The sequence below is a fragment of the Oncorhynchus mykiss genome, chromosome 2 (assembly GCF_057628025.1).
Source record: "Oncorhynchus mykiss isolate SJ-2025 chromosome 2, ASM5762802v1, whole genome shotgun sequence".
Classification (NCBI taxonomy): Eukaryota; Metazoa; Chordata; class Actinopteri; order Salmoniformes; family Salmonidae; genus Oncorhynchus; species Oncorhynchus mykiss.
Window position 1 is genome coordinate 72068768 of NC_143023.1, and position 144179 is coordinate 72212946.

General features: G+C 41.6%; 1 protein-coding gene and 1 long non-coding RNA gene across 5 annotated transcripts; one reads left to right on the forward strand and one right to left on the reverse strand.

Annotated features, from left to right (window-relative positions):
* Positions 1-996: 996 nt before the first annotated feature.
* LOC110495618 (solute carrier organic anion transporter family member 3A1) lies at positions 997-70739 on the reverse strand. Of its 4 annotated transcripts, none has more exons than XM_021570960.3 (10): positions 70017-70739; positions 61791-62250; positions 15828-15926; positions 15225-15512; positions 7932-8096; positions 7561-7759; positions 4262-4397; positions 3356-3528; positions 3150-3214; positions 997-2939 (listed from the first exon to the last, which is right to left on the reverse strand). In XM_021570960.3, exons 1-10 carry the CDS (start codon positions 70158-70160, stop codon positions 2569-2571), a joined length of 2100 nt encoding a protein of 699 aa, XP_021426635.1. In that variant the 5' UTR covers positions 70161-70739; the 3' UTR covers positions 997-2568. The 4 variants fall into 4 exon arrangements, with proteins under 4 accessions (XP_021426635.1, XP_021426628.1, XP_090062751.1 ...); XM_021570953.3 differs by having other exon boundaries at positions 4229-4397; positions 70017-70716; XM_090206625.1 differs by lacking the exon at positions 61791-62250 and having other exon boundaries at positions 4229-4397; positions 70017-70689.
* A 20434-nt stretch (positions 70740-91173) lies between these two features.
* Positions 91174-93302, forward strand: LOC149985222 (uncharacterized). The gene is made up of 2 exons (XR_016488168.1): positions 91174-92986; positions 93110-93302. It is a non-coding gene; the product is annotated as an uncharacterized LOC149985222 (long non-coding RNA).
* The last annotated feature ends 50877 nt before the right edge of the window (positions 93303-144179 follow it).

Below are 144179 nucleotides of genomic sequence, written 5' to 3' on the forward strand. Positions count from 1 at the left end.
AATTATTGGGGAAAACATCTGAATTGGACTGCCTCTACCAAGCAGACCAGATAAATGTACTGCACGGTTGTCCATTCACATTTTCAAAAGACACTCAGCAACTACAAAGCACCAACATATGCCCTGGGAAAGCTATTTTAAACACTAAAACATTTAGGGTAATAATGGTGCTGTTGAGCATTATGAATCAGTGTGTCTATACGATGAGCTCTTTCACAGCCTCTGGATAAATCAGCACAGGTAGCTAATAGTGATATCAAATTCTGACCTAAACCGATATCAAGTATTGCTCAATAATTTTCGGACCTGGACATCAGTACACGTATAGAGGACTGATTGAGTGCTTTAGACACATCAAATACAGGTAACGTATTTACCTGCCTACACGTACATTTCTTATGTCAGTACATCACTGGGGCCAAGCTTCCTGCCACCTAGGATCTCTATACCAGGCAGTGTCAGAGGAAGGCCTTAAAAATTGTCAAAGACTCCAGCCACCTTAGTTATAGACGGTTCTCCCTACTACCACACAGCAAGCGGTACTGGAGCGCCAAGTCTAGGTCCAAGAGGCTTCTAAACAGCTTCTACCTCCAAGCCATAAGACTCCTGAACACCTAATCAAATGGCTACCCAGACTATTTGCATTGCCCCCCCCCCCCCCCCTCTTTTATACCACTGCTACTCTCTGTTGTTATCATCTATGCACAGTCACTTTAATAACTCTACCTACATGTACATATTACCTCAACTAACCGGTGCCCCCATACATTAACTCTGTTCCCGTACCCCCACATGTATATAGTCTCGCTATTGTTATTTTACTGCTACTCTTAATTACTTGTTACTTTTATTTCTTATTCTTATCCATATTTTTTTAAACTGCATTGTTGGTTAGGGGCTCACTGTTGTTTCACTGTTGTAGTCGGCGCATGTGACTATTAACATTTGATTTGATATTTTCCCTGTAAAGAAATAAAGTGAAAATGACACCATGTCTGGATTATTATCTGAAAAATAATTTTATTTCCAGAGTAAAATAAATTATATCCTGCCATACAAAAAAGTGTAAGAAAAGGGACAATGCTAAAAGTTTTGCTGTAGAGAAACTGTAAAAGAAGTTAGGTGTGCCATCAGGCCTTGAGGGTCTTCAAAAAATGATGTCAAGGGATAACAAAATAAGAATGCCTATTACCTTGTAGGATTATCAGCCATTGCATATAAATTACTCCCAGTACCTTTTGTGTGAATTCACATGCAGATTCTGCATGCTCTGAAGTAACAAGCAGTTCTGCTCTGCCCTACGCAAAGCACTGGTGTAGTTGGCTTTGAACTTTGTTTCTTATTCCTCTCTTGTTATGACATTGGCTCCCATTTTGTGTGATGCATATCACAACTAAACCTTTTTTTTATAATTAAATGTCAAATTCCTATATTATCATCTCAGTTTAGTTAATTCTAATACAACATTCTGAACCTCACATTTACAGTACAAATATATAAACTTGAATCTTCATTGTTTAGCTTGAAGAGATGTCATAATAACACACACAGAAAGACTTGTTGATTTTCCATTCTTTGCTTTTCTACTATGGTGCAAAAGCCCCCCTCAAAACATAAATAATACTTCTTATCTGGATAATCCCTCATATTAAGACATATTAGGGTTAAATAAACTAAGCAAATAAAACATGTAAATAGAAAGGCAAAGAAACTTTTACAACATTCAGAAAGGACTGTGCAAAAAGACAGATTTATCTCTTTCACAATGATAGAAATGTATATGAATAATATAACATTTGAACCCATAGAAAGACAAACTCAATTCTATGTTTATAGTCAGAAACAGTGTCTGTGTTCCAGTAAGAGTACTGTTTTTGTACAGTGTATGCTGACATTAACACCATTTCAGCTACTACCACTGAACTTCATTCTGACACTGAATGCATACAGTAACGTTAGAACATTGTCCTATATAAGCGCTCTACTTTCTCCACTATATAGTACATGAGAAAGCTCTCTGTTTGTTTCATCAAAATAAAACGTATATTATGCAACACATAATGACACAACATCTCTTTATTTATATATTCTTGGCAACGTGGAGAAACGTCCTATCATTTATACTTATGTCTTGGTTCCATGGTGGAAGGGAACGAAATGTAACCCATAGTGAAACTGACCAAACAGGTCCCGTCATTTTCAGTGACTGGATCCATGTTATACTTGGGCGAGTAGAAGTATGGCGCCTATAACAGTAGCATAATATTGACCATCTAATCACCTAGGAGCAGGACAGAGCCAGACAGTAGTTGTCTTCTACTAACAATCACAACAGAGTTCACTGGTACTGGACTATACCCTTGCTGATAACACCTCTACAAACAAAATGGCCTCTATCAAAGGTTACCAAGGAGAAGAGAGCAGCAACAGTCTTCCAGGGCCCGTATAGGACTTCAGATAGAAAACATTCTAATGTTGAATAAAAAAAAAATACAAAGGAGGATGATCGTCATTTATGAACTTATTTAATAATGAATGTAGCAGATAGTCCTTTGGATGGTTCAGAAACTATAAAACCGACTCCATGTTTTCGCACAACTCATGGTCCTCTAGGTTGTATATAAACGTTGTCTTGTTTGGGATCTGACTCCCATCCTTCATGTTGTCCATTGTGAGACTGGAGGGGAACAGTTCGGTTGGTGTCGTATAGCCCTCATGATTTTTTATGTATTTCTTATAGTTCTTGCGTAAACAGTACCAGGTGGTGGTGTACAGAATGAAGGCGGTGACCTTAAGACCGATGGCCAGGCTCACGTACAGATGTCTGTAGGCGATATTGTCGTACAGCAGGCAGGCTCCCTTATCCCCACACTCTGTACTCCAGAAAAGGCAAGTTGAGTCAATCCCAGCACCAAAGATCAGAGGAGGGGGGATGAATCCTACAAAACAGGTGAGGAGAGGATTACATCAGCAGCACAAGCTTTTCATCTCTACAAGTGAAGAAATCAATACTTTAGCCTTAACATTACACCAGTACTGGTCGACAAACTGTAGCATCTGAAACCCCAGTATGTTTGATTTATAAACAAAGTAATGTAACAGTGCAGCCTGACTAGTTCAGATGTAAGTGTAACAGTACTATAACTTACCAAGTAGTCGCAGCAAGAGAAACAAAACTCCAAGAGCATATGATTTCAGCTCAGGGCTCACAGTCCTAGGAAGAGAAGGAGAAGCAGTATTTGTTACACACAGGAAAGAGAAAGATGTCTGAGTAAAGTACACCCTCTCTACATTTTGACTGGGTTCTACTGGCCATGTTATGGCATGGTGTTAAGGTGAATTCCAGTGGTGTTACCTGATGAGGATGATGACGGAGGGTGTCTGAGCCATGGAGCCGATCATACAGCAGGCACAGATGACACAGAGGAAGGTGAGGAAGGCCTCCTGGCAGCCTGGACTGGGACACTTCCCTGGGACAGCTGTGGCCATTTCACTGTCACTGGATATACATGTACACCCTGTCAAATTCTGAAGACAAGAGAATAGGTATATCTGCATTAGTATTACTTTATGTGACAACAAGCCAGATGAACACAGATACAACACGGCATTCTCACATCTCTTCCATCTCTCTATATGTAGGTTGTTGGGGAAATGTAAAATGGCGAATGGTGGTGACTCTGTTTGTGCAGTGATAATAACAATCCAGAGATTTCATATGTAGAAAGGTCACTGCTCTAACTACACACAGTAACACAGAGAAAATACCTATGATTCATAAAAGTGAGAGGAGTGTGATAAAGAACATTCATCCACAGCCTGCTTCGGTTCACAGCATGGGGCGAAGCATCTAAATACAGATTAAGTTGTAACGATGAAGACCATCTAGTTGTAGGATCTCTAGACGCAACATTGCCATTGAAAAGCTAAGGATTTGTCACAGTTTGATGTGCATGAAGGCCATGATGGAAGTCACTTTGGTTTAATTAAGGGTAACATAACATCAGGGCATCTGTATGGTACATGGGAGCATTGGAGACAACATACTCTACTGGTCCACAGTTGCTCATAAGACAGAACATTGTGTTCATTCCCAGGGATTCTATTTCTAGGATGGCTGCTCTGTTCTTTAATGATCTAGCATTTGGGCTGTGGTGAATGCCTCCATCTATCACAGGACATAATGGGAAGCAGAGAGGTGAGGGTGGAAGGCTTCCAGGGTAATGACCTGAGCCAGAGGGGGGTAGATGCCTGTGCTCACTGTTGTAGTGCAGCCTGCAAAGCAGGAGGACAGGTAGGTGACTCCGTTGGAGCCGCACACCGGGCTGACTGAGGAGGTGTAGCAGTTACAGTTACTCATGCAGGGGACCTCTGGTTTCTCGCCCACCTGCAGTGTCCTGGAGAGAGATGGAGAGAAAGAAAGAGAGAGGAAGCGAGAGAGATACAAACAGCTGTTCAGACTATACTGTGCACATATAGGAATGTTACTATGTCCCTAAATAAACAAGTTAAACAGTGCAAAGCACATTTCCAGTTGGTGAGTGTAGGGTAAGTTGAGCAAAATGGGACGTTGAGCCATCCCTGTTTCTAGGAAATCATAGACAAATGAATCATTTGACCAAATATTTAGAAAGGGGTCATAATTTCATGGAGTTTGTGAAGGAAGAAACTACAAGGAAAAATTGGTAAGCAAGTTAAGTCCAAAAAACAGATTTTCACAAAGTCAAATAATTTTTTTGTGTTAGATTGTTCTATAAATCAGTTGGGGTCTCTATAAGCTTCAATATGAGGTCCTAAACCTAGCATGAAAGTGCATCCTTGTAGCTGTGTTGTCTAATATAGTCTAAATGTTTGCCTTTGGGTAAATTGAGCCAAAGGCCATGAGCTAAGTTGAGCCAATGGTTGAGCAGTTGGCAAGTTGAGCAAATTGAAGTGTCCCAGGCGTAATGCAAGGCATTATGAAATGAGTTGCAAAATGAATAGGAAATATAGTCAAGACGTTGACAAGGTTATAAATAATGATTTTTAATTGAAGTAATAATTGTGTCCTTCAAACTTTGCTTTCATCAAAGAATCCTCCATTTGCAGCAATTACAGCCTTGCAGACCTTTGGCATTCTAGTTGTCAATTTGTTGAGGTAATCTGAAGAGATTTCACCCCATGCTTCCTGAAGCACCTCCCACAAGTTGGATTGGCTTGATGGGCACTTCTTACGTACCATATGGTCTAGCTGCTCCCACAGCATCTCAATAGGGTTGAGATCCGGTGACTGTGCTGGCCACTCCATTATAGACTGAATACCAGCTGACTGCTTCATCCCTAAATAGTTCTTGCATAGTTTGGAGCTGTGCTTTGGGTCATTGTCCTGTTGCAAGAGGAAATTGGCTCCAATTAAGCGCCGTCCACAGTGTATGGCATGGCGTTGCAAAATGGAGTGATAGCCTTCCTTCTTCAAGTCCCCTTTTACCCTGTACAAATCTTCCACTTTACCACCACCAAAGCACCCCCAGACCATCACATAGCGCCTAGACTTGGCGCTCCGGACCCGCTTGCCATGCGGTAGCAGAGAGAACAGTCTATGACTGGGGTGGCTGGAGTCTTTGACAATTTTTCAGTCCTCCTTTTCCTGTAGTCAACAATCATCTCCTTTGTCTTGATTACGTTGAGGGATAGGTTGCTATTCTGGCACCACTAGGCCAGGTTTCTGACTTCCTCTCTATATTCTGTCTCATCGTTGTCAGTGATCAGGCCTACCACTGTTGTGTCATCTGCAAACTTAATGATGCTGTTGGAGTCGTGTCTGGCCATGCAGACGTGGGTGAATAGGGAGTACAGAAGGGGACTGAGCATGCACCCCTAAGGGGCTCCAGTGTTGAGGATCAGCGTGGCAGATGTGTTGTTTCCTACCCCTACCACCAGTGGGGGCCCGTCAGGAAATCCAGGATCCAGTTGCAGAGGGAGGTGTTTAGTACCAGGGTCCTTAGCTTAGTGATGAGCTTTGAGGGCACTATGGTGTTGAACGCTGAGCTGTAGTCAATGAACAGCATTCTCACGTAGGTGTTCCTTTTGTCCAGGTAGGAAAGGGCAGTGTGGAGTGCAATAGAGATTGCATCATCTGTTGATCTGTTTGAGCGGGAATACAAATTGAAGTGGGTCTAGGGTTTCTGGGATAATGGTGTTAAAGTGAGCCATGACCAGCCTTTCAAAGCACTTTATGGTTACCAATGTGAGTGCTACCAGTCTGTAGTCATTTAGGCAGGTTGCCTTAGTGTTCTTGGACACAGGGACTATGGTGGTCTGCTTGAAACATGTTGGCATTACAGACTCAATCAGGGACATGTTGAAAATGTCAGTGAAGACACGTCCTGGTAATATGTCTGGCCCTGCGGCCTTGTGAATGTTGGCCTGGTTAAAGGTCTTACTCACATCGGCTGCAGAGAGAGTGATCACACAGTCGTCCGGAACAGCTGATGCTCTCATGCATGTTTCAGTGTTGCTTGCCTCGAAGCGAGTATAGACGTAGTTTAGCTCGTCTGGTAGGCTCATGTCTCTGGGCAGCTCTCGGCTGTGCTTCCCTTTGTAGTCAGTAATTGTTTGCAGGCCCTGCCACATCCGACGAGCGTCGGAGCCAGTGTAGTACGATTCAATCTTAGTCCTGTATTGGCACTTGCCTGTTTGATGGTTCGTCTGAGGTCGTAGCGGGATTTCTTATAAGCGTCTGGGTTAGAGTCCCGCTCCTTGAAAGTGGCAGCTCTAGCCTTTAGCTCAGTGTGGATGTTGCCTGTAATCCATGGTTTCTGGTTGGGTTATGTACGTACAGTCACTGTGGGGACAATGTCATCGATGCACTTATTGATGAAGCCAATGACTGATGTGGTGTACTCCTCAATGCCATCGGAGGAATCCCGGAACATATTCCAGTCTGTGCAAGCAAAACAGTCCTGTTGTTTAGCATCTGCGTCATCTGACCACTTCTTTATTGACTGAGTCACTGGTGCTACCTGCTTTAGTTTATGCCTGTAAGCAGGAATCAGGAGGATGGAATTATGGTCAGATGAGGGGGCGAGTGTTGCTGATAATGGGCCTCTGTACACCTATGTAGATATTCCATTTAAAAAAATCTGTCGTTTCAATAGTCATTTACAACATTAACAATGTCTACACTGTATTTATGATCAATTTGATGTTATTTTAAAATGGACAAAACATTTGCTTATCTTTCAAAAACAAGAACATTTCTAAGTGACCACAAACTTTTGAACGGTAGTGTTTGTAGATATCTTTGTTAGAAAGAATACTATATTTTCCTTGACAGAATAATGCTGAATAGTTCAACTTACCCCACATTCCCCTACAAGCTATTATCCTATAATTGTTATTTAAAAAATACAAATATAAAAATAAAAAATGGGTGGAAACAGATTTAGTAAAACGTATATTCTGACAAATGTTTCCGTAGTCAGAGTGTGGCTTTGTTCCCACTTTCATCAACCACCCTGCCCCCAACAGGAGCACTGCTATTACATATGCTAAACCAGTGTATGTACAGGCTGTTCTTACTCGTTGCCATAGGGGATGGTCACCCCAGCGACAGGTCCTGTGTCACAACCAAGGAAGAGGAAGGAGACGTAGCAGGCGGTGGAGATCAGGTTGACCAGCATGGCCATGCGAATGGCCCCCAGGGCTGAGAGGTTCAGCTTCTTGACCAGAAGCCCCCCCAGGAATATGCCCAGACAAGCACAGGGGATGGCCGTCATACCTGGAGAGTTAATACCACCAGGTTAAGCTAATCTCCTTCTCATATACTGCACTGATGCTTCTCATTGTACTGCTCTCTGTCTACTGTGTGGCACCAGGGGGTCTGGGGCTGTATGTATGTGTGTGTATGTGAGAGAGAATGTGTGTGTGTCGTGCATGTGCATGCCACTCACCTAGTAGTTGATTGGCTGAAGAGGTTGTGAGGTTAAACTGCTGCTCCAGGTACTTCCCCAGGAAGGCAGCGAAGCCAGCCACTACACCAATCTCCATACAGGCAGCCAGCGTGATGCAGGTATACACTGGGTTGGACAGGAGGTGCTTGGTCACTTTAGGGATCACTGAAAAGAGAATATCCTTAATATCAAAGCATCACATGGACACAGACATCTCTCTCTCGCTATAAATAAAAAATCTGCCAGTTACACTAAACTGGTGAAAGGTTCATAGAAAAATCTGAAAACATTTTGTAATTTGTATGTGGAATTTATTTTATTCTTTCCTCATAACTAGTAAAAAGCTACATAATTTCAGTAGAAGCAGAGGATTTAAGTCCCTTGCTTTCTTTTCTCATAACAGACAACATACAGTGCCTTGCGAAAGTATTCGGCCCCCTTGAACTTTGCAACCTTTTGCCACATTTCAGGCTTCAAATATAAAGATATAAAACTGTATTTTTTTGTGAAGAATCAACAACAAGTGGGACACAATCATGAAGTGGAACAACATTTATTGGATATTTCAAACTTTTTTAACAAATCAAAAACTGAAAAATTGGACGTGCAAAATTATTCAGCCCCCTTAAGTTAATACTTTGTAGCGCCACCTTTTGCTGCGATTACAGCTGTAAGTCGCTTGGGGTATGTCTCTATCAGTTTTGCACATCGAGAGACTGACATTTTTTCCCATTCCTCCTTGCAAAACAGCTCGAGCTCAGTGAGGTTTGATGGAGAGCATTTGTGAACAGCAGTTTTCAGTTCTTTCCACAGATTCTCGATTGGATTCAGGTCTGGACTTTGACTTGGCCATTCTAACACCTGGATATGTTTATTTTTGAACCATTCCATTGTAGATTTTGCTTTATGTTTTGGATCATTGTCTTGTTGGAAGACAAATCTCCGTCCCAGTCTCAGGTCTTTTGCAGACTGCATCAGGTTTTCTTCCAGAATGGTCCTGTATTTGGCTCCATCCATCTTCCCATCAATTTTAACCATCTTCCCTGTCCCTGCTGAAGAAAAGCAGGCCCAAACCATGATGCTGCCACCACCATGTTTGACAGTGGGGATGGTGTGTTCAGCTGTGTTGCTTTTACGCCAAACATAACGTTTTGCATTGTTGCCAAAAAGTTCAATTTTGGTTTCATCTGACCAGAGCACCTTCTTCCACATGTTTGGTGTGTCTCCCAGGTGGCTTGTGGCAAACTTTAAACAACACTTTTTATGGATATCTTTAAGAAATGGCTTTCTTGCCACTCTTCCATAAAGGCCAGATTTGTGCAATATACGACTGATTGTTGTCCTATGGACAGAGTCTCCCACCTCAGCTGTAGATCTCTGCAGTTCATTCAGAGTGATCATGGGCCTCTTGGCTGCATCTCTGATCAGTCTTCTCCTTGTATGAGCTGAAAGTTTAGAGGGACGGCCAGGTCTTGGTAGATTTGCAGTGGTCTGATACTCCTTCCATTTCAATATTATCACTTGCACAGTGCTCCTTGGGATGTTTAAAGCTTGGGAAATCTTTTTGTATCCAAATCCGGCTTTAAACTTCTTCACAACAGTATCTCGGACCTGCCTGGTGTGTTCCTTGTTCTTCATGATGCTCTCTGCGCTTTTAACGGACCTCTGAGACTATCACAGTGCAGGTGCATTTATACGGAGACTTGATTACACACAGGTGGATTGTATTTATCATCATTAGTCATTTAGGTCAACATTGGATCATTCAGAGATCCTCACTGAACTTCTGGAGAGAATTTGCTGCATTGAAAGTAAAGGGGCTGAATAATTTTGCACGCCCAATTTTTCAGTTTTTGAATTGTTAAAAAAGTTTGAAATATCCAATAAATGTCGTTCCATTTCATGATTGTGTCCCACTTGTTGTTGATTCTTCACAAAAAATACAGTTTTATATCTTTCTGTTTGAAGCCTGAAATGTGGCAAAAGGTCGCAAAGTTCAAGGGGGCCGAATACTTTCGCAAGGCACTGTATATCGTACACTACCCCCAGATTACTTATCAGACTCAACAGTCCAGACTTTACAAAACAGAATCTGGAACTGTGTTTTTCAAATCGCAGTTTTGAGAAAGAACATTTTCATGAAATAAAATAATCCTACAGCAATGGGAAATGTGAATTATTATGTGGATAATAATGTATTTAAAAAAGTTGCGAGGGTAGATACATTTTTCGTTAGGGCAAATCAAGTCTGACATTTTTAAGTGGAAATTACTAACCTTAGAAGCCTTTAAAAATCTTGAATATACTACAAGTTTGCATTTCCTGAGGTGCAGGAAAATTCTCAGCAAAAAAAGTGATCAAATTAAGATTCTACATTTGCCCCTACAGTTGAAGTCGGAAGTTTACATACACCTTAGACAAATACGGCACAATCTCCGTGGCGGAGATCTTTGTGGGCTATACTTGGCCTTGTCTCAGGATGGTAAGTTGGTGGTTGAAGATATCCCTCTAGTGGTGTGGGGGCTGTGCTTTGGCAAAGTGGGTGGGGTTATGTCCTGCCTGTTTGGCCCTGTCCGGAGGTATCGTCGGACGGGGCCACAGTGTCTCCCGACCCCTCCTGTCTCAGCCTCCAGTATTTATGCTGCAGTAGTTTATGTGTCGGGGGGCTAGGGTCAGTCTGTTATATCTGGAGTATTTATCCTGTCTCATCTGGTGTCCTGTGCAAATTTAAGTATGCTCTCTCTAATTCTCTCTTTCTCTCTCTCTCTTTCGGAGGACCTGCACCCTAGGACCATGCCTCAGGACTACCTGACCTGATGACTCCTTGCTGTCCCCAGTCCACCTGGCCGTGCTGCTGCTCCAGTTTCAACTGTTCTGCCTGCGGTTATGGAACCCTGACCTGTTCACCGGATGTGCTAGCTTGTCCCAGACCTGCTGTTTTCAACTCTCTAGAGACAGCAGGAGTCTAGAGATACTAGAGTCTAGAGATACTAGATACTCTGAATGATCGGCTATGAAAAGCCAACTGACATTTACTCCTGAGGTGCTGACCTGTTGCACCCTCGACAACCACTGTGATTATTATTATTTGACCCTGCTGGTCATCTATGAACATTTGAACATCGTGGCCATGTTCTTTTATAATCTCCACCCGGCACAGCCAGAAGAGGACTGGCCACCCCTCACAGCCTGGTTCCTCTCTATGTTTCTTCTTAGGTCCTGGCCTTTCTAGGGAGTTTTTCCTAGACACTGTGCTTTTACACCTGCATTGTTTGGGGTTTTAGGCTGACAGTGAATTATAAGTGAAATAATCTGTCTGTAAACAATTGTTGGAAAAATTACTTGTGTCTAGGCTGGGTTTCTGTACAGCACTTTGTGACATCAGCTGATGTAAGAAGGGCTTTATAAATACATTTGATTTGAAATACATTTCAACGCAGTTTTTCAACTTAGTGTATGTAAACTTCTGACCCACTGGAATTGTGATACAGTGAATTATAAGTGAAATAATCTGTCTGTAAATAATTGTTGGAAAAATGACTTGTGTCATGCACAAAGTAGATGTCCTAACCGACTTGCCAAAACTATAGTTTGTTAATTAACAAGAAATTTGTGGAGTGGTTGAAAAATGAGCTTTAATGACTCCAACCAAAGTGTATGTAAACTTCCGACTTCAACTGTACCTACCTCAATTACCTCATAGCCCTACAAATCAACTTGGTACTGGTAACCAGTGTATATGGACAAGTTGTCCTTACTTATTGTGTATTTTTTCAAACATTTTCTCTCTGCATTGTTGGGAAGGGTCCGTAAGTAAGCATGTCACTGAATTAACAAATATATACAGTGCCTTGCGAAAGTATTCGGCCCCCTTGAACTTTGCGACCTTTTGCCACATTTCAGGCTTCAAACATAAAGATATAAAACTGTATATTTTTTTGAAGAATCAACAACAAGTGGGACACAATCATGAAGTGGAACGACATTTATTGGATATTTCAACCTTTTTAAACAAATCAAAAACTGAAAAATTGGGCGTGCAAAATTATTCAGCCCCCTTAAGTTAATACTTTGTAGCGCCACCTTTTGCTGCGATTACAGCTGTAAGTCGCTTGGGGTATGTCTCTATCAGTTTTTTGCACATCGAGAGACTGACATTTTTTCCCATTCCTCCTTGCAAAACAGCTCGAGCTCAGTGAGGTTGGATGGAGAGCATTTGTGAACAGCAGTTTTCAGTTCTTTCCACAGATTCTCGATTGGATTCAGGTCTGGACTTTGACTTGGCCATTCTAACAACTGGATATGTTTATTTTTGAACCATTCCATTGTAGATTTTGCTTTATGTTTTGGATCATTGTCTTGTTGGAAGACAAATCTCCGTCCCAGTCTCAGGTCTTTTGCAGACTCCATCAGGTTTTCTTCCAGAATGGTCCTGTATTTGGCTCCATCCATCTTCCCATCAATTTTAACCATCTTCCCTGTCCCTGCTGAAGAAAAGCTGGCCCAAACCATGATGCTGCCACCACCATGTTTGACAGTGGGGATGGTGGTTCAGGGTGATGAGCTGTGTTGCTTTTACGCCAAACATAACGTTTTGCATTGTTGCCAAAAAGTTCAATTTTGGTTTCATCTGACCAGAGCACCTTCTTCCACATGTTTGGTGTGTCTCCCAGGTGGCTTGTGGCAAACTTTAAACAACACTTTTTATGGATATCTTTAAGAAATGGCTTTCTTCTTGCCACTCTTCCATAAAGGCCAGATTTGTGCAATATATGACTGATTGTTGTCCTATGGACAGAGTCTCCCACCTCAGCTGTAGATCTCTGCAGTTCATCCAGCGTGATCATGGGCCTCTTGGCTGCGTCTCTGATCAGTCTTCTCCTTGTATGAGCTGAAAGTTTAGAGGGACGGCCAGGTCTTGGTAGATTTGCAGTGGTCTGATACTCCTTCCATTTCAATATTATCGCTTGCACAGTGCTCCTTGGGATGTTTAAAGCTTGGGAAATCTTTTTGTATCCAAATCCGGCTTTAAACTTCTTCACAACAGTATCTCGGACGTGCCTGGTGTGTTCCTTGTTCTTCATGATGCTCTCTGCGCTTTTAACGGACCTCTGAGACTATCACAGTGCAGGTGCATTTATACGGAGACTTGATTACACACAGGTGGATTGTATTTATCATCATTAGTCATTTAGGTCAACATTGGATCATTCAGAGATCCTCACTGAACTTCTGGAGAGAGTTTGCTGCACTGAAAGTAAAGGGGCTGAATAATTTTGCACGCCCAATTTTTCAGTTTTTGATTTGTTAAAAAAGTTTGAAATATCCAATAAATGTCGTTCCACTTCATGATTGTGTCCCACTTGTTGTTGATTCTTTACAAAAAAATACAGTTTTATATCTTTATGTTTGAAGCCTGAAATGTGGCAAAAGGTCGCAAAGTTCAAGGGGGCCAAATACTTTCGCAAGGCACTGTATATATTAGGATGAGCAATGTCGGAATGGCATTGACTAAAATACAGTAAAATACAGCATATACATATGAAATTAGTAAAGCAGTATGTAAACATTATTAAAGTGACCAGTGATTCCATTTCTATGTACATAGGGCAGCAGCCTCTAAGGTGCAGTGTTGAGTAACCGGATGGTAGCTGGCTAGTGATGTCTATTTAACAGTCTGACAGCCTTGAGATAGAAGCTGTTTTTCAGTCTCTCAGTCCCAGCTTTGGTGCACCTGCACTGACCTCACCTTCTGGACGATAGCGGGGTGAACAGGCCGTGGCTCGGGTGGATGATGTCCTTGATGATATTTTTGGCCTTCCTGTGACATTGGGTGCTGTAAGTGTCCTGGAACGCAGGCAGAATGCTCCCGGTGATGCGTTGGGCATACCGCACCACCCTCTGGAGAGCCCTGCGGTTGCGGGCGGTGCAGTTGCCATATCAGGTGGTGATACAGCCTGACAGGATGCTTTCAATTGTGCATCTGTAAAAGTTTGTGAGGGTCTTAGGGGCCAAGCCAAATTTCTTCAGCCTGCTGAGGTTGAAGAGGCGCTGTTGTGCCTTCTTCACCACACTGTCTGTGTGGGTGGACCATTTAAAATTGTCAGTGATGTGTACTCCAAGGAACTTGAAGCTTTTCACCTTCTCCACTGTGGTCCCGTTGATGTGGTTAGAGGCGTGCTCCCTCTGCAGTTTCCTGAAGTCTACGATCAGCTCCTTCATTTTGCTGACGTTGAGGGAGAGGTTATTTTCCTTGCACCACTCCGCTAGGGCCCTCACCTCCAGGTGGAGGTGATATGATCCTTAACTAGCCTCTTAAAGCATTTCATGATGACAGAAGTTAGTGCTACGGGGAAATACTAATTTAGTTTAGTCACCTTTGCTTTCTTTGGTACAGAAACAATGGTGGACGTCTTGAAGCAAGTGGGGACAGCAGACTGGAATAAGAGAGATTGAATATGTACGAAAACACTCCAGCCAGCTGGTCTGCGGAAGCTCTGAGGAGGAGTTTAGGGATGATGTCGGGGCCGCAGACTTGCGAGGGTTAACATGCTTAAATGTCTAACTCACGTCGGCCACAGAGCGCTAGAGCCCACAGTCCTTGAATGCTGCCATCTATCCACTGTTTCTGGTTTGGGTAGGTTTTTAATAGTCACAGAGGGAACAATGTCCCCATACACTTCCTGATGAACTCAGTCACTGTGTCCGTGTATACGTCAGTGTTATTCTCAGAGGATACCCGGAACATATCCCAGTCCGCATGATCAAAACAATCTTGAAGAATGGATTCCGATTGGTCAGACCAACGTTGAATAGACCTTAGCATGGGTACTTCCTGTTTGAGTTTCTGCCTATAGGAAGGGACGAGTAGGATGGAGTCGTGATCTGATTTGCCGAAGGGAGTGTGGGGGCGGGCCTTGTAGCCATCCCGGAAGGGGGAGTCACAATGGTCGAGTTTTTGATGCGCGAGTACTTCAGACAATGTGTTGATAGAACTTCAGTAACATTTTCCTCAAATTTGCTTTGTTAAAATCCTCAGAAACAATAAATGCGGCCTCAGGATATGTTGTTTCCAGTTTGTTCCTTGAGGATCGTCATAGTATCGGCTTGAGGGGGAATATACTCTTGGGAGGTAATACGGTCAGCATTTGATTGTGAGGTACTCTAACAAATCCTGGTGGGATACAGATGGAGAACAAGTGCTGTGCTACACTATATACAATACATAACAAGTGTTAATTTAACAGAACAAATACTAAATGCAATATAAATGGACAGAAAAAAAAAACTCACCCCTGAGCTGCTGAAAGCAGGTGGGGCCGTTGACAGGCTCATGGTTATTGTGTACGACCCCGTTGCTTGACTTGGGCATCTCATTATAGTCCAGGGGCAGAGAGGTAGAGGGGAGCATGGCCTGTTCACTTTCCCCTCCACCGTCCCTGTCCTTCTCTCGGTCTGACAGGGTTTGGGGGAAGCCAAACATGAAGAGGGATGAGAAAAAGAGCAAGGCACCACACAGGAGGAAGCCTCCCCACCAGGCTCCGATCCACCGAGGGTCATCAGAAGTGATGTCCAGTTTACCTGTGCAGACAAACACTTATCAGACTAAATATTGAGAGGAAAATATTTGCCTCTTGACTTATATTCAACTACTGAGGAATTCCAATGTTAGATTCTAGAGGGAGATTCTAGTGTTAATTTAACAATTAGATTATAGGCTCATAATTCAATCATAATTATATAATGTTAATAAACCAAATTAACATTATTTTGGCTTACCTTGAATAACAAAGTACTTAGCTCTAATTATGTGTTGCTAGGTTAATGGACTTCTTAATTGCTTTTCCATAGAACAGTGTTGGGAGTGATGTGAGGTTGTATTTCCCAGTAACTCACTGGTGTCGATGAAGAGGAAGTCCACATAGAACTTGGTGCAGAGAGACCCCAGGAGGAAACCACAGGCAGGCCCAAACACCAAAGTAGAGAAGACGATCCCTGGAATGACATGGAGACAAATAGAGAGATAAGGCTTTATAGTAGTACAGTAGACAACATGTTAACTATCTCATGGATGAAATGTAACAATTCTAAACTCAACCACAAGGTGGTGAACCATGTTCACTAATCCATGGCTTTTTCCAGAGGGCAGTATGGGGCAAGCTTGATAATGCAGAGGGCCGTAATCAAGGGACTATTTCATTGTAAGGACAAATGTTGTATTTAAGCATGCTATGTAAATAATTACGCCAAAAAAAATGAGCCAGAGTCAAGGAAACTGTATTGAACTGCACTTAAACATGTGTATCACCTCTGATCCCAACCAGACAGATTTGGACAATCATCAACCCACTGATGCCATACAATAATGAGAGAAATTATACTTGCTCTACATACTGTGCATATCGAAAAGAAAAAAAAACTTTATATAAAAGAGACCTACTATAAAACAGTCAAAATCTACAAACTTCCCAGCTCTAATAGTGTGACCAGCTGAAGCAGGACTGTGGGACCACACATCCTCATTAAAGTGTTATCTGTCACAGGGTGGATGAGAGCCTGGCACACGGAGTCAGACAGACAGAGGTGGACAAAGAGCCAGCGCTTATGAAGACCTGGGAGGCTTTATTTGGTCACCTAATCTCCTTTTATCTTTCGACACATTGTCTCATTTAATGTAAACTGATTGATTGAAAGTGGAAACAAAACATCACATTTGAATGTGTTAGTGAGACAGGCATTGGATATTATGGATAACGTGGGTTAAAGCAGTAAGCAGCTCCTGGACCAACTGACACTCCCCAGAGCCTCTAGCTGAAGCTCAGGCCAGTTAGGTCTTGTGCTGTGGAGGCTCAGAGCCCATGGCCATGCTATTACTGAAATAAAATGACACTTAGCGTAACACTGAGCTTTGGCAGGTGCTGTTTGAAACGCCTGATGGGCAGACAGACATTGGGAGGGGGTTCGACAGGCAGCACTTCACCCAACACCCAATGGACTTCACCCAAGTCCATTCACAGCCAAAAAAACACAGATACTGTAAATGTCAGTCTCTCTTTTTCATCAGGCCTGCACAAGATAAAGTATGTTTGCCGAGTGTTTCCCTTTTCCCACTAGTGCATGGTAGTCAGATTATGCATTATGGGTGCATTATGGGTTTAAACCCTAAAATAGTCATGTTTTAATCCAGCAATGAGTTTACTGGAATTTCACTTTACTTTAAAATGTGCAAACAAAGGACAAACAAAATGATTACGAAACAGTGCTATTTCGGTTGAATCTATTCAGTTGTGCAACTGACTAGGTATCCCACTTCCCTTTCTAGAAAGTGCAGAGAACACTTAAGCAGAGGTGTGATATTACGCCCTAGCTGGTTGACTAATTGTGATGATTTAGAGATACACAAAAGCAGTAGCATTCCTTGCTATCCCAGCTCCCTTTGTAGTTGTGCTCCATTAAAGCGAGGGGCGGAGAGAGGAAGGGAAGGGAGCAGGAGCACGACTGAGTGGAGCACCCGCCTGACATTTGCCGTGCTGGCTCCGGGTCAGACCTAGCACCGATGGGAACCCAGCTCCAGTCAGCATGACAGATGTTATGCATACACCTTGAGCAGCCAATTAATGAGCATGTATGGAAAATATGAGTCAGTTTCACCATTCACTAAATTACACTGACTTAGATCAAAGCTGTATATACTAGGGATGTACCGACATGTCATTTTTGGCCGATACTGATATCCAATATTTTCCTTGCCAAAAAGAAAACGACACCGATAACCGATTTTTAACATTTTAGCAGCGTTTTAAGCATTCGAGTACAGTTAAATAGTTGAAACACACACACACACACACACATATTTCTTTCACTTACTTGCCGTGCTGTTTCGTTGTTCATTTATTCAGTCTCACCAGGATTTCATCGTACATGTCAAGCAGTGAAGTTTCAGCTCTGTCTGTCTGTGGCCTCTCTTCCTCAGTGTGCACTGTCACTGTGTCCGTTTCCATCTTGTCCAGCCATGTCTGTAACATTTCACATAAACCCTGTTTCTTGTCTGCATTGAAGTAGCGGTCCTTGTACCTAGCATTGAGCATGGTGTCGACAAAGTAGAGGTTCAGAGAGAATGCCATTGAATCCCTTGTTCACAGCCTCTAGTAGAGTTTTCCACGTTAACCCGATGGTCTGTGTTGGCATTTTTGTTGAGCAGGCGTTTCAATGCCATGACAGGGTATCACGTCTGCTGCAGACACAGTTGAACTTATTTCTCGAGTCAATTGTTCGAATGGAGCCAGGAGTGTTCATGTTTCCCAAGTTTCAAACATGTTCTCAAATGCCATTGAAATGTCAGCAGCGGCATGAGAACCAGCACATTCTTGAGCATACAATACGGCTTTCCTCAGTAGGACATCCTCGTGGACCCACTGTGCTGTCAGAATCATAATGCTCATGGGGCTGACATCGCTGGTCCAAATATCAGTCGTGAAGCTAATAGCAGTGACGCCCATATCAAGTAGTTCATGGATGCTGTGTAACTCCGGTAGGGCAGCATGAAAAATAGCGGAAGTCTTTACCGGTGCTCGACCAGTCGGCAAAAGCCAACATCATCCACGACAGAGAACGGTTGATTGTCAAGGGCAATGAATCCCATTATCTTGGCATTCGTCTTTGAGTTGTCTCGCTGAAATGTTCTTACTCTTTCAAATGACTGCTCTACTTGTTGACTGCTCAATCCACACAGCAGACATTGTGAGCTAGGTTAGGAATGTGTTGCATGTGTAGCTCTATATTTTTCGTCCTTAAGTCATCTATCTACGTTATATAGGTCTGATTTGACATCGGTTTTGCACATCAGCATTAAACGAGACATCGGGCCAATGACGATGTTGACATTTTTAGCTAATATCGGCCGATTCCAATATGCTTACCGATATATCGTGCATCCCTAGTATATACATGTACATCACTGTGAATACTGACAATGAGACCCTGCTTCCTGAACATACCACCATACCACTTAAACCTAAGTAGGAATTAAAATGCACATTCAAACACATCAGTTTTAGTGGTTTTTGTAATCCATAGGTTATATGTTTCACATTACTGGCTTGTAAGGTTTTTCTCTCAGTAAATGACTATGTTTCTCCTAGGCAAGGCACAGCAATAAAGTACTGCACATTGTTCCTGTCATAACACAGGACAAATCAGGTCACTTTGTCTGGATAAAGAGAGGGAAGTCTGGAGTGTTTGCTTTAGGGTTGTCAAGCTGGGAACAAAACATATTGCTTCTTCCTGAGACCTAGGAAAAACCCTGGTTGTCTGGGAGGTTGGCAGTAAGGCCAACATTGCCTGTTGGTTGAAGGCAAATAGAGACACAGCTACAGTGAGCTCCAAAAGTATTGGGACTGACAGATTTTTTGTTGTTTTGGCTCTGTACTCCAGCACTTTGAATTAGGAATTATATAATGAATTTGGGGTTAAAGTGCAGACTGTCAGCTTTAATTTGAGGGTATTTATCTATATCGGGTAAACGGTTTAGAAATTACAGCACGTATAGACGATTTCAACGTGCCCGGAAAATGGTAATATCGGTCCCATGACTTTAATAGGATTTGTGCCACAAAACGTTAGCATGTGGAAACAGTGCCAGGGAAACTAAACCAAAGCATGGATTGTCGTCATAGTCCATAGACTGCTTACAGGGTAAGGAAACCAATATGGCATTTTGTCATTTGGGTGAACTATCCCTTTAAATAATAACGAGTTACTTTTGCAATATAATTTCCCTTTTTCTTTGTTGGAACAAATTAAAACCACTCCCCCTATCCTACATTCGCCATGGTTCGCGCTCTTCCTGCATCTGCATGAATGTTGCAGCATGTAGCTGGCATGGCAGCTGGTAGCTAGATAGCTAGCAAGATGGCAGAAACAATAGCCTTTATCGTGGAAGTATTCACATTATTTTAAATTGGTAGAAGAAAAGGACAGATGTTACCCCTCAAATCTTGACTGATGCTACTTGCAGGATTCACACGCAAACACAGGATCATCGGGTTCAGGCGATTGACCCATTTATTGTCTGTTAATAAAGCAAACAGCGTAGCTAGGTGATCAAATTAGGCTCAGTTGATAAGAAATTACATTTCTCCAGCTCTGTCTTCACAATAAAAGGAAAGGGCACTACAATTACACAATGTGATCGTATAGTTTTACATAGAATCTCTCTGGCCAGTTCGTATGTGTGTAAAACAGTAGCCTCTTGTCCTTGTATTTGAGCTCTCCCTTTACTGCCAAGATGGTTTTATATTATTGATTTTAAGTATTGTAAAGGGGATATGGCGTCTGTCGTTATTACTTGAGCTGGTATAGCCCAGAGTTATAGATTAGGCTTTTGACAGTAGGATATGCAAGCCATTCAAAGATAGTCAATTGGGCATAAGAATGAATGACCAACACGTGCAAGGCCTCTTCAGAGGGTTTTCTGTTTTTGGTAACGCAAAAGTAATGTAACTAGTTACTTTCCATAGTAAGTAACGGTGTAACATAACAAGTTACTTTTATTGCAAGTAACATTGTAACACAACAAGTTACTTTTAAAAGTACCGTTCCCAACACTGCTCTAGGATCAATCACTTTGTCTGTAGTCTTGAACCAGACTCCAGTAGTCTATTTCTCCAACCAGCTGTAACAACAATTGTTGATCTCTGACTGTGATTGAATAGCCTACAAGTCAATTCCAGTGAAACAATAACTTATGCACCGAATGATCACTCTTAGCCATGGTGTCCTACAGTAAGTCATTCCTGACAGACAAATAAAATACTACATGGAACAAAACTATTCCCAAAATAGTACATAGAGTTGTAAAAATGTAATAAAAGCAGGAGAGCGAAAGCAAAGGGAGCAGATTATGCCAATAAAGTTGTCATGCATGCTGACAGCGTTGTCAGGAGAAACTCCAGCACAGTTTCCATCTTGTGTATACACTAAATGGCCTGTTGTGCATCAAATTAGTGCTGTGCAGTCACTGTTTCAAGCTTTTCCTTAGAAACAGAGTGTTGTTTCCAAATAGCAACAACGCCACCATTGTTCTCACCACAGGAAACATCAAAGAAGAAAAACTCAGTTAGTGATATCACCTTTCAGAGGCTTGCCGTTTAAGCCGTCAGCATGCTTCAGTGCCGAACGAGTGAGCTCGCATACTCCCTTAAAAGCAGCAATAGTACTGTTTGTCCATTTTTAGACACCGTAGCCAGTATATGCTTCCTCAAAATAGTCAGAATTAATTTAAGATAACGCCAGAAATCTGTCATTCATTTTGACGTTTTTGCCGAAGAGATCTTAGTCGCGCAATTTTACATGTAAGATGTGCAGTATTTTTCAATGAAAACGAGTCATCTCTCCTTGAATGACAACAAAGAATTTATTGAAGAATCGCTACAGTTGACCAATGACCAGCAAAGGGGTATAGACTTGGACTCCGAACCTCGGATTGCCTTCAGAAACAATGCTGTGTTCCCGAACACCCGAAAAAAACCATCACCGAAGTTCAAAACAAACAAAAACGTCACAGAATGACATCATAATATATGCACAAACTCTATCAAACTGTTTTGGCTGGGAAGCATGCTGACACCTTTAAAGTAAGTCCATAATCACTCACTTACAGGCTCAAAGTTTAAATCAAACTCTCTGTTTTCAGAAACACTAACTCCTTGGTAATCACACTCAACTATCCTACATCTGTTGCACAAGACATGTCATAAACCTAATATATTTCAACATTCAACCTTTTTCAAGGACCATGCCTTCTGTGCATCTGATAGTGAGAAAATGAGAGGCATATGATAAAAAAAAAAAAAGTATTTTATTTTTCACCCCAATTGGTAGTTTTGTCTCATTGCTGCAACTCCCGTACTGGCTCGGGAGAGGCGAAGGTCAAGAGCCATGCGTCCTCCGAAACACAACCCAACAAAGCCGCACTGCTTCTTGACACAATGCCCATCCAACCCAGAAGCCAACCGCACCAATGTGTCGGAGGAAACACCGTACACCTGGCGACTGTGTCAGCATGCACTGTGCAACAGGAGTCGCTAGTGAGCGATGAGACAAGGATATACCTGCTGGCCAAACCCTCCCTAACGCAGATGATGCTGGGCCAATTGTGCGCCGTCCCATGGGCCTCCCGGTCGCGGCCAGCTGCGACAGAGCCGAGACTTGAACCCTGAATCTCTAGTGGCACAGCTAGCACTGCGATGCAGTGCCTTAGACCACCGCGCCACTCGGGAGGCCTGGGGGGCGTATGATTTTGCTGTCATCCTGCAGGTTTAAGCGTTTCAGATGAGAAAAATAATACTGAGACTTAACATTCCATGGCAGTGAACGCAAGACCTTCTTAGTGATATGAACCTGGGACAGAAGCTACCCAGCCCTGCCTGAGTCACAACAAACTGCAGGACTTCTACAGTGCTTCTAGCCATTCCCCCCTCCTTTTGTCTTATCTAGAAGACATGAAATGGCCGGCAAAATGGTCTAAGATATTTTTTAGAGCTGTCAAAAGAAAAGCTCACTCTAAGGACAAGCAAGAACACCCAGTGTTTCTCTCTCCAGGCAGGCAGGTGCACCACATGAGCCTACCCCTCCCCTACTGAGGACAAACAGGCAGCCCCCACCTACTTCCCTCTCTCTCTCTCATCCTCATCTCAGGACAGTAGGTACAAAAGCAAGTGATCATCTCCCCAGTTCCTGACATCAAGCGGATAGGCCTCCTTTCACCTTTTCCATTTCGCTCTCTCTCCCTCCCTCTCTTCCTCTCACACTTTTCTGAGGAGCTCAGGTTCAACTCTGGGATAATGAATGTGGTGTGGCCGTATGTGAGAGGTGATTGTGCATGGTTCATTTATGAGATTTCCCTCTAGGCCACCACTGACAGGCTTGGTTGCATGTTGCATGGCCTCTGGTTATTTCTCTTGTGGGTGAACCAGTTCAAATGTTTTCAAACCTCAAGTCTTTAACCTCATGTCTCAAGTCTGAGCATTGCTAGATGACAGTGATGGGAAGCATTTTACTCTGCATGGGGAGGTTACAGTACAAGCAAATGAGAATGAAAATAAGACATGCCTTAAACAAAAAATGACTTTCATTCATTTCAAGTTCTATGAAAACAGTTAAGACAAAACTGCTATATTATACTATGCAAGAGAAATAATGGACATTTTCATTTAATTAAATAAATCCTCATCTTAATTAAGGCCATAACCTGAGTCAAATGGTCTTGTTGGTAATCGTCCAAAATATTTCCCTTAATTGCCTCTGAAATCCCATTTTCTTCCAACAGTCCTGTTATAGAACAAGTACAAAACAAACTAATTTGTTCCTGTTGTACTTTGCTCGAGCATTTAAGTATCCCGTGAATTATACTCTCTGTAGAGCATGTCAGACTTAATTCAATAAAACCGCTGGGCTCTAGTCTTTCTGTCTTCCACTAATTTGCTTAGAGAGCAACAGAACCAGGCTGCACTTCCTGCTGTCTATAAATCACATCCTTTAGTGATATTAATTAACCCAGTGGTCCATACCACTGACTGACAGCACAGACTTTTTTGGGAAAATGAAAATGTTAGTCTCTATGCTCTATGTTGTAATAAATGCTGCATCCAAGAACATAAAACAGGGGAAGGTTTGCATATCCTAAGATAATATGTAGTACTGGATACTTCCAACAAACACAGATTCAGAAGTTCTAGATATCTGCTGAGGAGGGCTTTTCTTCCAGAGACGTAGGTTTAATAGAGATGCAATAGAAGTGGCAATGTCATGACTAACATTGTAACCCTGATCTAAAGGTAGGAGGGGCCTTTTCCTCCACTAATGTGTGTATTGAGTCAAGCAAAGTTGTATTTTACAGGCACCTCCAGTTTATACAGCTCCCTCTAATGGACCTTCCTAACACAATACAGACATTAAACCAGAATGCAGGCCATAAAAGACAGTCACCAGCCCTGCACGGTTCCTGGCAGCATCACTCCAGAGCCTAATGAAACCGCTTGAGAAAATGGTTTCAAAGCTATTCAACTCATCAAACACATAAGCCAACATACAAGCACTTCATATCACAGGTGTAATGCTGCACTGTACAGTATGTACCCAATAGCATGTTCTGTACACGGGACAGTATGCACACTATGCTAGTGGCATATGCAATGAAACACAAAGTGACACAGAGTTATGTAACCATCCAAAATATACTAACCATGTACAGTGGGGCAAAAAAGTATTTAGTCAGCCACCAATTGTGCAAGTTCTCCCACTTAAAAAGATGAGAGGCCTGTAATTTTCATCATAGGTACACTTCAACTATGACAGACAAAATGAGAAAAAAAATCCTGAAAATCACATTGTAGGATTTTTAATGAATTTATATGCAAATTATGGTGGAAAATAAGTATTTGGTCACCTACAAACAAGCAAGATTTCTGGCTCTCACAGACCTGTAAGAGGCTCCTCTGTCCTCCACTCGTTACCTGTATTAATGGCACCTGTTTGAACTTGTTATCAGTATAAAAGACACCTGTCCACAACCTCAAACAGTCACACTACAAACCACTATGGCCAAGAATGACTTTTTTTTCTCATTTTGTCTGTCATAGTTGAAGTGTACCTATGATGAAAATTACAGGTCTCTCTCATCTTTTTAAGTGGGAGAACTTGCACAATTGGTGGCTGACTAAATACTTTTTTGCCCCACTGTATATTCTAAACAAAGACTATTGATCATTACAAGTTGCAGGAAAAGACAAGGAAGTGTGAACACAATAATGGCTGCTGAACATCATAGCCTGTATGCCTTAACCCTTAGTTCATTTAAAATAAAACAATTTTAGGGGTGGATCAGCTTAATATTGCAGAAAGAATATTGGTTCTATCAATGTAATTGTCTGCATCATTTCCAATCCTGCATATATTTTTTGGGTAAATATATATATCCATATACAAATGCATACATATACACATATATACATACACATACCTATATAGGCATACATACTTTTTTAAAGAATATACCTTTATTATTGTCCCCCGCAAACCCTACCACCGATCCCGCAATTGGAGTAAACTAATAAAACACTTTGGCTTTTACCTTCAGTTTATACATCTTATACACATTTTACAGACACAGTCTACTTTACAAGAGTTACATTTTGTTTGTTTTTAGTCCTTCCTGTATTTCTGATGTCCTTCCAGTTTGATTTCTATTTGTAACTGTGCTATTTCACCAAATTCCTGAACCTATATACATTTTACAGACCCCGTATGTTTTACATTGGTTATCTTGTTATTAGTCCCACCCTTGATTGATTGACTATGGCTTTTCAAATCACCCAGTATTGCTACAGTGGGGCAAAAAAGTATTTAGTCAGCCACCAATTGTGCATGTTCTCCCACTTAAAAAGATGAGAGGCCTGTAATTTTCATCATAGGTACACGTCAACTATGACAGACAAAATGAGAAAAAAAGTCCTTCTTGGCCATAGTGAAGTTTGTAGTGTGACTGTTTGAGGTTGTGGACAGGTGAGAGAAGAAAATCCAGAAAATCACATTGTAGGATTTTTTATGAATTTATTTGCAAATTATGGTGGAAAATAAGTATTTGGTCACCTACAAACAAGCAAGATTTCTGGCTCTCACAGACCTGTAATTTCTTCTTTAAGAGGCTCATCTGTCCTCCACTCGTTACCTGTATTAATGGCACTTGTTATCAGTATAAAAGACACCTGTCCACAACCTCAAACAGTCACACTCCAAACTCCACTATGGCCAAGATCAAAGAGCTGTCAAAGGACACCAGAAACAAAATTGTAGACCTGCACCAGGCTGGGAATACTGAATCTGCAATAGGTTAGCAGCTTGGTTTGAAGAAATCAACTATGGGAGCAATTATTACTTATTTTCCACCATAATTTGCAAATAAATTCATTAAAAATCCTACAATGTGATTTTCTGGATTTTTTATCTATGATGAAAATTACAGGCCTCTCTCATCTTTTTAAGTGGGAGAACTTGCACAATTGGTGGCTGACTAAATACTTTTTTTGCCCCACTGTATCTGCAGCGTTAGTTCTAGGCTAATGTTGCAATTCTTCAGCCATTCCTGGACCTGTGACCAAAAACGAGCTACATATGGACAATACCAAAATAAATGATCTAATGATCTGCCTCCTGACAGCAGAATCTGCAGAGCTGGGAAGATTGTATCCCCCATATATATATAACATTCTATTGGTTGCAAGAATTTTGTATAGTAATTTAAATTGAAGAATTCAAAGTTTTGCATCCGGCATTGTTTTGCGTATCAATTCATAAACCATGTGCCATGGAATGAGTACATCGAAAATCTCTTCCCAACTATTTTGCAATTTAAATGGAACAGCTGTCTGTTTTTTGGTCCTTAAATGAAATTGGTATGTTTTTATTTATCACACTTTTCTTTAACCATTTATGTTCTTTAATACAGGGCCGACATACAAGTTCCTTACTTTTTCCCCCTTCTACTTGCCTCTTCCATTTTTGTGGTAATGCTGCAATTAATTGGTTGTAATTTTGTGTAGAGCAGACATTTCCATATGTCTGTGTTAGCTGCATGTGTGACATAACTCCACCAGTCCTATTTATGACATCATTCACAAAAATTATACCTTTTTTAAAATTTAATTTCTTCGAAAAATTCAGTTTATCAATTAGAATACTTGAATTTACCACAATATTTGTTGTATTATTTGTTCTGTCTTTTCAGGTGGATTAAACTGAAATTGCAACCAACTTTCTACGGCTTGTTTAAAAAATAAAGATATTTTGGAGATGATTTCCTTTTCAAACAATCGAAAGTGGGTCATTTTCAGTTCATTTTCTTGCTTTTCTCTCTGCGCAGAGTGAATCTTTGTTCCCCTCCATTAATCCTGCTCAAGTTTACTAAGCATCTAGGAGAGTAATCCTCCAGAGCCCAGTGAGAGTATAAGGACACAGTGCAACGTGGGAGGCCAAACAACTGCCTGCCCACCCCAGGCCACTTTCATAGAGGGCCGGATTGAGAGGCAGAGACAGAGATCATCCTTAAACTAGTGCCAACTGCCAGGGTTTCAGAGTCTCAGACCTTTTTGGGTTACGCTACACACTGACTGGGTGTCACAAAAAACAACAACACAATGTACAGGACAGGAAGGGTAGGAGGACATTCATACAACTGCAGGTCTGGACACAAAACAAACGTTAGTTTACTGTAACATTGTTTGTGTTAGGCTTTGGCAGTATACAGTATATACCATATACGCAGTATATGGAAATAACCACAATATGTTTTTTCAATACTGTTAAAACCATAAAACATTTTTCTTTGAAGTTTTTCAAAACATTTTAATATTTGTAGGTATTTTTTAAGTAAATATCTGCAGTCAATTTGTGCAATACGTTAAGAGATAAAGCAGATCACATTCTTCATTTCACCTGTCAAATTATGTTACACTCTGAAGCTTACCATAGTTCCCCAGAACAGTTGAGCCAGTCACATGTTTGTTTGTAAATAGCACAATGAGAGAAAGCAGGAGCAGGTGAGTCCGGCTGTGCATTGCAGGGGTTTTATATTAAAAGTCAACTCTGTTTTCTTCACTCATTAGAGTGTTCAGGGTTTCACAGAATAAACATTAGTGGAACACAATCGGCTGAAAATAGCTTCATTTTCATCAGATGACAACAGAAGTGACACTATTTGGCTGGCAGCCAAACAAGAAAGAGCTTACAATGAAAAAGCAAGGTATTTTTTCCAAAAACGATGCGTAGCCATCATATTTCTAATGTGTATCATAGAAAGAATGTAGCCAGCTACATTTCCTGATGTTTTGTTTAAAGTTAATCTTGCATTTTACTGGCGAAAAGTAATCTGGCTACAACTAGAAAAGTACCAGAGAAAATTAGCTACACATCAGTCAGAGCGCTGTCTTGTGATAGAATGCCCGTTTGTGAATTCTCATCTGAGAAGGGAATTGCAACTGAAGCACAAAATTTGTCTGATACCGAGCAGTAATTACAATAAGAAGCTTTTTTACAAAACACAGCAAGATATTTCTTATGCATATTATAATTTTGTCGTATGTACAAAAAAAATCAGAATTCTGTGTTATCGCGACCCTGAAGTTTAACGTGCTAGTTATATAAGTGGCTGAATTAATAAGGTGACGGGGCATCATATTGTGTTAGCTTTCTGCCGTGTTTGAGAAGTCAATGCCATTTGGATAAGTTATTTGTACAGCTGTCAATATCTTGATTTCCTTTAGTTTTTTCTCCTCTCCGTTCTCAGCTGGTCTTCTCCTCGCCCCTCTTCTCCGATCAGAGCATGAAGGCCCATTGCCCTAGTGTCTCCGGACTCCATTCAAACACCATGTACACATGCTGCTCCAGAGCCAGTACAGTTCTTCCTTCAGACAAGCACGCATCAAAACTTTTTTTTAATTCACAATATCTCTCGTTCACATTCGCTTGTAAATGTCCAAACTCACCAAAAATGACATTTGGTAGGTCCCACCCATATATGTATTATTTTATGAGCTGGATTGCCTGTTTTTGTAATTTGTTTATTTTATTTTGCACTTGTTAGCATTTAGCTAACAGCCTCAAATAGATATTCGCTATTACCTGTGCTAACTCTGTTAGCATTCTGGTAATAGACGCCTAATGGATTTTCTTGCGTTGTTATGGCGCCCCCTTGTGTACTAAGCCAGTAATACCGTATATTCCGGGATGATAGAAGGACGGTATGACAATATGAAAATCTAGATACAGCCCAACCATAGTTTGCATCAGTAATATCACTTTCTATTGACCTTCAGATAAAACCATGTGTGATAAGTACAGTGGACCACTGCTGCCTGGAGTGATTAAAGACCAAGACCTTGGGTAGGAACCTGCTGAGACTGGGCCGTGTGCACACTGGTACAAAACAAACATCAGATAGCCTAAAGAGAATTTAAACACTAAATAAGTTGATAAAGTTGAAGTCGGAAGTTTACATACACCTTAGCCAAATACATTTACACTCAGTGTTTTCACATTTCCTGACATTTAATCCTAGTAAAAATGTCCCTGTCTTAGGTCAGTTAGGATCACCACTTCATTTTAAGAATGGGAAATGTCCGAATAATAGTAGAGATTTATTTCAGCTTTTATTTCTTTCATCACATTCCCAGTGGGTCAGAAGTTTACATACACTCAATTTGTATTTGGTAGCATTGCCTTTAAATTGTTTAACTTGGAGCAAACATTTCGGGTAGCCTTCCACAAGCTTCCCACAATAAGTTGGGTGATCTTTGGCCCATTCCTCCTGACAGAGCTGGTGTAACTGAGTCAGGTTTGTAGGCCTCCTTGCTTGCAAACACTTTTTCAGTTCTGCCCACAATTCTCTATAGGATTGAGGTCAGGGCTTTGTGATGGCTACTCCAATACCTTGACTTTGTTGTCCTTAAGCCATTTTGCCACAACTTTGGAAGTATGCTTGCGGTCATTGTCCATTTGGAAGACCCATTTGATACCAAGCTTTAACTTCCTGACTGATGTCTTGAGATGTTGCTTCAATATATCCACATCATTTTCCTACCTCATGATGCCATGTATTTTGTGAAGTGCACTAGTCCCTCTTGCATCAAAGCACCCCCTCAACATGATGCTACCACCCCCGTGCTTCACGGTTTGGGTGGTGTTCTTCAGCTTACAAGCGTCCCCCTTTTTCCTCCAAACATAACGATGGTCATTATGGCCAAACAGTTCTATTTTTGTTTTATCAGACCAGAGGACATTTCTCCAAAAAGTACGATCTTTGTCCCCATGTGCTGTTGCAAACCGTAGTCTGGCTTTTTTTATAGCAGTTTTGGAGCAGTGGCTTCTTCCTTGCTGAGAGGCTTTCAGGTTATGTCGATATAGGACTCGTTTTACTGTGGATATAGATACTGTTTTACCTGTTTCCTTCAGCATCTTCACAAGGTCATTTGCTGTTGTCCTGGGATTGATTTGCACTTTTCGCACCAAAGTACGTTCATCTCTAGCAGACAGAACGCGTTTCCTTCCTGAGCGGTATGACGGTTGCGTAGTCCCATGGTGTTTATACTTGCGTAGTATTGTTTGTATAGATGAACATGGTAACTTCAGGCATTTGCAAATTGCTCCCAAGGATGAACCAGACTTGTAGAGGTCTACAAATATTTTTATGAGGTCTTGGCTGATTTCTTTTGATTTACCAATGATGTCAAGCAATGAGGCACTGAGTTTGAAGGTAGGCCTTCAAACTCAGTGGGGGAAAGGGGAAATACATCAACAGGTACACGTCCAATTGGCTCAAATTATGTCAATTAGCCTATCAGAAGCTTCCAAAGCCATGACATAATTTTCTGGAATTTTCCAAGCTGTTTAAGGCACAGTCAACTTAGTGTATGTAAACTTCTGACCCAATGGAATTGTGATACAGTGAATTATAAGTGAAATAATCTGTCTGTAAACAATTGTTGGAAAAATTACTTGTGTCATGCACAAAATAGATATCCTAACCGACTTGCCAAAACTATAGTTTGTTAACAAGACAGTTGTGGAGTGGTTTAAAAACTAGTTTTAATGACTCCAACCTAAGTGTATGTAAACTTCCGACTTCAACTGTATATACAGAACAGTGAAATAAACGAGACGACGTGGAGGAGTTGGACTATAAATCTAGAAAATGTTCAAACAATATCCTGTCTTTACACTATATCAACCCTGGCCAAAATACCCTCCCTCCTTCCTTTCCTCCTTCCTTCCAGTAAACTACACAGACGATAGGGTCTGCCCGTAAAAAGGCTTTGACAAGTCTTTCTTCTAGGGAGAAGCACTACATGGAAAGAAGGCGTTGGGTCGTCAGACTCAGCACGGGCCGTTCTCTGTGTGCCCAGCAGAACAAACTGACAGGGAATAACATTCACACTGAAAGTCTATGAAATGGATTGGACAGTTCTGTGATAACCCTACGGAAGGGTCAGCAACTTATTAACGCTGAGCAACGTGAGGCGACAAAGCGCAATATCTTCGAGACATGTCACATATAGTCTACACAATGTGCTCCCTGGTCTCGCCCAACAAGTTTCCTCTTCGCTCTCTCTCCACTGAGCTCAATGTGCTCTGAAATAGCATCTTATTGTTCTGTCAAGGCAACTTTTGAAGTGTAGTTTAGGATGGGGGGAAATGTAACTGAATACATTACGAGTGTTAACTTTTCTGACCAGGAAGGCGAAGCAATGAGGAAATGGGCGGTCGGCCAAACTTCTCTATTCAACTACTGCTAAAGTTACAGTATCTCTCCAACAATGCCTTACCTATGAAGTCATCTGTTGTCAAGCAAAACATCTCCACCAAGGTTATTCACATTCTGACAAGGGGAAAGAGATATTGAATTATAGTACCTAAAAAGCAAACTATGACTCCTACCTTGAGTCAGAACGCTGTCTAGTGATAGAATGCCCTTCCGTGAATTCTCATCTGAGTGAAGTGAACTGAAGCACAAAATTAGCCTGATGCTGATCAGAAATTACAATAAGAAGCATTTTACATCTGTGTTTACAAAATGCTGCAAGATATTTTTATGCGTTTTATATATTTTTTCCTGTGTGAAATAACACTGAATAACTTTAACTAGCAAGTTAAAGTTATGGGTTGCGTTATTCCCCCCTTATCTCCGAGCAGGCAGGCCGTTGCCCTAGCAACTTCAGACTCCACACAGACACAGCGTGTGTACACATCCTTCTCCAGAGTGAGTACTGTTTTTCCTTTAGACAAGCATGGGTCAAAACTTTGTTCATTTGCACAATGTCTCTCATTCACATTGTAAATGTCCAAACTCACCAAAAATGACATTCGGTAGCTCCTACCTCTATATGAATTTCTTTACGAGCTGGATTGCCTGTGTTTGCATTAAGTTTATTTTCGTTTGAGCTTGTTAGCATTTAGAAAACAGCCCCCATGAAAATTCACTATTAATTGTGCTAATTCTGTTAGCATTCCGGGATGATAGAAGGAAGGTATGATGACATAAAACCTGGATACCGCCCAATCATAGTTTGCATCAGTAAAATCACTTTCTATTGACCTTCAAATAAAGCCATGTGTGTTAAGTAGACCAAAATACCCTTCCTGCCTCCAGTAAACTGCACAGCCTGTCCCTTTCCTCATTGTTATTTGGATAATTGTCCTCAAACTCTCCATTTCTACCTGGCATTTGCTATGTCCTGCTGCAAAAATACAGAGCAACACTGCAGTGCAATAACTTTGCAACATCTTAGGTATAGTCTATTGCCAAGAACGATAATAACCAAGAACGCTAGTAACCTAAATGTTTTGGTAAACTTTACTTCCTTCGAACTTGGACCATTAAAGAGATGGGGTGTTTTTACAGTTGCTTGAGTCTGTTCCATTTACTGGGGATTAGGTAAGCATCAGGCCAACTGAAACATGGGTTTGTTTTCAGAGCACACCCCCTAATACTAGGAGATGCAAATCACACTGACTTTGATTTATTGTCAGAAGGAGTGCATATAACAGTGGTCACCAACTCCCGATCGACTGGTCGATCTTCAAGGCATTCCTAGTCGATCACCAAACATTTCTGTAAAAAACCCAATGAAACAGCCTTGTGTCCTTATTTTTTTTATTTGTTTTGTGCTGTTGGCAGTAGGTGCATTTGATTCAGCAGCCCTAGCACCGGGAATGTAGTGTTCCCATTTTGAACCTTTTCATGTGTCTGAGGATAGACCTCCGCCTACCCAGAGAGCAAATCAAGTGCACCTCAAGGCCTACCCTTGACCAATCAGACAGCTCAGATCACAGAGTCTGCACAGTTTCCTCGAGCCATAGACCGTAACAAGAAGCCTTGAGCGCACAACAAAGTTGATACTGTGAGGTTTAAAAACATTTAAAATCATGACTAGAGAGAGACTTAACAAATACAGCAAAGCTCTGCTGTTTTTACGAGTAAGTTCATGTTTAAGTTGCTATTCAGCACTATTAACACATTGTTCAACACTTTTATAAGCCATAAAATCCACTACAACCAGCACTGCTGCTGCAATGAATGAGTTTGGCAAAGTGTTTCAATAAGCTTGCGTTGTTATTATTACCGGCTTGTCTCTTTTTTATATCAAGTTAAAAAAAGGATTATGATAAACACTCAGTAATTACAGTATCAGGCTGTATCAAAGCAAACGTTGAGTCTAATTTTCTACGTAAGATTCCCATATATTTCAATTTTATAAATAGGTTAAAAGGGAATAGTAGAAATATGTTAAAAATATCAGAGGAAAATAAATCTTAGCGTTTATAACAATTCACCCAGAAACCCTTTAACCCTAATCCAGAATTCCTTAGAGAGCAACTTTCACTTCTGACCCTGCATTAATACCGTTTGGGCATTTCCTCCACACTTCCTCTCTGAGTTGACTTCCTTGACCTTGAACACATAAGGCATCAAAAAGTCCAAACATCTCTGCATCAGCTTCACATTTCATCATTTACAAGCTGTTGCTCACACCCTGGTTTTATTAGAAGAAGGATTTCTATCTTAAATGGTCTTAGCAGCTCCACATTCAATCCTTTCTGAGTTAGTTATTCATTAATAAGAAGGAGGAAGGCGGCGTGATGCCTTAACCTCTGGTGTTAAATGGTAACCCCTAGAATCGTGTGATAATATCCATATTGGTTAAGACTTCAAAAAATAAAAAAGATGACTACATTTGTGCACTTAAGTCAAGCTCTAATGTAACATTTTGAAAGGAAACATAATGTATGTTAACCTGAACTACACTAGTCTACACACTGAGGGAGCAGGCTCACATGGGGAAAAATCTGATCCTATTTGAACCTTTTACTGAGTCTGATTTAAACCTTTTACTGAGTCTGATACGAGGTTCAAGCTCAATCAACTCCATTTGCGCGTGCAGTGGAAAAATAAGAATGTGAACTATGATGAAAATGTGTCTGAGACTTGCCGGCGCCAGGGCCTATTGTGATGATTCAATCCCAATTTATGACATTGTCCGGATGGCTGGCCATATGTTTGCTATCACAGGAGTCAAACACACCTTATCCGTGGCTTTCTCCGTAGCGGGACGCTCCCATGGAACATGTAAATAATGTTACTGTGTGAATAAAACTGACATGTTTGGATTGTTTCAAGAGTTCATACAGAGCTGAACATTTTGATATGTTGTATTGTACTGTATGTGTTATGGATTTCTGACACAGAGGTGCGCTCCTATCATTTAGATTGAGTTGTGATGATTCAATTCGAAAGTGCGTGTGATGTTTGTTTTATTGTTTTGGGCCAAGCAAGTTGATGGTAATTAAAAGATGGGAGTTATTGAGATCGAGTTCCGCCGTAGTTAGGATAAAAAGTGTTGAGTTGTTTCATTCAGGCAGTCATTGTAAAACAATCTATAGTGTGTTTTTATACTTTAGACTTAGATATTTTGTATATTTTGACATTGAAGAGTTCTGGTACGTACTATTTGATAAGTGTATTCTTATTGTATAACTGTAATAAATCTGATTACTTTAAAATTGATATGTACGGTTGTTCTCATATTTCTTTGAATTAGTCTTTGATCTAATGGTCTATGAGTAAATGTTATTACACTACACATCGTGCATCTCTGGGCTAAGGTTAACTCAATCAATTAATGCTTGGACATGATTGCAAGGTATTAGCTCTTTGTCTCTTAGACACTTAATAATTGCATAACGGAGAACCTAGACAAGTGTCACTTATAGTCCTCCGAGTGGGGACGATAAGACTTGCTATCTTACTATCCATCGGATATGTTTAAAGGCCTATAGCAATATTTACATGATAATGGAGTCAGATTGAATATTATATTATGGTCATATTCCTCCTGCACTCATTTATTTATTTTATAAATGTATTTTTGTTTAGTCATTTCCCCCCCCCTTTTTTCTCCCCAATTTCGGGATTACGATCTTGTCTCATCGCTGCAACTCCCCAACGGGCTCGGGAGAGGCGAAGGTTGAGTCATGCATCCTCCGAAACCATGACCAGCAAAGCTGCGCTTCTTAACACCCGCTCGCTTAACCCGGAAACCAGCTGCACCAATGTGTCGGAGGAAACACCATTCAACTGACGACCGCCACAAGGAGTCGCTAGAGCGCGATGAGCCAAGTAAAGCCCCCCCCCCCCCGGACAAACCCTCCCCTAACCCAGAAGATGCCTGGCCAATTGTGCGCCACTCCATGGGACTCATGGTCAGACCCTAGGCTGTAGTGACGCTGCAACACTGCAATGCAGTGCCTTAGACCGCTGGGCCGCCTCCTGCACTAATTTCTGTCATCCTCAGTCAGTGTCAATTGTAAATAATCTACACACATTCACGTGCACCTCCCCCATATGCATAGCCACTTCGACCAAGCCAGCAAGGCTACAGGCTCCAGAGCGAAGTGCTATCTGAACATGCACCACAATATGTTTGGAGTTTGAGCAATTTCATACATAGAATGGAGAGGTGTGCCTAATTGTATTTGTGTTTGCTTGTGTCCGATTTCGAGGCTTGACACATAAAACAAATGAAATTCCTCCCAAATGAAATGTTCAACTGTAATTGAGATTTATATCTTGTTGATTTGAATGTATTATTTTAATGTTTAACATCAATTGCATTATTGAAGTCATGAGTGTGTCCAGAAGTTGATGTTTTTTTTTATCCCCTCGCCACTCTATGAAAGTCGTCAGCAACACATGACAATAGAGGGCCATCCGTACAAGTTGGAAGGGGTGAGGGGCTAGTTTGGGATTCACCATGAGACTGTGCTGCCCCTAGTGAGGGAATTCAGCAGCAACACTGTTTGATAGACAATGATTTCTGATTGGGCTCTCTCTCTCTGTCTGCTACAGTTTTGGGAAGTCTCATGGATATATTGTGAGATTCCCTGTTACTCATTAGCCATGCAAGGTCCACCCAAAGAATAGTTATTCTAATTATAACAGGAACAGAGATCCTCATCTCATGCCCTGCTCAAGGACATGGCACTTAAGAGTAGCCACGCTATCTCGCACAGTAACTTAAATGGCTTTCTGTAACCTACTTGACAATTGTACACAAACAACCAACCTGTCCAAGAACAGACTGAGAAAGAGTCATTGAGTAGTTTGGAAAAAAGCAAAACAGTGAATTTAGCTGTATTATGTAAACAGAGACAGCACAAACCAAGCAAACAAGACAAATAACGGACAAACTCAGAGTAAACTTAGGTGAGGTCTATTTTCATCGAGTACACCGTGTAAGAGAGGATTAGGGGATCTGCATCCTGCCCACCAGCCACAACTACCAGCATTATCCAGCCTGGACTATAAAGCCTTCAGAGCATGGTGTATCACAATGTCAACATGTTCTTCTGCAGGCATATTCGCTTCAAACAGAGACAAACACAGGTACATAACTGTACATCTTACTGATGTGTCCGGATATGCCTCCAGACACATACAGTGCATTTGGAAAGTATTGACTTTTTCTCAATTCTTCTTACATTACAGCCTTATTCCAAAATTGATGAAATTGTTTTTCCCCCTCATCAATCTACACACAATACCCCATATAAACAAAGACTTTTTGCAAATGTGAAGAAAAAAAAAATGAAATATACCATATACAGAAGTATTCAGATCTTTTACTCAGTGCTTTGTTGAAGCACCTTTGGCAGAAATTACAGCCTTGAGTCTTCTTGGGTATGACGCTACAAGCTTGGCACAGCTGTATTTGGGGAGATTCTCCCATTCTTTCAAGCTCTGTCAGGTTGGATGGGGCGCGTCGCTGAACAGCTATTTTCAGTTGTCTCCAGAGACATTAGATCTGGTTCAAGTCTGGGCTCTGGCTGGGCCACTCAAGGACATTCAGAGACTAGTCCCAAAACCACTGCTGCGTTGTGTCATGGGGACTGATAATGTCATTGCCGACGCACTCGCTCGTGCGCCCTGTTCCTGAATGTCCACGTGACTGACCACTGTTTATTGTTGTGTTTGGTATTGTCCTGTTCTATCGCTCCAGTCGGTTCCCTTCTGGTCTTGTTTTCTTCTTTCCTCTTAAAGGTTGCTTCCTGTGCGCAAAAGTTGCTGAGGTCTGGGGAGGACAAGGTTGGCTGGGGCAAGTGGAAGTGTGAACCCGTAACCCCTCATGTATTTAAAAGGCATGGATGGAACAATGCAGTCTGGGTTCTCTATTAGGATCCAGGGCAGTATTTTGTTATGTGTGACTGGTATGGTATTCAGGGGTCCTTGTTAGCTGTGTGCTTAGGGTCGTTGTCCTGTTGGAAGGTGAACCTTCGCCCCAGTCTGTGGTCCTGAGCACTCTGGAGCAGTTTTTCTTCAAGGATCTCTCTGTACTTTGCTCCGGACATCTTTCCCTCGATCCTGAATAGTCTAACAGTCCCTGCCAGTGAAAAACATCCCCACAGCATGATGCTGCCATCACCATGCTTCACCGTAGGGATGGTGCCAGGTTTCCTCAAAACGTGACGCTAGGCATTCAGGCCAGAAGTGTTCAATCTTGGTTTCTTCAGACAAGAGAATCTTGTTTCTCATGGTCTGAGAGTCCTTTAGGTGCCTTTTGGAAAACTCCAAGTGGGCTGTCATATGCCTTTTACTGAGGAGTGGCTTCCGTCAACTCTCCATAAAGGCCTGATTGGTGGAGTGCTGCAGAGATGGTTGTCTTTCTGAAAGGTACTCCCATCTCCACAGAGGAACTCTGGAGCTCTGTCAGAGTGACCATCAGGTTCTTGTTCACCTCCCTGACCAAGGCCCTTTTCCCCCGATTGCTAAGTTTGGCCAGACGGCCAGCTCTAGGAAGAGTCTCGGTGGTTCCAAACTTCTTCCATTTTAGAATGATGGAGGCCTCTGAACTGTCCACTGTGGAACCTTATATAGTCATTTGTGTGCCTTTCCAAATCATGTCCTACCAATTGAATGTACCAAAGGTGAACTCCAATCAAGTTGTAGAAACCTCTCAAGGATGACAATGGAAACAGGATGCATCTGCGCTCACTCGTGACACTAATTTAAAAAAAATACAAAACTGAAATACCATATTTAGAGTAAAATCACTCCAAACTGCAGTAGGATGAAAACAGCAGTTTATCAAATGGGACACATGAATCTGTTGGAACTCTGGGATGTTATCATGACAATAAATACTCTTTGGATCGATAAAATGACTCTGTCTCCTGAATTCTTTCACAATATGAGTCCATTGCATTAAGATCTATGATATTAATGTACTTTGTGTGAGGCTCCCTTTAAAGGAGAATAATAAGTATACAGGCCAGAAGGATTATGTAGCACTTCTTAGAAACGGAAGACGGAAAACAGGGTAAGAGAATGTAAGCAAAGGTAAACACTGTCAGTTTGAATTTACAGTTGGATTCCGTTGCACAGTGAGTAGCAGGCACCTATTGTCTATATCAAGTCTTTGCTATGATTAGAATTCACCTTAGGGTTAACATTTTAAACGATGACTATCATTAACACTTAACAATCTTAACTACAGGGATCTTTGTTCCAGTTTGGGAGAAGGCAGAGCTTGACACCAGCAACACAGCCCTGTATAACCAGAGGCCATTTAAGGACAATAGCTTGCAGTCCTAACCCTCCCCTCCCACTTCACTGATGAAACCCAGCTAAGAAATTGGTACCCAGAATGTTTCTGTTTGGTTAGAGATAACCTTCTGTGAGACGCTGTCTTATCATCCATACACCCGGCTGAGGAACGGGAGGGATGCTCCAGTCACACTGGCTGTGGAGATAAAAATGAGTCACTGAAGTGTCATCCTGTGTGTTAATCCCTAAACACTGACCTGTATGACAGCTCACTAAATGTCAGGTGCATAACAGCAGAGCACTGTCTTTTCTTGTGTTTATCTAGTCTACTGCCTGCACTTTAGAGGAGTTATTTCAAACAACACAGATTACCTTATCGATTGGAGTTAAGTGCATCTTTGTAATGTCGTCATCTGGGAGAGTATACATGTATACTAAACCACATACTGTAGTTCCTAAAATGGTATTTAGAAAATGAGTCATACATTCATGTCATCGTTCATGTTTTTAGTGTTAATGAAATATGTGTTTGTCTATGTGTGCGTGCATACTGTATGTGTGTGTGTGTTTTTGTTTTGTTCGTCTGCGTACGTACGTGTGAAGAGGTCTATCTTTTTCCACTGCTAAACGCCGTAAGTCAACAGCATTAGTCTACCTGATCCTGACATGTTGTCGGATAATCTGTGGGTCTTAACCTTGTGTCACCACACACCATTCCAGGTAAGAGAGAGTCCTCATTAGCCTGAATACCTACATTAGGGAGATAAATTAGGAATCTGTGAGTGTTTGATGGAACTGACACTAGTGCAGTACTCAGTGCTATGGGACAGCCTCTTCATTGTAGGCTACATATCCACTTACTGCCACACAGTATTCTTGATCACAAGGAACTGGAGTACATTTTCTTTAAAACCTGATATTAAGTAACCTTAATGATGGATTCCTCAATGTGAATTTGACCTGATTGGCATTCATCCCTTTAAATCCGAGAGTGGGTGAAGCAGTGGACTGCATTCAGCTTGTCACATTTATTCATTAGTCGTCATTGTGCTTGAGAGCCAACATGGCCAGGGAAGGTCCCTGCTGAAAAATTAAAAGAGAGATATGTCTACAGTCTGTGATTTGCAATTATTTCAATAATGCTACGTTACAGCCCTTTCATAATGGTAATGATAGCCAGGTCAGGGAGGGAGGGAGAGCAGAAGAAACAGAGCAAGAAAGAGAGCGAGAATGAGAGAGAGGGAAGGGCACAGTCTAACAGCCATAGCAACCCTGTATTGTAGGGTTTAACACCGGTAACCAGTATCCATGGACTGTCCCGGGACCACTTTTCACATTTCTCAAAAGAAATTATGACAAGATCTGGAAAATTACTACATATTCTCCCAATGTAGCACTAACGCAATTCCACAAAATACACAACATGAGCAGCAGCAGATTGGCATAATTTTTATGGCACATTATCCAAACAGGCTGTCGCATGGAAACCTTTAGCCTAGCATATTTACTTCACACAAAGTCACCATATATTCAAAGGTTCTTCCTTTTAAAATTTTGAGTTTATGCTTATATCGTTTGTGGTAGATGGTGGCAGATTGTGGTAAATTGCGTCATTCTGTCATTGCACCACACTATCACAAAGGGGAGTTAGAATGCTGATCTATCGGTAGTTTAAACTGTGGCACAAATTTATTAGCATTTCGTAAATTAAATGGAGGTGTGAATGTTTCAGTCCGAGAGTCTCTCTTGATTGACACTGCCGGAATGCACACGAGACTCGAATGCAGTTTAGAGTTCTCATCAGAACCCAAGCCCGAGCCCTGGTCCAACGTCACAGAAATTAAATGAGCTCGAACCCGAAAAAATGCCAGATTTCTAGAAAACAGTAGGCTATATTGATTTATACGGGTGTTGAGAACAACACGGAGGAGGCGGGCGGCACCGGAGTGAGGAGATGAGGAAGCAGCCATTGGGCCTAGAAAAAGCGCAGAGAGAGAAAAACACCTTAGTCATGATCAACTGAATTATGAAAATATTGGAATAAAGTAGGCTAATGCAATTGAAGGCATTTATCAAGCTTGAACTGAAACTCCCCAAATCATATCCAACCGTTATACTAATTTAAAGCAATAGTCGTGTGTGGTCACCTAGATTATCATTTCAGCACCGTTTTGATTGGGACAGCGCCATCGCGCTGCTTTGATACAGGTTTGGGGAACTCGTCTCGATAAATCAATCAATGTCAATTTTTGTTTTCACTGAATCTCCGTTTCGATATTTGGTAACAATTAGGCTGGGGAAATGTTAGCTAAATTGAGGTGAGTGCTAGTTTGCTCATATATTAGCTGATCAGAACATTTTCCTAGCATGTTTTACAAGTCTGCTTGCTCTTCACTCGTGTAGTAACCTGTCCTACTCCAGACCAACAGACAGTAACTTGTCCGATAATCAATCAATCTGATTTAGTTTCACTGAACTTCTGTCTCTATATTTGGTTAGTTGATCTCTGGCTGGACAAGTGGAAGTGGCTAATTTATTTGTTTACTCATCTATCCCTGATCAGAAACATTTAGCATGCAATAATGTAGCCTAAATCAAGTGCATTATGTATCTACTGACTCATGTAGTAGCCTTATATAGCCTTGTATAAAGCCTAGACTATTGTATGTAGTTCTGTCTTTGAGCTCTTCTTGTCTATTGATGTTCTGTATTATGTCATACTGTATTATGTTTCATGTTTTGTGTGGACCACAGGAAGAGTAGCTGCTGCTATTGCAACAGCTAATGGGGATCCTAATAAAATACCAAAATACCAAATACTATCATCTCAATCCCACTGAAACCCAAAATCGCATGAAAACTCCTAACTTTATTCTGTAATCCATAAACTGCATTATCAAAGCACGTCTCGCCTATGCATGTCAAAATAGCACTATAACATTTCCCCTGCTTTTCTGCACTGTATCGTACTGCTGCGGTAGAGAATGTGTGATCAACAAATGGTATGAGATTAGATATACAGTGGGGAGAACAAGTATTTGATACACTGCCAATTTTGCAGGTTTTCCTACTTACAAAGCATGTAGAGGTCTGTCATTTTTATCATAGGTACACTCCAACTGTGAGAGACGGAATCTAAAACAAATATCCAGAAACTCACATTGTATGATTTTTAAGTAATTAATTTGCATATTTATTGCATGACATAAGTATTTGATACATCAGAAAAGCAGAACTTAATATTTGGTACAGAAACCGTTGTTTGCAATTACAGAGATCATACGCTTCCTGTAGTTCTTGACCAGGTTTGCACACACTGCAGCAGGGATTTTGGCCCACTCCTCCATACAGACCTTCTCCAGATCCTTCAGGTTTCGGGGCTGTCACTGGGCAATACGGACTTTCAGCTCCCTCCAAATATTTTCTATTGGGTTCAGGTCTGGAGACTGGCTAGGCCACTCCAGGGCCTTGAGATGCTTCTTACGGAGCCACTCCTTAGTTGCCCTGGCTGTGTGTTTTGGGTCATTGTCATGCTGGAAAACCCAGCCACGACCCATCTTCAATGCTCTTACTGAGGGAAGGAGGTTGTTGGCCAAGATCTCGCGATACATGGCCCCATCCATCCTTCCCTCAATACGGTGCAGTCGTCTTGTCCCCTTTGCAGAAAAGCATCCCCAAAGAATGATGTTTCCACCTCCATGCTTCACGGTTGAGATGGTGTTCTTGGGGTTGTACTCATCCTTCTTCTTCCTCCAAACACGGCGAGTGGAGTTTAGACCAAAAAGCTATATTTTTGTCTCATCAGACCACATGACCTTCTCCCATTCCTCCTCTGGATCATCCAGATGGTCATTGGCAAACTTCAGACGGGCCTGGACAGGCGCTGGCTTGAGCTTGTTTGTTTTACTTGTTCTTTCCACTGTATATTTTTTCAACAGAGTTGGTCCCCGTTACGATACCTTGATATTTAATCTATTTCCTCTCTTTATCATGAGCTGATCTGCTATCTGTATTATCATGAACTCGATTTTGCCAAACAGGAGATATTCTGTCACTTGCTTGAGGTTATCTACAGTGGTTCCTCCTTTAGAAGTTGCAGCGTACTGCGGCGCAGCTTGCATGTTGCCGCAGAATTCTATGACACATTATTTAAGTATGAACCACTGGTACCATTAATGCCAGTTAGTGCTAGTTTAACCACCAGTGGGCATCTTTAAGAAGCACTTGATAGCCTTCAATAATGACTGTACTAGAGAATGCAGGCACGCGGGAGACCAGCGTTCAATTCCCCGACAGGGAGGAAGGAGTAGGAAGTCCTTGTAAATAAGAATTGGTTCTTAACGGAATCCATATGTGTTATTTCATAGTTGTGATGTCTTCACTATTATTCTACAATGTAGAAAATAGTAAAAATAAAGAAAATCATCATTTTCCCACCTTCTGTTGTGGGATCTTGTCTTTGTTTGTTGCATGGGTTGCACTCCTAAGCTTTTCGTTCATTTTACTAAAGAAAATGTACGCCTACCACGCTGCACCTTGGTCTTCATTTAACGACGGACGTTACAGCTTCTAACTTCAATATTCTCTTTAAAAAATTAGACTGATACCACTTTTAACAGCACATTACTCAACACTAGTGAGAAACATGTTGCCTACGGTAGACCTACAGTATATCGAAAAACATGACATGACTCTCCGCCAATAATTACATATAGAGGATTGGAGGATTTATGAACGGCCTGTTTAGCAATTCACAACAATGTCATTGGCGATCAGGGTTACTCTATCATTACTAAATATTAGTTTCACCTCTTGTGAAATCTTTACACAGCGACGCAGCCAAGCCGGCAATGTGGCGCAGCGACAATCTTATTTTAGGAGAACCCTGGCATAGTGACCATATATTGGTTTAAAATGCTTAAAATTTGATTTTTGCGGTATTTCTCAGGACTCTCGGGATAAATAGGAATTATTCCCGGTATTGAAACCTGGTAGATTTTTGGGAAAATACTCCTCCCTACTGTGTTGGGCCTTGTTGCAGTTTGTATGATCAGTTTGTAATGCTGCCTTAGATGTTTTCCTGAGGGCTGAGGGTGACACACACAGTGCCCATTGTGCTTATGGGTGGTGGCAGGGTGGAGGCAGGCAGAACAAAAATCAGGGATCTATGGGAGGCTAAGACAAGTTGCAGCTCCCTGACCTCTTCTAATGGAGTTCCCCCAGCTGCCCCATAAAAGGAGAGTTGGAGCCAGAGCAGGGTAAAGGGATCAGCGACTGCCTGTAGCTGGTAACAGCTCCGTCAGCAGGTGGCTTTGCCCAATTACCAGGCTAGAGACGCCAACAGCAAGGCTCCTCATTCCTCAACAAGGGAAATATAATGAAGCTGCTTGGACAAAAGCATATCTGCCACAAATAAGTCTTAATTGTTCTGAATCCTGAGGAAGTGGGTAAATTGATGTGGTTTGCCAAATGTGAAGCTTGTTCAATGGAGAGGGAGAGGTTGGCAGTGATCTATAATGTGGAGAGGGTTTGATTTGGAAGTGAAATATGGAAGTGATATCATAATGTGGTGAGGCAAGGCCAGAATATTTTACCATGAGGCGTTATTGAATGAAAAATAGAAAGACCTACAGCTCATCAGGTTTTGTATCAGGTAATCTTTTTTCTTAGAGACATAGTGATTAAAAATAGTGTGTTTCTCAATATGCTAACAATCGTGCTCCACACTCTCATGCTCCAAATTCGTTCCCCGAGGACATTCTCTTGAGTATGTTCTTGTGAGGACGAGTATGGAGAATGCATAAACATTTACATTTGAGAAGCACTGCGCCCTCCCATGCTACTACATTACCTCTGACCAATACAGACGAAACAAGATAACTACACCGAACAAAGAAATAAACGCAACATGTAAAATGTTGGTTCCATGTTTCATGAGCTGAAATAAAAGATCCCAGAAATGTTCCATATGCACAAAAAGCATATTTCTCTGAAATGTTTTGCACAAATTAGTTTACATCCCTGTTAGTGAGCATTTCACCTGGCAGGTGTGGTATATCAAGAAGCTGATAAAAACAGCATGATCATTACACAGATGCACCTTGTGCTGGGTACAATAAAAGGCCACTCTAAAATGTACAGACAACACAATGCCACAGATGTCTCAAGTTTTGAGGGAGCGTGCATTTGGCATGATGACTGCAGGAATGTCCAATAGAGTTGTTTCCAGAAAATTGCATGTTCATTTCATTTCTAAGCCACCTCCAACATAATTTTAGATAATTTGGCAGTACATCCAACTGACGTCAGAACTGCAGACCGACCACGTGTAACCATGCCATCCAGGACCTCCAGTACCAGATTGTTTACCTGCGGGATCATCTGCGACCAGCCACCCAGACAGCTGATTAAACTGTGGGTTTGCACACCCAAAGAATTTCTGCACAAACTGTCAGAAATAGTCTCAGGGAAGCTCATCTGCGTGCTCGTCGTCCTCACCAGGGTCTTGACCTGACTACAGTTTAGCGTCGTAAGCGGCTTCAGTGGGCAAATGCTCACGTTCGATGGCCACCGGCATGCTGGGGAAGTGTGCTCTTCACAGATGAATCCCGGTTTCAACTGCACCGGGCTGATGACAGAGCGTGTATGGCGTCATGTGGGCGAGCGGTTTGCTGATGTCAATGTCGGGAACAGAGTGGCCCATGGTGGTGGTGGGGTTATGGTATGGTAAGGAATAAGCTACAGACAATGAACACAATTGCATTTTATCGATGGCAATTTGAATGCACAGAGATACCGTGATGAGATCCTGAGTCCGCCATCACCTCATGTTTTAGCATGATAATGCACGGCCCCATGTCGCAAGGATCTGTAGACAATTCCTGGAAGCTGAAAATGCCTCAGTTCTTCCATGGCTTGCATACTCACCAGACATGTCACCCATTGTGGATTTTGGGCTGCTTTGGATCGACATGTACGACAGCGTTTTCCAGTTACTAACAATATCCAGCAACTTCACACAGCCATTCAAGAGGAGTGGGACAACATTCCACAGGTCGCAATCAACAGCCTGATCAACTTTATGATTAGACGATGTGTCACGCATTCATGTGTCGCGCATGAGACAAATGGTGGTCACACCAAATACTGTCACGACTTCCACCGAAGGTGGCTCCTCTCCCTGTGCAGGCGACGCTCAGTGGTCATCGTCACCGGTCTACTAGCTGCCACCGATCCTTTTTTCTTTTCTGTTGGTTTTGTCTTGATTGTTTTCACCTGTTGCTTATTTTGGTTCGTCAATAGTCTATTTAAATGTCTAGAGCCAGCCTGCTTTTGTGCGGGCTTATCCTTACTGTCTGTGGTGAAGTTGCTTTTCGCCTGCGTATTTTGTTGTATGTTCTTTTCATGGGTTTTGGAGACATACTTGATTTATGGTCTGATTGTTGGCTAGACCAAGCTCAATAAATGCATTAAATTGGAAGTATTGCTCTCTGCGCCTGACTCTACACCCACCACTCCTAGGAATCTGTGACAGAAGCCCGCACCAGAACATGGAGTCAGCAGGAGCAGCTGATATTGTGATCCATTCACCTACTTTTTTTTAAGGTGTCTGTGACCAAGAGATGAGATGCATATCTGTATTTCCAGTCATGTGAAATCCATAGAATAGGGCCAAATGAATTCATTTCAATTGACTGATTTCCTTATATGAACTGTAACTCAGTAAAATCTTTTAAATTGTTGCATGTTGAATTTATATTTTTGGTCAATGTACATAATGCAAACATAAGCTTGTAACTTCCTAATTATCAACTAGCTAGCCAGCTAGTTTTAAATGTAAAAAAATACCTATAAGAATGTTGTTATGAAAGGTGGCCAACGTTAGCTACAAATTATTTGTGCGTAGATAGCTAACAACCAATTCTTTGTCAGTTAGCCTGCGATCACAGCAAACTACAGTGGATATTTTAGGTAGGAAAACATGCCAAAGTTAACACAGGGTGTATTCATTAACGTTTCAAGATAAAATATTGACAACATATGAGACGTGAATGTTTTCAATACATTTTGTGGTTGTGTCATATCATGTCAACAATCCTGAGAATTTATTGTTAAAGCTTGCATCGATCCATGTTTCAAAATATGTACAAACGGTGTATTCACCCGAGAAGTGCCCTTCGTGCTCCGTTTCGTATTCTGTGATTTGGACTCATACACCGACCATTGCGTGCTTCAATTTGCGTGCTCAGAGCACAGTAGTCTGCATATTGAGAAACACAAATAGTAAACTCCTGTGAACTCATTGAAAACCTAGAGAATACAGGATGCCAGTGAGAGGGACCTCCTGACCCTGGCTATTTAATAAAGGTTGATTCAATCTACATCTGATTGTTTGTAATAATCACTTCTTACGCTATTGATCCAAGTCCATTTAATTAGGCAATGTTATCCTGCGCTCCACGTCAGCATTGATACAGGGATAAAGTGCTGAACATGCTACTGGGTAATCCTAGGAGCCCTCAGAGCCACTACTTATAGACCACTCAATCAGTGATGCTGGGGATTTGTGCTAATGCCAGGAGAGGAGAGTGAATCTGCACATTTTGAGCACTAAGCACAAGGTCAACCTAACCTCAGAAAATGAACAGCTATGGTGCATCCAGAAATAGAGTGGATCTTGCGTTCTACTAAAGAGGAAGGGCCAGTTCCTGGGCCTTTATTTGTGAACACTTCTCTATGTCATTGTGTTGTCATTGGAGGCTCGCCTCTCAGATCAGCCTGAGCCTTCTGACAGCTGCCTCCTTCCCAGCAGGCATAGGGCCAGACCTGACGGCCGTGTCAGGGGAAAGGCTGAGCATCTCAATCTAATAGTCAAAACCAGCTAGACAAACAGGCATTTCTGTGGCAATGGCTTGCTGATGTTGTTGTGTTTATGATCTGCCTCCGCCCCCTCTTATTCCCTTGTCCCTCCCCTCCCCTGACCGGAAAAAAAATCCCCTTTTTAATCAGCGTCGACAAGGTCTGACCCAGATTGCCTTGAGAAGGTTGCACGATGACGGGTGTACTGAGGCCACAGTGATTGGAGATAGAGAGGGAGATGAGGAGGTTATGATGACCACCCTCTGCCTAGTCCAACACACATCCACTCTACCTTCCCTAAGCATTCAGACAAACAGATAGCCCAGGCTATACAGTAGCAGGGTTCAGATTGGTACAGGAGGTGCCGGGCCGGGCCGGAGAGGGGTGGGGTAATTTGGGAGGGGCAGTGTCTCTGGGTGGGCAGTGGACCAGGCCACTGGCCCTACTCTCCGGTGCTGCAGATGGTGGTCTGTACTGTACGGTGAGTGATATGTTGAGAGGCAGGCCACGGGCGGCAGGCAGCACACTGCTCTGGTGTTACCATGTTAAGGCCTCCCTCTGGGGCTTTGGGCCACGTTTGTTATCCAACACTGACCCACTTCATCCAGAGGTCTGACATATTTTGAGGCTTCCAAACTCAACCTTCACTTCCCTCTCTGGTGAGCCCAGCTGGAAGGAGCAGATGCACAATGCTCATCTGGCTAGCCTAGCGCCCATGAGCCACACTGCAGCTTCTAGGCTGGGTAATGTGCTCAACATTCTTAGAGGTCCACACTCTCCAAAACAGAGCTAAACCAAGGCACATGGACTGCAGCATGACTGGTCCAGCTCTGCCCTCTGCTCTGATGAAACTACCCTGCCAAAGCACACACATGGGTCAGTGCTCATGGCTGCAGAGACCCTGTTAACACCAGTGCAGCAACATTCTCTAGTCAGTTAACTGTAACACTTCCTGGTTGACTAGACTCCAACGCAAATGATAGGAGCATTAGCAAGAACTACGAGGGAGATGACAGTATCTGGCACATAGACAACTCTTTAGAGCATCATTCTCAGGACTGATAAAGGACATGCTCCGCTTTTAGATACATCGCCACAAACATTGGCGATAAAGGTGCTGTATTATATTGGCATCAATAAAGATACTGTAAAATACTTGAATAAAGAAACCATATAGCTCTTATCCTTATCCACAGAGCACTGAGACATCACTGTTTGGGTGACAAGTTTATGCCCTCATTTGTCATTTATTCATGGCCACTCAGAAAGTATAGCCTCACACAATGTGGTGTCATATCGGGGTCAACATGCTCAAACAGCACACAAAGGAATTTAGTGACACCATATGATGTTTAACTAAGAGCAGCCAAACCAGACACATAACAACAGAGTTGTGCCATGGACAGCAGTAATGACTGGCTGGTATAACCATAATGTTGGACAACTGAAGGATAACATGAGGAATGCCCAAATGGAAGTTGCTACAAACTACATTAGCCTGTTCCTGCTTCACTGATATAGAGTACCGAAGATGACTCACTAGCACTGCAAGGCATTTGTTTTGCTACATCAGGAGACAGCATTGATAAATGCTATCATTAAGTTTAAATAACGACAGGAAATTATAATGGAGTTATCCGCCCACTATAATTTTATTACGACTCTTAATAATGGCTATCACTTATCAATCAGTGTGGTACAGGTTGCCATTTACCAGACGTCATGCTCTTTTGGGTACAAGGTCTCCCGCATCTAATTGCATTTAACACATTATGTGATTTCTTTCCATGATTAGATTTTCCAATGCATATGTAGCTGTATTTCACTGCACTATCCAGACATGCTAGCTTGTTGTTGAGCAGTTAGATCCAATTGACACGGCTCAGTAAGGCCACTGTACTCTGACAAATGGTGTATAGCTACTATAGCGGTGCCTCTGAAGCATCCAGGGAGTTACGCTGCCAAGCAAGTGATACCAGGCCCACTGTCAGGCAAGTGGAGGGGCAGGTCAACACAACACAATGATGAAGAGAACTTCTCTGCTGCCTTAATGAATCCATGTTGTTTATGGTGTTGCTAGGGCACACTCAGCTTGGAGTTTATCACAGAGATGGAAAAACCCATTTAGAATCTAATCCTTCAAGATGACATTACAGTGCTGAGTTTAAGTAGCTTATAAACACACCTTGCTGAAGACACTGTTTGGAGTCAGAACATTTTTGCAGAATGTTGATTGGTCTCTCGAAGGATATATGTCACTGCAACAACTACAGAAGACTCCTTACAGAACCAAAGCTGAAGTGTCCATCCTGCCCTGCCTTTCTAAAGTCTTCGAAAGCCAAGTGAACAAACAGATCACCGACCATTTCGAATCCCACCGTACCTTCTCCGCTATGCAATCAAGTTTCCGAGCTGGTCACGGGTGCACCTCAGACATGCTCAAGATCCTAAACGATATCATAACCGCCATCGATAAAAGACAGTACTGTGCAGCCGTCTTCATCGACCTGGCTTTCGACTCAGTCAATCTCCGGATTCTTATTGGCAGACTCAATAGCCTTGGTTTCTCTAATGACTGCCTCGCCGGGTTCACTAACTACTTTAAAGATAGAGTTCAGTGTGTCATGTCGGAGGGCCTGTTGTCTGGACCTCTGACAGTCTCTATGGAGGTGCCACAGGGTTAAATTCTCGGGCCAACTCTTTTCTCTGTAAATATCAATGATGTCGCTCTTGCTGCGGGTGATTCTTTGATCCACCTCTACTCAGACGACACCATCCTGTATACCTGTGCACATCTGGCCCTTCTTTGGACACTTTGTTAACAAACCTCCAAACGAGCTTCAACGCCATACAACACTCTTTCCGTGGCCTCCAACTGCTCTTAAATGCTAGTAAAACGAAATGCATGCTCTTCAACCGATCGCTGCCCGCACCCACCTGCATTACTATTCTGGATGGTTCTGACTTAGAATATGTGGACAACTATAAATACCTAGGTGTCTGGCTAGACTGTAAACTCTCCTTCCAGACTCACATTAAGCAGCTCTAATCCAAAGTTAAAACTAGAATCGGCTTCCTATTTCGCAAAACAAAGCCTCCTTCACTCATGCTGCCAAACATACCCTCGAAAAACTGACTATCCTACCAACGATCCTACTAATCTAAATTGTAATTACTTTGACGCTATTTGCCTATTTATTGCCTTACCTCCTTACTTCATTTGCACACACTGTATACAGATTTTTCTATTGTGTTACTGACTGTACATTTGTTTATCCCACAACTACATGTTGTTTTTGTCGTACTGCTTTGCTTTATCTTGGCCAGGTCGCAGTTGTAAATGAGAACTTGTTCTCAACTGACCTACCTGGTTAAATAAAGGTGAAATAAATATAATAAAAAAACAGAGCTAATGTAGGTTGATGTATGGTAAAATGTGGTTGATGTTGATATTGTAAATACGGTACTATACTATGTAGATAAATTACCATATAAAAGTGAAATTATCTTGTGAAGTGACTTGATATCTCAGGAGAGTATATGTTTACTTTTTAAATAAGAAAATAGTGATGCACCGATATTACATTTTTGTCCGATACTGATATCCGATATATTCTTTGCCAAAACACCCCGATACGATAACCGATATTTACAATTTTAGCGGCCTTTTAAGCATTCTAGTACAGTTAAATTGTTAACACACAAACATGGACGCAGCGGTCTAAGGCACTGCATCTCAGTGCAAGAGGTGTCACTACAGTCCCTGGTTCGAATTCAGGCTGTATCACATCAGGCTGTGATTGGGAGTCCCATAGGGCTGTGCACAATTGGCCCAGTGTTGTCCAGGTTTGGCTGGGGTAGGCTGTCATTGTAAATAAGAATTTGTTCTTAACTGACTTGCCTAGTTAAATAAAGGTTACACACACACACACACACACACACACACACACACTGACGAAAAAGTTATTTTGTTGGTATTTACGTATGTCCCCATTACCAGTAAATCATAATCAAAATCTATTTCTTTAACTTAATTGCTGTGCTGTTTCATTGTTCATTTGTTCAGTCGTTTCATTCTCAACCAGGATTTCTATAGAACACCGTTTGGGTCTTGGCATGTTAAAAAAGATACACGTCAAATAACACTTTTGACGTGTCAAATAAACTTGTTGACCAATCAGGACCTGAATATGATTGCACGTCACATAATAATGTAACGCGTTCATTAATTCTGTACGTATTTATTACACATTGATTACACTATCACTTGTATTTCATATGTCACAACGATTCATCGATACTTATGCTATGATGCTGGTAAAATTGTCTCGCGCACCTACAGTGCTGGTCATAAAAAAAGCTAGTTAGCTCATGGATGCCAACAATGTTCTTCCCAAAAAACATAGCAAAACGACATAATATTTCAGTAGCTATAGTTATCTAGCTGACTATATAGCTAGGTGTCATCATCTAAAATAACCCTAATTTATAAGTCAGTTCTTATTTGATTAATTGGGTGGCAGGTAGCCAAGTGGTTAGAGTGTTTGACTTCTAACTGAAAGGTTGCAAGATCAAATCCCCAAGCTGGCAAGGTAAAAATCTGTTAACCCACTGTTCCTAGGCCATCATTGAAAATAATAATTTGTTCTTAACTGACTTGCCTAGTTGAACAAATGTCGAATTAAAAAATGTATGGTGGTTGGACCCATCTATTTGAAGCTAGCCACAATAAGGATTATCAACAATAGTGGACTTGGCGGTTAGCCTTCAAAATAAAAGATTGTCATTGACAGTGATGCAAATGCATACAAATAGTATAATTATGACATATTTTAATAGATCATGCTAAACGAGGTTGGAATGATATATAAAATCAACAAAAGACAAGCATTTGTTACTTTAACAACAATCTGTTGAAATCACACTGGATGTATTATACTTTACAAAAGAATTAGGGCATACTTATTTCACTGTATGGATTGTGGATCAATGACATGGGGTATCAGTCTACACAGAGAACATTAGCATCGTAGCTCTTATTGCGGGACACTGAAACAACTGTGAATTGAGCAACATTTATTGTCAACCTATGTGTATTGAACACTATTCCAGAGGAAAAACAATACTGTGCGGATGTTTTAGAGTCTGATAACTCTGAGGAGGACGTTGGGAAAAAATATCTTGGGTATTGAGTAGACTGTTACCCCATTTCATTGATCCCCAATCCTTAGGTAAAACTGTACAATGCGATATGAATGTCAATACACACAATAGGCTGACTGGGGAGGTGATTTCACACAGTCACGCGATAAGAGCTACAGCGCTAATATTTGCGTAAACTCTTCACAGTTGTGTTCTGTGGGTGTCACCAAGTAGACTAATACCTCATTTCATTGCTTCACATTCCAACCTTGTTTAACATCATCTAGTCTAAATACGGCATGATTCCACCAATTGTAATCTTCTGCATCACTTTCAAATAGGTACTTTTATTTTGAAGGCAAACCACAAATTCCACTATTGTCTCTAATCCTTATTGTGGCTAGCTTCATAACACATAACCCGCTCAAGTCGAGCCACACTAGCCAGATGAAGCTAGCTGGCTGCTTATAACGTTAGCTTTGGGCAACAGCTAGCTATTTATTTTCATGAACTGAAGTTCAATTTCAATAGGCGAACAACAACTGGCTACCTAGCTAATACTTACTAATACTTACTCACAATGACTCCTAAATCATTGCTAAGAATAGTGAAAATGACTGCAGTTTCTACTGGTCATTGTTTTCAGGCTGGTTGTATTGGTGCTAGCTAGGTACCAAGCTAAAGTGAACTAGCTACCCCAGAATTTGCAGTTGAACAAATAATGCTTTATTACCAATGCGGTATTGTAAACACATCTTCGTGGCCAGTGTTTGCTTGTTTGCAGACTTTTTTGTACAGCTGTGACACTGCTACTGATAGTAGTGGTGGCGCTTGGTTTGCACGTACAAATTCAGATCACACAACATTCTGTAATAGAAAAGTGTTATTTGACGTGTCAAATTAAAAGCTTATTTAATGCGTCAAATAGTGTTATTTGACGTATCTTTTTTGACACGCAAATATCCAAATGGCATTCCATAGTATGTTGTGAAGCTAATAGCAGTGACGCTATTACTAAGGAACTCCGGTAGGGAATAATAGCGCGCTTGGTAACGTTAGTGTGTACCGGTGCTCGACCAGTCGCGAAAGCCAACATTACCGACGACAGAGAACGGTTGATTGTCAAGGGCAATAAATTCCATTATCTTGGTGTTAATGGATTTCGTCTTTGAGTTGTCTCGCTGAAATGTACTCTTTCAAATGACTGCTCGACTTGAATGTTCGATCCACACAGCAGACATTGTGGGCTAGGTTAGGAATGCTATGTTGCAGGTGTAGCGCCAAATGTTACGTAGCGTCATTACGTCACGTTATATAGGTATGCACTTCAGCTTTGACATCGTTTTTTCACATCGGCGTTAAACTAGACATTGGGTTGATAAAAATGTTGGCATTTTTAGCTAATATCGGCCGAATACGATATTGTGCATGTTAAATAAAACAAAAACCTCTCTTGTCTTCATAATGATTATCATAAGCATGTTCTTTTTTCTCTTTGGGCATGTCTTGAAGTGACTTATCCCAGGACTTTTTGAAGTAAAGGTCTTGAGTTTTAGTTTAAGAAACTGTAATGTAAGGGGCTACTGTGGGAGTGTCTGCCAGTAAGCAAAGGCAAATTGCTTTAGGCTGCAAAACTGTTCAGGTAAGAATCGCATATTTGTGCCTTTCCAAAGGAGTGGGCACTTGTCTTGTCTCTGGCCATAATAAAAAAAGAAGGACCTTTGTGTGTTCCCCCTCAGTAGCTAGTCTGTCATATATAGTTTGGATTGACTTTATGACAGATCCCAGGGTCTGTGTGTGTGTGTGTGTGTGTGTGTGTGTGTGTGTGTGTGTGTGTGTGTGTGTGTGTGTGTGTGTGTGTGTGTGTGTGTGTGTGTGTGTGTGTGTGTGTGTGTGTGTGTGTGTGTGTGTGTGTGTGTGTGTGCGCACGCAACCTGTGCCTGCACAGCTTTGTGTTGGCCAGGGAGAGACTGGAGTACTTTATACGCTGGAACATACAGAGCATTCTTCCCTTCTCCTGCTCCGCTCTGCTGGGACCTCAGACTGTTGCCGTCGGTACATGAAGCCTCAAAGTTTAACACCAGAGTGCTGATAAATGGAATTGCATTTCAAAAGGCCACATCTCTGATAGACGCTTCTGTTCAAATCTTTTTTCACTCTTCCTATCTTTATCAATGACAATGCAGGAAGCACTCATTTAAAATTGAAAAGATCTAGGCCTGATCATTCTATTATGGCCTCTCCCCACATCTAGGAAAACATTTCTGAAACCTGTGAAGTTAATATGACATTAAATTAGCTGATGCAGAGCAGTACTAACAATTTTCAAATCATCAAACAATGATCTGTTACAGACCCCAGATCCTAGAAATACAGCCTTTTACACTGGTGGCAAAAAGATCATAACCACTTAATACATTGACACTGAATAAACAAATGTGATCATTTCAGTCTGCAGATAGGTCCTCTCATGTTACAGGAGACTACCCAGGCTTGAAAAAGCCTTAAAAGCAGTGAGAGTTGGATGGGTAGGGTTAAGGCCTAATGGTTTTTGGAAGGAGCATTATTGCTGAACAACTGTATATGTATGTGCTGTATGGTTTTGCAACCTCAGGCCCTGTGGGAAGAGCCATAATTCAAACTATATGGTGAAAGAGCAGTGGGAATGGAGGGAGATCGTGTTGACTAACTCTAATCATATTTGCTCCCTTCGGCCCAATTGAGTGCCTACGTCTAGACATGGAAAACAAGATAATCTCGTAAAACACAGTGTTTATCCGCAGCACCACTTTTAACATCAAGTCGTGATGGAAGCAATTTCACCCCTACCTAGACTAATCCTTAGTATTGCATTTGAGGAAAATAGTACAATGTTCAGCGCTCAACATGATTGAATCCACAAGTTCAACAGTGACAGATCCCAAAACTGAAAGTAAAACCAACTGGATCAGCAGTGGTCAGACTCTAAAGCAGGCCTACTTCTCCTGAAAAGTCAGGCAGTTTGAGAACACTCTGTAAGTGCTGCTATATAAAAAAAATGGCAACATCGTTTCAATCCGTTTTATCTGCCGATTAGTACTATAAGTCCTGCCTGGCAGGGAGAGACAGCCCCAGTCCTTCTGCCCAGGCCAGCCCTGTCTCCGAGTCAGTAGGAGCTGTTTTTCACATGTGGTATGCATGTGCAGTCAGGCTGCTCAGACGCACCTCAGGGCTAGCTGGTTGGCATTCCTGCCTCACTCTGTAATTATGGCTTCACTCCTACAGACCACTGCTCTCTCTGCTCCTCTCTTCTCCACAGCCCACTCTCACATTTTCACAGGTCTTCCACTGATGTCATACTGCCATTACCTGAACAGTTTATACCACTGGCTAATTAAAATAATATGCTATGCATGAGGCTATAGGCGGCATCTGCCATCATCTTCAACAACAAAAGCTTGTGATGATGGTCATTTAGAAATGAACATATCACAGCAGAACATAAAACTGAGCAAAGACTTCTACCAACGGTGTGATAGTAGTAGTATATTAGTCTAATCACCACAGTCTCACCTCACACCCTGGGTCTCACTGCATTACACAATGAGCTGCAGATGAATATTCATGCCTCCTGACACATTGATGTACAGTATGAACCTGGTTGTGTCAGAGTGAGAACACAGAGATACATTTCACAAGCAGTGTTCAAATAGCCCATACGTCTTCATCACCCATCACAAGGATCATATTGTATACTGTAGTTCTGCTCTCTATTTCTGCAGGAGTCCCATTGTCACTCATTGCTCTCTGACTGCCTATAGGCCAACTACCACTTCTTCCTCCTCTGTCAACCACTTATGCCTTTTAAATGCACCGCACTGGTCCATCCATTTTATGGACAGTATGTGAGGCTGTTATTTCAGGTTATCCTTACAGCAGTAATGCATAGTAGTGAAATACAAAGAGTCAAATCTCCCATAGCGAGCATGTAGTGGAATTATTCAGGCCGGGCAGACGAAAAACAGACAGACCCCTTACGGCAGGGTAGCATAGTGGTTAGAGCGTTGGACTAGTAACCGCAAGGTTGGAAGTTCTGAGCTGAGCTGACAAATATGTCGTTCTGCCCCTGAACAGGCAGTTAACCCACTGTTCCTAGGCTGTCATTGAAAATAAGAATTTGTTCTAACTGACTTGCCTAGTTAAATAAAGGTTAAAACAATTTTTACGGAAAAACCACATGAATTTCACATGAAGTGTTCCAAAAACACTTTTGTACATGATTTCATGTGAAATTTCATGTGAAATCATGTGATTTCTCTGTAAGGGACAGACTGACGGCAGACTAGGAAGCTAAAGGGCAATCACTATGCTGACAGTGTCTGTTTTAGTCATTAAACATACAGAATCAATTAGGCTACCATAACACCAGCTACTAACCTTCATATCATGGGCCTTTGGGACGTATTAACTCATATAAAACAACATATTCAACCTCCCCAGGCATGGATGTACAGTATGTTGGGGTGATTTTTTTTAGTAATGTATCTATGGTTGTGTTTGGCCTGCATTGATCAAAAATAATATATTTCTGTATGTGAAAATATAGAAGCATCTATTTCAGCTTTTTGAGACTGGTTACTACCAGGCAGTGGAAGTCAATACTGTCATGCTGAATCAGGACTGTCTTGCAAAAGTGTTAGAAAAATATTTTCTAGAGGAAAAATATTGCAAAACACAACTTAAGTACAACTTTATCTGATTACTGTCACAATGTGTACACCCCCTGCATATTATGTTTCATGAATAATCATACAACACATTCATAGCCACGGGAGGATGTTGGAGGGGTGCAGCAAATTGTTTTTTTGGGGAGGGCTATATATGCCCGCGGTACAGACAGCTATATCAGGCCGCTAATACAGGAATAGTAAAGGCTCAGTGCACTTATTTTGTGGAAAAAAATGTTTCTCTCAAATATACATAAATATTCAGATTTTTCATGGGGGTGCTACAGCAAATCAATCTTACAGAGATTCAGACAATCTCCTCCATTCATGCTGTTACCAGCACATGACATGCCAGCAGAATGGGGATTAGGATGATCAGCTGAGCACATGCTCCCAACTCAATGCCACATTGTTCTCTGATTCTCACCGCTTGTTTTCCTCCAACTCTCCTTGCAGCTTATGAGGAGAACCGCACCAAATCTCCCTCTATGCCTGCCAAACTTTAATCAGTCCACTTCCTACTGTACAGTGCTAACAAGGCACTGCAGTTGTGCATTACGTCAAAGCTGTTCTGTGCTTGTTTGCTTCTGTCGCTTCTAAACAAAGCAGAGCACATTGTGAAAAATAGCTAGGACGAAGAATGAAAGTTGGGGAGGTACAATTGAAGTCTGAAGTTTACATACACTTAGGTTGGAGTCATTAAAACTCGTTTTTAAACCACTCCACAAATGTCTTGTTAACAAACTATAGTTTTGGCAAGTAGGTTAGGACATCTACTTAGTGCATGACACAAGTAATTTTTCCAACAATTGTTTACAGACAGATTATTTCACTTATAATTCACTGTATCACAATTCCAGTGGGTCAGAAGTTTACATACACTAAATTGACTGTGCATTTAAACAGCTTGGACAATTCCAGAAAATGATGGCTTTAAAAGCTTCTGATAGGCTAATTGACATCATTTGAGTCAATTGGAGGTGTACCTGTGGATGTATTTCAAGGCCTACCTTCAAACTCAGTGCCTCTTTGCTTGACATCATGGGAAAATCTAAAGAAATCAGCCAAGACCTCAGAAAAATAATTTTAAACTTGATTAAAAAGTCTGGTTCATGCTTGGGAGCAATTTCCAAACGCCTGAAGGTACCATGTTCACCTGTACAAACAATAGTACGCAAGAATAAACACCATGGGACCACACAACCGTCATACCGCTCAGGAAGGAGACGCATTCTGTCTCCTAGAGATGAATGTACTTTGGTGCGAAAAGTGCAAATCAATCCCAGAACAACATCAAAGGACCTTGTGAAGATGCTGGAGGAAACAAGTACAAAAGTATCTATATCCACAGTAAAACGAGTCCTATATCGACATAACCTGAAAGGCCACTCAGCAAGGAAGAAGCCACTGCTCCAAAACAGCCATAAAAAAAGCCAGACTACGGTTTGCAACTGCACATGGGCACAAAGATCGTACTTTTTGGAGAAAAGAACACCATCCCAACCGTGAAGCACATGGGTGGCAGCATCATGTGGGGGTGCTTTGATGCAGGCAGGACAGGTGCACTTCACAAAATAGATTGCATCATGAGAAGGAAAATTATGTGGATATAGTGAAGCAACATCTCAAGGTGTATGTAAACTTCCGACTTCAACTGTATATGCTGTTGGCCTGAGATCATACAAGACACTGAAGGCCTTTGGTTTGAGTTTGACCGACACATCAGTGTTACACTAACAAATGTCTTCCATATTACTAATGTTGTAAATATATCAGGAAGGACCTTGTCTCCCAATCAGCCATTATCACATTCTGTGGTGCTGCTTAGATATCAAACAAGGCCATGCATGTAGCAGCTGATTCATCAAGCCACGTCTCCTCTATCCCATCGAAGGCTAATGTGCATCCATGGACACCACGTTACGGCCAGCCTTTATCAAACTAGGAAACCTGGCTGCTTTAATCGGGATTTGTGGCTTTATCTACCAATATAACAATGTTCTCTCTCTCATTATCAGCAAAAAATAAAGAAGAAAGAGCACATGTTGCACGGAAATGTCCAATTATCCCTCAACGAAATCTCTTTGTAACCTTGACAACTCTAGGTCTTTAAAGCGAGTTGCAATCATAGACATGATTTTTGCTTCATCTCGACTTGTGAGATGACTGTGAATTATCTCTACAGGTGGTCTTCCTCTGGCAGTAGATTTTAACCAGCAGCCAGCATCTAGCCTAAAGGCTGTGATGTCATGTAACATGCCCTGTGTACGCCCTTCAGTTAATCAGAATAAATATTTAACAAAGTTATGGCGTGTAAACACAGCAACACAGTCATGACAAGGGCACGACAACGCCTCTTCCAACTTGTAAAGATTTTACATGGGCCCTCAGATCCTCAAAAAGTTCTACAGCTGCACTATCAAGAGCATTTTGACCTGCTGCATCACCGCTTGGTATGGCAACTACTCGGCATCTGACCATAAGAGTCTACAGCGGGTAGTGCGCACGTCCCAGTACATCACTGGGGCAAAGTTTCCTGCCATCCAGGACCACTATACCAGGCGGTGTCAGAAGAAGGCCCTACAGATTGTCAAAGACTCCAGCCACCCACGTCATAGACTGTTTTCTCTGCTATCGCACAGCAAGCGGTACCGGAGCTTAAAGTCTGGGACTAAAAGGCTTCTGAACATCTTCTACCTCCAAGCCATAAGACTGACAGTTAACCCCCTTTTTTTGCACTGACTCTACCCACACACACACTCACACATACTACACTGACACTCCAACACACACATACACACTACATATGCTCACACACACACAAACACACACACACACACACACACACACACACACACACACACACTACATATGCTCACACACACAAAACACACACACACACATGCATATTGACGCCATACACATACACTCACAGATAGACACACTTTTAAACGCTGCTGCTACTCTGTTCATTATCTATCCTGATTGCCAAGTCACTTTTACACCTACCTACATGTACATAATACCTCAATTACCTCAACTACCTAATACCCCTTCACATTGACTCGGTACCGGTAAACCTTGTATATAGCCTCATTATTGTTTTTTTATTGTGTTACATGTTCCTTTTTTGTTGTATTTTAATTTTTTTACTATTTAAGTCTGCAATAATGGAAAAGGGCTCGTAAGTAAGCATTTCACAGTAAATTCCACACCTGTTGTATCCGATGCATATGACAAATACAATATTGATTTGATTTAATTGTGGTTATACAAGGGGGGCTCATGACACACATATACTGAATGCTCAATGTGCAAGGCAGAACAACATTAGGGTGTTGTCAATACAATGGCCTTTACAATCAGCAGAGCAAATACGTCAGAGCCACACAACCCTTAATTTTGAGAAGTTTACTGGGATGACTGACCACAGCATATCTTACCAAACATCAGTGAAATATATTCAAAGATGCAGTAAGGCACTGCAAAGAGACAGTACCCTCAGGGTACATTCGCAAACAATCATCTGCTATTTAAGGTTAGCTCAGAAAGTGCTTTGAATACACTGTTAAACCTTGAAACGCTAAGTCAGCAGTTGGTCAAATACCTGTGTGAGAGCGCAAGCCAGCTGAGTGGAGACATTTTGTACTTTATGCTCCTGTTTCATCCCAGGCATCTGCACTTGACTGTGACTCCAGCACAAAGGTAATGGAGATAATAAACAGATCTGCTCACCTGGCAGTCACATGGGCCAGATTGTGCTTGGGGACAAAAGAAAGACTGAGCACAACACAGAGAATACATTCATGCTGTATTGACTCAAAGGCAGGGCTGTGTACACACTGCACCTTCCGGCAGTGAACAGAAGACAAACACAACCACTGTTTGTCCTCCCACCATACAGATGGGACAATTTGGGTAGTCTTATGAACCCATTGGCACTGGAACAAATATATTGTGAAATGCTAGTGTGATAACAATCTCCTTCTCTTAAATATTATTTTAATATAAAATAGCTATATGGCATTTGGCAGACACTTCTATCCAAAGAAACTTACAGTTATGGAATCAAACACACTATCTTGGCGTTGCAAGAGCCATGCTCTACCAGCTGAGCTACAGAGGAGCACACTCAAATACCGAAAGAAAATAGAATATATTGCAGTGAAATGTCCAATTATCCCTCAAAGATGTCTCTGTCACCTTGACAAAGATCTCATTGTGTCATTGTGATCCTCCATTTCTATTTAACTGTAAGGTTAAACTGTAAGGTTAAACTGTAAAGTTAAATAGAAATGGAGGCTCACAATGATACAATGAGATTCTTCCCTCCTGGACCTTTATTAAACCTCTTATGGTCCACCTTTTCTGTTTTATTTCCTCATTAAAATGACATGTGTGAAGTGGTCTCAGTGTGTAGTAAATCTGGTTTATAGTGTATTAACATATCCTGTAGTGTAGCAACGTATTCCCATAGTGTATTAATGCATCTAACTAACTTACCTATATACAGAGAGGAGTCTTTCCTCTTCACATGGTCATCTATGTAGGACACACCCAGGGGCTGAACTGGGGTGGCTCCAATCCCCAGCAGCATCTGGGCCCCAATCAGCAGCAGGTACATCATGTTGGTGTTTGCCTTGTTGGAACACAACTCCTCTATATATTGCCCACCATTCCTGGTACTGTTGGCGCACCCATTCCTGCCCACCTCAGTCCTCCAAGTCTGCCCTGGCTTATGCTCGTATTGTTTGGTTAGAAACTCTGGCAGTGCTGACAGAAGAGCTCCTAGCGCCATGACGATACCCCCACAGCCAATCAACCTTGGCCGGTTTGCTTTGGCCCCGAAGTAGCTGACGAATAGGATAAGAGCTAGATTGCCAATCTCAAAGCTGCTGGCGATCACACCCACATCGGCACTTTGGAGGTTGAATCGTCGCTCCAGGGTGGTCAGGACACTCACCTGAGAAAGCAACAGCAGAGGAAATATGTTGCTCATAAACGGCAATCATAACTAACTTCCCATAACTGATTAACTTCGTAAAAGACAGGGTATCATCATTACGATGCTAAAATATTACCAGGCTTAAAGCCTAATTGTTTTCTCACTCACTGAGAAGTATGTAATTGAGAGGAAAATGGGGGAAAACACCTAGCTTACAAATAGCAATTAAATAAATACGGCATGGATCATGGTTATTGTTTTACCACAAGAATCACTTGCAACATTTGATGCAGTTCAATGAATATCCTTTGGTATACTGAATCACATCTCAGATGTCAAGTAACCAAGACTGTAGGCCTAAACATTGAGAAAAAATGATTTGTCCGAAAATTAAGGTTATTTAAGTGACATATCATTTTGGTTATTACAGAACAAACAACTATATACAGTGGGGCAAAAAAGTATTTAGTCAGCCACCAATTGTGCAAGTTCTCCCACTTAAAAAGATGAGAGAGGCCTGTAATTTTCATCATAGGTACACTTCAACTATGACAGACAAAATGAGAAAAAAATCCAGAAAATCACATTGTAGGATTTTTAATGAATTTATTTGCTAATTATGGTGGAAAATAAGTATTTGGTCAATAACAAAAGTTTATCTCAATACTTTGTTATATACCCTTTGTTGGCAATGACAGAGGTCAAATGTTTTCTGTAAGTCTTCACAAGGTTTTCACATACTGTTGCTGGTATTTTGGCCCATTCCTCCATGCAGATCACCTCTAGAGTAGTGATGTTTTGGGGCTGTTGCTGGGCAACACGGACTTTCAACTCCCTCCAAAGATTTTCTATGGGGTTGAGATCTGGAGACTGGCTAGGCCACTCCAGGACCTTGAAATGCTTCTTACGAAGCCACTCCTTCGTTGCCCGGGCGGTGTGTTTGGGATCATTGTCATGCTGAAAGACCCAGCCACGTTTCATCTTCAATGCCCTTGCTGATGGAAGGAGGTTGTCACTCAAAATCTCACGATACATGGCCCCATTAATTCTTTCCTTTACACGGATCAGTCGTCCTGGTCCCTTTGCAGAAAAACAGCCCCAAAGCATGATGTTCCCACCCCCATGCTTCACAGTAGGTATGGTGTTCTTTGGATGCAACTCAGCATTCTTTGTCCTCCAAACACGACGAGTTGAGTTTTTACCAAAAAGTTCTATTTTGGTTTCATCTGACCATATGACATTCTCCCAATCTTCTTCTGGATCATCCAAATGCTCTCTAGCAAACTTCAGACGGGCCTGGACATGTACTGGCTTAAGCAGGGGGACACGTCTGGCACTGCAGGATTTGAGTCCCTGGCGGCGCAGTGTGTTACTGATGGTAGGCTTTGTTACTTTGGTCCCAGCTCTCTGCAGGTCATTCACTAGTGGTTCTGGGATTTTTGCTCACCGTTCTTGTGTTCATTTTCACCCCATGGGGTGAGATCTTGCGTGGAGCCCCAGATCGAGGGAGATTATCAGTGGTCTTGTATGTCTTCCATTTCCTAATAAATACTCCCACAGTTGATTTCTTCAAACCAAGCTGCTTACCTATTGCAGATTCAGTCTTCCCAGCCTGGTGCAGGTCTACAATTTTGTTTCTGGTGTCCTTTGACAGCTCTTTGGTCTTGGCCATAGTGGAGTTTGGAGTGTGACTGTTTGAGGTTGTGGACAGGTGTCTTTTATACTGATAACAAGTTCAAACAGGTGCCATTAATAGAGGTAACGAGTGGAGGACAGAGGAGCCTCTTAAAGAAGAAGTTACAGGTCTGTGAGAGCCAGAAATCTTGCTTGTTTGTAGGTGACCAAATACTTATTTTCCACCATAATTTGCAAATAAATTCATAAAAAATCCTACAATGTGATTTTCTGGATTTTTTTTCTTCTAATTTTGTCTGTCATAGTTGACGTGTACCTATGATGAATATTACAGGCCTCTCTCATCTTTCTAAGTGGGAGAACTTGCACAATTGGTGGCTGACTAAATACTTTTTTTGCCCCACTGTATAAGACAAATGACATGTTTCTATAGTAAACATCTCTGAAAGATGTGATTTTCCCAAATGAAATACAAAATAATCACATAAAACTCTAGATATTGGAATTATAAGGATTAACATGCCAAGGGGTTCCCAAACTTCAGGTACCTGTACATGCAAATGAGAAAAAATGTGATATTGTTTGCACGGTGGAATTTTGAATTAAGTTGCATGCAAGACGGTTTAGAGAAATATGACATGGCTATGAAAATACCATGTTATTGAGGTTGTGCCCTTTTAAATAATCCCTTTCCTTTGGATATACTGACTCACATTGAGACCTCTTTCAGATGTTTCTCATTGTGCTCTGAGTAAAATCCTCTCTCTGCCAAGATGGAGCCCTGTTTTTGATTAGCTGGGCACTGCATCACTTACTCGCATGGCTTTATGGAAAGTGCATCCTCCCCAAACGCTCTCTCTCTCTCTCCCTCTCTCTCTCTCTCTGAGTTAATGGTGCAGCATTTAACGCAAGTAAAAGATAAGAGCATAACACTGTCTCTAGATGGAAGTGTTGTTTTACCTCTGCCATTGTTGGTAAAATACATGGAAGTCAGACATCATGGAATGCATTTCAGTTCATCAGATAGGATCCTAACTAAGTATAACGATCCTAACTACATATAATGATTACATTGATCTCAATTTAATTTAAATTTTTTCATGTGATATGTACCCCATCACAGACTTACCAAACCCCATTTGTAACTGCTATGAAGGCAAGTTTTTGTAAGACACTGATTTGATCAGTGAACACATCTTGAATGTTAAAGACCAACTTCACAGAGGCTCAGGAGGACTATATATAGTTTGATAGCAATGACCTTGGTAAATCTGGCCAGTCTTCTGTTTTTGGTACACCGGTTGCCTCCTAGATGGTGATACGGAACACCCACAACTAATAGGGAAGAAAGATTCTTAAAGAACATAAGACCAACCACCCACACCTTTTTATCAACACTGTACAGGCTACAATGATGCAAAGGAACACCAAGGCCAGACTGAAACAGAAATGCATGGAATACACACAAACGCTCTACCATAAAGAATTTGGAAAATTACCCAAAAGCTCTGTTTCCATTGGCCATTTGAAGTCAACCTGGGTTGGGCTGGCCTTTGTGGGCAATCTCAAATTGGGTTTCCACTACCTCCAGAAATTAAAAATGTTGTCATGTTGCTAGGTAGCCGTGACTGTGCAGATGTTGAAGAATTTCTATTCACCCTCACCATGCTGTAACTAACATTACCCCATACTCCAGCCACTGCCAGCCAGACTCAGAGCCATGTAGTTAGCAAAAATGTTTAGCTTGCTATGGCATTGGGCTTTAGCTAGCTAGCTAACCAAGCAAACCAGATGACAGATTTGATATGATGTAGCTAGCTAGCTAGCTTTCACGACCTGGCCAATTAAAATTCCTACTAGCTAATGTTAGCTAGCTAGCTAGCTTTTTCAACTCTGATTTGCTAGCTAACGTTAGGTAACTAGCATTCGAGGGCTGACTGTTCTCATAAAAGTTTATTGTGCAGTACAAAAATGAATGAAGGAGCCAGCTATAGTGGTAATTTGTGCCTGTATGACTCAGTACTGCTTGTCCATGTGCTAGGTAACAGCAACAAGCCCAGACGAGCTAGCTAAAGGTGGTGTCAGCATCCAGCTGTGATCAGCTGGTGGTTTCATAGTAACGGCGTCACCAACCTGAAATCTAATCGAGCTGGCATTAGTTGTGAAAATGGTCTGCGATGGTCCCAGTTTCCCCTGAATGGGCTCTAATTTGAGAATTAGAGTGCTAGTGGAAATGGGGCTTTGCTCTGCAGGAAGTACAATAGGCTGCCCCTTCTCAAAGGAGTGGATCCTCAGATGTATCAAATTAAATTGGTGAGTATTGTCTAGAGAGTTCATAAAAAAAATATGTGGGTTTGCAATGTCTGGGAACCAACTGCTGAGCCATATCCCACCTGTCATATTTTCACAACGATTATCAAACTATTTTCGGATGTTTCCCAAAATGTCCTTGAAAGGGCATGGTCCTCTTCCATTCCCACAGTGATGTCCAACAGGCTAACATGCTAAATTAAGCTCCTCTTAGGAGCCGTGGGGACAGGAAAATAACAGCTAACTTAGAGAAGGATGCCATTGCCAGTAGGAAAAATGGTCTTCTCTCTGTGACTTTACAGAGTGATTACTTTAAATGGCAGGTGTAACTGAGAAACAACTATACTAATTCAATTACCTACACTTTGATTAAATTTGAACACAACCACAGGTTGGGCTTCTGAGTGGTGCAGCAGTCTAAGGCTTTGCATCTTAGCGCTAGAGGCGTCACTACAGACCCTAGTTCAATACCAGGCTGTATCACAACTGGCTGTAATTGGGAGTCCCATTGGGTGGCGCACAATTGGCCCAGCATCGTCCAAGTTAGGGTTTGGCCGGGGTAAGCCGTCATTGTAAATACGAATTTGTTCTTAACTGACTCGCCTAGTTAAATAAATATATATATATTTTTTTAAGTGTTATAAATCAATGTAGTGATGTCAGTCATCCTATGTACAAGGCCTATCAGCAGACACCAGCACAGACTCCCGAACCTCCACTTCACCACCACACCACAGCAGAGGAATGGCAGCCAGGCCAAGCAGACCATATCATGTCATCTCTTGCCCAGACTAGACTCGGGCACCAGTGGGCCTGACAGCAGTGAGTTTAGAAGAGCACCCGTCCCCCAAATTCCATGTGTTGTATATGCACTGCCATCAAAGCATTTTACTAAAATATACTGCATTTCTAGACTCAATAATTGAAAAAATATATTTATAGTTAGGTCTATGTTATCTAAAAAGACTGTATACATTGCAGACAGATGAGTAACTCTAGCTACAGAAATCTAGTTAAGATACACCTGGAATCTTGAACTCAAAAGTAAACACAGTTAGTCAGGAAGGTTTGTTGCATTTATTGCAGCATGGTTACAATGCAAACTTGTCTGGCTGTGTTTTCATGGACAATGTGACCATTTAGCCTCAACATTACCTCACCTGTCCAGAATGAGAGGATCCAAGCCCCACACCCTTTTTTAACAAGCGGATGAGGCTTGTGTAAGCACAGTTTATGACATAACTACAGCCCTTTGCTAAATAAAACTGTTGAAGTGCGTCTCAGGTTCCTATGCTGTCTAGACGCCCTTTCAAAAGGGCAATTCAGTGTCTGCCAGAAGCCTTTACAGAACCCTGTCTAATTCCAAAATATTAGGTTTTGGCAAGTTGCAAGATTGGAGAGGGCGAGGTAGTAACACCAAACTTTAACTATAGCTTAACCTGAACTCATTAAAGTCTCAAACTTAGTGTAGAATTAATATAATCAACTACTAATGTTGGGTTTGAAAATCGAATATATGCAGGGGAAATTATAAAGTACATAGACAGTTCAGCCTGTTTTGCAATGCGTAGATGGAGCACGTATCAGCAAACAAATTCACCACTGTCAGTCATCACCACAACATTCAACATGGGCTGAAACCACAGAGTTCTGTTGAATTTCAGAGAACTAAAAACTTAAGGTAGGTTTACACACTATTTCCAGATCATTCTCAAAATGAAACTAGGGAAGCTGAGAGTCAACCACAACCCCATAGTGTTGAGAGTGATTGTCTATGAAGGTATGTGCACAGACTGTTTACCCAGAGACTATGTTGCCTGGGAAAAAGTCAATTGTAAGCTGCTAATGTAGAGCAAGAGTATAGGCCATGACCCATGACTTCCAGGCTGGCTCCCTGGCTACCAGCACACACTTTAAGTTGCTTCACCCTATCATGTATACAACAATAGCTCTGACACAGGAGGACCTCAAATAAAGTCATGACAGTGTCATCAGCTTGTCCCTGTAGCTGGTGCCTGGTTTCCAGCCCATGCAAATGGAGCAGGTGCCATGTGAAAGAGACTACCTGTGCTGACAGCGATAGAGCATGGCTGAAGGCCTGTTATGCCCTTCCCTCTCAGATCCATAATTTGCTAATCTTTACTCACCAGTATAAAGTGTACCCACCCGTATTAGTTAAATGTGGTTTAACCTTCTTTAGAATAACCTCCTGGAAAGTGTAGTTGAAAATATTTACATAGTCAGTGAGACAGGGCTTTAAATGGTAGTTATACTATAGGTGTAAACATTCGAGCTAAGCTAAGCTATAAGTGCCTATGCATAAAAGCCATCAGAGTCCCCTGCAGCCACTGCTGCAGATGAGACATCTTCCTGTTTCAACTACATTCAATTCAATGAGACATAACTAGACCAATTATCACACAGAGGAATTCTGATAGACCCATTCCTTCCACTGTGACCGGCGAGTCTGTACATAGCAGAGAGACACATCACAGAAAAATGTGTGCAATGTTCCATCCAAGTCAGAGAGAAAAGGTTGGAGACTACTGGTTGTAGGCCCAATTTGATGATAATGTTACTTGGTTCACAAGCAAGTAGTGTTAGAAAGTTAGTCCATCTAAATTGATTTTTTTTAACCATGTTATAACAACATGTTATAAAAATAGAATAAAATAGATTGAAAAAACGAAGTACCAAGTACTTTGGAAAACATTCCTCTCAATAATTTGGGGTCATTAAACTTCATATCAAAGGCAGGAAGTGGTGAATTCTTGTTAATTGTACATTTGACTCAACAATCCAAGTCCACTCCTTACAGGGGAAATTCTGACTGGATACCAACATGCCTCATCCACATAGGCTACACTGTTCCCATGGTCAGGAGGAGGCTTTTGGTTCAGTGGCACAGAATAGATAACACGTTCCACTCCAAATAAGGTCAAAGCATTTCAGTTTACATCTTTGATTTCCCTGGGAAGTGGCACTAGCCCACCATACCACTTTGTGACTTAAAATGCCCTACTATAAACATCACCAAAACATCAACTGAATTTGAGAAGGGAGTATAGAAAATATTTCTGTGAGGAGGACCTATTAGGACTAAAACGATTTAAACGGTTCAAAAGAGTAGGCCTATAGCATATCAGAAGCATCAGGTGTGAACTTGAGATAAAATAGTTGAATAGGCTTGTCTGCTCTTCTTAAACAAGATAGTATTGCTTTCAAGCCTGGCACTCTGATAATACAGGTAGGGGCCTATAATTTCACTTATCCAGCTACACCAATATATTGTGTTATTGCAGCATATTACATGTATATTACAGCTATATGGCCTATTTGCCGCATAAACTAACAAATCACCTGTAAATGGTTGTCCTCTACGGAATCAGTGTTATTTTGGGTACTTGGATTATTTAGGTGCGGCATTAGGAGAACAAACCATCATTAACAGGTTTGTTTTGACAGAGGGAAAATAGGCTATGTTAGCTGTGGACATATGGACAAGGTTAAACTCCTCAACCAGACGAAAATTTGTTTCGAATTGAATATTGAGTCCACATGTGGGCTAGCCTGGCATGGGCACTGGCTACTGCGTATTTAAAACACCGGTGTATGTCAAGCCTGCTTTAAACCGGGTAAAATGTAACTCATTATGTCATAGCTGTTGCCCGTTTCATGACAGATAGTCTACTTTGCTTACATGCTCAGTACTGGCGCGGAGTTATAGCTAAGATAAAATGGCCCAAAGTATTAGAATTCATATGAAACCTGAGTCTGGACAGATGTTCTCATGAGAGACATCACATACGCAATGACACCGCTCAAACTGTTTCACTCACCAGGTAGGCTCCAACAGTGCCCTGTGCCAACATCAGGGCACATTCCGATATCAAAAATATCTTGATGTTTGAGAAGCATGATGACTTTTTACGGGTACCCTCTCCAGTGCTCCTGTCCGAGCCCCTCTGTTTTTTCACCTGCATCCTTTGGAGCTGCTACTTTGTATTACAGCGAGAAAATAAATCCAGAGGGTAACCGGACCCTGTGTAGGCTACATTCAGCACGTGTCTGACGCACGGTCTCTGTCTATTTTCTCGTTCAACCTATGCTTTACATCTGACTAACTATTACAGTAAATATAAAGCCAGACTCCAAAGGGCTGCCCCTCCGCAAGCTCTAAACATTGCCACTTCGTCGAATAAGACACATGAACTCCACGACGATTTTCTCATATGCATACGAGAATGAGAGACGCCAGGTTCTCTCTCAAATAGCATTTTTTTTCAGAATCTTGACGTTCGTTCCCGAATGTTAAGCATAACAATGCGTAGATTCTAAAAACAATCGATAAGAATCTTGCCACGCAGTCGCTGCTCCACCTTTACTTGGCATGGCCTTTGGTCATGTAGCCCGTTATACAGTATTTAAGCAATGCACTCACTCCCTCCACCACAACTTGTGTAGCCTATGTTCCGACTCTGCGCCTCATCCAACCACTGACAGCCCTACAGTGGCACTGTGTAGCATGCACCAAATTCTGGGTTGCAACATGGTCTCAGAGCATTTAGTATTATTCCGTATGTAAATCCGAGATACTTTGGTTAGTATTCTATGTTACGTGTCGTATGGTACGTATTAATTTGTGGATGTCCATCACTCATTTTTTATGATATGTTACGAATTACAATTCGTATTAAGTTATGTTACGAATTGAAAAACGTATGATATATTACGAATTCTGGCTAAATGGCTAACGTTAGCTAGATCGCTAACATTAGCTAGGGTTACATTTAGGAGTTAGGTTAAAGGGTTAAGGTTAGGGCTAAGGGAAGTGTTAGCTAAAAGGGTAGTTATGGTAAGGCAAGGGTTAGCTAAAAGGGTTAGGGGAAGGGTTAGCTAACATACTAAGTAGTTGCAAAGTAGCTAAAACAAGTAGTAAGTTGTTGAAAAGTTGCTAAAATGCTAAAGTTGTCCTTGATGAGATTCAAACTCACAACCTTTGGGTTGTTAGACGTTTGCATTATATGCCTACACACCCGCCCTGACCAACCACCCTTTTTTAATTTTGCCTTAAGTAACCACCTGTCTTATCTAACCATACCAGACATAACATATCATACTAAATGGAGTGGCTCGGATTTACTTACAAACTCGGTCTCTCTTTTACTGTCTCTCAATTTCAATTTAAGGGGCTTTATTGGTGTGGGAGGCATATGTTTACATTGCCAAAGCAAGTGAAATAGATAATAACCAAAAGTGAAATAAGCAATAAAAAATTAACAGTAACAATCACACTCACAAAAGTTCCAAAATAAAAAATACATTTCAAATGTCATATTATGTCTTTATGCAGTGTTGTAATGATGTAGAAATAGTTCAAGTACAGAAGCTAAAATAAAAAAAAAAAGGTTATGTATATATGTTTTTAATTTAACTAGGCAAGTCAGTAAAGAACACATTCTTATTTACAATGACAGCATAGGAACAGTGGTTTAACTGTCTTGTTCAGGGGTGGAATGACAGATTTTTTTTTTCTCTCTCTCTCTCTCTCTCTCTCTCTCTCTCTCCCTCTCTCTCTCTCTCTTTCTCTCCCTCTCTCTCTCTCTCTCTCTCTCTCTCTCTCTCTCTCTCTCTCTCTCTCTCTCTCTCTCTCTCTCTCTCTCTGACCGGTGGAAATCTGTCCTTTGCTCTGATGAGTCCAAATTTGAGATTTTTTTGCTCCAAACACCATGTCTTTGTGAGACGCAGAGTAGGTGAACGGAGGATCTCCGCATGTGTGGTTCCCACCGTGAAGCATGGAGGAGGGGGTGGTAACACTTTGCTGGTAACACTGTCTGTCATTTATTTAGAATTCAAGGCACATTTAACCAGCATCTCCAATTGAGATGGTTTGGGATGAGTTGGACCGCAGAGTGAAGGAAAAGCAGCCAACAAGTGCTCAGCATGTGTGGGAACTCCTTCAAGACTATTGGAAAAGCAAATCTCGGACCAAAAGGCTCCTTAACAGCTTCTACCCCCAAGCCATAAGACTGCTGAACTACTAAACTAATCAAATGGCCACCCATACTATTTAAATGGCCACCCATACTTTGTTTTTTAACTGCTTTCACTCGCTGTTTATTATCTATGCGTAGTCACTTTACAAATTACCTTGACTAACCTGTGCCCTCGCACATTGACTCTGTACCGGTACCCACTGTATATTGCGTCGTTATTGTTATGTAAATGTATTGTGTACCTTTTTGATTGATTCAATTTTTTTACTTGATTTTATTTAGTAAATATTTTATTAACTCTTTCTTGAACTGCATTGTTTGTTTTAAGGGCTTGTAAGTAAGCATTTCACAGTAAGGTTGTATTCAGCGCATGTGACAAATAACATTTCATTTAATTTAATTTGATTCCCAACAATACATGGCGTAACTGCTGGCTTTTTATGGGTAAAAAAGACCAGGCTTATCTGACACTCTGACACTTATCTGACACTAACTTATGTGTTATACCCAAGCCCCCAAGCAGTGGGCATCTCTTTGTCAACCAGGGAGCCATAAAACTCATATTTCACATGGAGAAAGACAGGTAATAGTCTTCAAAGGAAGAATACATACCAGATCACTGTTGGTGGTTCTATAAACCTACTGTATGTTAAGGCGATATAAATACTTGTCTATAACACACTACATCTGGTCTATAACACATTACATAGATTCCAATATGGTGTAGCAGTCGGACGTTTGTTTGTCTTGTCTCATCTGTTTGTCCCGTCCCATGTATATATCTTTTTCTTCGTACATATTTTGTATATTTTTTTAATATATTTTTTTTATCTCAATTTCCATCCACGGACTGAACATACTCTCCTGCAACCCGCCTCACCCAATGTGGTACGGACCTGCTATAATTTACACTTTAGAACCAGAACCCCCATCAGCAGCTATCCAGCTAACTAGCTACTAGCTAGTAGTCAGTTAGCCACTGCTAGCGGTTAACTGTTAACTTGGACATCAGCCAGCCTCAGCCTGGTCAATTCCTGCCAGTCTGCACAACGTGATATCAACCCAGAGCATATCGGACAGCTTTTTCTCTACCACATCTCCGGATTCTTACCGCAAGCTCTGAACCTTTACACTGGATCGTCGCAGCTAGCTAGCTGCTATCCAAGTGGCTACTCCTGGCTAACGTCTCTGTGCTAAAGCAAGAGATCCATCAGCCAATTCTTGGGCGACAATACCTATTTTGCCAATTGGCTGGACCCTTTCACTGCCTACACGGAGCCCCACCGATCCATCACGACTGGTCTGCCGACGTAACCGCCTGAAGAGTTTTCAACAGGCTCTTCCATTGCGACGTCCCCCAAAGGCCCATCTGCTGGCCTGCTAGCCCCGGCCCACTAGATGTCTGAATTGTCGTGTCTCCAGCTCACCTAGCTACTCACTGGACCCGATGATCACTCGGCTACACATGCCTCTCCCTAGCGTCAATATGCCTTGTCTATTGCTGTTTTGGTTAGTGATTATTGACTTATTTTACTGTCGAGCATCCAGCCCTGCTCAATAAGCCTTAGCTAGCCTTTTTGTTCCATCCCCCACACATGTGATGACCTCACTTGGTTTAAAAATGGTGCCTCTAGAGACACAACCTCTCTCATCGTCACTCAATGCCTAGGTTAACCTCCACTGTATTCACATCCTACCATACCCTTGTCTGTACATTATGCATTGAATATATTCTTTCTCGTTCAGAAATCTGCTCCATTTACTCTCTGTTCTGAATGCACTAGACAACCAGTTCTTATAGGCTTTGGCCATACTCTTATCCTACTCCTACTAGGTTCCTCTTGTGATGTAGAGGTTAACCCAGGTCCTGCAGCCCCTAGCTCCAATCCCATTCTCCAGGCACTCTCATTTGTTGACTTCTGTAACCGTAAAAGCCTTGGTTTCATGCATGTTAAACATAAGCTATCTGAGCAGCTAGACAGGATAACATTAGAAGCCTCCTCCCTAAGTTTGTTGTATTCACTGCTTTAGCACACTCCGCCAAACCGGATATCCTAGCCGTGTCTGAATCCTGGCTTAGGAAGGCCACCAGAAATCCTGAAATTTCCATCCCTAACTATAACATTTTCCGACAAGATAGAACTGCCAAATGGGGCAGAGTTGCAATCTACTGCAGAGATAGCCTGCAGAGTTCTGTCATACTAACCAGGTTTGTGCCCCAAAAAATCCACCTTTCCAGAGACAAGTCTCTCACCGTTGCCGCTTGTTATAGACCACCTTCAGCCCCCAGCTGTGCCCTGGACACCATATGTGAATTGATTGTACCCCATCTATCTTCAGAGTTCGTATTGTTAGCTGACCTAAACTGGGATATGCTTGACACCATCCTACAATCTAAGCTAGATGCCCTCAATCTCACACAAATTATCAATGAACCTACCAGGTACAACCCTAAATCTGTAACCATGGGCACCATCTTAGATATCATCCTGATCAACTTGCCCTCTAAATACACCTCTGCTGTCTTCAACCAGGATCTCAGCAATCATTGCCTGCGTGCGTAATGGGTCCGCGGTCAAACGACCACCCCTCATCACTGTCAAACGCTCCCCAAATCACTTCAGTGAGCAGGCCTTTCTAATCGACCTGGCTCAGGTATCCTGGAAGGCTATTGACCTCATCCCGTCAGTAAAGGATGCCTGGTTGCGCTTTAAAAGTGCTTTCCTAACCATCTTAAATAAGCATGCCCATTCAAAAAATGTAGAACTAAGAACAGATATAGCCCTTGGTTCACCCCAGACTTGACTGCCCTTGACCAACACAAAAACATCCTGTGGCGTTCTGCGTTAGCATCGAATAGCCCCGCGGTATGCAACTTTTCAGGGAAGTCAGGAACCAATATACTCAGTCTGTTAGGAAAGCTAAGGCTAGCTTTTTCAAACAGAAATTTGCATCCTGTAGCACAAATTCCCAAAAGTTTTGGGACACTGTAAAGTCCGTGGAGAATAAGAGCACCTCCTCCCAGCTGCCCACTGCACTGAGGATAGGAAACATTGTCACCACCGATAAATCTCCAATAATCGATACGTTTTTCTATGGCTGGCCATGCTTTCCACCTGGCTACCCCTACCCAGGCCAACATCTCAGCACCCCCTGCAGCAACTTTCCCAAGCCCCCCCCCCCCCCCCCCCGCTTCTCCTTCACCCAAATCCAGACAGCTGGTGATCTGAAAGTGCTGCAAAATCAGGATCCCTACAAATCAGCTGGGCTAGACAATCTGGACCCTCCCTATTACTAGCCTATTCAACCTCTATTTCGTATTGTCTGAGATCCCCAAAGATTGGAAAACTGCCGTGGTTATCCCCCTCTTCAAAGGGGGAGACACTCTAGACCCAAACTGTTATAGACCTATATCCATCCTGCCCTGCCTTTCTAATATCTTCAAAAGCCAAGTTAACAAACAGATCACGACCATTTCGAATCCCACCGTACCTTCTCCACTATGCAATCTGGTTTCCGAGCTGGTCATGGGTGCACCTCAGCCACGCTCAACGTCCTAAACAATATCATAACCGCCATCGATAAAAGACAGTACGGTGCAGTCGTATTCATCGACCTGGCCAAGGCTTTGACTCTGTCAATCACCGCATTCTTTTAGGCAGACTCAATAGCCTTGACTTCTTAAATTACTGCCTTGCCTGGTTCACTGTGATAAAGTTCAGTGTGTTAAATCGGAGGGCCTGTTGTACGGACCTCTGGCAGTCTCTATGGGTGGTGCCACAGGGTTCAATTCTCGGGCCGACTATTTTCTCTGTATATCTCAATGATGTCGCTCTTACTGCTGGTGATTCTCTGATCCACCTCTACGCCGACTACACCATTCTGTATACATCTGGCCCTTCTTTGGACACTGTGCTAACAAACCTCCAAATGAGCTTCAATGTCATACAACACTCCTTCTGAGGCCTCCAACTGCTTTTAAATGCAAGTAAAACTAAGTGCATGCTCTTCAACCGATTGCTGCCCGCACCCTGCCGCCCGACTAGCATCACTATTCTGGACGGTAGGTGTCTGGTTTGACTGTATCTCCAATCCAAAATTAAATCTAGAATCGGCTTTATATTTCACAAAACAAAGCCTCCTTCACTCATGCTGCCAAACATACCCTCGTAAAACTGACTATCCTACCGATCCTTGACTTCGGCGATGTCCTTTACAAAATAGCCTCCAACACTTCTCAGCAAACTGGATGTAGTCTATCACAGTGCCATCCGTTTTGTCACCAATGCCCCCTGTAATACCCACCACTGCAACCTGTATGCTCTCGTTGGTTGGTCCTCGCTACATATTCGTCGCCAAACACACTGGCTCCAGGTCATCTATAAGTCTATGCTAGGTAAAGACTCACCTTATCTCAGCTCACTGGACATCATAGCAACACCCACCCGTAGCACGCACTCCAGCAGGTATATTTCACTGGTCACCCCCAAAGCCAACACTTCCTTTTGCCGCCTTTCCTTCCAGTTCTCTGCTGCCAATGACTGGAACGAATTGCAAAAATCACTGAAGCTGGAGTCTTATATCTCCCTCTCTAACTTTTAGCATCAGCTGTCAGAGCAGCTTACAGATCACTGTACCTGTACACAGCCAATCTGTAAATTGCACTCCCAACTACCTCATCCCCATATTGTTACTTATCCTCTTGCTCTTTTTCACCCTAGTATCTCTACTTGCACATCATCATCTGCACATCTATCACTCCAGTGTTAATGCTAAATTGTAATTATTTCACATCCATGGCATATTTATTGCCTTACCTCCCTACTCTTCTACATTTGCACATACTGTACATAGATGTTTCTATTGTGTTATTGACTGTACGTTTGTTTATGTGTAGCTCTGTGTTGTTGTTTTTGTCACACTGCTTTGCTTTGTCTTGGCCAGGTAAATGAGAACTTGGTCTCAACTGGCCTACCTGGTTAAATAAAGGTGAAATGATAAATAAATAAATAAACATCAAAATTGTTATGAAACCTGCACATTGTGCATAATAAACATTTTATACACACATTGTAAGAGATAGTTGTCTTAACATCCTAAAAGTCACGTCCTGAAAAGCAGGGCCTTCAACAGGGGCATGTGAAGTAGAAAGATGCTGGTTATTATTTTGCAACAGTATACATTTTTATCTGTATACAGTTCGTTCAGCAATATGTTGAAGCAAATGTTCATTTCAGACACCCAGACCAATGCTGTAATTTAAAACACATGGAAGTCCTCCTTCCCTGCACTCTTTTCCTGCATGATTAACAACATCACTGAGGTAGATAGATGAAGGTAATGTGTTTCTGCCAGCGATTAATAATTGCCTGCACTCCGGAAGATCACATTCTGTTGGGTGTCCATTAATTCAAATTAGGTTATGGTGTACAGCAGTGATTTCCTACATGTTTTGGTTACTGTACCACCAACCAATGTTCCCTCTCAACTGCAAACGCAGCAGCCCCGAAATACAGTGTCAGCCCACGGAGAGAAACATGAGACTGAACGTCACTCAACTTTCTAGAGTTTTCCCTGTTAATTAACACTATCAATGTTTCCCTTTACTGTGGCAATTGGGATCGAATCAACTGAATATTTGCCACTTTCAATAAAACAAAATGAACTACAGTATGCAAGACTTAGTATGCGACACTATCTCTGCAAGATATTTTGTTGTAGGCAAAACGCATCAGAGTAGTACGCACAATGCCGTTGGGATACCATAATATAAAATTAAAAATGTAATGTTCAAATAAAAAAAAATATATATATACAGTGCCTTGCGAAAGTATTCGGCCCCCTTGAACTTTGCGACCTTTTGCCACATTTCAGGCTTCAAACATAAAGATATAAAACTGTATTTTTTTGTGAAGAATCAACAACAAGTGGGACACAATCATGAAGTGGAACGACAACTTTTTTAACAAATCAAAAACTGAAAAATTGGGCGTGCAAAATTATTCAGCCCCCTTAAGTTAATACTTTGTAGCGCCACCTTTTGCTGCGATTACAGCTGTAAGTCGCTTGGGGTATGTCTCTATCAGTTTTGCACATCGAGAGACTGAAACTTTTTCCCATTCCTCCTTGCAAAACAGCTCGAGCTCAGTGAGGTTGGATGGAGAGCATTTGTGAACAGCAGTTTTCAGTTCTTTCCACAGATTCTCGATTGGATTCAGGTCTGGACTTTGACTTGGCCATTCTAACACCTGGATATGTTTATTTTTGAACCATTCCATTGTAGATTTTGCTTTATGTTTTGGATCATTGTCTTGTTGGAAGACAAATCTCCGTCCCAGTCTCAGGTCTTTTGCAGACTCCATCAGGTTTTCTTCCAGAATGGTCCTGTATTTGGCTCCATCCATCTTCCCATCAATTTTAACCATCTTCCCTGTCCCTGCTGAAGAAAAGCAGGCCCAAACCATGATGCTGCCACCACCATGTTTGACAGTGGGGATGGTGTGTTCAGGGTGATGAGCTGTGTTGCTTTTACGCCAAACATAACGTTTTGCATTGTTGCCAAAAAGTTCAATTTTGGTTTCATCTGACCAGAGCACCTTCTTCCACATGTTTGGTGTGTCTCCCAGGTGGCTTGTGGCAAATTTTAAACAACACTTTTTATGGATATCTTTAAGAAATGGCTTTCTTCTTGCCACTCTTCCATAAAGGCCAGATTTGTGCAATATACGACTGATTGTTGTCCTATGGACAGAGTCTCCCACCTCAGCTGTAGATCTCTGCAGTTCATCCAGAGTGATCATGGGCCTCTTGGCTGCATCTCTGATCAGTCTTCTCCTTGTATGAGCTGAAAGTTTAGAGGGACGGCCAGGTCTTGGTAGATTTGCAGTGGTCTGATACTCCTTCCATTTCAATATTATCGCTTGCACAGTGCTCATTGGGATGTTTAAAGCTTGGGAAATCTTTTTGTATCCAAATCCGGCTTTAAACTTCTTCACAACAGTATCTCGGACCTGCCTGGTGTGTTCCTTGTTCTTCATGATGCTCTCTGCGCTTTTAACGGACCTCTGAGACTATCACAGTGCAGGTGCATTTATACGGAGACTTGATTACACACAGGTGGATTGTATTTATCATCATTAGTCATTTAGGTCAACATTGGATAATTCAGAGATCCTCACTGAACTTCTGGAGAGAGTTTGCTGCACTGAAAGTAAAGGGGCTGAATAATTTTGCACGCCCAATTTTTCAGTTTTTGATTTGTTAAAAAAGTTTGAAATATCCAATAAATGTCGTTCCACTTCATGATTGTGTCCCACTTGTTGTTGATTCTTCACAAAAATACAGTTTTATATCTTTATGTTTGAAGCCTGAAATGTGGCAAAAGGTCGCAAAGTTCAAGGGGGCCGAATACTTTCGCAAGGCACTGTATATATATATATATATATATATATATATATATATTTTTTATACTTCACATTTTCAAACAGTACATTTCTATTTTCCAAAGGGGCTATGCATTTGGGTGAGTTTTTTCTCTTGCCTGAGTAGCCTTGTTTCACTGCCAAAAATAAAATTAAACCATCTAGTGTTCAGAGAAATAACAACACAATGTCAAATACAGGTAGCCTAGTCAAATAATTAACATCCAATCATATTAACTGTTACTGTCTCGCGAGAAACCTTCACTCTTGCGCAGACATTTAGAAACGAAACATGACAATTCGGAAAAAAATTGAGCAAAAATAAAGACGACTTTTGAGTAGTAAGACATGTATAAAAGCAACAGATACCATTAATAAGAAGGGGCTAGAAGCATCTTATGGTGAGCTACTGAGTGGTGGAGATCTTTGTGGGCTATACTCGGCCTTGTCTCAGGATGGTAAGTTGGTGGTTGAAGATATCCCTCTAGTGGTGTGGGGGCTGTGCTTTGGCAAGGTGGGGTTATATCCTGCCTGTTTGGCCCTGTCCAGGGGTATTGTTGGATGGGGCCACAGTGTCTCCCGACCCCTCCTGTCTCAGCCTCCAGTATTTATGCTGCAGTAGTTTATGTGTCGGGGGGCTAGGGTCAGTCTGTTATATCTGGAGTATTTCTCCTGTCTTATCTGGTGTCCTGTGTAAATTTAAGTATGCTCTCTCTAATTCTCTTTCACTCTTTCTTTCTTTCTCTCTCTCGGAGGACCTGAGCCCTAGGACCATGCCTCAGGACTACCTGGCATGATGACTCCTTGCTGTCCCCAGTCCACCTGGCCGTGCTGCTGCTCCAGTTTCATCTGTTCTGCCTGCGGTTTTGGAACCCTGACCTGTTCACCGGACGTGCTACCTGTCCCAGACCTGCTGTTTTCAACTCCCTACAGACAGCAGGAGCGGTAGAGATACACTCAATGATCAGCTATGAAAAGTCAAATGACATTTATTCCCGAGGTGCTGACCTGTTGCACAACTACTGTGATTATTATTATTTGACCATGCTGGTCATTTATGAACATTTTTTATTTATTTTTTATTTCACCTTGTCACATTTGTTGTATGAAGGAGACCAAGGCGCAGCGTGGTATGTGTACATTCCCTTTCTTAAAAGAATGAACACCGAACAAACTAACAAAATAACAAATGTAAGGTGAAGCTATACAATATAGTGCTGATAGGCAACTACACATAGACAAGATCCCACACCAGAAAGTGGGAAAAAGGCCTGCTTAAATATGATCCTCAATCAGAGACAACGATAAACAGCTGTCTCTGATTGGGAACCATATCAGGCCAACATAGACATACAAAACCCCTTGATATACAAAAACCCTAGACATACAAAAAACCTTAGACATACAAAAACTTAGGAGCCACCCTAGTCACACCCTGATCTAACCAAAATATATAGAATACAGAGATACTGTATCTAAGGTCAGGGTGTGACACACCTTTATTTAACCAGGTAAGCTAGTTGAGAACAAGTTCTCATTTACAACTGCGACCTGGCCAAGATAAAGCAAAGCAGTGCGACAGAAACAACAGCAGAGTTATATGGAATAAACAAGCGTGCAGTCAATAACACAATAAAAAAAAGAAACTCTATATACAGTGTATGCAAATGGCATGAGGAGGTACGGCAATAAATAGGCCATAGTAGTAAAGTTGATGAGCAGATTATAAGGAGCAGATGATGGTGTGTAAGTAGTGATATTGGTGTGCAAAAGAGCAGAAAAGTAAATAAAAACAATATGGGGATGAGGGTAAGTAGATTGGGTGGTCTATTTACAGATGGACTATGTACAGCTGCAGTGATAGGTTAGCTGCTCAGATAGCTGATGTTTAACCTGTCTGGGACCGCTAGCGGAACCCCTCGCAAACAGCCAATGAAATTGCAGGGCGCCAAATACAAATCAACAGAAATCTCATAAATCAAATTTCTCAAACATGCAAGTATTTTACACCATTTTAAAGATACAATTCTCTTCAATCCAGCCACAGTGTCTGATTTAAAAAATGCTTTACAGCGAAAGCTCCACAAACAATGATGTTAGGTCACCACCAAGCCACAGAAAAACCCAGCCATTTTTCCAGCAAAAGAGAGGAGTCACAAAATGCACAAATAGAGATAAAAATGAATCACTAACCTTTGATGATCTCCATCAGATGACACTCATAGGACTTCATGTTACACAATACATGTATGTTTTGTTCGATAAAGTTCATATTTATATCAAAAAATTTAATTTTACATTGGCGCGTTCACTAGTTCTAAAACATGCGGTGATTGTGCAGAGAGCCACATGAATTCACAGAAATACTCATTATAAATGTTGATGAAAATTCAAGTGTTATGCATGGAACTTTAGATACACTTCTCCTTAATGCAACCGCTGTGTCAGATTTTTAAAAAACTTTATTGATAGAGCATAATCTGAGTACTGCGCTCAGAACCCAAACCAGCCAAACGAAATGTCCGCCATGTTGCGCAGTCAACATTAGTCAAAAATAGCATTATAAATATTCACTTACCTTTGATGATCTTCATCAGAATGCACTCCCAGGAATCACAGTTCCACAATAAATGTTTGTTTTGTTCGATAATGTCCATCATTTATGTCAAAATATCTTCTTTTGTTAGGGCGTTTGGTAAACAAATCCAAAAGCGCGTTCAGGTCCAGTCGGACGAAAAGTTCATGTTATATTACAGGTCGAAGAAGCTTGTCAAACTAAGTATAGAATCAATCTTTAGGATTTTATCATAAATGTTCAATAATGTACCAACCGGAGAATTCCAATGTCTGTAGAAAAGCAATGGAACGAGAGCTACCTCTCATGTGAAATGCGCATGGCTGAGAACGAGGCTGCTGCCAGACCCTTTAGTCAAACAGCTCTCATCTGGCCCCCCTTCACTATAGAAGCCTGAACCAACGTTCTAAAGACGGTTGACACCTAGTGGAAGCCTTAGGAAGTGCAAAATAACCCATATCCCACTATTCGATAGGGGCTGAGTTCAAAAACTACAAACTTCAGAATTTTCACTTCCTGTTTGATTTTTTTCTCAGGTTTTTGCCTGCCATATGAGTTCTGTTATACTCACAGACATCATTCAAACAGTTTTAGAAACTTCAGAGTGTTGTCTATCCAATACTAACAATAATATGCATATAGTAGCATCCGGGACTGAGTAGGAGGCAGTTTACTCTGGGCATGCTATTCATCCAAAAGTGAAAATGCTGCCCACTATCCCAAAGAAGTTAAGAGTAGTTGGAGGCCATGGAAGGAGTGTTGTATGGCATTGAAACTTGTTTGGAGGTTAGTTAACACAGTGTCCAAAGAAGGGCCAGATGTATACAGAATGGTGTCGTCTGCGTAGAGGTAGATCAGGGTATCACCCACAGCAAGAGAGACATCTTTGATATATACAGAGAAAAGAGTTGACCCGAGAATTGAACCCTGTGGTACCCCCATAGAGACTGCCAGAGACCCGGACAACAGGCTCTCCGATTTGACACACTGAACTCTATCTGCGAAGTAGTTGATGAACCAGGCGAGGCAGTCATTTGAGAAACCAAGACTATTGAGTCTGCCAATAAGAATACGTTGATTGACAGAGACAAAAGCCTTGGCCAGATCGAATGAGATGGCTGCACAGTAGTCTTTTATCGATTGCGGTTATGATATCGTTTAGTACCTTGAGCGTGGCTGAGGTGCACCCGTGACTAGCTCAGAAACCGGATTGCACAGCGGAGAAGGTATAGTGGGATTCTAAATGGCCAGTGATCTGTTTATTAACTTGGCTTTCAAAGACTTTAGAAAGGCAGGGCAGGATGGATATAGGTCTGTAACAGTTTGGGTCTAGAGTGTCACCCCCTTTGAAAGGGGGAATACCGCGGCAGCTTTCCAATCTTCATGGATCTCGGACGAAATGAAATTAGAGGTTGAACAGACTGGTAATAGGGGTTGCAACAATGGAGAAGGATAATTTTAGAAAGAGATGGTCCAGATTGTCTAGCCCAGCTGATTAGAACATCTTGGCCATGTTCTGTTATAATCTCCACCCGGCACAGCCAGAAGAGGACTGGCCACCACTCATAGCCTGGTTCCTCGCTATGTTTCTTCCTACGTTTTGGACTTTCTAGGGAGTTTTTCCTAGCCACGTGCTTCTACACCTGCATTGCTTGCTGTTTGGGGTTTCATGCTGGGTTTCTGTACAGCACTTTGATATATCAGCTGATGTAAGAAGGGCTATATGAATACATTTGATTTGATTTGACAGGCAAGCCCCATACTATTGTAGAGGACTTAATTCTTCCTGTTGCGCGGATATGGCTGGGACAATGCTGGGGGAAAAGGACAAAAAAACAATACAAACAATGCCTTCATCAAACAACACTGTTTCATGATGCATCAGTGACATGGCAGGAGATGTTTTGCAACAATTACTGCTTCACATACAAGCCAGTGAATTATATGCGTTATAGCTGGATGAGTCAGCAGACGTGGTGGGCCTGGCTCAGCTCCCGGTATATGTCTGTTACGTTTATGGGGGGTCAATTAAGGAAGACATCCTCTTCTGCAAGCCACTGGAAACCAGGACAACATGAGAGGATATTTTTAAAGTACTGGACAACTTTGTGACATCAAATGGACTTTGGTAGTCAAGATGTGTTGGTATCTGTACTGATGGCGCAAAAGCAATGACAGGGAGACATAGTGAAGTGGTAACGTGTGTGCAAGCAGTTGCTCCCGACGTCACTTGGGGACACTGCAGCATCCACCAAGAGGCTCTTGCTGCCAAGGGAATGCCTGACAGCTTGAAAGACGTTTTGGACATTACAGTGAAAATGGTTAACTTTGTTAAAGCAAGGCCCCTGAACTCTTGAGTATTTTCTGCATTATGCAATGATATGGGCAACAACCATGTAACGCTTTTGCAACATACAGAAGTGCGCTGGTTATCAAGAGGCAAAGTATTGACACATTTTTTTTTAATTGAGAGACGAGCTCAAAGTTTCCTTTACTGACCCTAATTTTCACTTGTCTGACCGCTTGCATGATGATGAGTTTCTCACACGACTGGCCTATCTGGGTGATGTTTTTTCTCGCCTGAATGATCTGAATTAGGATTACAGGGACTCTCCGCAACTATATTCAATGTGCGGGACAAAATTTAGGTTATGATTAAGAAGTTGGAGCTCTTTTCTGTCTGCATTAACAAGGACAACACACAGGTCTTTCCATCATTGTAAAAAAAATTGTGCGCAAATGAAGTCAAGCTTACGGACAATGTCAAATGTTATATACCGAAGCACCGAAGCACCCAGTGAGCTGGGTGCGCAATTACGCAGGTACTTTCCCGAAACTGTCACGCCCTGGCCTTAGTTATCTTTGTTTTCTTTATTATTTTGGTTAGGCCAGGGTGTGATATGGGTGATTCATGTGTTTTACTTGTCTAGGGGTTTTTGTAGATTAATGGGGTTGTGTTCAGTTTAGTTGTCTAGGTAAGTCTATGGTTGCCTAGATTGGTTCTCAATCAGAGGCAGGTGTTTATTGTTGTCTCTGATTGGGAACCATATTTAGGCAGCCGTATTCTTTGGGTATTTTGTGGGTGATTGTTTCCTGTCTTTGTGTTTTATGCACCAGTTAAGACTGTTACGGTTTTCACGTTTATTGTTTTGTAGTTTATTCATGTTTGAGTTTTCTTATAAAGAACCATGAACTATAACCACGCTGCGTTTTGGTCCGCCTCTCCTTCCCAGAAACGGACGACACAAACAACTGGATTTGTTATCCCTTTCATGCCCTGCGTCTAGTCCACTTACCGATATCTGAATAAAAAAAATTGAAAAATCTGAACGAGAGCCTCATCGAAATTGCAACAAGCGGTTCTGTGAAAATTGAATTTAATCACAAGCCACTGCCAGATTTCTGGATAGGGCTGTGCTCACAGTTTCTTGCCTTGGCAAATCGCGCTGTTAAGACACTGATGACCTATGCAACCACGTACCTATGTGAGAGTGGTTTCTCGGCCCTCACTAGCATGAAAACTAAATACAGGCACAGACTGTGTGTGTAAAATTATTTAAGACTGAGACTCTCTCCAATACAACCCAACATTGCAGAGTTATGTGCAGCCTTTCAAGCATACCCTTCTCATTAACCTTTGGTGAGGTATTTCCAATTTTTGATGAACAAATAAGGTTTTATATGTAAGATGGCTAAATAAAGAGGAAAATGATTGATTATTATTATATTATTATTTGTGCCCTGGTCCTATAAGAGCTCTTTGTCACTTCCCATGAGCCTGGTTGTGACAAAAACTCTTATGTACTTATGTTTAATAAATGTATCGTATATTGTGTGTGTGGCAGGCTTATAATGATGACAAAAACAACATTTGAGAGTACGCTGACCCTGGTGCTAGAGGGGGTACGCAGCTGGAGGTTGAATGTTTGAAGGGGTACGGGACTATAAAAAGTTTGGGAGCCACTGGTTTACAGCATGAGCGGTCGTGAGTAGGTTAACTTCTTTTGAGGTCAAAGTGAGAGCTGCATGTAGCCACTTGTGCACTTTAAAAAAAAAATATCCTTTGCTTATTAGTGAGTTATTAGCCCAGTTATAGATTGTTTGTAGTCCGCAATAGGGGAGTGATTGTTCCTACAAGAGCCCTAAATGTGTACATTTCTAGACATCTTTGAAAAGATAGTCAGATGAAGAGCTTTTGTTGTGTTAAAGGGGCAGTGTTATATTTTGAGACAAGCTTGAATAAGCTAAGTAGTCAATAGGCAGAGGGTAGCATAGTTTGTCTGATTCTTTGTAATAATGGCATGGGAATAATAATGCATTTTGCATCAAACAACACAACATTTTCAGTCACCTCCTTGTCTGAAGGACAAGTGGATAAACAGGTTCATGTCAAGCCCTGCATCTTTTTTCAAAAGTCTCATGGAATGTAGGCCTAGATTGAACACATATTAAATCATAAAACAGCTATTTCCATCTTATAATGTTATGGGATGCATTTTCTCCATTGTTTTTGATGGTAGGCCACTCTGATAGGCCTACATTATGATCAAATAGCCACAGTAGCCTACTTGGATACTTTTACAACTGTAACTTAAAGTGGGTACAGCCTCAGTGTTCCCAGTAAACGCGCGCTGGAAGATGCACCGAATTTGCACAATGTTCAAGTTTGTGCTCAGCAGGCATTTTCTCAGTGCCGAAAAAAAATAGATGGAACATTGCCACCAACTTAATTTTTGTCTGCCCAGAGTACCCCTGAAATATCCCCTCTTGTGCATTTTACCAGTAAACCTATGGTCTCTTGAGTATTCTCAAGTACCTGCTGTGGGTAGGCCAAGTACCCCAAGGTGTCCTAGTACCCCTGGTTGGGAACCACTGGTGTAGGGGGTGCAGAGAGAGATGTGAACTCAGCCAAGGCTATTATAATTTCAACCAAAACACAAGTGAAGGATTTACCCTCTCTATTCAAAATTTACATGAATTCTGCTCAAATATTGGCAATTACTTGTGTGTTTTAATCACTTACTCTGGGCAAATGTTTACAACAAGTGGGCCATCCATCAACATTTGAACTATTCTTGAACTATTCTTCCATCAACAGAAGAACTATTCAGAATACCCCTAGAGGAATGTGTCTACCTGATTCAGGGAGTACAGTGAAAAGTTGGGAGTTGGGGACCATTTGTTGTGTTAAATACAGTCCGTGAACAAATTTTAAATGTATAAATGGACGGTTAAGATTACGGAATGCCAAGGTCATATTTTTTTATAATCTGTTCCAGTTAAAGTGTTGTTCAGATTCAATTAGATCTGTGGACCAAACTTTTTTAATGGCTTTCTCAGAAGATGAGCATTCCAAAAGTTGATTACATATTATAGAGATCGGTCCTTTCGGAAGCCCAGATAATTTATTTATAAATCCCATAATTGGATGGTTCGGTAGTTGGGTTTCTCAAGAGATACATAGGCCAGCATAGCTGACCTAAGTTGTAAATATTGAGAAACGGATTTGCCTGGTAAAGTGTATGTCTTTGAAATCTTGGAATGGGTATCGATTCCAAATTTGGACCATTGGGAGATGCAAAAAGCTGCCCTCCAGATCGCAAGGTGTTGTTGGGAAATATTGGAGTATGAGCGTGCCATTCTGATTCCCTGTTACATTGTTTTTCAATTTTGCACAAAATAAAAATTATGTGAGCAATAATAGGACCAAAGTGTAGTTTACATTGTTTAAGGGATATATCAGTGAAGACCAACTCTTCCAGGGCAATAGGAGACACCACATTCCTCTCTATACTCATTAAGGGGGTGGAAGAATCATGTTGAAACCAATTCAGGTTGGGACGAAATGCTAGTGCCTGGAAATACAATTAAACATTTGGTACGGATAGTCCTACATCTTTCCCGATTTGCAAATTTGTTTATTTTATACGGGCACGATTACCTTTCCATATCCATTTAGAAAACGCACTATGGACTTTATCCCAATAGCCAGAAGGGGGAGACAACCGAAGCAATGAACAACAGAAATTAAGTTGTGGAATATATTCATTTTGACAATAGATATTCTGCCGGTTAAAGCTACTGGGATATTAGTCCATCTACTGAGGTCAAATTGAATTGATTTTAGAATCCTGTTGATTGATTGTAATCTAGATAAAACTTCCTGGTTTTATCTTTGGAAGTAAATATATCTATTCCCAGATATTTAATGGGAAAGGATTGGGATTCCATAAGTAGAGATGGAGTCCTCTATCGGGGTCTTGAGAGACAGTAGGACAGATTTGGTTAGATTTATTTTATAACTTGATGGAGCTGAATTTGTCTATGATCTTCAAAGCTTTTGGGAGGGATTGAGATACGTTGTCTAGATAAAGTAAGATATAATCGACATGTAATGAATGATAATACGTGATCCGTAGAATTGAGAGATATTGGTGTAATTTCTTTCAATTGTCAAATTGCCTGGGCCAGGGTGCCACATAGAAAATAAAAATAGGGGAGGTGAGATGGGATCACCAGCAAGCCAGCTTCCTCATTTGAGAGAAGAGGACTTGTTATATAGTTTAAAAAGGACTTGTCTGGCTTAGTGTGGATTTACAATCAGAGGTGTACAGTTCTTTATATAAACAGGATAATCTTTAGTTGATTCATTTAGGTTCTGATAGTAACTCACCTAATGCAGATTCAGAAGTTGCAATAACTGATCATAACTGCAAAGCTTGTTAGCCAGTAGACAGACGACTGGGTAAATTACAATGGAATTAATGCTTGAGTCTAACTCAATGGATGGCAAATTCTGCTCCTTGTGTTATCAATAGATTTAGTTCTGTCTGGACTTCCAAGAGTTTTCACTATCTGGTCTGAAAAAAGTGTTGGTTGAGAATGCTTTAACATCGTTAACAACTTTTCTACTTCTGATACCTTCTTTAATTGTGATTTATTCAGCCCAGATGCAAATGCAGTTGCATTGTTTTTAATAAAACCTTTAATGGCGTCCCATAAAATCTGAGGATCATCTACTGAATTCTTGTTAATCATTATAAATGAATTAAATTCAGTTTCAAAATGTTCACAGAAAGTAGGATTTTGTAGTAAGGAAATATTAAACTGCCATCATGTAGCTCTTTTAGGAGATTCTGGCGTTTGTATCTGGCAGTAATAAGTATAATAATCAGATAGAAATTCGAAATATGAGCCTATTTCTTGATTAAAGAAAATAGAGCAGTAGATAATAGTATGAGAATGTTTTGTGCCTGTTTGAATAAAAAGTGTTCTCTTCAAATAAAAAGCAATTCAAATCAAATGTTTTGCTATCAATGAGGTTGTAATCAGATAGTATACTGTATGTTGGAGAATCTTGGTTGCCTGTGGATTGTAGTTGGTCTTATTAGATGTCCAGAATGGCATTCATGTCTGTCCTAATAACCAGTTGAAATTCAGTTCATTCTAACAATATTCTGTTCAGAGAATCAAAAAACCCAAGATCATATGAATTTGGAGCATACACATTAACAAAGGACATTTTCTTTCCAATATGGATACATTTAAGGAAAGTGATTCTACCTTCTTGGTCTTCACCTTTACCAAGGATGGTGATTTTGAGTTTCTTATGTATCATTATGATTACCACTTTAGTTTGTTTGGGGCTGATGAAAAAGCAGCCAGTTGATACAAATTGCCCTTTTGGAGCAGGTGTGTTTCTTGGAGCATTGCTATATCAACATGGTTTCTTGCTACAATATCAAGACAGCTGGAACACTTGATAGGGATATTAAGGGCTTTCAAATTCCCTGAGAGAATAGCTAGTGTTGCCATTGCTTTTCTAAAATGTAATTGTTATCTAGTGTTGATAAGCCTGTAGATGTAAAATAAAAAGCAGAACCCACTGGGAAACCTACCCGCTCCCCATCCAGATGTCCCTGTCTATAAATCCTTCCTCCTTCCCTTTCCTTGTTCCTTGTACCCACAGATGAGGGGTATCCTCGTCATTGTCTTATGCTGGGTGCAGCATTAAAGAAATTGGCTAGGCTGCATGATTGTGCATGGGTAGTATACCTGAATAATGAGCCAGTCATGGGGTTTCAAGTGTTTGCTTGTCCCCTTGTGTGTTGGATTTGATGTTCTTCTCGAAGAAGTGTTGAGCTTCCTTGGCAGTGGAAAACGGGTGTGTTGTGTCCTGGAAGGTCAAGATGAGTTGGGCTGGGTGAATGAAGCCGTATCTAAGGTTTAGCTTGTGTAGCTAGGAACTCACCTGGTTGTACGTCTCCCTCTGTTTTAACAGAACCAACATTCTTAAACACATTTGTTATAAACTTGTGCAGAGTTGTGTGGCAGCATTATCAATAATAAAAACAATTATTATGTGAATGACATCACTGCTCATTTGTTATGGCTATGGCTGTGTCGAAATTGTGTCCCATGGGCTCTGTATTTCAGTTGGAAATTGAATAGGGAGAGAGCCCTGAAAATGAATTTTACTTTAATATACTCCAAAGTTTTTCCCCCATCATTCTTTATATCATAAATATTGGCTTCATAATACATATATAATTGTTGATTTCGTCACATACTTTCTTAATTTGCAGTAAGTCAGCCAGTCAGATGTGCAGCCAGACTTATTAGACACTACCCCATCTCTTTCAACCATACAGTTTTTAAATTCCTCATCAATCCGATGAGTATTAACAGTTCTAACAGTCAGTTTATTAACAGGTGCATGTTTATCAATAATTGGAAGAAGTGCGGCGAGCATGGGATTGGTCAGGCCCCGTGCTATGGAGTGATGCACACTGTGTCTCGGCCGAGCATTCATAGGCCGGTGTGCTCGGTGCCAGTGTCCCGCATTGGTGGAAGCTGGCATCCAGCCAGAACGGGTGGGGCCAGCTTCGCACTTGAGACTGCCAGTGCGCATCCATGGCCCAGTTTATCTGGTGCCTCGGCCGGAAGAGGCCTCCTGGATGTCTCCCCAGCCTGGTGAGTCCTGTGCCTGCTCCCAGATCCAGGTCTCCTGTGTGTCTCCCCAGCCTGGTGAGTCCTGTACCTGCCACCTGTCCGGAGCTGCCAGAGTCTCCCTTCTGTCCGGAGCTGCCAGAGTCTCCCTCCTGTCCGGAGCTGCCAGAGTCTCCCTCCTGTCCGGAGCTGCCAGAGTCTCTCTTCTGTCCGGAGCTGCCAGAGTCTCTCTCCTGTCCGGAGCTGCCAGTCTCCCGCCTGTCTGGAGCTGCCAGAGTCTCCCTCCTGTCCGGAGCTGCCAGAGTCTCCCTCCTGTCCGGAGCTGCCAGTGTCTCCCTCCTGTCCGGAGCTGCCAGAGTCTCCCTCCTGTCCGGAGCTGCCAGAGTCTCCCTCCTGTCCGGAGCTGCCAGAGTCTCCCTCCTGTCCGGAGCTGCCAGAGTCTCTCTCCTGTTCGGAGCTGCCAGAGTCTCCCGCCTGTCCGGAGCTGCCAGAGTCTCCCGCCTGTCCGGAGCTGCCAGAGTCTCCCGCCTGTCCGGAGCTGCCAGAGTCTCCCGCTGTCCGGGGCCCGCCGCTACTGTCACGCCTTGGCCATAGAGAGGCTTTTATTCTCTATTTTGGTCATCCGAGAGAGAGAAAGAAAGAAAGAAAGAGAGAAGTAGAGAGAGCATACTTAAATTCACACAGGACACCGGATAAGACAGGATAAGTACTCCAGATATAACAGACTGATCCTAGCCCCCCGACACAAACTTCTGCAGCATAAATACTGGAAGCTGAGACAGGAGGGGTCAGAAGACACTGTGGCCCCATCTGATGATACCCCCGGACAGGGCCAAACAGGCAGGATATAACCCCACCCACTTTGCCAAAACACAGCCCCCACACCACTAGAGGGATATCTTCAACCACCAACTTACCATCCTGAGACAAGGCCGAGTATAGCCCACAAAGATCTCCGCCACGGCACAACCCAAGGGGGGGCGCCAAACCCAGACAGGAAGATCACGTTAGTGACTCAACCCACTCAAGTGATGCACCCCTCCCAGCTTAATACAAAGCCTCTCCCTAATGTGTAACGTGATATATCTAATATCATAGAGAGGAAGAGTTGCATAGCTAGCGTTGCAACTGACAATAATGTTTGATAGGATGTAACATTAGCCAGCTTGCTAAAGAATATTGTTTCAACTTGAAATTGGCTAGCTAAGAAGATCCTTGCTAGCTAACGTTTGCTGGCTAGCCAATTCATTTCAACTCGGACAAAGATATTGATAACATTATCCAGATTTGCAAGTTAGGTAGCTAGCTACTTTTATAAAAACATTAATGTTGTTTGGGTTAGCATTTGCTCTCGATATCTCAGGCCCTGGGGGCATTCTGCCTCTGCTGTATTGGAACTGAGAGTCATGATCAAGGGCTAGGTTAGAACTAGCTAGCTATCATTCACCGGTTTTGTCTGCTACTACTGTTTAAACAACATGACTGTTCTTATAAAAGTCTATTGTGTATTTTATAGGGCAAAAACAAATGCAGGCCGTTACTTTTCTAGCCTGAGTACCAGTCTATTTAACTTACATGCTACAAATATGTGTCAGCAAGCATTCAGAAACATAATGTTACACATCTGGTTGCAATGCCATCAGCATTACTGGCCTGAATCTATTCTGTACCTACACAGTCACTCTATTAGTACAACTACTTCCAATCTAGAAAAAAGTTATTTTTCTCGCTGTTTTTCTCACGATTATATTTTATTATATTCCCAGGCTACTTAGAAAACCTAGTGGATTTGTTGTTCAACAGTGTCGTGGGAACACCCCTACCAGAAGGCTGAGGCAATACATGGCCAGGCACCAGTCCCACTTCAGGTTGGTCACATTTGATCTGGTCATAGGTGAAAATACTATCACTTGTCTGTCCTGGAATTCACCTAACAACCATTGATAATGTATCAGTGTTGTGTGTATCAACTCTACCTTGTTTTTCTATAGATGGGGAACAGAAGAGATGGTTTGTCATGGAGCCCTCTGACTAAAAGACAGGTTGATACGGATGTCATAACTGGATTAGTCTGTTATATCTGGAGTACTTATCCTGTCTTATCCGGTGTCCTGTGTGAATTTAAGTATGCTCTCTCTACTTCACTCCCGGCATTAAAATGATAAAAGACACATCTATTACTTACATTGTCTTTTGTTATTATTGAATTGAATGGTTGCTGTGTATTCTTGAAATGTGTATTCTTCAAACATGTCACTGTCCCATATGGGACACCATACGAAGGGATGAAGACTAACATGTACCATCATACAAAATGCAGATAGGTACAGTATCTGTCTCGGCTGTGAATGATAACAAAATATGAAAGACAAGTGTAATATAAAGCACACTGTTAATCTACTCTACAGCTGGCCATGTTTGTACAATGTCCACATGTAGCCTAAACCTGCAGGGATATTAGTTCAGCCGGGTAAGATCTAACAGCGGACATAAGGAGAGAGGAGATGAGACAAAACTAGCCAGTTATATGTATAATATTGTGTTGACAGCTGAGCTGACTGAAGACCTGGCATTCAACCCGCAGTTGTTGTTATCGTTTCCACGGTAACATGTCTTTACATGATGTGATAAAACGTAAAATTGCAAGCTACTTTCATGGCAAGGTGTTGTAAAACAAGTGTTTCATGAAACAGACACGGGTACTTCTTGCTATCTTGGCATAACTGTGATTTGACAGAGAAACATCAGCTAGATAGATAGGCTGGCCAGCTATAGCCAACCCCAAGAAATGCTAGCTAGCTGCTGTCAGGTTGGCTAAACAAATTGAATTAAATTGGATTTGTCACATGCATTGTAAGCAACAGGTGTAGACTAACAGTGAAATGCTTACTTACCCAACAATGCGGAGATAAAAGAGAAATAAAAGAAAAATAGTAACACAAGGAATAAATACACAATGAGTAACGATAACTTGGCTATATACACAGGGTACCAGTACTGAGTCGATGTGCAGGTTTTACGAGGTAATTGAAGAAGATATGTACATATAGGTAGGACAACAGGATAGATAATAAACAGTAGAAGCTGTTCAGGGCCCAGTTGGTTCCAGACTTGTCATGCGGTAGCAGACAGAACAGTCTATAACTTCGGTAGCTGTAATCTTTGACAATTTGTAGGGCTTTCCTTTGACACCGCCTGGTATAGAGTTCCTGGATGTCAGAGAGCTCAGCCCCAGTGATGTACTGGGCTGTAGGCATTACCCTCTGTAGCACCCAGTGGTAGGTTGCCAAGAAGTTGCCATTGCAAGCGGTGATGCAGCCAGTCAAGATGCTCTCAGTGGTGCAGATGTAAAACTTTTTGAGGATCTGAATGCCCATGCCAAATCTTTTCCGCCTCCTGATGGGGAAGAGGTGTTGTCGTGCCTTCTTCACAACTGTGTTGGTGTGTGTGGACCCTGATAATTACTTAGTGATGTGGACACCGAGGAACTTGAAGCTCTCGACTCCCTCCACTACAGCCATGTTGATATGAATGGGGGAGTGTCCAGCACTCCATTTCCTGTAGTCCATGATCATATCCTTTGTCTCCATTGTCTCTTTTGTCTCATTTGACCTCCTCCCTATAGACTGTCTCATCGTCGTCGGTGATCAAACCAAGCACCGTCGTGTCATCAGCAAATTTAAGGATGGTGTTGGAGTCGTGCACGGCCACACAGTCGTGCGTGAACAGGAAGTACAGGAGGAGACTAAGCACACACCCTGAGGGGCCCATGTGTTGAGGGTCAGTGTGACGAATGTGTTGTTGTTTACACTCTCCCCCTAGGGGCGGCCTATCAGGAAGTCCAGGATCCAATTGCAGAGGGAGGTGTTCAGTCCCAGGGTCCTGATCTCAGTGATGACCTTGGAGGACACTATGGTGTTGAGCGCTGAGCTTTAGGTAATGAACAGCATTCTCAGCTAGGTGTTCCTCTTGTCCAGGTGGGAGAGGTCAATTTGGAGTGCAATAGAATTCCATCATCTGTGGATCTGTTGGAGCGGTATGCGAATTGGAGTGGGTCCAGGGTGTCTGGTATGATGGTGGTGATGTGAGCCATGACCAGCCTTTCAAAGCATTTCATGGCTACAGATGTGAGTGCTACGGTGCGATAGTCATTTAGACAGGAGAACTTGGTATTCTTCGACACAGGGACTATGGTGGTCTGCCTGAAACATGTAGGTATTACAAACTGGGTCAGGGAGAGGTTGAACATTTCAATGAAGACACTTGCCAGCTTGTCAGCGCATGCTCTTAGTGTGCATCCTGGTAATCGTCTAGCCCTCGGCCTTGTGAATGTTAACCTATTTAAAGGTCTTACTCACATCGGCTACGGAGAACGAGATCACACGGTCGTCAGTAACAGATGGGGCCTTCATGCATGGTTCAGTGTTGCTTGCCTCAAAGCAAGCATAGAAGGTATTTAGCTCGTCTGGTAGGCTCACTTCACCGGGCAGCTTGTGGCTAGGTTTCCCTTTGTAATCCTTGATAGTTTGCAAGCCCTGCCACATCTGATGAGTGTCAGAGCTGACGTAGTAGGATTTGATCTTAGTCTTGTATTGATTTTTTCTGTTTGATGGCTTGTCAAGTGTCCCGCTCCTTGAAAGAGGCAGCTCCTGCATTTGGCTAAGGGCGGATGTTGCCTGTAATCCATGGCCTCTGGTTGGGATATGTACGTATGGTCACTGTGGGGACGTTGTTGTCAATGCATTTATTAAGGAAGCCGGTGACTGATGTAGTAAACTCTTCAATGTTATCGGATGAATCCCGAAACATATTCCAGTCTGTGGTAGCAAAAAAGTCTGCTTCATCGTACCACTTCCATGTTGAGCGTGTCACTTGTACTTCCTGTTTGAGTTTTTGCTTGTAAGCAGGAATCAGGAAGATAAAGTTGTGATCAGATTTGCCAAGTAGAGGGTGAGGGAGAGCTTTGTATGTGTTTCTGTTTGTGAAGTAAAGGTGATCTAGAGTTTTTTTGTTTTTTTGAATTGGGCAATATGTTCAACTGGCCTCAAAGCTGCAGACCATGTCTAACCACACCAGCTCAGGACCTCCAAATCCGTCTTCTTCACCTGTGGGATTGTCTGAGACAAGCCACCCGGAGAGCTGATGAAACTTTGGGTTTGCACAACCAAAGAATCTCTGCACAAACTGTCAGAAACCGTCTCAGGGAAGAGCATCTGCATGCTCATCATCCTCACCAGGGTCTTGACCTGATTGCAGTTCAGTGTTGTAACTGACTTCAGTAGGCAAATGCTCACCTTTGATGGCCCCTGGCATGCTGGAGAAGTGTGCTCTTCACGGATGAATCCCAGTTTCGACTCTACCACACAGATGGCAGACAGCGTGTATGGCATCGTGTGGGCGAGCGGCTTGCTGATATCAACGTTGCCAACAGAGTGGCCCATAGTGGATGTGGGGTTATGGTATGGGCAGGCATAAGCTACGGACAGCAAACACAATTGCATTTTATCGATGGCAATTTGAATGCACAGAGATTCCATGACGAGATCCTGAGGCCCATTGTCGTTCCATTCATCCTCCACCATCACCTCAAGTTTCAGTATGATAATGCATGGACCCCTGTCACAAGGATCTGTACACAATTCCTGGAAGCTGAAAATGTCCCAGCCTCCATATGCACTAGATATGTCACCATTGAGTATGTTTGGGATGCTCTGGATCGACATGTACGGCAGCGTTTTCCAGTTCCCGCCAATATCCAGCAACTTCAGCCATTGAATCAACAGCCTGATAAACTTTATGCTTAGGAGATGTGTCGTGTTGTATGAGGAAAATGATAGTCACAGCAGTTACTGACTGGTTTTCTGATCCACTCACCTACTGTTTTAAAGGTATCTGTGACCAACAGATGCATATCTGTACTCCCAGTCATTTTAAATCCATAGATTAGGGCCTAATGAATTCATTTCTATTGACTGATTGCCTTAAATGAACTGTAACTCAGTAAAATATTTGAAATTTTGCGTTTATATTTCTGTTCAGTATAGTATGGTCTGCAGCTAATCATGAGGCATTTTACCTCAGATGTGAAAAACCTTGAGACTTCCTTAACATTAGAGATCGTGCACCAGCTGTTGTAAACACAGGCCCACACACCTCCTCCTTAACCTTACTCGAAGCTGCCGTTCAGTCTTGATGGATAGAAAACCAGTTAGATGTATTTTATCCATGTCCTTGTTCAGCCACGACTCATAGGATATTACCGTTCTTCGGGTCCCGTTGCTAGGATAGTCTCGAATGATTTCTCTAGTGATTGTTCATTCACCAATAGAACGGAAGGTAGAGGCGGTTTATTTACTTGCCAACGTAGTCTCATCAGGGAGCCCACTCGTTCGCCTCTCTTGCCCTGTCTCTTCCTCTTTCAAGTCCTGTGGATTAGGGCCTGGTCTGGAATGAGCAGTATATCCACAGCTGCTGACTCATTGAAGTAGAAATCTTCATCCAAATCACGGTTAGTGATCACTCTTCTGATGTCCAGAAGCTGTTTTTGGTCATACAAGTAGAAAATTGTAGCGGAAATGTAAAAATAAAAATGTACAAAAAAAGTGAAATTATTTTTTGCAGAATTGGTCAAGAGCCTGTAAGACAGCAGCTATCCACTGCAGCGCCATCTTCCCATTCCCAAACACAAGGTCAGTGCAGGCTTTAGCCTACACATCAGACTGAATTAGCAGATCATCTTGAGATGGCGAGTTTGCCAGGAAGGGAGAAGTCCTCAATTTCAACATTTCTCTCCATAGCAAATCTAGCTTAGGTTACCTTACTGTCACTAAGTTACTCACTACTGCCCTTGTTTGTTTAATGTGATTGAATGGCAAATACACACAAAAGAAACATCCACATTAAAACACACCCCAAAGACAACTCTCGTTTGGGCTTCAGTAATGGCCACTGCATTTCTTAATGAGCACCGGAAGAAACACATGCGGAATAGGAGTGCGCAGTTCACATTTAACATCATAAAAACCAATGCTATGTCTTTTTGATGGCAGTTTGTGTAAATATTGAAATGGACATTTTTTTGCCTACACCTGGGGGGTAAGGTTTATGGCAGTTATAAATACCTCTTTCCCCCTTTTTCCTCTCTCTACCCTACTGATGTTACATTTGCAAAACCCTTGGTTAACATAGAGATTCTGGGAACATCAGAAGGTGGGGGGAAATGAACTCTATTCTGGTAATCCGACCAATTGAACATATGCGGTGGTACATAATGAATATGATGTCAGTTCGGTTGTCATCTGAGACATTCTCATCAATGATAAGATGACATCAACTCTACAGTGGAACGTCTACACATCAGAGTTATCGGATTCACATGGAATTGTTGTTCAATTTAAATGTTTGAATATGAAATTATTTGTGATGGGATGAAATGTGAATTTAGCTTCTAAAATATGAGATTTGGGTTTTCATAAGATAGGGCTCTGCTCAATCAGTGGCCCGCCCCTGTGAAGGGACATAGGCTATAAAACGTTTCAAACACGCCCTCATCTCCCTTCCTATATAAGCCCTTGACGACAATGTAAGCTCCTGTTCCGAGGACGTGAGGACAGTGGTCCTATATCAGAATGGTTCAGATAATAACTACAGAATGAAGCCAACATCAGCGTGAGCTTTGGTTGCGAATGGTATGAACTTTGAACTCTTATTCACTACAGAAGTGATACCTCCTAGCCGTTGAGTTAGTAACAGCCGCTGCAAACGAGGGTTAGGAAGGAACAGACAGAGTATTCCGTCTACCACACAATGACGTTACTACAACGTGTTCAATTTACCAGCAGATACATTCTTCAAGGGACAAAAGACTCGGTTGGGCAACACGGCCTTCCATCTACCACCAACCTACCGAAGCGCAGCTCAGAGTAAATATTTATTGCATTTTCCTTTTCCAAATGGGCGGTAATTTAGAATGCATAAGATACTGTATTTACGATGGCACAGCTTCGGCCTTTGTTCCACAGTCTTCCCGCTCCTTCACTCAAACCCAGCCCCTTTTCTTTTGTGTAACAAGCTGTCATATCTGTTCCGCCCACTAGGGACGTTTTCCTTTATGACGTAATTTGTAATCAAGTTATGATTTAAAAATGTGTATGTGTAAATCTGTGTGATTAGTTAAGTATTTAGTAAATAAATTATTAAACCCAATTTTGTATTGCTGATTCAAATTGTTAGCCAGGGTTCGTGTACATAACCAAGAATTTACAACTTTCAGATGAGACTGAATTAAGATGACGATTAATATTGACTGCTATTGATTACTAGGTCTTTACTAGGTTTATTCGGAAGATAACAGCTCTATAAATATTGTTTCGTGGTGCCCGACTCTAGTTAATCGGGTAATATTAATTACGGAGAAATGATTTTATAGAATTGCATGTCATATCACTTAATCCGGCATGGCCAAAGACACGACATAATGATAGAAGTTAATGCATCTGCAAAACACACTTCTGCTTCTCAAGGGGTGTCTTATTGACACACCATCCTAGGGACTGTAAAAGTAGCGCCAAGAAAAGCATTCACTGCTCATGGCTTCAGCTGTTGTGGTCTATGTGCACGCTTAAACCACGGCCATACCTGTAGGATGAGGCATAACATTTCCTTAGACTATTTATCAAATCAACATTACACAGGCAGGTACATTTTAATTCATAATTCATATTCAATTGCACAATATGAACTATAGATAAAGTCAGGATTGAGAGGCTATGAGATGTACTGTAACAGTCACTAATCTATATTTCTGAGAGAATTCAATCTGGGGTCTAGCCTATTCATGCATGAATACTGTATCTTAGTATATCGCGTTAGAATGTTCACACTTCTGTGTAGGAATGGAAAGGTCAGAGTAAAGAGGAGACGTCCTCAAAATAACCTCAGCAAACTTTTGAAGATGCGCCATATGACACATGCATTTTTTATGTGAGTTGGAAGAGGATGTGACAAAGATTTTGTCAAAGCGATGACAGAAAGCTTTCAGTGCCTGGGGTACAAGTAATCCTATCATGTCCTCACACATCCTGGCTTTTACCTTCTATTTCCAATGGAGATGGTGTGTCATACACAACAATGGAGCTACTCACATACAGTATCATTATTCTTGACTGACATGACTCATGATGTACACTGAGTATAACAAACATTAGGACACCTTCCTAATATTGAGTCACCCCCCCTTAAGAATCCTTCTTTAACCTACCGCCCCCCATTCATCTACACTGATTGAAGTAGATTTAACAAGTGACATCAATAGGGGATCATTGCCTTCACCTGGATTCACCTGGTCAGTCTATGTCATGGAAAAATCAGGGGTTCTGAATATTTTGTATACTCATTGTATAGACATTCATATTCATAGTGCTCTCATCTAGTAATATCACCTAGAATCTATTGGCATTATTTATTTGATTGTCATTCGCATTCACAGAGTAAGATAATAAAGTGTAAAGTTTCTGGAAATATGCATAACACTTTCAATGAAGCAGTGTCCACAAGAGAAGCCTAAAGTCCCGACATACTATGCCACTGCCCATTCCCTCCTAGAGCTGTCTCCATGGCAACTGCTGTGGCATTAGAGCAAGCTGAAGATTTTCGGGTGGATACTGGGATCCTGTGACAGATGAGATGAGGATTTTGGAGCATTCACTTGGTTGTTAAATATCTCAGAGGCAAAAATCCATACAGAACAGAATATAGCTTGTAAATTACAGCTTGTACTATAAAATTCCCCTAATTGACCATCCGGGCTTAATGCTGCAAAAGATAGACGCAAATTACTGTAAATCAAATTTATTTATAAAGACATTCTTACATCAGCTGATATCTCAAAATTCTGTACAGACACCCAGCGTAAAACCCCAAACTGCAAGCAATGCAGGTGTAGAAGCACAGTGGCTAAGAAAAACTCCCTAGAAAGGCCAAAACCTAGCAAGAAACCTAGAGAGGAACCAGGCTATGAGGGGTGGCCAGTCCTTTTCTGGCTGTGCCGGGTAGAGATTAAAACAGAACATGGCCAAGATGTTCAAATGTTCATTGATGACCAGCAGGGTCAAATAATAATAATCGCAGTGGTTGTCGAGGGTGCAACAGGTCAGCACTTCAGGAGTAAATGTCAGTTGGCTTTCATAGCCGATCATTAAGAGTAACTCTACCGCTCCTGCTGTCTCCAGAGAGTTGAAAACAGCAGGTTGGGGACAGCTAGCACGTCCAGTGAACAGGTCAGGGTTCTATAGCCGCAGGCAGAACAGTTGAAACTGGAGCAGCAGCACGGCCAGATGGACTGGGGAATGCAAGGAGTCATCAGGTCAGGTAGTCCTGAGGCATGGTCCTAGGGCTCAGGTACTCCGAGAGAGAGAAAGAAAGAAAGAGAGAAAGAAGGAGAGAGAATTAGCGAGAGCATACTTAAATTCACAAAGGACACCGGATAAGACAGGAGAAATACATATAATATATATAACAGACTGACCCTAGCCCCCTGACACATAAACTACTGCATCATAAATACTGGAGGCTGAGACAGGAGGGGTCGGGAGACACTGTGGCCCCATCCGACGATACCCCCGGACAGGGCCAAACAGGCAGGATATAACCCCACCCACTTTGCCAAAGCACAGCCCCCACACCACTAGAGGGATACCTTCAACCACCAACTTACCATCCTGAGACAAGGCCGAGTATAGTCCACAAAGATCTCCGCCACGGCACAACCCAAGGGGGGGCACCAACCCAGACAGGAAGATCACGTCAGTGACTCAACCCACTCAAGTGACGCTCTCCTCCTAGGGACGGCATGGAAGAGCACCAGTAAGCCAGTGACTGAGCCCCTGTAATAGGGTTAGAGGCAGAGAATCCCAGTGGAGAGAGGGGAACCAGCCAGGCAGAGAGAGCAAGGGCGGTCCGTTGCTCCAGTGCCTTTCCGTTCACCTTCACACTCCTGGGCCAGACTACACTCAATCATAGGACCTACTGAAGAGACGAGTCTTCAATAAAGACTTAAAGGTTGAGACCGAGTCTTCGTCTCTCACATGGGTAGGAAGACCATTCCATAAAAATGTAGCTCTATAGGAGAAAGACCCGCCTCCAGCTGTTTGCTTAGAAATTCTAGGGACAGTTAGCGGGCCTGCGTCTTGTGACCGTAGCGTACGTGTAGGTATGTACGGCAGGACCAAATCGGAAAGATAGGTAGGAGCAAGCCCATGTAATGCTTTGTCGGTTGGCAGTAAAACCTTGAAATCAGCCCTTGCATTAACAGGAAGCCAGTGTAGGGAGGCTAGCACTGGAGTAATATGATCAAATTTAGAGGTTCTAGTCAAGATTCTAGCAGCCGTGTTTAGCACTAACTGAAGTTTATTTAGTGCTTTATCTGGGTAGCCGGAAAGTAGAGCATTGCAGTAGTCTAACCTAGAAGTGACAAAAGCATGGATTAATCTTTCTGCATAATTTTTGGACAGAAAGTTTATGATTTTTGCAATGTTACATAGATGGAAAAATCAAAGATCAGAGAACAGGGTCCAGAGTAACGCAGAGGTCCTTCACAGTTTTATTTGAGACGACTGTACAACCATCTAGATTAATTGTCAGATTCAACAGAAGATCTCTTTGTTTCTTGAGACCTAGAACAAGCATCTCTGTTTTGAGTTTAAAAGTAGAACATTTGCAGCCATCTATTTCCTTATGTCTGAAACACAGGCTTCCAGGGAGGGCAATTTTTGGGCTTCACCATGTTTCATTGAAATGTACAGCTGTGTGTCATCCGCAAAGCAGTGAAAGTTAACATTATTTTTCCGAATGACATCACCAAGAGGTAAAATATATAGTGAAAACAAGTGGTCCTAAAACGGAACCTTGAGGAACACTGAAATTTACCGTTGATTTGTCTGAGGACAAACCATCCACAGAGACAAACTGATATCTTTCCGACAGTTAAGATCTAAACCATGCCAGAACTTGTCCGTGTAGACCAATTTGGGATTCCAATCTCTCCAAAAGAATGTGGTGATCGATGGTATCAAAAGCAGCACTAAGGTCTAGGAGCACGAGAACAGATGCAGAGCCACGGTCTGACGCCATTAAAAGGTCATTTATCACCTTCACAAGTGCAGTGTCAGTGCTATGATGGGGTCTAAAACCAGACTGTAGTGTTTCGTATACATTGTTTGTTTTCAGGAAGGCAGTGAGTTGCAGCGCAACAGCTTTTTCAAACATTTTTGGAAAGGGAGATTCGATATAGGCTGATAGTTTTTTATATTTTCTGGGTCAAAGTTTGGCTTTTTTAGAGAGGCTTTATTACTGCCACTTGCACATACTGTACATTTCAAATATTGTAGTTGACAGAATAGGAGTGGTCATACAACAAGAGTATCAAAATATTTCCATGGAATGTTAATGCTGAATTTCACAACACTGTCAAAATAAATTATACTTGATCAAACCGCTGAACTAAGTTGAACCAAAAAACAGATACTGGTATGCCTTTCTCTCCTCTATTTCCGCCATGACGTTGGCAGTAAAGGTCTCAATAGGTTTGCCATGTGCATGCCGCCATGTTTTTGTTTATGTGTGTTTCCTGGTTCCCATGGTGGCAGAGGAGGCAAACACAGGGCTGACAGCTGAGTAGAGAGGTATAAGGAGGGAAGAGGAGCGGTTGACTGCTCTGTCCCACAAGGCTCTTTAGGAGAAGACATCTCACAACCTCTCAGCCTCTCCTGGGTTCAACAACCTGTAGTGCCTTGAACCATGCAGGACCTAAGCCACTGTGGATTCTCTATGTGCAAATGGTTCCTGGGCTCTTTCCATCAGGGTTCATGGTCTGACAGCTGAAACTGTTCAAACACATACTATACAGCCAAGAAGGCAAGCAGTCACTCATATCTTGTGTGTTCATACCTTAGAATTGGGAGGGTCAGTAAAGTTCCATTTACCTCAGTGTGAAAGTGAAAAAATAATCACACCCTGCTATTATTTGACATGTCATAAAACAGGAAGTGTAGTGTTATGACTACGTACACTGATAAACCTATACAAAAGTAACTTTTTCTTTATTTTTCTCAAATGAGAAACTTCAAGGTCTAGACCCTACTATACATCTGGATTAGCCATCAGAGAGTCAACAGAAATCACTAATGACTCACATGCTGCACAATTCAGACATGTGGATCTACTGTGACGTTATACTAATGTGTTCCATGGAGCACCAACACAATGATATTATGATGCTATTACCAGCTATAATGGGTGGGTCTAATCCTGAAAGCTGATTGGTTAAAACCGCATTCCAGCCGGTGTCTATTCCACAAATTACCCCAGGCTAAATCTATGAGGTTAAAATGCCTATTTACTCTGTTCCATCTGACTGCGCAGTCTCATCAGCCCAGCCACTCAATTTATGAACTTCTCCACTATAAAAAGCATCTTGACATTATATCACATTTCTTATAGACTAACATTCAGTTTTCAACAGAGATTTGTATAAACCTTTGTCTTTCACTCCAACATATGCAACATTGTTTCAATATTAAAATTCGTTCTCCAACTGTCCCATAGCAATGAATGTGTCAGGAGTCGGGACGAGACAGGCAGGCAGCGTTTCTCAGCCAGTCGAAAACATGAATCAGCTGGCATAATTTTTATGGATATATACAAAGAAATGTCAATTGAAAAAAGGTCAAACAAAACCAAGTGCAGCTAGTTTGCAATCTTTTCAGCTTCAGTTTGAAGTGATTGTGTTACCCGTGTTGTTGGCTGGCTTTTCTGGAAAAAAAATTATATGCCAGGTGTAATCGCACCTCACTAGCTCATTGTTGTATGAATTTGGATGTATCCAAATAAATGCCACTAGAAAACAGCTTAATAAACAAATGCATATGAAGCTACTGTTGTTTTTCTGGCTGCGCTGTTTGATGTGACTGTAAGTTAGCCGTAGTTGGCTAGCTAGCAAGCAAGGGATAAGAACGTTGCCAACCAGTATGGCAATGGAACATTTAGAACGAATGACTGCATTGCGTCAATTGATACAGAACAAAAAGACTGAACGACTGGGAAGTGTCTCTGGCAACCGAACCGATAGAATGAACGACCATCCGGCTTGGATAGCAACCCTAAATTTGTGTCGGGATTATATTTTATGGAAGGATGAAATAGTATGATTCAATTCATCAAAATAACTTTAATGAAAATATTTAAATCATTATTTAAATATGTTGGTAACCTGTTGTATAAAAGTGATAATGCCCTCGAAGCTGGTGTTTAGCGGATATATTGGCACGGTTACTGGAGTTCTGAGGAGCAATTGCTAAACTAGTGGCCTTGGATTGCAGTTCACAAACAAAGATCACTGTGTGTGGTGTACAGTGTGCACGCCCTTTGGCACAGCACTCATGAGAGTGAGAAAGAGGGTGACGACAGGTCAGGCTTGTAATCTAACGTCCAGGCAGGCAATGTGTTACACAGACAATAATATCAGATTCATAGTACAATGTGCTGTTCTGCCTTCATACCCAAGAGTTCAGCTTCATTCTTTCTGAAATCAGATTTCTACTATGGCACATAAATACTGCATGATTATAACAGTCAAATAGTATTTGCAGCTACTTTAAAATGTAGTTCAGGATTCTTGCGCCATAGCAGAACTCTATGATTTGTGTTAGGATTTTCTCAAGGAGGCCCTTTATCTATTTCTCCAGAGTCAGATGAACTCCTGGATACCATTTTTATGTATCATTGCCAAAATTCTGAACTATCCCTTTAAAAATGTCAGGAGGCTCTTTTTGCTCAGTGATTGTGGCCGGTCTAAAAATAGTGTAACAGTGTCTGTTCTATGTTCAAACCATCACACGCTTTGCTGTCTATTTTTACACTGGTATCAATATAAGGGGCAGCATGTGGTTTTCAACTGTTATCATTTGCACTGCTAAGAGTGTTACACACATTGCACATATGAACTAGCAATAGAGCCCCACAGTGGAGGTGTCATAATACCCATAAAACCTAGTAGGGAATTTTACCCATTGGGGATTTTAGAAACAAAGTGTTATGTATGTATGCATATTATTTTACTGCTCTCGGGATGTAATTTACAATTTACATGCGGCAATTTATTGTGTATTGATCTTTACCTTATTTTTTCCTTATTTTAATATTATTATTTATTTTTTACTCTTTATGTGATGCGCAATGCAGAGAGCACCGGAATAAGAATTATAATTTAATATCCATTGTGAAGTATTGTAATGTTTGTTTATGTGTCAATTAACCCCAATTGGCGATTTGACACAAAAATAACATTTCATTCATTCATTCACTTAAAATAAGGGCTGTGTTTCCTGTAGGCTTACCCTGGCGTGACGTTTTGATAGCCATGTAAACTTTTATCAACATATTCGGCTCGTCTCTGGTTTGAAAATGCTAATTGGCATCAAAATGAACATCATGAAAGACTACAAATCCGTGCAAGCCACTGCACGTCAAATCTAGTTGGAACCTTTGCTAACAGGTACATTTAAATACATTTAGCCAATTTGTTCATTACTACATTTGGCTAACAGTAGATAGTTAATCCATATATTCTAACCTTTGTCTCGATTCGTCAGTCTCGTCCAGATAATCATGGCATTTGTAGTTCTTTATGATATCCACATTAGCAGAAAATAAGCATTTGAATAGTTGGGGGTAAATACAGGCAAATATATTGATAAAAGTCACCTTGCCCGAGAGAGATTTACCTGGTTATCAAAACGTCACACCAGGGTAAGCCTGCGCGAAACACAGCCCTTATTGGAAGTGTTTCTAAAATCCTCTATGGGAAAAATGAATGGTGGAAAAACAATTGGAACCATTTCTTTGTTTGACTGCTAGGTTTTATGGGCATTATCACTCATACTGTGGTACTCTATATGGTCATTCAGTGCTTATTTCCAGATGCAGGTCAGCTCCAAAGAGATTTGTCAGTCTGCTGTTTACTCATCCCAGCTCACAGTGCTCTGGCTGGGCTACTGAACCCTGACCGAGCCCTCTGATGTCAGGCTTGTCCTTCTGTAATGTAGATGCTCTACAGATGGTCACACTATCAAGAAATTATCTGTTGATAAGTATCTGCTTGATAAGGTTAGGGTTAGGTTTAGAATAAGGGTTGGCATAAGGGTTAAATTGGCATCTGGTCTCCAGTGCGTCTCCTCGGGCCGGGGTACATTGCACCAGCCTTACGCATGGTGTCCCCGGTTCTCCAGCACAGCCCAGTGCGGGCAATTCCACCTCACCACACTGGCCTGGCATCGGGGAGCATTCAACCAGGTAAGGTGCTAGAGACCTCCTGTGCCCCTTCACGGTCCGGTCTATCCGGTGCCACCTCCACGCACCCGGCTGTCTCTCCGTCTCCTCCCTACAGGTGCTCCCGCCTGTCCAGCGCTGCCAGAGCCTTCCTCCTGCCCAGCGCTGCCAGAGTCTCCCGTCTGTCCTGAGCGCCAGAGTCTCCCGTCTGTCCTGAGCTGCCAGAGTCTCCCGTCTGTCCTGAGCTGCCAGAGCCTCCCGTCTGTCCTGAGCTGCCAGAGCCGCCCGCCAGTCCTGAGCTGCCAGAGCCGCCCGCCAGTCCTGAGCTGTCGTCTTTGTTTTAGTATGGTCAGGGCGTGAGTTGGGGTGGGCAGTCTGTTTGTTTTTCTATGTTGGTTTTTGAGTTTGGCCTGGTATGGTTCTCAATCAGAGGCAGGTGTCATTAGTTGTCTCAGAATCATACTTAGGTAGCCTTTTTCCACCTGGGTTTCGTAGGTGTTTGTTTCCAGTCTTTGTGTGTTTGCACCAGACAGAACTGTTTCGGTTGTTTCTTTGTTGTTTTGTTATTCAATGTTCAGTTTTGATTATTATTAAAAATCATGAGCACTTACCACGTTGTGCCTTGGTCCTCACCTTCTTCCACCGACGACAGCCGTTACAATTACGTTACTGTTTTGGACAGGTAACTTGTAACTGTAACTGATTACATTTAGAAAGTAACATACCCAACCCAGACCTTTATTTACCTGAGGAAACAATATTTTATTTTTATTTTATTTATTTATTTATTTAACCTCTTGAAGCTAGGGGGCACTATTTTTATGTTTGGAAAAATAATGTTCCCAAAGTAAATGGCCTATTTCTCAGGACCAGATACTAGAATATGCATACAATTGACAGATTAGGATAGAAAACACTCTAAAGTTTCCAAAACTGTCAAAATATTGTCTGTGAGTATAACAGAACTGATATTGCAGGCGAAACCCTGAGAAAAATCAAACCAGGAAGTGGCCTCTATTTTGAAAACTCCATGTTCCATAGCCTCCCATTGCTCCATTTAAAGGGATATCTACCAGATTCCTTTTCCTATCGCTTCCTCAAGGTGTCAACAGTTTTCAGACATAGTTTCAGGCTTTTATTTTGAAGAATGAGCGTGAACGACCACATTGTGTAAGTGGATAGGTGGGGGTTCTCAGAGTGAATTGTGCGCAAAAGAGAAAGGCGGCCATTGTTACTACCGGTCCAAGTGAAAAGCCAACTGTCCCGGTTGATATATTATTGAATAGATATTTGAAAAACACCCTGAGGATTGATTATAAAAAACGTCTGACATGTTTCTGTGGACATTATAGATATAATTTGGAATTTTTGTCTGCGTTGTCGTGACCGCTCTTTACGGTGGATTCCTGGGCATAACGCAACAAACTAGCGGAGGTATTTGGATATAAAAAATATCTTTATGGAACAAAAGGAACATTTGTTGTCTAACTGGGAGTCTCATGAGTGAAAACATCCAAAGATCATCAAAGGTAAACGATTAATTTGATTGCTTTTCTGATTTTCGTGACCAAGTTACCTGATGCTGAGTGTACTTATTGTTTTGTCGAGCGATCAATAATCTTACACAAACGCTTGTATTGCTTTCGCTGTAAAGCATCATTTCAAAATCTGAGACGACAGGTGGATTAACAAAAGGCTAAACTGTGTTTTGCAATATTGCACTTGTGATTTCATGAATATGAATATTTTCTAGTAATATTATTTGACTGTGGCGCTATGCTATTCAGCGTTGCTGATGACAATTATCCCGGATCCGGTATGGGTGGTAACCTTTATTTAACTAGGAAAGTCAGTTAAGAACAAATTCTTATTTACAATGAAGGCCTACACCGGCCAAACCCGGACGACGCTAGGCCAATTGTTCGCTGCCTTACGGAACTCCCAATCACGGCCGGTTGTGATACAGCCTGGATTTAAATTAGGGTGTTAGTAGTGACGCCTCCAGCACTGAGATGCAGTGTCTTAGACCGCTGTGCCACCTGGGAGCGACGGACAGCTTTGGAAGTCCCTATATGTAATCTCTGTCTGTCACATATAGTATATGGACTTTGGTTGTAGATCTGTCATGTATTACTGTCACCAATATTAATTATACAGACAACTCAGGTTGATGGTAAAACAAAGACTGATGCGTGCACAATGGCCCTCAAGGCTCTCTTACCATGACTGTTCCACTTGATGCAAGTGGCAATACATGCATATTACTGGACTGAAGTCAAAACTGCAGTTGCATTTCTTATAACATTTTAAAGCAATTAATTAGAAACAAACGTGTGTTATTTACCATTTAATTACAAGAAAAGGTAAGTGTTCCTTGGAAAAAAAAACATGCTTTGTGACTTAAATACCAGGGATCATCTCTTTTGAAGTGCTGTAATTGCTGCAGAATTAAATGAGTAAACAATGTCCCAATCAACGATATTGTTCTATGCTTTTGTGTACATTTCCAGATTAAATGGCTGCAGTAGTGAGACATCAGAATGGTGTAGCAGAGCTCTGTACATAAAAAATACTAGGTGTTTACTGCAGTAATGACACTTCCACAACATGGATCTTGGACATATTCATTTTTTTTTTCAACGGGCCAATAAACCCTTTAATTAAACCTTCCCCACCCAGCCCACTGAGCACAGTTATAACTGGCAACTGTGGAAAAACAGACTTATAAATCAATTGTCTCCTCAGCCATCCAAGGGATTTAGAGAGGAACTTTTTGTGAGAATGAGGACACTATCCACCAAGTGGGTGGGATTTCAGTCTCTCTGGGAAGAGGTGGCAAACTGTCACTGCCACATGTGATATAGTGTCAGATCATAAGAGGGTATAAAATAACGGTAACATTTTTGAGTTTTGAAAGGTTAATCATCACCTCGATGAGAGGAGATTCCATGTCCTGAGTAGGGTATATAAGTCAGCCACTGACAGGCCGTACACATTTGGCGGGTGACATGAGGGGGTCATCATTAATTCAAAAATAGCTGTGTAGCCATTTCCTGCAGTCAATGACCAAAAGCACCCTCTTTGGCCTCATGGGTGGAACGTTATTAATATTTTTTTAAATGAACAACAAAAATCTGGTGTTTCTATGTCAAACAGTTTTGTTATATTTCAGTCTTCTGTGATGTATATAACGTTTAATATTGGGATGCAAACTCAAAATGTAATAATCAAAATGTAATTAAAAGCCCATAACCATGTCTGTGAGGTGTATACCTTTGTTTCAAAGTAGATTTGTTTAAGACTACCAAGAATCACTCTGTTAACCTTTTTCTGCAGTGGGCTAGGAGACACCTAACCCTGCAGGCTGTCCAAGGTGCTGCTTAATGTTTCATGAGGCTATACAGTTTAACAGATATTATTTACTTGACTCCTAATTTTGCTAAGCTGCAATCCATTGAAATAACTGGAAATGTATTATGTATGTCTAATTACTAGCTTTGTTGCTATTCCTAGAGTTTGTGGTGTCAATAATATTCTAGATGTGTTACTGTGATGCCAACCTTGATAATGGCTGTGTGTGTGTGTGTGTGTGTGTGTGTGTGTGTGTGTGTGTGTGTGTATATATGTGAGTGTTGGGGTATCAGTGTAAGTATGTGTGAGTGTGTGGGTAGCGTCCAGTGTGTGTGCATAGAGTCAGTTCAAGAGAGTTAGTGCAAAAAAGGTTCAATGCAGGTAGTCCGGGTAACCATTTGATTAGGGATTTAGCAGTCTTGTTAAGAAGTCTTATTGCTTAGGGGTAGAAGCTGTTCAGAGTCCTGTTGGTTCCAGACTTGGTGCATTGGTACTGCTTGCCTTGCGGTAGCAGAGTGAACAGTCTGTGGCTTGGATGGCTGGAGTCTGACAGTTTTTTGGGCCTTCCTCTGACACCGCCTGGTATAGATCTCCTAGATGGCAGGGAGCTCGGCTGAGATACCACATTGTGAAGTGTATAATCAACTTTTGTTTCCCATAGAGATACAAATAATTCCCACAGACTTAACGTCCAGTTGGTAGGATTGCTGCTGGCATTCAACATGGACTAGACCAAGAAGCAAACAACATGCTTAGAGATTCAGGATGTTCTCGTTCCAGAAAATTCGCTATAAATTTAAAAAGAGCTTTAAACCCGCTGACTGTGCTCGCTCTCTCTCTCTCTCTCCATGACTACAGTGCAGAGAGGATTGTCAACCCAATCCATTCAAAACCCATTTAAATAAAATTATAAACGGGAAGGCATCCAAAGAGACCAAGGAGCCTCCATTGTTAACAGTGTGACAGGAGTCCAGGCTGCCTTCCATCCACCATCACTCCTCTGCTGTTTTATTATCAGGTTCAGTGATGCCTGGCTGGGAAGACAGCATCAAACATTTCATTACCTCTTTCATGACTTACTGTAATCTAGTTTGTGGTAGTTAAATGAGCCTCTTCCTTTTACTCACCATGTCAACTTTTACTAGAAGCATTTGACATGGATTTCAAATAATCAATTTTTGTTTGGATTGCTATGGATTGTATTGGCTCGTACAAGGGCCTTTTATACAAAGCTGTGCACACAAAGATGCTGGACAGGAAAGGGTAACACTTGGGAAAAGGGCAGTGGGAGTTGTCTTTATTTTCTTGACTGCATTGAGTCTCCTGATTATCAGTCAAACCTCTATGCATGTTTCAGGGAAACTGATATCATTCAGGTTTGCAGCCCTGAGAATGTCAAACAGTACTAGTTGAGAGCGATGTTGTTGCAGTAAATCCATCACACAGGCTGTCTGACCATATGCAACCTGAGAGGGTACGTAGGGGTGACGGAAAGCACCTTATGGGTAATTTTAGGGACCGTTTAGGGACCATTACAAACCACTTACCATATTTATGCCATAAAATATTAATTGGTTGCTTTTCCCAGACTGCACACAACCATTCCTGAAGTCAAGTGCAACTGAACTTAAAGCAACACGTGAAGGGAGAGGTTGACAGCCTGGAAGGGGGATTTCCCTAAGGACATTTCAGACTACATCAGTAGCAGTGTTCAACAGTCTTCAGGCATGCTGACTTCATATTATCTGTAATTACAATGTCAGGTAAAAATGTCCACTTCATTGCTGAAAGTATTAATTATTTAATTGTATGTACATTACATATTGCATTATTGCTTGACAGTATAACAATTCTAATCTTACCAGGTACATGTAGATGGTTCCATCTGTCTGCAAGTACTTGTTTAATTTTCTATGAACAATCAGAATCCCTCAGCTATTGAACTCATTTACATATGAGTGTTGCCGTAAATAAGAAAGTGCTCATTGCCACACATTCAGGGTGTGAGAGGCTACACACCAATGATACTGAAATGTCAATCTGCTGAGTCCCCCACACCCGCCTCTAAGAGCATCAGGAGTTTATTTTCAGCTGCATATGAAAAGACAGGGTGTTCCAGTCCTTTCTGCTCAGTCAGCCTGTAATCCTGAAGCTGCCAGTTCTAGAGCTTCCTTCCTGATGGGGAAATGACACGCTAATAGCCTCCTCTTCCCTCCCTCACATCCAACCCTGCATATACTGCAGCTGTCTATTGAAGGCATCAGTGCATAAAAGCAGTCAATGCTCCTAAGAGCTGCCCCTTAGATTAAGTGTGAAATACATTGCTTACTGTACTAGAAGCGCAGAGACCTTAATTTTGACATCATGTGAATTTAAAATTGAAATCTCTCTGCCATTTTTAAAGTCATGCTCCCCCCCCCCCCCCGTCCTTTTCCTACATACGTCTATTTAACACACTGGCGTTGATAGAATGTCAATAGAGTTAATAACAGAGTTTCTGTTACAAGCTGTTTTAGGATGACATGTTAATTTTTTCCTCCGGTCCTTCCTTCACCTGACAGTTGGCTGCCCATCTGATAATGGCCCATCTGATAATGGCCCATCTGATAATGGCCCATCTGATAATGGCCCATCAAAACTCCACCTAAACGACATTGAAACTAATTTCTCACATATTGTACCCTAAAGGAAATATTACATTTACAATAGTCTGATGGGTGGCAATACAATCAATTGTAATTTGTGAATGAAGGGACTAATGATGGAACAGCGCAGCGTATAACAGACAAAGAAAAATTCAAATAATCCTACCGAAGTTCATGTAGGTCTTGCAAGTTCTTATCAGAAAGAGCATATTCTAAGGTTCCTAAAACATCTACATTTGTCAATTAACTAAAATATTTGAGAGGATGAGCTCTATTTAGAATAACCTTGATTCCAATGTGAGCACTGGTGGCAGCATATAGCCTAGGAGACTAAGCACAGACATGTTTCTGCCAAAATGGATTTATAATGAATTACTTTGTGATGGATTTAACACTTGAATTGTGGTGTTTTTAGTGGTTTTTGAATTTCAAACAGAGCTTACAGTAACAAACAAATAAAAATGCTATTGTGTTCTTTGAAATAATATTTTTTTCTGCATTCTTGTGTTCTGAGACTTTCATAAACAAAACAAAAATGTTATTTTTGCAATAGCATACATGAAATGTATTTATTAGCCTGTCAACATGGCGGGTCATTGGCTCAGAATAGGAAGTGTAACGGAGATGCTGTGAGTCAAGAAGCAGGTGCAGGTGAAACGTTTAATAAAACAACAAACATGAAATGAGACAACATAACATTGGCATTTCCGCATGAACACAGGAACAATAATGACTGAGGAAGGAACCCAAGGTAGTGACAGATATAGGGGATGTAACCAGGAAGGTAATGGAGTCCAGGTGAGTATCATGATGATCTGCAGGTGCGCGTAATGATGGATGCCAGGTGTGCGTAATGATGTATCCCAGGACTGGTGGTTAGTATACTGGCGACGTCGAACGCCACAGGACAACACCAACCAGAAGGACAACCCCGAGAACGAGAAGCCAGTTCGGGCGGCAAAGGTCCTCCACCGGAACCCAACACTGCTCTTCTGGGCCACACCCCTCTCAGTCAACCAGGTACTGGAGTCGACCCCCACGACGTCGGGGGTCCAGTAGGGATCAGACGGCATATACCGGATTCCCCTTGTACCCACTCTCCCTGCCAGTCCTGACAGTGACTCCTCAGGAACCTCCCCAGCTCCTGGTTCATCCTCTCCACCTGCCCGATGGACTGAGGCTGGTACCCGGAAGTGAGGCTGACCGTGACCCCGAGCTTCTCCATAAAGGCTTTCCATACCCGTGATGTGAGATGAGGAGACAATGTTCTCTGGAAGGCCATAATGCCGGAAGACCTGCTGGAAGAGTGCCTCAGTGACCTGGAAAGCAGGGAGACCAGAAAGAGGGATTAAATGACAGGATTTAGAAAATCTATCCAAAACCACCAAAATGGTGGTGAACCCGTCAGAGAAGGGGAGATCAGTAACAAAGTCAAGGGAGGGATGGGACCAGGGACGCTGAGGCACGGGAAGGTGAAGGAGATTCCCTGTTGGAACGTTCCAGGGGGATTTGGTTTGGGCACATACGGAACAGGAGTTAATGTAAAGAGTGACATCCTGCTCTAAGGTGGGCCACCAGTATTTCCCAGAGATGGATTGGGTAGTGCAAGAAATACATGGATGTCCAGTGACAACAGCTGTGTGTGCCCAGGTCAGAAGCCAGTCCCTTATCCCTGTAGGAATGCAAATGCGCTCGGGAGGACAGTTAGTGGGGGCGGGCTCCCTCTCCAGAGCCTGGTGGATTTCCACATCCACGTTCCAGACCACAGGAGCTGCAACTCAGGAGGATGGGTTATAGGTGCATTCTGGACAGGACCATCTCCTGAATCGTAGAGGCGGGACAGGACATCAGCGTTGGTGTTCTTTGAACCTGGGCAATAGGTCAGTGTGAAATCCAGGTTCCGATGGTCGGTGAGAATGACGAATGGTTCCTTGGTGCCCTCCAGTCAGTGTCTCCACTCCTCTAATGCCAACTTCAGTGCCAGGAGCTCACGGCCACTGACGTCATAATTCCTCTCTGCAGGGGACAGTTTCTTAGAGTAAAAAGCACATGGGTACAACTTCTGTGGATTACCCTGTCATTGAGACAGAACTGCCCCCACGCCTACCTATGAAGCGTACACCTCCACGACAAAGGATATCGTGGGATCTGTTTGAACAATGGGGCGGAGGTGAAATGTCCCTTGAGGAGACAGAAGGTCTCGTCGGCAGCTGGGCTCCAAACCAACTTATGGGGGCCTCCCTTAACATATAGCGACGAGCAATCCCGTATCCAGGAGCATAATCATAGCCTCAAGCGCATTACCATAACGCAACGTTTCCTATTCATGAAAATCGCAAATGAAATGAAATAAATATATTGAAACACAAGCTTAGCCTTTTGTTAACAACACTGATCACTGAACACTGAACACTCATCTCAGATTTTCAAAATATGCTTTTCAACCAAAGCTACACAAGCATTTGTGTAAGAGTATTGATAACCTAGCATAGCATTAAGCCTAGCATTCAGCAGGCAGCATTTTCACAAAAACAAGAAAAGCATTCAAATAAAATCTTTTACCTTTGAAGAACTTCGGATGATTTCAATGACGAGACTCTCAGTTAGATAGCAAATGTTCATTTTTTCCAAAAATATTATTTGTGTTGGCGAAATAGCTCCGTTTTGTTCATCACGTTTGGCTAAGAAAAAGACCGGAAAATGCAGTCACTACAACGCCAAACATTTTTCCAAATTAGCTCCATAATATCGACAGAAACATGGCAAACGTTGTTTAGAATCAATCCTCAAGGTGTTTACCACATATCTATTCGATAATATATCAGTCGTGACAGTTTCTCAACAGAAGCGAACGGAGAAATACTGCAGCTGGAGATTACGCAATAATTGCAACGGAGGACACCAAGCGACCACCTGGTAGATGTAGTCTCTTATGGTCAATCTTCCAATGATATGCCTACAAATACGTCACAATGCTGTCGACACCTTGGGGAAGCGACAGAAAGCCTAAGCTCATTCGTGGCCCATTCACAGCCATATAAGGAGTCATTGGCATGAGGCGGTTTCAAAAAATGCAGCACTTCCTGATTAAATTTCTATCTGGGTTTCGCCTGTAACATCAGTTCTGTGGCACTCACAGACAATATCTTTGCAGTTTTGGAAACGGCAGTGTCTTTCCAAAGCTGTCAATTATATGCATAGTCAAGCATCTTTTCGTGACAAAACATCTTGTTTAAAACGGGAACGTTTTTCATCCAAAAATTAAAATAGCGCCCCCTATATCCAAGAAGTTAAGGAGAGAGGTAGGAGAAGCTGCGACACAGCTGAAGCAATGAATGCTTCCAAGGTGAAGTTGTTGTCTCGACAGGCCAGTTCCGCCTGGACCTCCTCGCGCAGACTCTTCTGAATAGTGTACGAAGCACCGGCTCATTCCATCCAATGGATGCTTCTACTGTCCGGAAGGTGAGTGTATACTCGGCAGCCGTCCCCCTAAGGGGAATGATCGAAGAAACATTTAAACAGAGCCATGAACCCCTCATAGGAATCTAGCTCCTCCTCTCCTCTCTCCCAGACGGCTGTAGCCCATTCCAAAGCCCGCCCAGTCAGCAGAGAAATAACCGTGGCAACCTTGGACCTCTTAGTGGTAAGACCTCCCATCTGATGTGTAAAGTAGAGGGACCACTGAAGTAGGAAGCCATGGCATTTGGATGGGGTACCGTCATATTTATCTGGGAGGGACAAACAGGCATCACTGACCTGAGCGGGTTGCTGAATGGGCTGTTGTGCTGGCTCACTGGGTCGGCTGGTTGTATCATCAGGTAGTTGAAGGCAACGCCTCCCGGGTGTGATCGAGACGTTGCAAACTGGGAAGAACCTCTTCCATGGCCATCCCTAGTTGTGCCAGCTGGTCATGGTGTTGACGTAGAAGGTATCCCTGCTTGTCAACTGTCTGAGAGATATTCGGTTTTCCTGCTTCCATTGTTAAAAACAGAAATATCACATTTACATACATAAGTATTCAGACCCTTTACTCAGTACTTTGTTGAAGCACCTTTGGCAGCGAGTCTTGTGTAAGGGCAATTTGAACAAGAAGGAGAGCGATGGAGTGCTGCATCAGATGACCTGGCCTCCACAATCACCCGACCTCAAACCAATTGAGAAGGTTTGGGATGAGATGGACCACAGAGCGAAGAGCAGCCAACAAGTGTTCAGCATATGTGGGAACTCCTTCAACACTGTTGGAAAAGCATTCCTCATGAAGCTGCTTAATGCCAAGAGTGTGCAACGCTGTCATCAAGGCAAACAGTTGCAACTTTGAAAAATCTAAAATATATATTTAGATTTGTTTCAAAGTTTTTTGCAGACGTTTACTGACACCGGCCATGGTCAATGAGTGTTGTACACACGTCACGTAACGTTAGCTATCGAGCCAGCCAGCTAACGTTAGCTAGTTAAACAACAATGAACAATGCCAACAATGCCACAGTGCTGGAATATGAAAAATAACTAGGGAAACAGCCAGCTAACATTAGCTAGCTAGCTAACAGCACACTTTAGCTTAAGACATATAGCTAGCTAGGTAAACAATGAACCTAGCTAGGTAAACAAAGCGTAAGTTCATATACATCACGTAACAAGCCAGCTAACTAATGTTAGCTAGTTAAACAACAATGAATAGTGCTAACAATGCCACAGTGCTGGGAGCTAACCAGCCATGTTCAATGTTAGCTAACATTAGGCTCTAACTAGAAAGGAAACGGCTCTGGAATATGAATAATAACGTCAGCTAACTAACGTTAGCTGGACTACAGGAAAAGGGGCGCCGGACAGGCCCCCATTAACATCAAAGAGGCTGTAGTGCAGCGGGTCGAGAGTTTCAAGTTCCTTGGTGTCCACATCACCAACAAACAATCATGGTCCAAACATACCAAGACAGTCGTGAAGAGGGCACGACAAAACCTTAGCCCCATCAGGAGGATAATTTCAACTTCCTGCTACTCATGCCAAGAATATAAGATATGCATATTATTAGTAGATTTTGATAGAAAACACGTCTGTGAGTATAACATGTAGCCGGCAAAACCCAGAGGACTAACCGTTCAGATTTTTTTTTTTTAGGTCTGTCTGTTCAGTGATTTCTCGTTGGCAAATTATATTTCTTAGGAACTGGTTTTCAGTTCCTACCGCTTCCACTGGATGTCACCAGTCTTTAGAATTTGGTTGAGGTTATTCATTTGTGCAATGAAGAAGTAGGCCATCTAGGAACTGGGTAACACTGTTGAGTGCGCAAGACGTGAAAAGTAGCATGATTTGTTGTATTTCTTTATTGAACACAGACCCGTCTACAATTTGATCGATTATTAACGTTTAAAAATACCTAAAGTTCTTATACAAAAGTAGTTTGAAATATTTAGGCAAAGTTTATAGGCAACTTTTGAAATATTTTGTAGTGACGTTGCGTTTTTTGGAAGCAGATTTTTTTCTGGATCAAACGCGCTTTATAAATTGACATTTGGATATATATGGACGGAATTAATCGAACAAAAGGACCAATTGTGATGTTTATGGGACATATTGGAGTGCCAACAAAAGAAGCTCGTCAAAGGTAATGCATGTTTTATATTTTATTTCTGCGTTTTGTGTAGCGCCTGCAGGGTTGAAATATGCTACTCTTTGTTTACTATTGTGCTATCATCAGATAATAGCTTCTTATGCTTTCGCGGAAAAGCCTTCTAAAAATCTGACATGTTGGCTGGATTCACAACGAGTGTAGCTTTAATTGAATATCTTACATGTGTGATTTAATGAAAGTTAGATTTTTATATAATTTTGTTATTTATTTGCCGCACTGCATTTTCCCTGTTTTTTGCGCAAGTGGGACACAACCATCCCCTATACCTTAAGACGCTTTAATGAAAGAATGAACACTGAACAAAACTATACAAAACAAACTGTGAAGCTATATGGCTAGTGCAGACAGGCAAATAAACATAGAATAACAACCCACAAAATACCAAAGGAATATGGCTACCTAAATATGGTCCCCAATCAGAGACAACGATAAACAGCTGCCTCTGATTGAGAACCAATCTAGGCAACCATAGACATATAAAACACCTAGACTAGGGAACCCCTAGATATACATAAACCCCTAGACAATACAAAAACTAAACAAGCCACCCATGTCACACCCTGACCTAACCAAAATAATAAAGAAAACAAAGATAACTAAGGTGAGGGCGTAACAGAACCTAGCTAGGTAAACAACGCTTAAGATCACACTGGCCACGTAACGTTAGCTAACGAGTCAGCCATCAACATTCTTCCAAATCATCTCCTTACGCTGCAACAATACCACTCTGTAATACCAATAATAACCTTAGCAAGTGAGCCAATGTTCGATAGCTAGCTAACAGTACACTTTAGCTTAAAATGAAACCACTTTCTGTCAAAATTACAAACGTGTTATATCTGAAAATGTAGCAAGCTAATGCTGGACTATCTTACCTGTATACATCATCATGCATGAAGCATACCTGCCCCTGTCAGGATTGCCATATCACACTTGCCTTTCGTTTGAAGATGTAATCTGGAGACAGGTGTTTTCACCATCTCTTTGGCTATTGTCAAGTCTTTGGCTATGCCGGATTAAGTGATATGACATGCTATTCTATAAAATAATTTCTCTGTAATTACTATTACCTGATTGAGCCAATCATGTAAATGTAATTAACTAGATAGTCAGGCACAACAAAATAATATTTATAGAGCTGTTATCTTCCGAAGAAACTCTTAAAGACCTAGTAATATTTTACATCAAAAGCCGTCAATATCAATTGTCATCTTAATTCAGTCTCATCTGAAAGCTGTAGATTATTTTATCTGCACGAACCCTGGCTAACAATTTGAATCAGGGTTTAATTATTTATTTACTAAATACCTAACTAATCACACAGAATTACACACACAATTAATCATAACTTGATTACAAATTACGTCATAAAGTAAAACGTCCCTAGCGGGCGGAACAGATATGACAGCTTGTTACACAAAGGAAAAGGGCTGGGTTTGTGTGAAAGAGCGGGAAGACTGAGGGACACAGGGAGAAGCTGTGCTATTGTAATTACAGTATCTGATGCATTCTAAATTACCGCCCATCTGGAAAAGGAAAATGCAATAAACATTTACTCTGAGCTGCGCTTCAGTAGGTTGGTGGTAGATGGAAGACCGTGTTGCCAAATTGAGTAACTCAACGTCTAGGAGGCATCACTTCTGTAGTGAATAAGAGTTCAAAGTTCATACCATTCGCAACCAAAGCTCACGCTGATGTTGGCTTCGTTCTGTAGTTATTATCTGAACCATTCTGACATAGGACCGTCGTCCTCACATTATTGGAACAGGAAATTATGTTGTCGTCAAGGCTTTATATAGGAAGGGAGAAAAGGGGTGTGTTTCATAGTTTACAACCTCTGTCTCTTCACGTGGGCCACTGAGTGAGCAGCGATATCTTATTTCACCTTTATTTAACCAGGTAGGCTAGTTGAGAACAAGTTCTCATTTATGAAAACCCACATCTCACATTTTAGAAGCTAAAATCACATTTCATCCCATCACAAATAATTTCATATTCAAACATTTAAATTGAACAACAATTCCATGTGAATCCGATAACTCTGATGTGTAGACTTTCCACTGTAGAGTTTATGTCATCTTATCACTGATGAGAATGTCTCAGATGACAACCGAACTGACATCATATTCATTAAGTACCACTGCATATGTTCAATTGATTGGATTACCAGAATATAGTTAATTGCCCCCCCAAATTCTTACGTTCCCAGAATCTCTATGTTAAAACCTCTTAGAACCACCCCTCCCGGATCCGGGAGAATTGTCATCAACTGACACTAATTAGCATAATGCAACGGACAAAAAATAGTACTAGAAAATATTCATATTCATGAAATCACAAGTGAAATATAGTGAAACACAGCTTAGCCTTTTGTTAATCACCCGGTCATCTCAGATTTTGAAATTATGCTTTACAGACAAAGCAAGACAAGCATTTGTGTAAGTTTATCGTTAGCCTAGCATAGCATTATGTCCAGCTAGCAGTAGGCAACTCTGTCATGAAAATCAGAAAAGCAATCAAATTAAGTTGTTTACCTTTGATGAGCTTCGGATGTTTTCACTCACGAGACTCCCAGTTAGCCTGTTGAATCTAGGGGGCACTATTTTAATTTTTGGAAAAATAACGTTCCCAAAGTAAACGGGCTATTTTGTCAGGACAAGATGCTAGAATATGCATATAATTGACATCTTAGGATAGAAAACACTCTAAAGTTTCCAAAACTGTAAAAATATTGTCTGTGAGTATAACAGAACTGATATTGCAGGCGAAAGCCTGAGAAAAATCCAATCAGGAAGGGACTCTTATTTAGAAAGGTCTGCGTTCCTATGCGTCCCTATTGAGCAGTGAATGAGATGTCAACCAGATTCCTTTTTCTATGGCTTCCCTAATGTGTCTAGTGTCACAATATATCGTTTCAGGCTTTTAGTTTGAAAAATGAGCCTGAACGTCAACATTGCGTCAGTGGTCAGCTGAAGTCTCTCAGTGTTTTGTGCGTAAAAGACAAATGCGGCCATTGTTTCTCTTTCCTACAAAGAAGCCACCTGTCCCGGTTGATATATTATCAAATAGATATTTGAAAAACACCTTGAGGATTGATAAAAGAACGTTTGCCATGTTTGTCGATATTATGGAGCTAATTTGGAATATTTTTCGTCGTTGTGACCGCAATTTCGGTCGAACTCTCAGCCAAACGTGAAGAACTAACAGAGTTGCTTCGGCTACAAAAATAATATTTTTGGGGAAAGAAAGTTACATTTGCCATCTAACTGGGAGTCTTGTGAGTGAAAACATCCGAAGCTCAAATTTAAACGATTTAATTTTATTGCTTACACAAATGCTTGTCTTGCTTTGGCTGTAACGCATAATTTCAAAATCTGAGATGACAGGGTGATTAACAAAAGGCTAAGCTGTGTTTCAATATATTTCACTTGTGATTTCATGAATATGAATATTTTCTAGTAATATTTATGTCCGTTGCGTTATGCTAATTAGTGTCAGTTGATGACAATTCTCCCGGATCCGGGATGGGTACAATGGCCACCTTTGTCTATTACGCACAAATCACTCAGAGCCACCAGCTGACAACTGACGCAATGTTGTCGTTCACGCTAATTTTTCAAAATAGAAGCCTGAAACTATGTCTTGTGACACTAGACACATTAGGGAAGCCATAGAAAAAGGAATGTGGTTGATATCCCATTCACTGCTCAATAGGGACGCAGAGGTTTCTAAATAAGTGTCCCTTCCTGATTGGATTTTTCTCAGGCTTTCGCCTGCAATATCAGTTCTGTTATACTCAGACAATATTTTTACAGTTTTGGAAACTTTAGAGTGTTTTCTATCCTAAGCTGTCATTTATATGCATATTCTAGCATCTTGTCCTGACAAAATAGCCCGTTTACTTTGGGAATGTTATTTACCAAAAATGAAAATAGTGCCCCCTAGTTTCAAGAGGTTAACCAAGGGTTTTGCAAATGTAATCTCAGTAGGGTAGCGAGAGGAAAAGGGGGGGGTGGGGGTGGGGGGTGGAGAATTTATGACTGTCATAAACCTACCCCCCAGGCCAACGTCATGACACTATCATACTCTAATTCTACTGATTTCAAAACTTGATCCTCAAGAAAGTGGAGAGCAACACTTATGCAGCTTCACCACACAATACATTTAAAAAAAGATATGTTTGACCGGATTATCAACACAGAAGCCAATCTGAACTCATCTCCTGGCCTGTCCAGCCCACTCATTATCTCATCCATTCTTGGCTAGTGGGAAGGTTGCTGACTTTTTCTGATGCTTAACCAACAAGGCATGTAATTTAACAATTGTATTCGTATTTACAGATGGCATACACGTTTGTTATTAAGGCACCTGCAAGTTCACATGTTCGATAAGGCATTTCTGCCAAAAAACCCATTTTGATAAAAAAAACTTTTTTACGTTCAAACGGCTCTCTTGTGAAGTAGTGACTTGCAAAATCCACCTAGTTTCCTGAATTGAATTGCATATGTAAAAGAACACCAGATCTCATACTCCTGGCCCTCTCTAAAGAAGTCCCTACAGACCCTATCAGATGGAGGTTTTACAGCAGTCTGTTGGCTGGATTCCAATATAGCGGAGAGGGAAGCCACTAGCTTGAGGCTAATAGGAATCAGATATAGGCCACAATATATGATATTCAAATGCCTAATAAATGATATTAAAGACGTTAATCAAGAGAAAAGCTTGTGACTTATGAATGGATGAAGACCAGTCACCAGAGCATCTCTCAGCCAAGGTATCTACGGTTGCCTGGCAGAAAGTGAGGCTGTCATTCACATTACCTGTTTGAAGATCCAACTTTCAGGAGGACAGATGGCCCCAGCCAGGGCTGCAATGATAAAGAACACCCTCTAGTTTATGGCTCTGCCTGTGTACAGTGCAGTCAGGGACTGAGCAGAGGTGTGATGTATAGCAGGCGGCCACACTAAATTGTCCTGGCTTGACGTAAAATAGTCCAATAATTCAGCATAATGCACCATCCATTATTGCAGCCGTTAGATCAGTTTGTAAAGATGAGCAAACACATTGCTTTCCCTTGACGCATATTTATCTTAAAGGCACAGGCCTAATCCCTTCATACATTGCAATATTTCAGATAAATCAATGGCTCCTGCAATTCGGCTGGCAGAGAAACCCTGCTGAAAACGTCATAGAAAATATACAATCTAATCCAAGGCACCAGAGACCACCACAGTGCACACTGTTCAGTCTTACAGATCTGATCTTTGTCATCAAGTGTCAATTGTTAGGGAAATGTCTGTGTAAATATAATGTGTATGTTTATCAAAGTCAGATTTTTTTACACAGCCAGTCAGGTGAGTAGCCTACATTGGCAGATAAATGTGGAATATCTGAATAAGCATTGCCTGTTTTAAAAAGAACATTAGGACTGTAAAATTGCTTTGTTAAGCCAAGGCTATACAGTACCTCTAAGAAATGAGTATGGCATATCATCGCTGCAGTTGGCTCAGTTCCTTTTATTTGCAGCAGGAGAATTCCAAATCCAACGTACATTTCAAACAGCCTTGCCACTGTAGGCTTTTCATCCAGGTATTGTTTTTCAGTCTGTTTCTTAACACACCCTTGAATCAGGAGTAAGTGGAATTATCAAACATGTAAAGGGAGTGTGAGTTGAGTCCGTGATAATAATTATTTGCATAAGCACACACACAGCTCAGGGAGAGTGGAGAGTAGGAAGTAGGCTATGAGCTCACTGTTGATAGTTGCATACTGTATGTGATACCATTTCTTAAACCTCTGAAAAAAGCAACATTACCATACTGATTGAATGTTAACCATATGCCTTCAGAAAGTATTCACAACCCTTGACTTTTTCAAACTTTTGTTGTTACAGAATGAATTTAAAATTGATTCAATTGAGATTCTTTTGTCACTGGCCTTCACAAAATACCACATAATGTCAAAGTAGAATAATGTTTTTCGAAATGTTTACAAATTCCTTAAAAATGAAAAGCTGAAATGTCTTCAGTCAATAAGAATTCAACCCCTTTTATGGCAAGCCTAAATAAGTTTAAGAGTTAAAATGTGCTTAACAATTCACATAATTAGCTGCATGGTCTCCCTCTGGGTGCATTAATAGTGTTTAACATTACTTTTTAATGACTACCTCATCTCTGTATCCCACACATATGTAAGGTCCCTTGGTTGAGCAGTGAATTTCAAACACATACTCAACCACAAAGACAAGGGAGGTTTTCCAACGCTTTACAAAAGGGCACCTACAGTGCCTTGCGAAAGTATTCGGCCCCCTTGAACTTTGCGACCTTTTGCCACATTTCAGGCTTCAAACATAAAGATATGAAACTGTATTTTTTTGTGAAGAATCAACAACAAGTGGGACACAATCATGAAGTGGAACGACATTTATTGGATATTTCAAACTTTTTTAACAAATCAAAAACTGAAAAATTGGCCGTGCAAAATTATTCAGCCCCCTTAAGTTAATACTTTGTAGCGCCACCTTTTGCTGCGATTACAGCTGTAAGTCGCTTGGGGTATGTCTCTATCAGTTTTGCACATCGAGAGACTGACATTTTTTCCCATTCCTCCTTGCAAAACAGCTCGAGCTCAGTGAGGTTGGATGGAGAGCATTTGTGAACAGCAGTTTTCAGTTCTTTCCACAGATTCTCGATTGGATTCAGGTCTGGACTTTGACTTGGCCATTCTAACACCTGGATATGTTTATTTTTGAACCATTCTATTGTAGATTTTGCTTTATGTTTTGGATCATTGTCTTGTTGGAAGACAAATCTCCGTCCCAGTCTCAGGTCTTTTGCAGACTCCATCAGGTTTTCTTCCAGAATGGTCCTGTATTTGGCTCCATCCATCTTCCCATCAATTTTAACCATCTTCCCTGTCCCTGCTGAAGAAAAGCAGGCCCAAACCATGATGCTGCCACCACCATGTTTGACAGTGGGGATGGTGTGTTCAGCTGTTTTGCTTTTACGCCAAACATAACGTTTTGCATTGTTGCCAAAAAGTTAAATTTTGGTTTCATCTGACCAGATGTTCTTCCACGTTTGGTGTGTCTCCCAGGTGGCTTGTGGCAAACTTTAAACAACACTTTTTATGGATATCTTTAAGAAATGGCTTTCTTCTTGCCACTCTTCCATAAAGGCCAGATTTGTGCAATATATGACTGATTGTTGTCCTATGGACAGAGTCTCCCACCTCAGCTGTAGATCTCTGCAGTTCATCCAGAGTGATCATGGGCCTCTTGGCTGCATCTCTGATCAGTCTTCTCCTTGTATGAGCTGAAAGTTTAGAGGGACGGCCAGGTCTTGGTAGATTTGCAGTGGTCTGATACTCCTTCCATTTCAATATTATCGCTTGAACAGTGCTCTTTGGGATGTTTAAAGCTTGGGAAATCTTTTTGTATCCAAATCCGGCTTTAAACTTCTTCACAACAGTATCTTGGACCTGCCTGGTGTGTTCCTTGTTCTTCATGATGCTCTCTGCGCTTTTAACGGACCTCTGAGACTATCACAGTGCAGGTGCATTTATACGGAGACTTGATTACACACAGGTGGATTGTATTTATCATCATTAGTCATTTAGGTCAACATTGGATCATTCAGAGATCCTCACTGAACTTCTGGAGAGAGTTTGCTGCACTGAAAGTAAAGGGGCTGAATAATTTTGCACGCCCAATTTTTCAGTTTTTGATTTGTTAAAAAAGTTTGAAATATCCAATAAATGTCGTTCCACTTCATGATTGTGTCCCACTTGTTGTTGATTCTTCACAAAAAAATACAGTTTTATATCTTTATGTTTGAAGCCTGAAATGTGGCAAAAGGTCGCAAAGTTCAAGGGGGCCGAATACTTTCGCAAGGCACTGGTATTGGTAGAGGGGTAGAAATAAAAAAGCAGCCATTGAATATCCCTTTAAGCATGGTGAAGTTATTAATTACTCTTTGGATGGTGTATCAATACACCTAGTCATTTGATATAGGCGTCCTTCCTAACTCAGTTGCTGGAGAGGAAGGAAACCGCTCATTGATTTCACCACGAGGCTAATTGTGACTTTAAAACAGTTAGAGTTTAATGGCTATGATAGGAGAAAACTGAGGCTGGGAACACCTAGTCAGTTGAACAACTGAATGCATTCAACTGAAATGTGTCTTCCGCATTTATCCACACCCCTCTGAATCAGAGATGTGTGGGGGGTTACCTTAATCGACATCCACGTCATCGGCGCCCAGGGTACAATGGGTTAACTGCCTTGCTCAGGGGCAGAACAGCAGATTTTTACCTTGTCAACTCTTGGCTTAGATCCAGCAAACTTTCGGTTACTGGCCCAACACTCCTACCCGCCAGGCTACCTGCCACCCCATATGAATCAACAACATTGTAGTTACTCCACAATACTAACCTAATGGACAGAGTGAAAAGAAGGGAGCATTTACAAATATAAATATTAGCTTTTTGTCATGAATACAAATACAATACATTACTGAGTACCACTGTCCATATTTTCGAGCATAGTGTGGACTATATCATGTTATGGGTATGCTTGTAATCGTTAAGGACTGGGAGCTTTTCAGGATAAAAAATAAACAGAATGGAGCTAAGCACAGGCAAAATCCTAGAGGAAAACCTGATTCAGTCTGCTTTCCACCTGACACTGGGAGATTAATTCACCTCTGAGCAGGACAGTAACCTAAAACACAAGGCCAACTCCATACTGGATTTGCTTACCAAGAAGACAGTGAATGTTCCTGAGTGGCCAAGTTACAGTTTTGACTTAAATCTGCTTGAAAAATATATGGCAAGACTTGAAAATGGTTGTCCAGCAATGATCAACAACCAACTTGATAGAGCTTGAAGAATTTTAAAAATAATGGGCAAATATTGTACAATCCAGGTGTGCAAAGCTCTAAGAAACTTACCCCAAAAGACTCATAGCTGTAATTGTTGCCAAAGCCGATTCTAAATTGCGTTGACTCATGGGTGTATGGGTGTAAATGGGTGTAAATTGGGTGTAAATTAACATGGGATATTGTGTCTAGATGGCTGAGAAAAAAAAACATATTTAACCCATTTTGAATTCAGGCTTTAACACAACAAAATGTGGAATAAGTCAAGTGGTTTGAATACTTTCTGAAGGCACTGTATGTAGATATGCATAATTAAGCTGTACGTCTCTATGTTGGTTCAGAAATCTAAAATAGCAGCGGCAGCCATTTCAACACCAACACCATAGTGCCCTCAAAGATCATCACTGAGCTAAGGACCTGAGACTAAACACTTCCCTCACAAGTGTGTAGTCCCAGATGCTTCACAAGTCCTCAACTGGCAGCTTCATTAAATAGTACCTGCAAAACACCAGTCTCAACGTCAACAGTGAAGAGGCGACTCCAGGATGCTGGCCTTCTAGGCAGAGTTAAAGAAAAAGGCCTATCTCAGACTGGCCAATAAAAAGAAAAGATTAAGATGGGCAAAAGAACACATACACTGGACAGAGATATGGCTTTTTCTTTGCAACTGCCTGGAAGGCCAGCATCCCGGAGTCGCCTCTTCACTGTTGATGTTGAGACTGGTGTTTTGGGGGTACTATTTCATGAAGCTGCCAGTTGAAGTCTTGTGAGGTGTCTGTTTCTCAAACTAGATACTCTAATGTACTTGTCCTCTTGCTCAGTTGTGCACTGGGGCCTCCCATTATTATTTTTATTTTGGTTAGAGACAGTTTGCACTGTTCTGTGAAGGGAGTAGTACACAGCCTTGTGCAAGATCTTCAGTTTCTTGCCAATTTCTCGCATGGAATAGCCTTAATTTCACAGAACAAGAAACAAGTTTCAGAAGAAAGTTTTTTGTTTCTGGCCATTTTGAGGCTGTAATCGAACGCACAAATTCTGATGCTCCAGATACTCAACTAGTCCAAAGAAGGACAGTTGTATTTCTTCTTTTATCAGCGCAACAGTTTTCAGCTGTGCTAAGAGGGTTTTCTAATGATCAATTAGCCTTTTAAAATTAGAAACCTGGATTAGCTAACACAACGTGCCATTGGAACACAGGAGTGATGGTTGCTGATAACGGGCCTCTGTACACCTATGTAGATATTCCATTTTTTTTAAATCAGCTACAATAGTAATTTCCAATGTTAAGTGTCCACACTGTATTTCTGATCAAGTTTAAGTTATTTTACTTGACAAAAAATGTGCTTTTCTTCCAAAAACAAGGACATTTCTAAGTGACCCCAAACGTTTGAATGGTAGTTTATATATTACCTCAATTACCTTGACTAACCGGTGCCCACACACACACACACTGACTCTGTACCGGTACCCCCTGTATATAGCCTCGCTATTGTTATTTTACTGCTGATCTTTAATTATTTGTTACTTTATTTATTATTATTTTTGTGTATTTTTCTTAACATTGTGTTGTTGGTTAAGGGCTTGTAAGTAAGCATTTCACTGTAAGGCGTATTTGGCACATGTGACAAATAACATTTGATATATGTTAGATAAAACAAATACTCATTAAAGCAACCAATCCTCTGTTACGGAGACAACCAACCTCTTCTCTCAGCTTTTACCATAAAGCAATCACCTCAGAAACAATGAGAAGGAGAGAATATCTTGTACTATTTCCTCAATCTCCGCCCAAATTACTGTTAACCATACGAGACCATTAGCCCTTACAACCATAAATTAATTATGAGCTCATGTTTACGACATGAGTAGTTTCCATATGCTAAATTACCATGTTGCCATGGGCTGTCTTTTACATTCCAAATAGAACCTGTCTAAAAGGCATACAATAGTATAAAATGCGTGGTCGGAGAGTGGATTTACCAGCTGAAATTAAATGCATGTCTTTATTGTAACAGCTTTTTCAAGAGAGTCATACAATATTTAATAACCAGTTTTTCCATTTCTAGGCCTTTGTTGCTACAGTTAACTGTTGTTATAAATAATTTTATAATTTTAACAATAACAATGCCACCCAGGTCAGAGAATACAGATCCACTGTAAGATTATTCAAGTTCAATTTAACCCGCCACCTCTGTCCCTCTACATTTTTCCCTCACCTTCAGGTCTGCTGTCTACACAGATTCCAATCATTGCACATCATGCATCACGTTGGTTGTGCCTGATGAATGTCACACTAATGACTAATCAGTGTTATGCCATTTAAGTGCTTCACTTGATTATTTGAGACAAATCTGACAAAAATAGTGCGACTCGCAGGGGTTCACAGTTAAATGAACTGTGGCATGCTAAATTCTGGAAATCTATTTTAGTAAACATACATAAAACTTAAAGATCATAAATAAAATCATGGGTTTGTTATTATACAGTCGTTACACAATTATAGTGATTTTCTACATGATTTTATCTGCAGTCACACGTACTGATTACATTAGATTAGATACATAGATAGATACATTAGGTCTATTGTGACGTCAGACCCTTTTCAAAATCTACATTGACTGATATCTATTATGTGGAGTGGCAGGTAGCCTAGCGACGAAGAGCTTTGGGCCAGTAACCAAAAGGTCAGACAGAGAGAGACAGAGACAGAGACAGAGAGAACTCAAAGTGGCTAAGCTCTGGTGCCCAAACACTAGGCATGCCCTGGACCTGTTGTCAGAGGACAGACTAGGGTCCCCCAGCCACATCATAATTCACACAGGCACAAATAACCTGAGGGCCACAGCACTCAAGGGAATGATTGAAAAAGCTTCTTCCACTTTCCCCAATGTACAACTGGTTATCTCCACAGTGCTACCACGAAAAGACTTTCACCCTGCCACCATTTCGCGAGACTCAAAACCTAATGTTTACCTGGCCCACCACTCCACCCTGGATTTGAACAGCCTTTACGACCAGGTCCACCTCTACAAGGCAGCAATCCCAACTTTTGCCAGGACTGCAACCGTAGCCCTAGCACCTCACACAGGAGTAACAGAGCAACGGACACCCTGCCCAGACCAGTGAGACACCCTCCCAGACCTGCAAGACCTCCTCCTGAAGGACATGCACCGAGAGAACCCATGCCAAGAGGACCTACACCCAGACCACAGCATCACCAGCCAAACCCCAACCAGCTAAGACCATCCCAAGCAAACCCTGGCCACACTCTATATTTGGCCTAAAGAGCAGGAACCCAGACTTCAAAGAAATTGGAAATACAGATAATTGTCATCCTACAAGAAACATTGTATAAAGGAGACGGACCCACTGGCTGTCCTCTGGCTACAGAGAGCTGGTAATCCCATCCACCAAACTACCAGGTGTGAAACAGGATACTCAAGATACTCAGGGTTAAACTCATTTGGTATAGAGCAGACCTAACCCACTATTAAATTAGTCAAAACATGAACTTTTTAACAGAGAAAATGTGCTACCTATATCCCCCCAATAGAATCCCCATATTTTAACAATGACATCTTCTCTACCCTAGAGGGGGAGATCAATAATTTCCAGGCCCAGGGACATGTACAAGTCTGTGGCAACCTAAATGCCAGAACTGAACAAGAACCTGACACCCTCAGCACACAGGGGGACAAACACCTACTTGAAGGTGACAGTATTCCCTCCCCCACGTGCCACAACTATGACAACATAACCAACAAAAATGGGTCACAACTCCTGCAGCTCTGTTGGATGATGGGTATGTACATAATACATTTTTAGGCTTCGAGGGGACTCCTACGGTAGGTACACATAGCTCATCTCTTGGCACTAGTACTGTAGACTACTTATCACTGACCTCAAATCAGAGTCTCTTAGAGTGTTCAGTCAGTCCACTGACACCCCTATCAGATCATAGCAAAATCACACTACTTGAACAGAGCTTTGCTCAACCATGAGACAAAGCCAAAGGAAATGAATAATATATATGAATAATAAATGCTATAGATGGAATGAAAGTAGTGTGGAAATCTACCAAAAAACTATTAGGCAACAACAAATTCATTCCCTTCTAGACAATTTCCTGGACAAAATGTTTCACTGTAATAGTGAAGGTGTAAACTTGGCAGTAGAAAATCTAAACAGTATATTTGACCTCTCAGCTTCCTTATCAAATCTAAAAATGTCAAGCAGACAGCCTATGAAAATTAACGGTTTGATGAAGAATGCAAACCCCTAAGAAAGAAATTGAGAAACCTATCCAACCAAAAATACCCAGAAAACCTGAGCCTACACCTTCACTATGGTGAATCAATAAAACAATACACTACGGAAAAGGAAATCCAAAAATATTATCTGTGTACAACGTAAAACACCAAATAATGCATGCAGAGCAGAATTAGGCCAATACCGGCTAATTATTAAAATCCAGAAAAAAAACTTGAACCAGTTACAGAACCCATTGCCTTTTACGGTTGTGAGGTCTCGGGTCCTCTCACCAACCACGAATTCACAAAATGGGACAAACACCAAATTGAGACTCTGCATGCAGAATTCTGCAAAAATATTATCTGTGTACAACGTAAAAACACCAAATAATGCATTCAGAGCAGAATTAGGCCTACACCGGCTAATTATCAATATCCAGAAAAGAGGCGTTAAATTCTAAAACCACCTACAGTGGTTCCTCCTTTAAACTTTGCTTCATACTGCAGCACACCTTGTGAGCTGCCGCAGAATTCTATGGCACGTTATTTAATTGTCAGCCATTGTTACCATTAATGCTAGTTAGTGCTAGTTTGACAACCAGAGGACATATTTGAGAAGAATTTGACAGCCTTGATAGAATTTAAGACTTAATGGTAAGAACATTGTATATGGGATTGATTGGTCTCATTGGTCTCCCGGTGGCGGGTGGCACGTGTATCAAACCAGCATCCACAAAGTTTTTAATGATTTCACTAGTAAGCCACATTTGCCTCGGGATCCATCCCAGTTGGTATTCTGTGTCCACTCGTGGTATCTCTTCGGTTACACATCCTTGGAATAGCAGAACAGTATAACACTCCGTACGGCCCTTGCTGTGCTTGGTGAGCAGTTGGTCAAGTTCTGAATGTTAGAAGAGGAATGGAAATGTCAGGGTGAACCGATGACCTGACGAACCCGCCACCTCCGACAGACTCTGCCTATCGGAGGTGGAGTTCCAGAGCTCACAGGTGTGCCTGGCATGGATTGTGACTCCATCCTGATCCTCGCATTCTTCAACACGTCATTCTCCGCCTGACTGCCAATACCGCCTGGCTCTGGACCAAAAGAATGTAGTTTAAATAAACATCTGCATTTTGAATGTATTTTTTCTCGTTATTTTTTGACGAAAGATGTTGATTAAGAAATGCAAAGTGCTTTCCTGCTGTCCATCACTACTGTAAATAAAAATACATATTGTTTTCATTTTTTTATTGTAACCACAATGTCAAAAAATTAGTTGCATCTTCCTTTCCAATTACTTTTAGAGTTTGGGATTTACAAATGTGCGCTTTTCATGTCATTTTAATTTATGTACAACTTTTTACTGATGCCTTTAGTGAGAGCTCTGATCCTTTAATATTTAATCATTTCTGCCCTCTGAATTCATATCTAAGGGGCATTTTTTGCACCATTATTAGTTACATTGTTTTAGTTTGAACGTGCAGACAGGCACTAAGAACAGTGGGAATGTTTCCCCAGTCAGCAGCATTATTAGTGCAACGCCCCTTAAAGTGTTGCTCTGTGCTATCCAGTGGTGCGGGGGTCTCCCCACTCCTCCTCCCTTCCCCATGGGCTAGGTCCATCTTCTGTGCGCTGCTCTACAGCCCATCCCGTGCCACCTGCCTTGAACCATGTATCTTGAACCCTAAAGCTGGAGAACTGCAAGACAATCCCATTGTGCGCCACTCGGGAGCCATGACTAATATGACCAACATATATTGTCCTGCTTATAGCCCATCCTAAAAATGTTGTTTGCAGAATTCGCAGCATGCTACGCCTATGAAAAACAGGGTTAATAATATATCTGTGAGAATATCTAAAGGGCTTTTATATATTTCTATATTAAATAATAATAATAACTTGGTTTAAAAATAACATTTGAGATAATTTTGTTTTCAAATAACGTAAAGTAGGTTAGAAAATGGCCATTCTTGAACATGGGGTGAGGCATTATTGCTAATTTGTAAATAATGCCAGTTTGTTATTTCAAATGATTTATTTATGGTTTTAGAGGGAGAGAAACCAAAAGACACCAAATGGGTCTCCCAGCCACAGCCAGCACAAGTATTGAACCAGCATCTATAGCAATGCAATGCAGTGACTTAGACCACTGCGCCACTTGGGAACAGGACAATGTGACCGGTCTGGAGTAGGCTACAGTTCTACAGTAAGAGCAAAATAATCCTAACATTTCCACACCCTAATTGTAGTCTAAGTTTCTCTTAGAATAAAAACCTTAGTGTAAGAAAAGTTTTAGTAAGTAATATGGAAGTTGTGCACAATTATCAGTTCCTATTTAGTTTATGTCACCCATTCATTGTCAGTTAGAGACACAGTGCTCTAACTCCCCCTTGCACTGATCTGGAGTAATGAAGTAGTGACGCAGGGTAACGTTCTAAACCACAAAATGACCTCTAAATCCTGCTGCATAATCACAAAACTATTACTTGAGTAGCCACTGTAAAAGGAAGGGATTCCCAAACCTTCCATAACAAAGCCATCGCCTACAGAGAAATGAACCTGGAGAAGAACCCCCTAATCAAGCTGGTCCTGGGGATCTGTTCACAAACACAAACAGAACCCACAGAGCAACACAATTAGACCAAACCAAATAATGAGAAAACAAAGACAAGACAAGAATTAACAAACAAAAAATTGCAAACTAGAATGTTATTTGGCCCTAAACAGAGAGTACACAGTGGCAGAATACCTGACCACTGTGGCTGGTGTACATACTCTGTGAGCATAGCCTTGCTATTGAGAAAGGCCTCAGAAGGCAGACCTGGCTCTCAGGAGAAGACAGGCTACATGCACTGCCCACAAAATGCCTACAAAATGAGGTGGAAACTGAGCTGCACTTCCTAACCTCCTTCCAAATGTATGACCGTATTAGAGACACATATTTCCCTCAGATCACACAGACACAAAGAATTCGAAAACAAATCCAATTTGGATGAACTCATATCTATTGGGTGAAATACTACAGTGTGCAATCACAGCAACAATATTTGTGACCTGTTGCCACAAGAAAAGGGCAACCAGTGAAGAAAAAAATTATTGTAAATACAACCTATATTTATTTTGATTTGTTTTACCTTTTGTACTTTAACTATTTGCACATCATTACACTGCAAAACAGTTGAAGTCGGAGGTTTACATACAATTAGGTTGGATTCATTAAAACTCGTTTTTCATCCTCTCCACAAATTTCTTGTTAACAAACTATAGTTTTGGCAAGTTGGTTAGGACATCTACTTTGTGCATGACAAGTAATTTTTCCAACAATTGTTTACAAACAGATTATTTCACTTATAATTCACTGTATCACAATTCCAATGTGTCAGAAGAGTACATACAGTAAGTTGACTGTGCCTTAAACAGCTTGGAAAATTCCAGAGAATGATTTCACGGCTTTAGAAGCTTCTGATTGGCTAATTGACATCACTTGAGTTAATTGAAGGTTCACCTATGGATGTATTTCAAGGCCTACCTTCATACTCAGTGGCTCTTTGCTTGACATCATGGGAAAATCAAAAGATATCAGCCAAGTGTCTGGTTCATCCTTGGGAGCAATTTCCAAATGCCTGAAGGTACCACATTCATCTGTACAAACAATAGTATGCAAGTATAAACACCATGGGACCATGCAGTTGTCATACCGCTCAGGAAGGAGACGCGTTCTGTCTCCTAGAGATGAACGTACTTTGGTGTACGTTCATGGTACTTTGGTGAAAAGAAAAATGAGTCCTATATCGACATAACCTGAAAGGCTGCTCAGCAAGGAAGAAGCCACTGCTCTAAAACTGCCATAAAAATCCAGACTATGGTTTGCAACTGCACATGGGGACAAAGATCGTACTTTTTGGAGAAATGTCCTCTGGTCTGATGAAACAAAAATAGAACTGTTTGGCCATAATTATGTTTGGAGGATAAAAGGGGAGGCTTGCAAGCCGAAGAACGCCATCCCAACCGTGAAGCATGGAGGTGGCAGCATCACGTTGTGTGGGGTGCTTTGCTGCAGGAGGTGGCATCATGAGGAGGTAAATTACATGGATATATTTTTTTATTTTTTTTATTTTACCTTTATTTAACCAGGCAAGTCAGTTAAGAACAAATTCTTATTTTCAATGACGGCCTGGGAACAGTGGGTTAACTGCCTGTTCAGGGGCAGAACGACAGATTTGTACCTTGTCAGCTCAGGGGTTTGAACTCGCAACCTTCCGGTTACTAGTCCAACACTCTAACCACTAGGCTACCTATTGAAGCGACATCTCAAGACATCAGTCAGGAAGTTAAAGCTTGGTCGCAAATGGGTCTTCCATATGTACAAGGACCCCAAGCACACTTCCTAAGTTGTGGCAAAATGGCTTAAGGACAACAAAGTCAAGGTATTGGAGTGGCCATCACAAAGCCCTGACCTCAATCATATAGACAATTTGTGGGCAGAACTGAAAAAGCATGTGCGAGCAAGGAGGCCTACAAACTTGACTCAGTTACACCTGCTCTGTCAGGAGGAATGGGCCAAAATTCACCCAACTTATTGTGGGAAGCTTGTGGAAGGCAACTGAAATGTTTGACCCAAATTAAACAATTTAAAGGCAATGCTACCAAATACTAATTGAGTGTATGTAAACTAGGAATGTGATGAAAGAATCATTCTCTGCTATTATTGTCAGGAATTGTGAAAAACTGAGTTTAAATGTACTTGGCTAAGGTGTATGTAAACTTCCGACTTCAACTGTATATACCGTGAAAGGACCACCAGAGGGCAGGCTGGGCTCACGGATAGTAGCCCAACAAGGCATGGGAGACAAGGTAATCAGAGGCAATTAAGCACAGCTGACGGTGCTAATAACATATTCTCCTTCCCCTATAAGAGAGAGTATGGAACCAGCAGAGATGGGGGGGAAAAAACTCTGGAAGATGGCCACCGAGACAGAGGAGCTATCCAGGAAGAACCACTAAGATGGTGACAATCCCGTGACTTTTGTTGTAGTTTAAAGATAATCATATTGTGTTCCTGTTTGATCTGGAGAAGAAGATGTATGTTTTTTCCTTGGGAGATTTTTATTGATTATGTTGGAGTGTTTGTGTTGACCAAATGCCCTCAATAGAGAACTGTGTTCAATCAAGAAAACGTACTCCTGACTCGTTTATTCAACCTTTCCGCTGTAGAGTGACGCCCAATTACTTGGTCCGCTCACAATACATAATGCCATTTGAAATGTCTATTTTTTTAATTTTTGTAAGTGTAATGTTTACAGTTCATTATGTTTTCACTTTTGTTTATCTATTTCACTAAATATATGTTTCCCATGCCAATAAAGCCCTTCAATTGAGAGTGAGAGAGCGCGAGAGAGAGTGTATGTGAACCCAGCCTAATCCCAGGACTCCAGTTCATGAATACCTCTAAATAGGACATTTCTTCATCTGATAAAGAATGTAGCACTTCTCTGACAGGGAAACAAAAGTGCCTCTGACACCAGTGTTGTATTTTACATACAGGTGCAATAATAATAACTATCATTATGGCTTCTGACAGCACGGAAAATTAAAGAACTTGTTTCAGGGGGAACACAATAGCAACTAAATTCTCCAAGGTAATCGTCAGCATATGTCCAATAAATCAATTTACTGTTTCATAAAATACCTCTGAGAGTTCTGTTTTTTTTCTAATCCTATTTTTGGTATCCATTTTGCCCTCTTTGCCTTTTGAGTGCACATATTTATTCAATTTGTTATTGAGCAACTGCTTCAACTGTTTTCTGGATTTATTGTGTGGCAGTAAGCAACTGCATATTATCATGAATGACTATTTGATACAGCTAGCCTATGACCTTTTCAAAGAAAGGCTTACAATCTCAACTGAAGTACACTCTTAGAAAAAATGTTCCTGTCTAAAACCTAAGGGTAGTCCCTCGTTGATTATCCCTTACATCATAGTACCCAGCATTCTGATAATGGAATTAATTCCAGCAAGCCAGCAGTAAACTAACACTGTGCCTCTCGATTTGATCTAACACAAAAACATAGAACTACACCTTCAAACAACCTGAAATTTCAACGTTCTTTCCTTGCTACATTATAAAGCAGTCAATGAGAAGCCCTGTTATTTAAGATCAAAACCATGCCTCCTTCTTCAAGAGAAAGCTAAATAAATTCCAAGTACATTACAGCACACACTATTACATATATCTTCCAATTTCAAAGCAGCAACATAAATTGTAAAAATTAAAATGTGAGTTTTTTTATTTCACCTTTATTTAACCAGGTAGGCTAGTTGAGAACAAGTTCTCATTTACAACTGCGACCTAGTCAGGATAAAGCAAAGTAGTTTGACACAAACACAGGGTTACACATGGAATAAACAAACACAGCAGTCAATAACACAATAGAAAAAAAGTATATATACACAGTGTGTGCAAATGGAGCTAAGATAAGGCAATAAATAGGCCATAGTGGTGAAATAATTACAATTTAGCAATTAAACACTGGAGTGGTAGATGTGCAGAAGATGAATGTGCAAATAAAGATACTGGCGTGCAAAGGAGCAAAGAAAAATAACAGTATGGGGATGAGGTTGTTGGATTGGCTATTTACAGATGGGCTATATACAGGTGCAGTTACCTGTGAGCTGCTCTGACAGCTGGTGCTTAAAGTTAGTGAGGGAGATATGAGTCTCCAGCTTCAGTGATTTTTGCAATTAGTTCCAGTCATTGACACCAGAGAACTGGAAGGAAAGGCAGCCAAAGGAGGAATTGGCTTTGGGGGTGACCAGTGAAATATACCTACTAGAGCGCGTGCTATGGGTGGGTGCTGCTATGGTGACCAGTAAGTGTCACTTGGAATGACGCTGGAGAGACGAAGCAGGTACAGGGAGTAAAACATTTAATGAAGAAACGGACATGGAACGAGACAGGAACAGCGTCAACATACAAGAAAACAAAGACAAAATACAAAAGATAATTAATGCAGAAGCGGGGAACAGAGCTGGGGAACTGACAAATATAGGGGAGGTAATAACAGGTGATGAGTGAGTCCAGGTGAGTCCAATATCGGTGATGCACGTGACGAGGGAAGGCCGGTGTGCATAATGGATGGAAGGAGTGCATGACGCAGGGCATCCTGGTGGCATCAAGCACCAGGGGGGGAAGAGCGAGAGCAGACGTGACAGTGAGCTGAGATAAGGCGGGGCTTTACCTAGCAAAGACTTATAGATGACCTGGAGCCAGTGGGTTTGACGACGAATATGAAGCGAGGGCCAGCCAACGAGAGCATACAGGCAGCAGCAGTGGGTAGTATATGGGGCTTTGGTGACAAAACGGATGGCACTGTGATAGACTGCATCCAATTTGCTGAGTAGAGTGTTGGAGGCTATTTTGTAAATGACATCGCCAAAGTCGAGGATCGGTAGGATGGTCAGTTTTACAAGGGTATGTTTGGCAGCATGAGTGAAGGATGCTTTGTTGCGAAGTAGGAAGCTGATTCTAGATTTAAGTTTAAATTGGAGATGCTTTATGCGAGTCTGGAAGGAGAGAGTCTAACCAGACACCTAGGCATTTGTAGATGTCCACATATTCTAAGTCAGAACCGTCCAGAGTAGTGATGTTGGACGGGTGGGCAGGTGCTGGTAGTGATCGGTTGAAGAGCATGCATTTGGTTTTACTTGCATTTAAGAGCAGTTGGAGGCCACGGAAGAAGAGTTGTATGGCATTGAAGCTCGTCTGGAGGTTAGTTAACAGTGTCCAAAGAAGGGCCAGAAGTATACAGAATGGTGTCATCTGGGTAGAGGTGGATCAGAGAATCACAAGCGACATCATTGACGTATAGAAAGAAAAGAGTTGGCCCGAGAATTGAACCCTGTGGCACCCCCATAGAGACTGCCAGAGGTCTGGACAACAGGCTCTCCGATTTGACACATTGAACTCTGTCTGAGAAGTAGTTGGTGAACCAGGTGAGACAGTCATTTGAGAAACCAAGGCTGTTGAGTCTGCCGATAAGAATGTGGTGACTGACAGAGTCGAAAGCCTTGGCCAGGTCGATGAATACAGCTGCACAGTATTGTCTCTTATCGACCTTGAGCATGGCTGAGGTGCATCCATGACCAGCTCGGAAACTAGATTGCATAGTGGAGAAGGTGCGGTGGGATTTGAAATGGTTTGTTAACTTGGCATTCGAAGACCTTAGAAAGGCAGGGTAGGATATATATAGGTCTGTAGCAATTTGGGTCTAGAGTATCTCCCCCTTTGAAGAGGGGGATGAGCTTTACAATCTTTGGGGATCTCAGACCATACGAAAGAGAGGTTGAACAGGCTAATAATAGGGGTTGCAACAATTTTGGCTGATAATTTTAGAAAGAAACGGTCCAGATTGTCTAGCCCTTCTGATTTGTAGGGGTCCAGATTTTGCAACTCTTTCAGAACATCACTTATCTGGATTTGAGTGAAGGAAAAATGGGGGCGGCATGGGAAAGTTGCTGGGGGGGGGGGGGGGGGGGGGGGGGTACAGGGCTGTTGACCAAGGTAGGGGTGGCCAGGTGGAAAGAATGGCTAGATGTAGACAATTGCTTATTGAAATTCTCAATTTTTGTGGATTTATCGGTGGTGACAGTGTTTCCTAGCCTCAGTGCAGTGGGCAGCTGGGAAGAGGTGCTCTTCTTCTCCACAGACTTGTGTTTCAGAACTTTTTGGAGTTTGTGCTGCAGGATGCAAATTTCTGTTTGAAAAAGCTAGCCTTAGCTTTCCTAACTGCCTGAGTATATTGGTTCCTAACTTCCCTGAAAAGTTGCATATCACGGGGGCTAGTTTTGTGGTGGTCAAAGGCAGTCAGGTCTAGAGTGAACCACGGGCTATACCTTTTCCTGGTTCAACGTTTTTTGAAAGGGGCATGCTTTTTTAAGATTGTGAGGAAAGCACTTTTAAAGAATAACTAGGCATCTTAAACTGACGGAATGAGGTCAATATCCTTCCAGGATACCCGTGCCAGGTCGATTAGAGAGGCCTGCTCGCTGAAGTGTTTTATGGAGCGTTTGACAGTGATGAGGGGTGTTCGTTTGACCGCAGACCCATTACGGACGCAAGCAATGAGGCAGTGGTCGCTGAGATCTTGGGTGAAGACAGCGTATTTGGAGGGCAGGTTGGTTAGGATGATATCTATGAGGGTGCCTGTGTTTATGGATTTGGGGTTGTAGCTGGTAGGTTCATTGATAATTTGTGTGAGATTGAGCATGTCCCAGTTTAGGTCACCTAACAGCACGAGCTCTGAAGATAGATGGTTACTGGTTACTAGAAGATAGATGGTTAAAGACAGACAGTGACTGGTTACTCTTCTGAACTATTCTCCGTCAATCACTCATGTCAATTAGGATGGTTAATGCACCTCCTTTTCATTTAGAAAATAATGGTCTCTCGTAATGTCCTCAGGATAACTTCGAAATGTGTGTCCTCATATTCTCTTCAAAGAGAACTCTTCAATACTGGGAATCAGAGGCCTTCTTGTGGCTCACTATAGACGTGACTGAATGTGACAACAGATAATATGTTCAAAACAAATTATGAATTACAAGCTATTCTGCCAAGATGGGTTGAGTCATGAAGTGTTGGATACCAATTCATTATGCACAGACAGCTAATTATTCAGTGGCAAATAATCTAGATATCAGAGGTTGTTTGTACATTGTACTGTGCACTTCTTTTAAAGGGAAATATCTGTTATCACTGATAACTAGGAGACCAAAGTACCCAATAATAATCCATTCACAATGTAAACCCCCTGCTGGCATATTTGACAGCAATTTATGTGTACTTTCATGATAGATTATCGAGTGAATCTGTGACAGTTAAACCGAAGTTAATGTTCTCTTTTCAAGAGCAGAGCCTGTCAATGTCAAACTATTAATAGCTCTAGAGTAAATATGTAATCTGTCAAAGCAGCATAAAAAGGTCACAGCCATATTAGATGAAAGTGGTCTCAGTCTGAATTGATTCGATTTTGGGTGTAGGCCAAATATCTGTCATTTTCTGAGAAAATACTGACCTTCACAAATTTGTTCGGTTATCATGAGAGATAAATTGAGTATATATTAGTTAAGTATAAAATCAATGTATTAGTTCAATAGTGTGTTTCCTTTGGGTCCTGATGAGGGTCTTGTAATGTGATCAAAGTAAAGCACGAATTGTTTGAAGGAGTTGTCCGTAGAGATCCAATACAGGATTGTGTCGAGGCACAGATATGGGGAAGGGTACCAAAAAATGTCTGCAGTATTGAAGGTCCTCAAGACCACAGTGGCCTCCATCATTCTTAAATGGAAGAAGTTTGGATCCACCAAGACTTTTCCCAGAGTTGGCTGCCCGGCCACACTGAGACATTAATGGGGAGAATGGCCTTGGTCAAGGAGGTGACCAAGAACCCGATGGTCACTCTGACAGAGCTCTAGAGTTCCTCTATGGAGATCGGAGAAATTTCCAGAAGGACAACCATCTCTGCAACACTCCACCAATCAGGCCTTTGTGGTAGAGTGGCCAGATGGAAGCCACTCCTCAGTAAAAGGCACATGACAACCCGCTTGGAGATTGAAAAAAGGCACCTAAACACGATTCTCTGGTCGGAGGAAACCAAGATTGAACTCTTTGGCTGGAATGCCAAACGTCACATCTGGAAGAAACCTGGCACCATCCTTACAGTGAAGCATGGTGGTGGCAGCATCGTGCCGTGGGATTTCTTTTCAGTGGCAGGCACTGGGAGACTAGTCAGGATTGAGGCAAAGATGAACGGAGCAAGGGACAAGTCTGAATGTCCTGAGTGGCCCAGACTTGAACCCGATCGAACATCTCTGGAGAGTCCTGAAAATAGCTGTGCAGCAATGCTCCCCATCCAACCTGACAGAGCTTGAGAGGATATGCAGAGAGGAATGGGAGAAACTCCCCAAATACAGGTGTGCCAAGCTTGTAGTGTCATACCCAAGAAGACTTGAGGCTGTAATCGCTGCCAAAGGTGCTTCAAGAAAGCACTGAATAAAGGCTCTGAATACTTGTGTAAATGTGAAATTTCAGTTTTTGATCTTAAATAAATTAGCCACAATATATAAAAAAAATGTTTTGCTTTGTCATTATGGGGTATTGTCTGACGATTGACGAGGCAAATCAATTTAATCAATTTTAGAACAAGGTTGTAACGTAATAAAATGTGGAAAAAGTCAAGGGGTTGGAATACTTTCCGAATGCACTATACATGCAAGCATTGTGCAGAGCATTAATGAATGTGTCACTGTCTGTTACCTTGACTAGTCAAATTTCTCTTGACCTGTGCACCTACATTGTAAACTTTCATTCTTAGGCAAATTTGTAGCAACATCATGATGTGTATAGGAAAAATGTGAGAATTACGTAGTAGCCTAAACCTATCGATTAAACATTGATCTGGGTGAATGGAATATGAATGACAGTCATCCAATATGCTGTAATAGAAATAAGGCCATGCTCATAAACAAAAATAATTGTCCTCCCTCTGAAATGGCACAGACTGCCACTGATATACCCATTGTTTCATTCCCCATAAGCTTAGTATAACTGTTGTACCCCATCAGATCCCATAATATAAGCTTGTTTTACTCCAATGTTTGTAAACAAAGTTAATATAATCAAACACTTTATAACCTCAAAACATGGATGGTGAGTCCACTCAGACAGTAGAACATGGCACTTATGGGTTCGATTCACGCTGGGAGAACCCATATGTAAAATGTATGCAAGCGTGACTAAGTCGCGTTGGATAAAGCATCTACTAAATGGCATATATTATACTATGAATTTGAGAGTGGTTACATTTCTTCAGTCCCATCCCTCAGCTTTTCACCAAAACAAACTTTGGGTGACCACTTCATTATTGTTTCAATTAAGGATTCTAGCTTTAAGCATCTGTCCATAGCCTAAGGCTGATGTAAATG

What these genes read in the sequence shown, in the direction of transcription:
- LOC110495618 (XM_021570953.3), bottom strand. Translation starts at nt 70,160, where the DNA reads ATGCAGGTGAAAAAACAGAGGGGCTCGGACAGGAGCACTGGAGAGGGT. An exon ending in TTCAGCCAATCAACTACTAG is followed by an intron (nt 7,760 to 7,931) that starts GTGAGTGGCATG and finishes TTAACTCTCCAG; the next exon opens with GTATGACGGCCATCCCCTGT. An exon ending in TCTCTTGCTGCGACTACTTG is followed by an intron (nt 2,940 to 3,149) that starts GTAAGTTATAGT and finishes CCTGTTTTGTAG; the next exon opens with GATTCATCCCCCCTCCTCTG.